Below are 116,057 nucleotides of genomic sequence, written 5' to 3'. Positions count from 1 at the left end.
TTCTAACTGAATCTACATTTTGCGTAATTTACTGCTTTTGGTACAGTTTTTGGTATCTGTGCGTTTCGTCTACATTTGCTTGCGCGTGGCCTACTGTGTTACATGCTCTGCTTCATGTCGTGTACTAGTGTATTCGTCCATGGTCAATGCCCCGAAAGTTTTTTTTTTTTTGTTGCCACGTAGTCGTACCGTCATTATCATAGCAGTGATTTGTGCATAAATAATAATTTTTGGCTTGAAAATTTAAAACGTTTTGCACACGAACACAAACCGAATTAATTAGTTTTATTTCAACGTCCATTTGAATCAAATGCACTAGGTACTAGGCGTCTCCATTAGGAATTGTTTTAATCTATTTGTTTCTGGTAGGATAACGGTTGTGACTTAACTTACTATTTGATACATATTTTTGTGGTTGTATTTTTTACATAGCGTTGTGTGTCATTTAACATCGCAGGAACAGAGTCAGCTGCCATTTGATCCGGTTTCTACGGAAGGTAATTTTTTTGGCCAATGACAATTCTGTTAAAACCGATTCAGAAATAAATACCGACGACGTCAGATAATTTCGTAAACCCTGTGAAAAATGATTTGCACACCACAGTTTTTTAACATTTTTGTTTGAAGTCTATACTACGTATCACTTTTGTAACATTTTAGGACAAAGTTAGATTTCGACTGATTAAAGTTACCAAACCGTGTTGCTAAAATTACACTAAATTCCAATTAGCACACTAATCCAGTTTGATAAAAATTAAATCAATTCATATTTTAAACAAGTAACTAAAATACCTAGAGGCTTGAAACTAGTGAAGAGAAAAACCTAATCCGATTTACAAAAAACCAGCTATACGACCATTTGTAAATCCACATCACGTCGCGGTACTGGGAAAATTGCAATTTCGCTTCATCATTTTTGCGTATGCTTTCCTTACGCTGTTTTTTTTTCTTCAAAGCAATTTGATTTGCTTTCCATGTTCTACTTGGCAAATGCCTAATTTACAAACTGGCGTGACAACGCAATAATCAGCGCAAACGCAATACGATTTACGATTATCAAACGCAGGAGTACTCCTCGAGAAAAGCTTGACCGATCGTAGGTTTCGAGGTTCATAGAAATTTTTCGTTTTATGCTTTCTCTTGAGCCAAATGACTGAGCCTGGTGTGCCCATAGTTGGTTGGTTTCCTTTGAACTTCCAATTACCTTTCCGGCTCTGTTCACTTGCAAATTTTTCTCCAAATACCGTAGTTCTTAACGAAGGGACTGGTTTGCCTTTGCTTATCGCTTCCTCACACCTTCGATGGAGTAAAGCATTCTCTGTAAAATCAATTGCATGAAACGTTCTTACAAGGCTGAAAATAGCCTCTGTTTGGCATGCCATACGTTTAAGAGCTTTTCCAGCGGTCTAGCAGTGTAGCTTCGGCTTCCCAAACAGATTCTGTGTTCACTTGTTTTCCGTGTTTCTTTTTTCTCAGTGTACTCATCCTTGAGACGATTCGTGTCAATCACTTTGAAAGGCAATTTTAGCACTATGGCAGCCAATGTGCCAGGCGTAAAAAATTGGTAAGAATGATTGAAAAAGGAAGTCGATAAAGTAACAAGATTGTACGAAAATGCAAACAAGCAACACAAACCACTTCATAACGTGTGTATACCAAAAATGTGTGCACGATGCGATTTACATATGAATAATGCTCCAGCATCAAGGACCTTTTATCAATCACGTTCGTCGCGGTTGTACTAGCGAGATATGCAAAACATTGGTCTCTACTTGTGTATCTCAAGCAAGTCCTTATATTCATAGACTGCCACCTTGGAGCCTATTTGTAGCAAAATGTGTAATAAAAAAAATCGAAAACTCAAATCTTGAACGGTTATAGCAGCGCTACACCCATAACCTGATGGCCGGCTAGTTGTGTCGTAGAAAAATGAAGGAACAACATCGAGGATGAGGTTTTTCACGTTTTTTCAAGTTTTTCAGTATCTTCGTTAGCTCTAATGGATATCTGGCGGGGTTTTCATCTACGACAGACATCTTGTCTCGATGGGTCTGTATTATCTTTTGAAGGTAGAAAATTGATTTTTGTAAACGCACCCTTATTCTTTTACGTAATAGCATACCATTTTTGCAATTTTATAATATGAAAACGTGAAGAGTTAAAGCTTTAAGAATATTTCATTCTAATTCATAACAAAGAAGCAAAAACTCAAACCATGTGAAATACATATCCGACTTTGTGCAAGAAGTTCATTTAAAAAAAATATATATATATATATTTCATTTAAGATTTTACATGAATCATTAACAACGCATAACAAATCAAAGGTTTCCTAGTATCGAGCACGTCAAAGGTGGAAGTAGCACTGTGATACGATTGTCCTAAACATGTGCACACTTTTGGACCTGTGGATCGATTTTGAGATAAAATGCTCCCATAAACCACCAAATGGTTCACTATTTCTTACCGGACAGTGGCTTCTCCAGGGGGATTTTGATGACTACATTTATGCCCTATTCTATCACTTCCTATGCCCGGTCGTACCTGCATTAAAGCAGCTGACTAAACAGATTCGTTCAATCAAGGCCAACCTTATTCCATTACAGGGGGGAAAACCGAAATAATAAAGAACTCGCACCTAAAAACCCTGATCGTAGAACTTTGTTTTATGACCACATTTCCGTCGACATTCTTACCTGCCAAATTCTATACTCTGGCAAAGGAAAAAAGGCAATTCGAATGACATGTATCTCCTGTTTCCACTCACATACCCACACATACGTACTGGGCACTGTGGATAATGTTGCTACTATTCCTGGTGTACTATTTGTTTGTTTTTAATGGATATGATCAGGATTTTTTGCTTTGGTAATAAAAGCATCTCCAAACCAGGAGAGCTTGCTACATATTTTCCTTCTTTCTACTTTCGACCGTACGTTCCGAGGTTTATCTGAAAAGGGTATAAAATCCTATAGACACGGATGTACCATAATGCACACACTTAATGTTGTATCCTAATGATCTGCATCGTCGTAACTTGATTTATGTGTCGTTTCCTATATTCCCACCCAAATTTGAGTTCAACATATTGTCAGCGATAGCGATACCCTCATGCCTTTTATAACATGCCAATAGACCTTTCTTTGCAGATTCCATCATTGGATATTTATGGTTACTAGAAGAACACAAATTACTCGTGCCATTTTTAAGGAATGGACTGACTGACTTAGGGCTAATTATGCAGCTACTGGTTAATAAATATTCCAAATATTCAAGACTCCCATACATACATTTCGATAGACAAAATAATAATTGTGTTGATTGTAGCTCAAAGTTTAAGCCTGATGCTAACTATATCATTTCTCTAGGACCATGTGTCAACACGCAAAACAGAAGGTGGACCTTCTGATTGATACCCGATGTGGCAACATGGTTGGGCTTAAGTACGGTGACATGAACTTTTTCGTCATACAGTTCCTTTGCATTGGCTTCGCAAGCACGTAAATCAGAATGTGTGACAGATGACGAAACGGTGAAAAACGGCATGCTTTATTTGCAGAGGAGCATTAACAGTTGAACAAAAAATAATGGAAAAAGGAAGTAAAGCAAATTTAAGATGCCGCAATTGATGCTGCAGAGCTGCACCTGATTTTTAGTGTTCAGTGTAACTCTCATGACATAGACATCATTCGCAAACCATTTCAAGCAGAAAACCAAGGATATTTAACCTCGTATGTGTAGAAAGATAATCGCTACAAGGACGATCTCTATGAGATGTATGACTATGTTAGGATATGTTTTATGTTACTATTCGCTTACGCGAGAGTTAGTACAACAGTTGGCACAACGATAAGATACATCAGCTTATTCCTACAGTAGATACATATCCATGATCGCGCAGCGTTAGGTCTGAGAAGATAGAAACGCGACACCAACAAACTCCACCGCAACGCTAAACCGAGAAGAAAGAACTAGTCAGAGGAATGTCAGCTCTAATCTGGATCGCAGTAAGATCACGCGATCTTAACCTGAACTCGTCAAACGTACGTATGAGGTAGAGAAAAAAAACTATAATTGTTTATTTTTTAATATACCATGCCTGTGTTTGATTAACTCGAGTTCAAAATTGCAAGAAGGTCTGCAGAATTAATCAAGTTATTAGCATTTCACTGAGTTACTGTTACTGGCATCTTCTCCAGATTACTTGTGACACGGATTTATTTTCTGGTAGACTTCTTCTATCTTTCTCCTTTCTCTCTTTTTTACATCAACGCTTGCAAATCTCGTCCAGAACAACTTAGAAACTTTAGCAAAATAAACATTCTAATGAAAAACTCAATCTGTACAATCCCAATCCGTACCCATCGGTTCCCAAACTCACTCGAAGACGGTTTGATGCTGCCGGGCGAAAGTCCATAATTTTCGCATTCCTTAATTTCCATTTTAATTGCAGGCACTTCTACACCGGCTACTTACAACTTTTTTGCTACAATTTGCTGCAGCTGGACGACGATGATGTAGCTCGTACCTTAAAGTTTTGGTGCTTTCTTTTTATCCTGAGCATCGCCCCTACGATGTCCAAACTGGGCCAATACATTGATTTTGTGTTGTTTTTCCACCGACCCTTCCCGTAAACCTGGAGGTTTTGTTTGCTTTTCGCACAAAACTAGCTGGGGCGAGTTTTTATTACATTGCAGTGCACTTATCAAATAGAGAGCGCAGCCAAAACTTTTCAAGGATTATTTCATTTTCTTAACTTCCTTTTGCCCGTGTGCAAAACTATGCTATAAAAGCATCAAAAAGATAATTTCAAAGGCGCTTCAGACGCAAAACTAGCAATTTGAAGGGCGGTAACTAACAGATGGGTATCAAACGAAGGTAAAGAGTGTTTAAGACACAGCAAAGTAAAACAAAAGACTCGCTGTAGGAATATTTGAAAAGAAAATTATTTACGGGCACTCTAGTTTTTCAATCCTCTCTACATCTGAATATTTCGAAGCATTTTTGCATCATTAAATTTGGCCCACACGTTCGTTGCACATCAAATGGCGCAAAATCTTCGAAACGGACACTGTTCATATTTTTCAACTCTAAGAGCATTTGTATTGCATCTCGTTGGCAAATGCATCGATTCATGCATGCCGTTAGAAAGAATTTCTTCCCGTCCGTTGGCCTTTCGGCACAGTGAAATGTGAGCGAACCGTAGCTTTTCCTTTCCGATACACATTATGCTCTTGGGCTTCTAGCCCGATGGGAGGAAAAAATCTGCCGAAGGCATATGCACATCTTGCTAAAAATTGGTACATTATTAGATCTGTTCGGTATGCTTGCAATTCGATGTGCTCCCTGAGTAGAGCATGTGTGAGGGAAGGCATCCGACTCTTTGAACATGTCCCGGACTTAGTGCCGTAGGAAGGAATATATTCCAGTCGCTTGCTTCTTGGAGCCAGGTAAAGCCAAAACTGGTTGGGTATGCTTTTGCCATCTCATTTTGCTACATCAAAGCAAGATAGATCAACTAATGAATCTCATCAGCTGCATAAAGTTGGAGAGAAAAGAAAACGATATCGTGCCGGGAACTTCATATTTGTATCATTTTCTATGAGCTTCTTCGCTAGCGATCAGACTGGACTCATGTTTGACCACTACTGGGTGGATGCTAGTGCCGGCAAAGCGTCACGAAATGTCGCAATACGAACATTAAAAAAACTCACCAACATCGAAGCCTTCTTTTGTTGATGGTGAGGGCAAAACTGACGAAAAACCTCCAAACTAACGAAACGAATGGAATGGCACAAAAATGGCGCAGTGTAGCAAATGCAAAAACAACGACAGCAACAAAAAGCATCATCCACCATTCGATCAAAGTGCAACGTCTGAATCTCTTGGAGAGGCCTTTGAGAGCCCTTGAGGTGGAAGCTGTTTTGATCCTCAAATAGATATTCTTTGAAGATCACTCGAAAAAGAAAAGGAACAGCAGATCTATAAATACACAAGTCTATGGAAAGGCTAGCAACCGACCAAGTGGTGATAAAGATGTTTGAGCGATGAGATGCCGACCATAATAGGTTTTGAAGTAAATTGATCTTGTTTAGAAGTACAGAAAAATGATACTTCAAATATTCCAACTCAAATTCAAATTTCCGTCCCTCTTTATCGGCACAAAAACCTCAATAAGTCTAGGCCTGCCATTTCTATCTTTCTTTGACTCAATTTACCCGTAACAGGATAGTCAGTCCTGTATTCGGGAGTTTGGTCTGGGTGAGATTTTGGGCCGGTCCTGTAGTGTGAAGTACCGGTTTGTTTTCCCGGTATAACCAAACTCAGACATCTGGAAAGAAATGATATCGTTCTGTACGTCGACTCCGTATTCATTGGGAGTCGGGAGTGGAAAACCTGTGTTGTCATTCTATACGCTGCAGATTATACCTGTATCAGCGAGATATTATTACAACATTGCCAACGATCCAGAGGTGAATAAGACCCAGGAGGTCCAAAACCTCTTAAAAAATTCCAACAACAACAACAAAATAGCCAACAGAACTATAAAGGCTGCGAAAAGTACATCCAATTCAAACGTGCGGTCTTAAGGTGTGGATTGAGGCAGGGGTGGTGCGCCAACACCTCCCTCAGTGAATTGCTCGTACGATCTGATACTTAACACGAGTAGTCACTGGCAAGTCCTGTATCAAGCCTCCCCGTGGCGCTGCTGGATACGGATTCACTGGGCCTGTCAACTTCGTGCAAGTATACAAATGTACCCAAGCAGGCCTATCGCTGACGTAATGTCTTAACGGACCATCCAGCATAGGTTCTCAGGCCTGAGGAGTTTTTAGTCCGTAGGCGCTCCGGCGAATCGGGCAGTTCCCTGGGTGTGCTACCTCCTGCATACGAGCAGGCGTCCTCTGGACGTGGGTTCTCTATGAAGATTCTCTCCTCTGACAAACTAAAAGAAAGAAGGTGTGGATTGAGGAACAATGCGTCGAAGACGAACTACCTATTTATCTGGCCATGGTAGGGTCAATCTAGGAAAAGCGTCAGTATCAGTTGACAGCAACAAACTCCGGATAGTTGAAGAGTTATGCTGTCTTGGTACGATCGCTATTTCGACGACCTAGCGGAGCTAATGTTGATGCAAATAATTAATGCGGTAGCAAGATCTGCAAGAATACGATGAACCTGGCACGTGATGAGGATTCCGGACTCTTGCACTATCAGGAAGGTGTACGGCTGGCAGGCACTAGGCGTATGGGAGCATAACGTGCTTAAATGTGTAAGGGCCAAGAAGATTCATAAGTTAAGCTTTGCCAACATTAAATAACTTTATTTGTAAATATTCCCTCTGCTTAACTTTACTTTGCAGCAACAATAAAACTTTAAAAATTGAATATAATGTTTGAGTCTTCAACTTCCAGCTACCACAGTACATACATGCTGACATTCACCGGTGCTGAAACGTCAACGAAATGGCCATGAGGCATTCCACCGTGTAATGTTTGTTGTTATTTTCATTGCACGCGCTCAGCACACCTGTCAGTCGTTTCGCAACTTTCGTTCCGTTGGCAATTTTCACTTTCCGTTCCGTTCCAATAGTTTTTCGGAGGAATAATAACAGAAACTTTGGTCGTACCAGCTGAAATGAAGTGTCATTATGAGGTGCTCGGAATTACGCGCACGGCCGAAGGAGACGAAATCAAGAAATCGTATCGTAAGCTTGCACTCCGCTGGCATCCGGACAAGAACCTCGACAACGCAGAGGAGGCCAATCAACAATTTCTTCTTGTACAGGCGGCTTACGATGTGCTTTCCGATCCTCAGGAAAGAGCTTGGTAGGATGGATGGGGGGTTATACCTCGGCTTACTCGGCTAGAATAAGCTCAAATATGTATCTTCTAGGTACGATAACCATCGTGAGCAGATTATACGAGGCGGACACACAGACTATGAAGATAGTTCTTTGGACGTGTTCCAGTACTTCACCACCTCTTGCTACAAGGGCTTCGGAGATGAGGCGGGTGGATTTTATGCGGTGTATGCCGAAGTATTCGACAAGTTAGCCACCGAAGAGGTGGAATTTCTCGACACGGAGGAAGAGTTCGAAACGATACCAAAGTTTGGTAACTCGCAATCTGATTATGAAACAATCGTACGTATTTTCTACGGATATTGGGAAGGATTTTGCACAAAAAAAAGCTACGCTTGGCTAAATCCTCACAACGTCGCCGAGATACGTGATCGCAGAATCCTGAAGGCGATCGAGAAAGACAACAAGAAGGTGCAGCAAAAGGCGCGCAAAGAGCGTAACGAGGAAATTCGCAGCCTGGTGATGTTTGTGAAGAAGCGGGACAAACGTGTGCAGGCCTACAAAAAGCTGCTCGAGGAAAGGGCAACTCAGAATCGGTTGAAGTCGGAACAAAACAGGTTGGAGCAGATACGACGCAATCAGCAAGAAATCGAAGAACAACAACGGAACTCGACTAGCTTCTTTAATGACGCGTACGAGGAACAGTTGAAGTATGAAGAGTGATGTGAAGGAGCAATCTGAGATATGCAACACTGTTTACTTTCTTTTATATTGCAGAAAATTGGAAGCTTCTTATGCCGAAGCGTCGGAAGAAGAGTCGGTCGAGGAGGACGAGCAAACGAACGGGCTGGAGGATGCAATGGCTGGACTAAATGTGAGTCAAAATGAAAACGGCGAAGAAAGCTTCTACGTGGACGACCTGTACTGTGTTGCCTGCGATAAGATGTTTAGCAATCGTAGTTCGTACGAAAATCACGAGTCATCGAAAAAGCACAAGCAAAACGTGGAGCTTTTGAGAAAGGAGATGCGCAAGGAAATGGAAGCCAACGAAGGTGGTGAAGCGGAACTCGAAAACGGATACTTATCGAACGAAGAGCTACAAACATATTGCGAGGAGGAAGAAGAATTAGATGAAAAACCGGAAATCCAACCAACGAAAACGAAGCAAAGGAAAAACAAAGGCAAAAAGAAAGCGCTCAGTACGACAATGACTGTGATAAAATCGTCCGACGACGAAGAAAACGATGCCGCTGCAGATGGTGTTGATATGATCGGTTTGCGATTAGCAGGGCCATCATCAAACGCTCCGGCCAGTGATGATGATGACGACTGGACCGGTGGTAGCAAAAAGTCAACCCGGAAAGGGAAAGCGAAAGGCAAAGGTTCCGAATGGAATCAAAAACCCAAACCTTCTAAAACTGTGAAAAATGAAGTTCCCCAGGTGAACTGGGATGCTGAAGCTTCCACGTCTAAAGCTACACAAGAGTCGAAGCTAGCCATCTCGGACGATGAGAGCGCTGGGCATCCATCGGACCAGGCATGTGTAACCTGCAAAGAAAAGTTTACCTCCAATAATAAGCTATTTGAACATCTCAAAAAAACTGGCCACAGTGTCTACATCGACAAGCTGAAGGCAACCAAAACTGCTGCTAAGGGTGCGGAAGGATCGAAGGGTAAGCGAAAAGGAAAGTAAAGCGAATGCATACTGGAGCATAACAATCGAAAATGAAATAATAGAAAACCCGTTTGTTTATAAAAGAGTTACAAAAGTGTTGTATATTTATTTCGAAAGAAAATATGGCATATAAAAAGTACATACACATATACTTGGCACATGGGAGGCGGTACTCGCGAGTCATGGCGAAAGTTCGATTGAGTGACAAGCTTATCCATATACGTAAATTGTGCTGGTGTACATTTGGAAGGCACCGTGTGTTCGAGGAGTGTTGAATCATATTACACAATAGTGTTGTGTGTTTAAGGAATCATTCGACTGGAGTCTTTCGTATGAATCTGTAGTGCACAATCATTCAAATCATTAATTAAGACTAAATATATTCATGAATCCTGATAGATTTGTAAGTTCTCAGGGATTTATGAGTCATCAAAGAACATATGAATCCTAAAAATTTCATCAATCTCAAGTCCTCAAGTTAAAGATAGATAGATCCATGATTTCACGCATTACTATTTTCTGAATTAAGACTTCATGGTAATTGAGATATTCCACCAGCACTGCAATTCTTATTTCAAAAGATAAAAACATGATTTCACGAAACTGTAAGGATTTTTGTAAGATTCATGAAACTCTTTCAGTTCTAGGAGATTTAGAGTTCATTGATTCAGATTCATGATACATCTAACATTAATAAACGCAAAGAGAAAGAGCGTCATATGCGTCAAGCATTCTAATTTTTTTTCACTGGAGTATATGACCGAATGGACTTTGGTTTAATTTTGTTAGCGTCCGAAATAAATGCTAAATTGTTCCTGAAACCGTCTGCAGAGGGTTTCCTTTTTGTACCGCGTAGTAAAAAAAAATATCTTCGGTAACCACAGTAAGGAAAATCCCCGCGTTCTTTGATGTTGTTTCTAGTTGCTTACCCGCTATGCTGCAGCTGCCTTGGCGAAGGCAAAATAAAAAATCTAGCTGCACTACACACATATAGAGATTCGTTCAGTTTAAGCAAAAGCATGCCATGGTTCGGTTCATACAATGCACACTAGAGCATCCCCATCGATGACGCGAAGCTGTGCTTTGGCGCTGTGATATGCAGCTTCTGCCTTGATGCTCAGCACGGTACAGCAGAAGGTGAGCAACACGCCAATAGCACCGATGTAAATCGACTCCCCAAGCGCACAATCGGCCGGTGAGTAAGGTTCGGCATCCGGGCCGCAAAGTTTCTTCACACGTGGTGCATCCCAGGCGATCGGATAGACGAGATAGCCACACAACACCAACATGGCGGAGATTGATTGAAATATGCACAGGAATTTATGCATGCTGAAGCCAAAAAACGAATGTACCCGACAGCAGATGACCAGCATGCTGAGCAACGTAAGGCTAAGCAGAATCGTGCCCACACACATCAGGAACATAGTGAATTTCCACGGCACCGGAAAGACACTCGAATCCGTCAGTAGCCCGTTCAGATCGAAATTGCCACAGTTGTAATCCGTGTGGCCCATCCGTTTGCATCTGCAAGGCGTAGTTTGGTTAGTGGTAATTGACATTTGGTAGTGGTAAAACTCCAACCATTACCTGTTGTAAATTCCTACCGATGGATGGCGAACTATGGTAAAGTTGGCTTCCTCGTTCGAGATTCGTATCACCTCCGGACCTATGAGCCATTTAGGGTGGACGATTGCACAGAACAGCGTCATGCATGCGACCAGCGTAACTACGAACCAGGCAAAACTGCGGCTCGTTATAAGCAACCCACAGGCACTCATTTTGTTTGTTTTAAGTCGAACACAAAGCTGGATTTATTGGAAATGGAATGCAATGTGCGGATTGGCGTTGTGAGTAGAAGAGCAAATAAAAAATGTTTGTCGGCAAATGAGCAGCCAACAGCAGCGGCTCTGTCAACGTGGACAGTGGTTCAGAGTACAATATTGTTCTGAAATTTTAAATGGCATTTTGTAAACCAATAACAAAATGCTATTGTATAAGAATAAATTTAAAAATAATGGAACAACATCTAGGCTTAAAGTTACTGAGGTAGTAGTAAAGTTATCATGCTTAGCTGAAACAAAATTGATAAAATTGTTTTGCTGTCGTATTCTTGAATGTGATCTAAAATCATAAAAACTTTGCTCTGTAGCACCATTATGATCATTAGCGGCCAATAGCAAAACTATTATGTAGAGCCATAATAATTCATTCGGTTGCGTACGTTATTGTTGAAAATGTGCCATAATTTTTTATTTTATATTTAGACTAAATCAGTATAACTATAGCATGATTATAGCTATATTTAATTATTGTAGTGTTGACATAAACCACTGCTTCCATTTTAATCCGCTTCTGTACAGTTTGGCATTAACGTGCTATTTGAAAATTTTAAAAATTAGCTACAACCTATCAAAAATATCTTTACAATCATCACTTTTTTTAAAAACAAATAGGTTTTTCTTAAAGAGATCAATTTCTGTGCTTTAGATGATAAAAATTCGTCATTTCAAAACATAAATCCGTTGCATTCTTTTGTGCATTTTGCTGAACATTTCAGCTAATGCCACTGACAGCTGAACAGTGCGCTGACATGTCAACAACTGCTGACAGCCGCGGGTGACAGCAACAAATAATACGTGGAAGTGAAAATAATTCACCTTATCGTAGTTTTGTGTTTTGTTTAACACCCCAAACTTCCATGAAAACATTCCTGTCGGCTGGCAAATAAAGAACAGAAGCGTGGTGCAAATATGTCCGCGGCCCGAAAACCTACCGACGGTCTGCTGGCGCGCGTCAATTTCCCGCTGTACGCGATCGAAATGCTAACCAGCCGACACGTACTGGTAGCTGGTGGTGGCGGTGCATCAAAAACGGGTGTTGCGAATGGATTTGTATGTTAAAACTGAGAATGGGAAGTTTAAATAGCAGCCAACAACCAATTGGGGTTTGTTTTGTTTTTCTGCAGGAAATCTACGAGATATACCACGATGGGGAAAAGTACGTCGCGGACGAGGTGATACGGCACGAAACGGGCCCAACGGTTGTGATGAACTGTGCGGTGAAGAACGACGAAAAGCGAACACTTCTGATGGCTGGACAGGAGAGTCACTGTCAGATGTACCTCGTAAATACCATAATTGATTCCGGAGAGTACAACTCCACCTCGCCTATCTCGAACAAAACCGACCCGGAAGGGTTGCGCAAGCGGCGAAGCATTTCCCAGCAACGTTCCAGCCTCGGTACGAGTGCGCCACCACCCACAGTCCACGGTGGCGAGTCGAAGAAGACGGACGACGGTAAACCAACTCCAGCGGCCCGAAAACAGATACGATTCGAGATCAAAACGGCTGACTCGGTGCAGACAGACTTTACCGAGGCGGAACCGTTGCAGCGAGTTGTCCGTATCAGTCCTAACGGACGTCTGATGGCCACTGGCGGCATGGATGGTCATCTGCGGGTGTGGAACTTTCCTAAGATGACTATTGCATCGGACATTGCGGCACACACGAAGGAAATAGACGATTTGGACTTTAGCCCGGACAGCAAGCACGCGGTGTCGATCGCGAAGGACGGACTCGGCGTAATCTGGTCCATCAACCCCGACAAGGAATCGAAGAAGTTGGTCTGGAATCCGCCCGCCAATTGTCGTTATCTGTTTAAACGCTGCCGATACGGGCTTGTGGAGGGACAGAAGGACAAATTTCGGCTATTTACGCTTGCCAACCCATTTGCCAAATCGGGCAAGGCGAAGGGACTGCTGCAGCAGTGGGACCCGGAAGCGGGGCGGATGACCGGTGTGGTCGAGATCGACGAATCGTTGGCTGCGCTAGCGGTACGGGACGATGGCCGGTTCGTGGCCATCGGTACGATGTTCAGTGGTTCCGTGTCTGTGTACATTGCCTTCAGCTTGCAGCGTGTGCTACACGTACCAAATGCACACGCAATGTTTGTCACGGGCCTTGAGTTTCTACCGGTAACCAATTTCGATGGCCCGGCCATCACTGGCGATACTGAGGCTGCAGTGCTGTCCATTTCCGTCGACAATCGTATCTGTGTTCATAGCTTACCGTATAGACGTGAGTAGAAGCAAGCCAGCGTCCACCAAGTGCTTGAATGGCTCTAATGAAACTAGATGAAAGACTCTGAATCTCCCAAAATCTCAAAAGATTAATGAATCCTCAAAGACTCTAATGAAACTAGATGAAAGACTCTGAATCTCCCAAAATCTCAAAAGATTAATGAATCCTTAAAGACTCATGATGATTCAAAAGGTGATTCAAAGGTTCATGGCTGGCTAAAGAATCTTTTTTTTAGCTTTTGAAATAAGCCGTAGTTCTTAGGTTATTGATGAAATAACCCCAGTACGTATCATAAATTCTTTTTGACGAAGGCAAAAACATAAAAAATGCGTAAAATGAAAGTAAAAAACCTTAAAATCTGTAAAGATTCAGTAATCTTCGGGAATTGTTGAATCCTAGAGGGTACATTAAAACTTGAGAGTTTTGAGAGATGGTTTTGATGACTCTTCTCAAAAGTTTCATACGAATGACCCTTCTTAAAAGATTCATAGGAATAACTCTTCTCAAAAGATTCATTAGGCACAGCATTACTTCAAGCCCTTCAGTGTCTTCTGTGTCTGGCCAATTAATCGTATCGATATTTGTTTCTATCATTTCAGATTCACTGCCTGCCTGGGTGGCTATTATCGCAATCATCTGCATACTGTTCTTAACATTCTGCTTCTGCTCATACGTTGGGCTGTAAACTCGTAACTGCCTTCATAATGGCCTTGGTCTGCTAGAGTCAAATTGGTGAATTTGGAACCGATTTCTGCAGCCCGAAACAGCATCGACACTATTGAACATTTTGTACACCCTAGGTGAAAAACAGCGAACTGGGCAAAGCGCAGCGGGGAGTTAGGAATCTTTCAACGGCAAAGCACCACCGTACCGACGGTCGTATTATAATCATAATGTGCGTATTGTTTTTTTTTTTTTTGTTGGGTACGAGATAGTTGCGGGACATTCTAATTTATTTGACTACAAGCATTGTACAGCAAGAGATAGGAAATGAATAAATATAATGTTAATTGTGTGGCTATAGGAACCAAACGATCAATAAGTTAAGAATGTTTGAATCCATTAACACCAGTTGTGATGATGATGATGAAGATGTCCCACCACTAACTTGGGACACTTAATTAAATTTTCGCTTTTGTTGGATAGCATTCTTGCGCAAGTTATCGCTTTAGTTACCTAATGAATTGTGATTTATGTTCCTTCTTTTGCCACTTCTTTTTCAACACTTTTGAAAATAACTACAGCCACCCCCGTCATATCGAGCCTACCCCTACTAACGAGTTCTTCGGAGAGCACCTCGAAGAATCTATCGAATGACAATGAAAAAATAATTACACTACAAGATAAATCAAATCCTCAGTCAAACAAAGACATTCTGAAGGAATGGAAAGCTTGGGTAGTTGTTATCTCATACAGCAAACATGATCCAGGTTGTACATGCGAAATAACATTTACGAGACAAATGCTATTTCTCATTTACGGTCAATAATAATACAAAGATAAATAGTTATTCATTCGCTTAATCCATTACGAAATTATTTCAATAATAAAGACAGTAGGTTTTTATCAATTTATTAGTTGTTATTACTTTGTCCTTGAATTTATGTTCCTGCTTTTTTCCGTGTGGTAATTGTTTGTGGTCATTGTGGGGGACTGTCATATTTATTACATTACTTTTATAAACATCATAACATATCTCATAACGATGAAAAGAGTCTAAAAAGGTAAAAGGGTCTTTTTGCCCCGGTTTTCCCATTTTTTCCTATGCAAAAAAAATGTACGGTCGATCAACGGCGCTGAATTCGATCAGCTGTGAAAAACGTATCTCTCAACGATAGCATTATAAACGCATCGTGAGAAAAGTCCGATCGTGTCTACTTCGCTCTCGCTTGCTCGCATCGCAGCAACCACAAGCGGGCAGCAGTTATATGCAGACAATTGCTGGCAATCTTCATCCAATTTGAAATTGCACCCCGAGCGCTCGTGTGTTCCCGTTGTTCTCGTGTGTCCTGTGAACGTAGTTCCATGGTTTTAACGCCAAAGAACGAAGTGATTATTGTTTTGTGCAAATATTGCAGTCGTTTCTGGGTGCTTGATATTTCGTGAATATTGAACGAATTATAAGGTAAGTTCCACGTTATATTCGCAACTAAATCCCGATCGATGCTATGTGCTGGTTTAATGGAAGTGCGTACGCCGTTGGCGTGTTCTTCGTTTTCCTTCGATTATGGCGTAGTTTGTTTGTGTGAGAGAAAACAAAAATGACGTCGTTGGCTTAGGTCCGTTGCTACAGGATTTTGGTTGTTCTCGATGTTCCCCAGCGAGCGGAGTCAGCGTGTTTTATTTCGCTTACTCTATCGCTATTAGGCAGTCTGGTATTTTTTTTTTTCGGTCACATACAGCAGCCAGATGCGTACTATTTGCGTTCCATTCCTCGCATCCCCGAGGGGACATGGACGCACAAAGAAGTGCATTGTTTCCAGTGAAGTTTAGCCAGCTGTGTTCTGAATGTTGTCTATGTTCACAAAACTGTTGGTTAAGAGGCAGTTACATCTGGATAACGATAGGTGATATGGTGATTTTGGGAAAGAGCTTTCTTTCAATCCTTTCGTAGGGTTTAGTGTGTGTAATTTGATAGAGACATATTAATTTTGAACTGCTAAAATGTTCAATTCAAATCAGTGTGCTTTGTTGTATAATTTACAGACAAATAAAGGCACATTAAATAGAACATTTTGGGTTGTGATCGCATTGATCATTATCCTTATTGATGAGGGAAAGTGAGTAATTAAATCGACCATCCGTTTAGTTCACATATGTTGCAATCAATTATAGCATCTTGACATCTAAACCAGCACTAATATTGCTACCAGTATTATCACTGTCTATTACTCAAGCAAAGCAGCGATTCCATTTATTGGTTATTGCCCTGCTAAACAACTTGCACTTTCTTTTACACCCAGGCTGGAAATTCTGGTTTTGCACATCAAAGGCAATTGACAAGGAAAAAAAAGCCATGTCGCGTCGCCCATGTTTGTTCGGCTTGCTCTTCATTATAATGAACGAGCATCCAATTGGAGTGAAAAAATATGAGTTTTGTTTAAGCGCGTCTGCTGCTTGTCTGGTCGGATGGATGTGTATAGTCAGTGAGTCACGCAATGTCATGGAAAGTATCTCTTGAGCATCCATGAAGGGCCAAGCACCCTTCACCCGCTTGGTGAACTTACTTGATCGATAAAGAAACGTATTAGGTTCCGAACGGGTGCTCCTCTGTTGCTGTTACTTCATCCTCCGTCGTATCGCTCAAGTTACTGTTATTACCTTCATAGATCTAAAGGATGTTGTCGAGAAAAGGGTACTTCGTCGCTACCATGTCGGATGGAAGATCGACATCGGATCGGATCTTGTTGTCTTCCTTCCCTTAATGGTCTTCCGGGGAGTAGGACCGGTTCATGCGCGGGGAGCCCACGCATACTGCCGTTGCAACCTTTCTTCTGTTAGCGATCTTAATATATACCCAGTGTCGATACGAGTTGTGCTCCGTTTTGGGTAGCAATTCATGTTAAGACGTGAAAAAGAAACGCTCCGCGCCCTCAGGAAAGCTCGCATACAACCAGTTCTTATAAAGCGTTCCATATTTGGGCTTAATACTTTCCTCTTCCGGCTGTATTTTTCTATCATGAACGCTTGGTTGAAGGCTGCAATATGTATGGTCAATGGAAGAAGTGGCGTATATTCTTGATCTTCTTGATATAAATATTAAGAAATATAGAAATTAAGGATTTTATTTTGGCGATTTTTTTTGCAAAGCACTTCCTACCACATCTCGTCTGATAGTTACGATCATTTCTTTATTTTAGGTTCAAAACAAGCGTCTTTTACCGACCGTTCGAAAGTCGTTTTTATATAGCGCTAAGGATCGAGAATCTCAGACTGAAGACGGCGATCGGACGCATAAAGCTGTACAGTATTTCGCGCTCTGCAGTCTAGCACCATTTCATTATCTACCCACACACATCTCCATTATGTCGGCAGAACAAGCAACCCAATCCAGTGCTGAAGGTAAGTACGCAAACCAATGCGGTCTCCACGGTTGCTAACATTGTCATAAGTGTAGTATTGATTTTAGCGCTCGAAGAGCAATATTTATTCACATTAAATATCTTATACCCATCGCTTTGTGCAAAGTCGTTGTTAAAAGTTGTTAAACGCATTAATTAGTCGTACTTGGACAGGGCGGTACAGCACAGGAGTTGAGCGCTAAAACAAAGAAGCAGTGTTGCGTTACTGTTTCACTTCTTCCGCATCGCTTAAGATATAAAGAAATATAATATTTCTGGAGGCTGTCGTAGTTTGGAAGGTTAAGCAATTTGTGACGAAAACAAAGAGTCGTCTGGCAGAATGTCGATCCTTTGTATAAATAGTCAAGATATGAAATAAAGTTGAAATTTTCAATTTCTTCCTTTTCCTTCGGCAATATTAGAAAGTAGATTGAGTAGGAGTGTTGCAGGAAAACAAGCAAACATACGACTTACGGTACAATTTCGTGTTTGGTCTCGTAACCGAACGTATCGTTTTGACAGAGTTGACCCTTTTAACCGTTTAATGAATTCATGGCCGCAATTATCGATCAGTACATTTGTTTAGTTTTGCGACTGTTGATCACACCTTATTAAAAAGTGGGTCAGATACTTTTCAATTGAGTGACTTGTATAGTGTAGGTCGAGGATACTCAGACTTTGTCGGTTATGCAAACAATTAAAAATTGTTTAATTTTGACTGGATCTCCACGAGTAAGCTAAAGTGTAAGGCAAAGATCGAGAGTTAAAATCGAGAGAGATTAAATCGTTATTATACTAATGCACATTGATGTAAACGAGCGTCTTTTGTTGTATTTATTAACAGAAGAAAAACTTTTTTGCGCATTATAACGATTCCGAGCTCAAGGCTTCGGAACAGACTTCAAACTAATGGTTTCGGAGTTGGCTCTGATGTGATGGTTCCGGTACCGGTTTCGAATTGTTACCGGATCTATTCTAAAACTACATACTAAAATTAAGAATTGATCAAATTTAAATGCATTTTTGTACTGTTAAAGTTCTATAATAAAATAAAACAGTTTAGTCTGTGGTAGGAAGTTGATTTTTAGTTTTTAACATCACGCCTAAGTCGGCAAATAATAAAAAAAATGTTCGTTAAACAAAACTAGTTCTGAGCCTTTTATCTCTCCGGAGCCATGAGTTCGGATCCGGCTCCGGGCTGAAGTCGGAGCCTTCTCCGGAAAAGTTCCTGTGCTCCGGATTGTACATCATTCCGCCACATGTGTATGTTGACATGATAGTTTTTATCTTGATGAGACTGTTAATCGTATGCAAATCGCTTTCGTGAGTTTTTAAACAACGTAGAACTTATCAATCTGTGTAAGATGTTTTTTAAAGTAAATTGTAAATTTTATTCTGTTTATTTACTAAATAGCAACAATGTTTAAATATTGTTTTGCTTGTAGCTGATATGGTTTAATTCGATTTACGAATTAATTTCTGCACTATAATTTCTGTAATGTAAATCTTTCAAATCAATTCTGGCTTGATACTTTAATATTTAACACAGGTGCAGCGTTTTTCATTTTTTTTGTAGATATTAATGGATACTAATTTAAATAGTATTCAGCAGTTTGATTAGCAAATACCAAAAACTGAAGAAACAGCGATCTTGCAATGAGTCCGATGAGAATTTTCTTATTTCTCGTGCATCGACCATAGAATGTCACTTGGGACTCAAATCACGCATAAACCGCAGCGCGGTCATAGAGGGAAATAAATAATGGTTTGTTGTGAGGCATAAAATGGTACGATCATGACGCGAAATTGGATCACAAGTCTCGCCAGGCAGCGTGATAACGTTGAGTAGCTATGTGTACATAAAAAAAACAGTACAAGCAGTTGTCTGTGGTGATAGGTCCGTCCGCTCGAATTGGATATGTTGGGGTTGGTTTAAGTGGTATTAGATTTATTTAATTGAAAATTAAGTGGAATCACAACTCATGCTAGTTTGGTCATGATTGATGTGCGTCTTGTTTTACATTTTTTGAGTTTTTTTTACATTCATTTGTATCTATAGACAACGATTAGACTTAATTTCTGAAAAAATTCTCAAAATTGCGAAAATAGCTAATCGATATAAAGACTAGATATGTCCTTGGAATGATGAAATCATTAATTATATAAACTGTTTAGCGGTCTCGATCTATTCCGAGAGTCCTTTGAACTGCTCCTGCGAAATCTTAATAAAATAAAATAGTTATCTTATATTTTTGATTATATTTTCTAATCTTGCATCTACTAGACACACAAAAAAAAGAAGTTAAGACGTTAGTGCTGGGATTATCCAATTCCAATTCTTCCACTTCAGACAAAAATATCAGTTCATACTAAGATTTAATCGATTTTCATTAAAACTATTATATACTATGAAATGGCCAGGCAAATAGAATCAGCGACTGAAAAATACACATTATTTAAGCCTTTTTAAAACTTACTTACTCACTTATCCGGTGCTACAACCGCTTGGCGGTCTTGGCCTGCTGCAGCAGTCTTTTAATTACGATACGAATTACGTCGATTACGGTCGAGCGCATTAAGGAACATTAAAGTAACTAAATCTAAAGTAGATTGAAAAAAAATATAAATATAACGTCATTGCATTACATTTGTCTCTTCGCTAAATGAATTTTCAAATCTGAAAAAAACACTGTTTGATTCATCTTATGCATTTGATTTCGTTATTATATCTTAAAACGTGTATGTGATAATATTGACTAAATAGAGATTGTAAATTTTATTCCGTATCATTCTACATACGCTCACTACGTCGTGGGTGCCAAGCTGATGATGTTACCAAACGATAGTGTGTTAATTCCTAAAGGAGTTTGTTGCTTTTACATAAATGCACTTGCCTCAGTGCATAGCTGGACGTTGTCCTTTGTATGAAATGGAGGACGAGGGAACATAAACGACAACGCAATGTAGCCAATTCCATAGTGTGGGGTAACGGTAGCATTGCATGGGTAGGAAAGGAGTGTTCTAATAATATAGTGTGTGCCGTCCGACTTGGCGTCGTCTCATTCAAAGGGAAGTTGTGAGTGGCCGACTGGCACCAATGTTGGGTGTTTTTTAATGAATTGATTGATTCATATCGTAAGTTGAAATATTGTGTAGCTTTACATACAAATCAGCAATATTGACTATTCGCGTTAAATGTTTTCAAGGAAATGGATGCATTTCACTTGATGCAAAACAAAGGTCAAGAAAGGCAATGTTTTTTCTAACTATTAGTACACCTAAGCATTTTTCCGCCTGGGTCGGCTATAAGTTAGTGATATGTTGGAAGCGGAACCGGTCTTCACACGATACAGCGCTTGTCCAATATCCCATCCAAACCAATACCGCGTCCGCCGTACTGACTATCTAACTACGGGTAAATAAAGTCAAAGCCAGAAATGACGAGCCTTAGACCTATTGAAGTTATTGTGTCGATAAAAAGAAGAACAAAACGCACTTTTCAATGCATACAAAATGTTTTGGATCGATGGGGACTTTGCAAGTAAAAATGATTCTCCCATTAGTAAGCTTCATTGATCATATCCTTAACTGAAGCAAATGCCATGTCATCAGTAGATAAAATGAAAGAAGACTTCATCGCAGTCGCCACTGCAACTAAGTATCCGATCGGCTGGAGCAAGATTAAAAAAAGCCAATAAAACCGGCTGCTGGTTTCGAGGATTTCCAGGTTGTTTACGAGCATGTACCCTTAACATAAGGGGTCGCGTGCGTAAATATTTGTATGTGTGCGTTATGGGGACGACAGCATTTCCTGTAAACGCAAACACCGATGAATAAAAGCTCGTCCTGCGCAGAAAATAATCGCTAAAACTGCGAGCTGTGTACGGACTTGTAGTCTGTCGGGTGTATAGTAGTGTTGGAAAAAGATTCACACTGGACGTAGGATATCGATCGATTTTCCTTCGCACAGATGTCCTTCGTGTGTCGTACAACAAAAAAAAACCTCTCGCTTGACATAAAGGTAAATCGTGGTGCACTTGTGGGGGAAAGCATACTGGCTGCTAGACAGTGACAGCAACATTCGAGACAGCCGGTTCGCTCGAATGGAAAGGAAAGGGATGTACGGGAAGGAAAATGCTGTCAGTTTTCCGCTGCGGATCATTCACACTACTTTAAGATTCCTTCGCCGAATGCTGGTCGCATAGCACAGTCCTGGTTTAGACGTCGAACCGTGAGGTGGTTGTATTGAAAGTACAAGAGTGTTTTCTACACTGTGTGGTGTTTTCCCGTACGGTACGGATTGTGGTGGTGTGCGTGTGGGAAAAAGAAAGCTAAAGGCTGGAAAATTTTACAAAAAATATATTTGCGAAAACAGGAGAGCAAGTGACTTCGCTATACGTATTCTCAGCATACGAGGAAAGCTACAATTGTAATTGAGCATCGGTTGTTCTGTTGCATGTAATGGACTACTATTGGATAAGCCATACACTTGAGTATAAATATTGTACAAACAAGAAGACCAACGTATGCTAATGCAAGTGATTCTTTTCATTTGACCTCAACTAATCTATTTGTAATATTTGATAAATTTGGTTTATTTCTCATTTAATTGTTCATATTTGTTTGGCATATTAGTTTTTAAGTCGTATAAAAAGAAATCATGTCATTAGCTAATAGCTTCAATCAGTTTCTAATATCAACTGATACATTCTAGCAGATATGCCGAATTATATTTCACGTTTTTGGCTACAGTATGACAGTTATAGCAAACAAGCTTCTTTGAAAAATGCCCCGCCCTGGACTGCTGAGGCTCGTAGCTTGGATGAGGTGTACGTGGCGCTATGGTGGTGGGGAAGAGTGTTTGTTAGTGCATGCGTATACTGTTCACGGCACTGACAGCTTTCCAAGCTGGCAGTTGATCGGCTCAAAACGAATCTTGATTATCCTTTCGCTTTTCTTTCGGTTTTCGAAGCTGTTCATGTGTATGTGTTATAAATGAGTCAGGCACCGGTATTGGAGGAAAAGCTCATTTTACAACCAGAATACAGACACACAGGTGCCGGTGCCTGCAAACTCATAGAGACATATTGAAGGCAGGATTCACCAGAACTTCCAATTGACGTTTGATTATCGGTTCAGTTCCCTTCGGTGTTTCTTTGGTTTGAGATTTCTTACGGATGGTCTACATATAAGATACTGCATAGCCGCAGTGGAAATTCTACTTACTTACTGCAACTTGTAGTTGCAATCTATGCGAACAAGTGAACTCCTTAAAATTCGAACCCAAAAAAGGGTAGAAAGGTATATCTATTCGAAGTGTAGCTATAATTGAACTTGAATATCTATACCTCTTTGCCAGTCAGTGCCGATAAGAGGATAGCTGTGGGACATGTGTCGATATTATAACCATTAAAGGATATCCAATAGTGACATACTGAACATAATATTCGAATTTACTTTAGGTATTTCAGTAGGATAGAATCCATCTCAACCGAGAAAATCGGATGATTCTTTAAAGTTTATTTTTCTTACCGAAAAGGTGTGGTATTCACAGTGCAATAATTTCATAATACCAACATAGTGTACTCTACAGAATACTGGATAAAAACCAAAAAATTACCACATCAAAAGTGTAAAACTGCCCTAGTGTACGTGTTCAATATTCTTTCTACAGTCGTAAGCTAAATTTTATAGTCTACAAAATGTTGATTGGATTAGTGCGAGATTCCGTGATGCAGTGCTTCTGCCATACGTGCCGAGCTCCTGTGTTGCCGGCAGGTAAGAGATATCTTATCTAACCAATTGAAGGAAAATGGCTGGATGTGAAATGGATTACGCAGTTAAGGAGATGCTTGCAGTCGGTTTTTGCGGCGATGTATGTCCTGTAGGAGTGGCCAATGATGGATGATGAAAATAAGCCCTGCATCATGTCTACTTCATTTCACGTCTCTGCATATCCTTTACCGATTAAAAATACTTGTGAAAAGTTGTTTGGGCGTCGTGAAGTTATTTTATATTATTTTCAGACAATATTATTTTGAAATGAACTTTAAGTTATTAGTTGACAAACGACGAATGACGTAAACTTGAAATTAACGTACATCCCTCCAGTCAATCATTTGTAGATAAAACTTCCGGATAAAACAATATGAGTTAGATTTTGTATTAATTCAGCAAATTCGAAGGATAAACAAGTACTACAGCTGCTATCAAGGGCAGAAACCTCCTAAAACTTTGTTGTCCAAGTGGTCACTAGTGACCATGAATAAGTAATAAAATTCGTTGTCTGCGAAGCAGAGTTTTGCTCCAAAAGCCACGCATTTGTTCGCAATTTCTACCGTCTCTGGAGCAGGGAAGGGAGTGGGAGGTTTAGTGGATAAGAGAAAGAAACAGAGGAACTGTTTTTTTTATATGGCACACGTAGTTTCGATTTTCACGACGCTGAAACACGAAGGAAGGTAATGAAGGTAGCATCGACGGTAGGATTATATAACTTTATGTGCACAAAATAAATAAGAAACACTAGTCGTTTTTGGTTGGTTCAGAGGGCTCTTGCCTTTTTTGGCCCTTGGATGTCTGCTGGACGAGCCTGCGGATGACTCATCCAAGAGCACAGACGACGGTCGGTCGGTCGGGTTGCTTCGAAGCCGTTTTATCGTCTTCGACTGCGTCGTCTCGGTTTCTTTTTTACTGCCATCCGCTTCGATTTTTCCAGCTTTGGTGCCCTGAAGCCGGCATCCGCTTTTTTCCGTCTCGTGGAAATAATAAATTCACTGAACATAATTTTTACGGCAAAGTTGAACTGGGTTGGTATTTTATGGTTTTAAAAAACAATTTATGTATAAGGTTTCCTAAAAGGCGTCTTATTTATCTTGTATAATTTGTTCAATTTTAAATGCCACTGGCAAATCAAGTTTGAACGAAAGCAAAGTAGTAAGCTTAACAAAAAACGTGTATTTTTAATATAGTTGTATTGATGTATGATTAAAAGTACGCCTTAATCATTCCAAACAAAAAAAATCAAATTGAAAGAAAAGTTCAAAGAAATAAAGAATTATGATGAGTTAGATTTTCAAATTCACTAACTCATTCACTCACTGTTTGTGTTTGTCGAAAGTCACCTTCAATGTTGGATCTTCTTTGGTAGGATCAGTACAATCGACTCATCAGTAAAAGAAGGTACTCAGTGATGCCGGCCACGTACATCAGCTGATAGGCAAAGAAGGCACTCTTGTGGTAATGCTGCCACTTTTTCCCTTCTAGATTCCTTTTTCGCACTGCTCTGTTAACGATGTTACAGACTTTTTCTCATAAAACAAGCTGTTCTTCTCAATTGTGATTTAATGGCGTTTGAAAAATGACACTGTTTATTTAGGAGAAAGTAATTGCAATTTTCATGGACTTGCTGATGAATGTTCATAAATGAAATACGTTGCTATATGTTGTGCATAATGATGTGAAATAATTTAACAACCATGTAGTTAACTTAACGGAATTTTGATTATATTTGAAAGTTATTTTGAATTCTAAATAACATAAACCGATCTTGAAATTAAAACAAAGATACTTATTGATCATAGCGATAAGTTATGTGATGTAAAGTTGGAAATACTAATACTACTATACAGGAAATACTAATTTCGTGAGTCATTTCTAACCTCCCAACCCTGTTCGTCATGGACATAGACCAAAGTTCAGCTTTTCGGTTGCTCTTTCTTCTTCGTAAATCTCGCAAAAATCGATCCTTCCAAAATTATCTTGTTTTCAAATTGTTGGGTCCACGAAACGGATGGCATGTTGCCAAATTCGATCAAAAATTTCCTCGACGTATTTACGCTACCGCCAGAGCATACCGAAGCAAGTAGAACTGTTGGTATGTATTTTTTGTGTCAGTTTCGCTTGAGCTGTTTTAGTTTTTTTTTTATTCGCATAATTCAGCTGTCAGTCTAAATGGAAGTCAGGCCTTAGTACCTGCAAATTTCATTTGATGTTGTGTGTTTGTGCGGCTCATGTTTATGCGGTACTAAAAATACGATTAACACACATCGTACTGGTAATGAAAATTGTGATCACCAAGAGTCGCGATAAGAGGGGTTTTGTGTCTACAGCACCGCGAAAAGGACCACTCGGTCTGATGTTTTGAGATGTGCATTACGGAACATGGTGCCCATTTGAATGTGTAGTAGAATTATCCAGTATGGTAGTATTGGTAATAATGTTTACCGGTCTTTTCTCGTGAGTCACGAGGCGGTTATATGTTTTAATAAGAACTTTTGCAATCCTTGATGGCTCCACTACACGATGCGTTTCCATTCCTTTTTTTTTTGTATACACGAGTTTCTAGCTGCAGTGCAACCTACGGTGAGTGCGTTGTAGTATATGTGACTAAAGGAGTAACAAATACATAATACGCAAGTATGCAGTATGAATTTCATGCTGCACGAACGTTATAACCGCTTCCATGTTTTAATTCTACCGTGTCGTCCCCTCTTTCGCTTACTTTCGGTGGCCTCGAACATTTGGTCCTAACTGGAATGCAATTTCTAGGCACCGCAGTTTTTTTTATCCCATCTTTGCCCCCGAGTTAGTGTTGAGGATATAAATGAGCTCATAGGTGAAAAGTTTCAGTTTTTACCTATGCACGCTTGTGACTCCACTGTGGCTGATGCCCTATAGGGTGGAATTAGTAAGCAGTTCCATGGGGGAAAATCAACTTGCTGACGCAGAATTGGAGCCACAGCTGTCGGGTTTGCAGTTGGAGGCAACAACCCTTTCCTGCAGGCATCCGACTATCACACTTGGAAGGCATGATTGGTACTTGCAGGGTTGTTGGGGTAGCAAAGCAAGAAGTGGGAGTTATGGAGAAAATACTTGGGCGCCGATCAAGAGGACATACAGCAATGCATGGTGCCATTTGATAGTGTGTGACTCATCACACGTGATACATGTATAGCACTGACGCTGCGGAGTCGCTTTGTTTCTAATTTATGTTTTAAAGTGTGTTTTCCCGTTATGTAGAATTAAAAACTAACTGATTAACTTAATATAAGTGTCCATATAGTACTATCCAAGAGACCATGCTAGATTTTATTTATGTATTGATTATTCCTTCTTAATCTGAATTATGGTGAAAGGATTACTTTGTGTAAGAAATGCATAGTACGTTAATTAAAAATGCAATTTTTTTTGCTCAATGATGTTCTTATTACATCCCCAATTTCACTACAGACTTACATAATCAGTTTACATTAGACCGTAATTAAAAACGACACTTTGATTGTATGGCGTTAATCTCCCTTGAAAACATATTTTTGCTTTATTACGAAGAAAAGCATGTGCTTCGCATAGAATAAAAGGTACGATTGTAGTGATTTGGCCATCTAATTATGCTGGTATACAACGAAAATCGCCGTTTTCAACAAAAAGTTTGGTACTTGTCCAGCAGATTTAGAAATGGATCAACATTTGAGCACTGCAGATGATTGTGAATCGAGTTCAGTTTCGTCAAGGTTAGTGGTAAAAATGTATACAAATGATAATCTGTCGCGAATACATATATTTGTTCATGAATAATTAAACCCCGGGTGATAGAACCACCAGAATTAAATGTTCGACATTTATTCGGGAAGTGCAGCTCTCCATGCAAGAGACTTAAAATTTCAATTAAATTGAATATTGTCATAATGCAGTATGTTCAGCATGAAAACAGATCTACGTATGAGATACGATTGTTTCACGAGCAATTTATGGAAAGCACTCAGCGATTGCTGCTTTTTGAACCTACTTGAAGTACATAATTTTAAAGAATATAATACAAATATTACAAATATTAAAACGGAGGAGGCCCGTAAGTCTATAGAAGGTGGTAAGGAACGAAATACACGAACTTCTGTTATTAGGAATTTCTTTACTTTCAGAACAATAACAATTGCGCAAAGTGTAAAACATTGTAAATCATCAGATAAATAATCACAATAGGTCATTCAATAGGTTTCAATGAATCCTTAAATCCTGTGTTCTGTTCTCCTCGAATCATTTATCGATCTCGACAGTGGTAAATGATGCAGCGATGGTTCCGAATTTCCGTCATTAGCTTTTTGGGATCGCTCAGGTAGGGTGTTTTCGACACTAAATTTTTCATTGGCTCATTGGGAGCCAGACATTGCTATTTTTCCGAGAGACCGTTCGGTATGCCATGGTCTCTATTAGCCGTGTACCGTGCTGCATCTATAGTCTCACTGGTTGGTGATAGCACTGAAGAGAAAATGGAATTAATGAACGAACTATTCCCTGGAATTGTCACAAAGGGGAAATGATGGTCAAATCGAATTAGCTTGCTGAATGCTTCACAGCAAACGGAATACCCTTAACGTTTCCCTGCAGGACAATTTCATGTTTGTCGTTAGCGGTTAGTTTGTAGGTGTTTACGAGAGTGTGCCGTAGTCACACTGAGATTGAAGATGGTTTTATGTGAATGTGTTGAACGCATGAAAATGTATGTGAAATTGAGGTTGATAAAATAGTTATTCATTTATTTCTCCCGGTGGAGTGAGCAATAATGGTAATTTGTTGATAAATTCAGGATATTCAGTTTAAGGTGGATTCAGACGCTAAAATATGGTCAACGTAACGACGAACTGACTTTAATAATAGACTGATACGTAACAATAATAATAGACAGTTAAAGGTGGATTCAGACGTTAAAATATGGTGTACGTAACGATGAACTGACTTTAATAATAGACTGTTAAAAAATTTGGTAAGAATTAATGTTATTCCATACTTAATAAGCGTAATATTTCGTTTTCTGTTTTCATATTTTAATTTCACAATTCAATCTTTGTTGTCCAAAGTTTTCTAAATAAAATAAACTTCATTTTGGTCTGTACGACAAGCAAGTTTTCACGGTATTAACTGAATTTATAACGCATCATACTCTATACTAACACTTGCTGTGTGAAATATATCGACTGCTGGATTTTGTCAAAATCATCCATTACCTCACTTATGCAGTTAATCGACGATCTGCTCCAACAAAAAAACCCACTAAAACACGGACCAAACAGCCAAAAGCGTCAAAAAAAGTGAAATTTATAAGTAAGTATAAGAAATATGTTATGTACGATAAAGTGCTTCAGAATTGTGCATGTTTTTTTCATTATTTTATATTTTTTATTTTTGTTAGATCGGCCTGGCCGTATCAACTTATTTTACCATCTAGCCGGATAGTCAGTCCTTGCTACGGGGGATTGGTCCGGATGGGATTTTGGTCCGGTTCGTTCGTGTGAAGACCGGTGCCGCTACCATTATGCCACCGGGCCGCCCCAATTATTTTATATTATACCTACTAAATTTTTCACCTAAGAAAATGAAAGAAGAAATATAATAAGATTCGCATAGTATCGCTAGCGATGCAATCATTTTCATTTAGGTATAATTCAGTAATGTGGAAACACGAGTTATGTTTTTCAATAAACATATTCTCCATAAATATTACACATTTGCAAAGGGAAACTGTCAAATAAATTAGTAATTATTAAAATTTTAAAATAGACATTTGTTTATTGCAATAGAATGTTTGTTATGTTTTATGAGAATTTATTTAACACTCTTAGTAATAGTATTGTTTTTCAAAGTTATACCTTAATTGGTACCTTTCGATATGATTGATTTAACATTTTGTATCTCGCTATAGAACTCTACCACCACCTTGTATATTGCTAAACAGTCTATATTGTTTAAAAATATTGTTGTCGCTGAATCTGCACAAATTGAAGCCATATTTCAGTTTTGCTTATAGTATTTGTGGAATTGTCGCCACGTTGACAAACGAGTGCCCGAGAATAGAACATCGAATAGTGTCTAGCCAATACGTCTGGTCACGCAAGCGAATTGTTAGTTTTTACTACAGTCTATGCGTATCGTTGTCGGTCGACTTTATTTGAAGGAAATCGATCGAGGCACTTTCTTCTCACTCTTCATGTTTTGAACCATTGGGTGAAGGGGCTTAATTTTTTTATCGATTGGCTTTTGTATTTTGTAATGTATATCTGTTAGTGGTGTGATGTATATATTTTTAAATTGTTATTTATTTTATTTAATATAATAATAACGGCTGTATTTTATAATTGTATTGTAATTGTAATTGTATATTCAAGAAAATTTGAAGTCAATATGCGTTTTTGTTTTGACGACGGGTCACAAGAGCATCAATATAATGTTGAATGCATGTATGAATGTTGAATGTTGAATGCTGAATTTTGAATGATTCTTCATCATTAGCCGAATCAATTTTAAGAATTTATTCATGAGGGATTTTGATGAATGATTCATTAGTGCTTTATTTTCAATACATATTATTTAACATTACTTGAAAGTAAAATACCCATAAAATCCGCACATGCCGCAAGAGATGGAATGTAACGACTACATTTGAATTTTTGATCTTCGTAAAGTGATTTTAATATCTGTGCTAATCAATCACCCAACTCTTGCGGCAAGGACAGTCGTCGATTAACATCACGAAGAAGCGGTTGAAAATGTACCATTTTGTAATGTGTGTATTGAATTATGTTATTGACTATTCCGTTCACTACAGCTCAACGTTCATTATTTTTTCCTGTATTGACGAGAATTTGTAAATTATATCTATAAGCTTTATAACATTGGGGTAGATCATCCCAAAAGTTAGAAAGCTTAAGCTTTAAGCCTGTATCTGCCAAATAATCTAGATAGCGGGGTGTATCATGCTGTACAGATTCGTAAAGGACATAGCATTTTGACATAAAGAATGACACAAGGGATCATTTTTGTAAACTACAATTTGAGGAAAATCGATTTAAGTTTAGTAATTTAATTTTAATTTCAATGTAATGAAATAATATACAAGTCTGATTATTAAAATAATCGTTTTTTAGTAGTTTTCGTTAAAAAAATTTGTTTACCTTTTTCGCACACGGGAAACATGGCCTAACCTGGCTCAGACCAGCTAGCAAAATTCTTTGTTTTGACATTTGTCGAGTTTGGGTTTTGGGTACTTGGGTACTTTCATTGAGAAACCAATCGAATCCTTCTTTCCTAGGCTTAACTTGGCTTGCCATTTGTATGGCGAGCTGCAGGCGGATAAGCCTGGAAACGTCAAAACGCATACAAAAAACTGGCTTAGAGCGTGATCTACCCCATTGTTAGTACGTCTGTTCTAAGTAGCATAACGATAAAATATGAAGATGTGAATACCCTATAATGAGAGATACAGAAAAATGAAATTGTTTCTTTTTAATGAATTAGTATTCATCTTTATTTGCAGTTAAAATCCTGTTTGTCTAATACATTAAGTAGTTTACTTAGTATTATATAATGGATGCTAATAAAAAATATATCATTGTTCATTCAATTTTCTTAATGCCCACTTCACCAAATGTTCGTATAACATTTATCGGAAGCAAACATCCGCTATAATTAATATTTGCTGCAGGATACCATTACGTTACCACGACAGTTGCTTATTTCGTTATGCGCATTTTGAATACGGTTTGCCAGGTCGGTAGGAATATTTGTCGAAGCATAATGCCACCGAAAGTATTCACCAATAAAAACCGTCGTCACCTTAGAGAGCAACACATTACGGCCGTATTAATTATAGTTAGCTATATCGAATCCAAAAAGTCTTATCGATTTATCAGGTAGCTCAAATAAGCTAAGGTAGCCAAAATTTGGCTTTGGGAATTTTGTTCAAAATCAGTGTGGGAAAACACAATCTCCCAAGTCTAGGCTAGTTGCAATTACATAAAAACAAATAAATATAAATTATATTGTCAATAAAACAATACGTGAGACAAGATAGTGGATGGTCTGTAATATTAAAATATAATGCATATAAGAATGAAGTCGCAAATAGCATCTTGTATAAGTAATGTAAAAGATGCGTTTTGGAACATTAAATACACCAAATTGTAAAACGTCTCTGTTTTGTATACGGATAAATTGTGTTTATAAAATTTTACAATTTTTGCATGTACCTTTCCAAAATAGACCATTTGATATGTACGTAGCGAACCATTTGGCTACTGCGAAAGGCTATTGCGAAGTTGTAAGCTTCCCTTGGTTTTGTTCTAGTCGAATTATTTCTCTATGCTTCACTGCAAAATTGGCAGAGAAAAGTGCCTTAAAATAGATACATCACGAGGAAAGGTATCCTCTGTTCTTTCGAAAAAAATAGGTTATTTTGCGCTTAAAAGGGTTGAAAAGAAAATCATCTTCTTATTTTCCCTTTTTTATTGTGCTTCTCCTTTGGCCAGTAAAACCGCTGGGGGCGTTTGAGGATTTTATTATTTAATGAAGTCTATTGCTGTTTTCCGTCCCATTTTGAAATGGTTGCATTTGTAGCAAAGCGAGCGAGTGGAAGAGAGTGAAACAATATTACAGCAACACGAGTGCTTTTGTGAAGGTGAATCATCATTTCGCACCAGTTTTCTGTTTCCTGCACAGACTAGACGAACGGATGGAAGGACTACTCTAGGGTTTTCCTGTGTTTGGGTACATGAACCTTCTAGTAATAGCAGGTCCAGAGAGAAAATGACTGAAAAAAGCAGATGCTGCTATGGGCCGTTGAATCCTTGGAGAGCTTTATTTCAGTATTTAATTGCTCAACAAGGAACGCGACTTTGATTGTCCACGGCAATGCTGAGTTGAAATCCAAAACATTAAAGATGGTATGAATGGTGAAGTGAGGCTATGAGGCTAGAGGTTGGAGTTTGGGTGTTGACTGCCTGGAAAATAACAGTCGTTAAGCTGAAGTTAATTATTTCAAACGATTTTAAAATTAGGTGTATGTGGCGTGTTGTAAACAATGCTGGTGGTTACTGTTAAACCTGGACTTTAGGGAGGGTTTAAAACACGATCAATCCAAAATTTTATTTTTCATTTCCTACTAAAAATACATGTGTTGTAGCGAGGAAAAACAACAGGTTTCACTAATTTCAGTAACGAAAAATTAATTTGATAAATAAAGAATGATATGACTTTGATTGATGGTTGCAAATTGCTCGCATTGGAATAAATGAAATTAGTTCCCGACAAATGCAATTACATTGTACCGTAACAGGAACATGTTTTTATCAACTATCATTGAAGTGTGCTTCCTGTCATAATTATGTGAAACTCATGTTTTGTTTAGAGAATTACTGATGAAGGAATTCGTTTTCTATAGTTCGATCATTTTTGTGCGGATTTGAATTATTTTTATAGGTATATAATTGTTTAAATAACATTAGTTACGCAGTTATGCATCAATTATCACATATGAGTAACATGAAAAAAAAAATCTTGTATACGAATTGTTATGGCGAAGAGCATTCGTACAGTAAGCGCCCATAATGTAATCTATACATCCGCAAGACGGGCGTGTGCCGCATCTCTCGCACCCTCATTCTTCCATCGAATACCAAAAAGCAATTTCTTTCAAGCAGACACGTTTAGAGGCTGAGACCATCTCAGCCAGCCAAGTAGATGCAATAACTTCATTCATTTCATTGTTCGGTTCGGGATTTTCCTGTTTCCCTGGACGTATGTTATCGTCGTAGAAAAGGCATGAGAGCCAGGCTGACAAGACGAGAAAAAACAGAGATAAATGACATCCTGCGTTGAAAAATCAATATCGTTTCGACCTATCGCCCGTAGCTATAGCTTTGACAGTATGCGTATGTAGGTGTTTTCTGTTGAAAGAAAATGTTCCTTTTATACACCATTTATTCGTCGGGAAAATAGTATATTGTAGTATTACGTAGTTTTTGTAATGTATAAATGTGCGCAATTAGCATATAATATTAGCATATTAGCTAAAAATCACTACTCCCTGAATGATGATTGCACAAAGATGTTTTTGGATGTCCAACAAATTTATGTCTTGTTTAAAAAGCTATATAATTGGTAAGGTTGAATGTACCCGTCTGAATTACAGTGCTGGTGTCAAATGTCAGTAGACAAACATAAGCATTGATTATTTACTCGATTGGGCTTCCTTGCATAAAAAGGATGTAAAATCTTTTGAGGGACTTCATTTGAAACATAAAAATGTTTCAATTGTGTAAATCTGCCTGCTGAAGTTATGTTTGACACGCAAGAATACAAAATAATGCTTTGAGCATTTGCAAACGAGTATATTGTTGGCCGGCTTGACTTGAACATATTGAAAACCCGTATTAGGCACAAATTCAATCCGTTGATGTACCCGTTTTCATTTATTCACGGTATTTGGTTTGATACTTTTACGGTATTTGCTACATAAAATTCTCTCTGAGCCCATAAGTAAAACATTTATTTCTTTTTTGAGGCTATTGGTTTATGGGTTGGGTTTATTGGCTATTGGCCATATATTGCAAATAGGATTTCGGATACATTTGTGTTGGGAACCCGTTAAACAGTAATCCCTGACGAGGCAAATGTGTTTAATATGGTCCCATAGCATGCAAACAAGGAAGAAATTAAAACGTAATTTACAAAACGGTTTTTTCTTGTGCACGGACATATGCCAAAGAAAACGAAAAGGATGCTGCGTTTAGATAAATAATCTGTTGCACGCTTTGACGAAGAATTATCGATCGTGTCCATGTCACGCTCTTCGGTGTACGCATGTTAGTTGATGGTTTGCTGAGAAACATTGCATAGCAGATACTTTCAAGATTTTTTACTTATGTGTGAAGTTCCAATTGTAGAAGTTGCTGTGATTTTTGGTTTGTTTTCTCACAAAGTTCCTTAGTTTCAGTTGCTTCCTGAAGTTGAAAAACTGTTTTAGGATTGATTCGAACCTTTAACAATTTTGTTAGTCGGCTAGCACGCTCAACTATTAGCAACATAAATTTGAAGGACTTCAATTTAATCTTTCTACTCTTTGTTTGATATTTTCTTCCAGCCACTGAGATTCGTTGCCAGGAAAAATCGAAAGGCGGCCTGTGCTATGAAGTAATCCTTGCAGAGCCGGCAGTTAACGTGGCATTGCCGAAGCTACCACCAACTCAGGGCAAGAATGTATCTGCCGAGGAGATCGAAGAAAAGCTAAAGGCTGCGGAAGAACGCAGACTATCTCTAGAGGCAAAGAAGATGGCTGACTGGTCGGCAAAAATGGCTAAAATCGAGGAGGCTTCTCGCAAGAAAGATGAGCTGGACAAAGAATTCAAAACACATGCCAAGGAGGTGCTGCACACCAAGATGGAACAGTATGAGGAAAAGCGAGAACAACAAATATCCGAAATAAAGGAAAAACTAAAGGTACGTAGGCGGTGCTAGATAGTAATTGGCAATAATGATTGTGCATTAAGATTGTTTCTGACGCATTAACATTTGTTGAAACATTGATTCGCTATTGACGTCGCATTTGGTATCATTTCAGACACACGCAGCCGATATTGAGAAGACGAGACAGAGTTTGGAGCAGCAAAAGGTCGAGGAGCTGCAAAAACATCTCGAAGATAAACTGCGAAATGCTGCAACGCTTCGCGACGATAACATCAAGAAAATACTGGATCGACTAAAGGAACACGTATGTATTGTGACCCTATCCGGCATCAATCAAGTTTGTGTTATAAAATGAGTATTAGAGTTAGGTCAAGACACTGGTTGGTTTATCACATTTCCTTGTGCTTCTTTTATTGCATTTTACATGAACTTGGTTGTATGTCGTCCTGCGTTATGTATGGACCTATTTGTTAATTTTTGTTTTCTTACATTCGTCTCTGTTCGTTTTTCTTTTTGTTTTTCTTTTTATTCATGTAACACTTACTCTTCCACCATGCATCACCATGCGTGTACACCAAACTTGCAAAAAAAACGTTGAATGAATGCAATATGCAATACAATTCAATAAATGAGTAATGCATCGGTTGGTTTCAAATACTTTTGTGTGGGTCCTATTATCCGTATCGTCGACTTGTCTTGCATCCAATGAATTCAAACACTAAACAATAACTGTAACAATAACACCTCATTTAACATCTCTGTTCATCATCCAAATTCCTGATTAAATATCAAACGCTCTGCACGATTGATCAATGGTCAACGAAATGTGACATCTTATTTATGTTCTTCCTTCGGATAAATTGGATAAAATATTGAACGTGCTTTTTCGGTGTTTCATATGCTTAATTGTGTGATTGTGTTTTTCAAACTGTTTAATTGATTTTATTTACCTGCTACGACCATCTGTCGTTGACAATGAAAACTCAATTTAATTGTTTTTCTGTTTGCCCTCGCTGTGACCTTTCTGATTGTCTCATTGTGGATATATCATTTTTGTTGACTGACTGGATTATGGATGAAAATGGTTGCCTGTCGTTTGTTCTAATATCTGTTGGTTTATTTGCACAACATGTTGTTTTGACGGACCTCGTCATCACGCATTTCTAACCGCATCGTTTCCGGAACAATGTTCTCCCCTTATATACCGACACGTTCCATGGATCACGTTCTTACCTAACATGCCTGTTAAATTTGTCCTTTTGCAAACATCACATTTCGGCGCGATTTCCTGGCAATAATCAATTTTTGTGTGGTTTCCTTTCACTATAATTAAACGATACATTCAATGGTATTTTGTTTCACCCTATAATGTCTTTCCTCACCCTGAATCTTTCGATACGAACTGATACATGTCCGATTAATACAATCATTTTTCATTTCGTTCATCATTTCTGTTCTATATCACCTCACCTAACCATCATATAAATAAACACATATACAACTGGAACACACATACAGAACACCGATAAGTTGAATGAAGTCCGTGCAGCCTGCTACCAGACCGAAGCACAAAAGACCACCGAAAAGACGCGCGTCATCGAAAACAAGCTGTCCACCGCTGAGCAAAATCGTGAAAAGGAACTACAGAAGAAATTGGAAAACATTCGCAAGCACGTAGGTTTCGTTGAGTTTTACTTTCAAATGCTTGTAACGTAAATATTTTTTTATGATTTTTTAACAACTTCATTTGTTATTAGTTTGTTTGATTTCTATGTTTCTCTGCTTTTGTAAATTGAGTCAATACATTTGAGTTGTTTCTCGGCATTCTGATCATTATTTTATAATAATTGTGTTCTATTCCTGTTCGTGCACAATCATCAATGCACAATGAAAGCAATCTATAAAATGTATATCTGAAAATTAAACATCGTTTTCCAAAGAACTCCAAAGAACTGTGTTTTAAGAATACATTTTTGTGATAAAATTTACCATTATTTGTTCCGTTTGAAATGAATAGTAATGGAGGTTTGCATATTTGAAGTGTAATAAGCAAGCAATGATAATGATTACTTTTTGTATTGCTCGAAAACAAATAATTATTGAACACTTTCTTGCCTATAGTCACTACTGTTATAATGAGCTTTCGCATTGCCCTTGTTGTTGTTACCAGCATTGTTCTTGGAAATTACGCGAGTATTTGCAAAGTTTTTACGTTTTTACAAACGTCTTTTAATATTCTACAATAGCGATGCATTCAAGCTAATTTGTGATTGTTATTTGTATTCAATTTCTTTTCAGGAACGACGTGCCGAATTGGTTCGTCAGAATAAGGCGGCTCTGGCTCAGAAGACAGATGTTACGGCTTCGTCTGGTTAAGTGTAGACATCCGCGGCTTGGATTAATTTGAAATAATAACAAACACTCACACGCACGTGCGAACACAATATACGCCAATACTAACAAGGAAGTAAAGATTGCATAATTTATGTATCGCGCAAGCACACGCAGAACAAAGGTCGCAAAATATCTTATTTTATAACTCCAGTTATGTTTTAATTAATGAACCAATACGAATGTTTTATGAAGTCTGCTGGTAGCATGAACCATGTTTAATTAACAATTATAAATTTATAATCAAATAATAAATCGAAAATCCCCTTGTGAAGAAGGGCTGGCAAACCGTTTGAAAACGCCAATGACCTGTTATGGAACGTGAAAAAAAATTAGTCAATCGAGAACCAACTGATCACGATCAATAACATTATCTAACACAGCATAAACAAGAAGAAAAAATAAAGCTGCTAATGAAAATCTTGCATTGCGCATTGAACCAGATAGATAGTTAGATTACGAACATCAACTTGAAGATCTGCAACGAGTGGAGCTCATGAAGCCGTATTAAGCAGTCAAGACGACCATAATACTGTTTAATTATTAAAAAAGTGTAGCATTTTCGGGTATGAAACTGCGCATAATATCATTGTCATCTGAAGATAGGTTCTAGAGCAAGACATGAGCGTCATAGCAACAAACATCTCAATCAGAAGCGCTAAAGAAAGCAAACGGTTCTAGTAAAAGTAAATGAAAAATGCGATGAATAAAACGGTAAAAATAAAGTATGATGTACGAAGCTCAACAAACCGGCACAAACGATGAGAAGACAAACTAGAGATTTACCTTGTACTGCCCTGCTTTGGCAAATCCTTTCTAAAAGGCTCGAAGTTCAATGTGAAACTGTGTTTGAATCCAGAGAAGAAATAATGAACCGGTATCAACATCTCAGTTTATCTCTGCCCAATGTCATAATAGGAAACGCAAGAAACACTCAGAATAACAGTGAAATAAAGATTAATAACATACTAACAGGAGCTAGAAATAGAGATAAAAACAATGAAGCAAAATAAATACACAACATAAAATGAAACAAAATATTTGCCCTCTCCCAATTTCTTTTCTTACCACATAAAGAAACTGCTATAGGAAAAAAAAGTATGTATGCAAATAACAGATAAACATGTATAGGGCAATGTTAACTGCACTGTGGGCAGCTGCAACGACTTAAAAAGCGCAAAATAAAACACAGTATGGAACATTGAAGAACGAAACCGGTAGATAAGGAATGGAAAAGGATGGTTGAAATGCTCAAATGCAGTATTTAATACGCTCTGAACTTATCAATGCAGAGCCAACAGGAATTGAACGAATGTGGTGTTTGCATCGACAACGCCCCGACATCCAACAGTGAATCTGTGGAACGGCATGAATTGGAAAGTGTAAGGATATTCGCTGTAACAGGCTAAAACGGGCTAAAATAATGATCGTGAATAATGGAAGCATAAAGAAAATAAACAAACACACAATAGTGCGTATCATAAATGGTGCATTGTGACATAGAATAAAGGAAGATATCTAATTGCAAAAAATCGCAACCAAAACACAGGTACAGCAGCAGCGAACTGCTACGCAAAACAAACGTAGAAAATATTATGAAACACGGGATAAAACGCAACAGCAAGCAAAACGCATTATACATATATCGCCTCTGTGCCGCTATTTATACATTTATTCTATCAAAAATAAGTAACACGGATAGGTAATGATGTGGAAACATCGCTATAACGTGCGAGCCCATGCGACACAGGACACGACGACTATCCGTGGTTTGATCATCCTTTGTACTCTCTTTCGAATTCGAGCATGGGTTAGAAAGAAATTAAAGAGGAAAGAGAAGGAAATGCTAGTTTATTATAAAGATATAAGTACCCCATATATAAAAATACATATATTTACAAGTTTCTTTACGCTTTTGTGAGGGCAAATGGTATAAAATAGGAAAGACAGGAATGAATGGTAGGCTTGTCGCTTGCGGGAAAGGTTAAGGATATTATGAAGTAAAAGTAATGGGAGGCGGTGGTGCGTGTGCAAGTGGATGAGAATCGTAACACTGATAAGTGCTTTGCTAAAAGAAATGAAAACATGCGATGAAGTTGCAGGAAAAGAAGAATCAGTTCACACAAGTTCACCCAAAACTAGATTTGTTTTGAACGCTTTGTGTGGCGATCTCTTTTTGCCTAGTCATCGAGAAAAAGGCTGCTGCTTTTTGTAAATGTTCTAACTTTTTATGTTTATGTAACGTTCTCGCTCCTGTTGCTCACCGTTACCGCTGGGTTAGCGCTGATAAACACGACACGGAACGGAACCAACGTTCGATTGAAAATCGCCTTTTGTGTAGTACTATAATCAGCGTATAAAAGTGATGGAGAAAGTGAATGTGTGTGATACAAGACCGTATGATCAAGGCGTTGTTCGATCGAAATTTATCTTTCACGCTTGCATCAATAACGGCTGCTGTTTATCAGAAAAGAAAAGAAAAGAAAAGATGATCGTTTGAGCGAGTATACACTTACATATTGAAATTAACTTATACTCTGCGTGTAGAAGCTTTTCGTGCATTTTTACAAAACGAAAACGATATTTCTTGCGTTCGATGTGAAGAAACCCCTTAATAAATCCCTCATTTTTCGTTGCAATGCGCATGCCAATTTTGCACAAGAATGCATTAGGTTCGTGTTTATTTTTATTTTCTCTGGCTAATCTCGCCATCTCCATTCGCCGTGCTTCATTGCAATAGCTCTCACTACAAAGCTGTATTGCATTGATAATGAAATGCTTGCAATAATCTGGCGTTGCTCTTGAGACATGTTTGTATGTCACGCTGATGGATGGAAACTGAGAGATAAGTGTGCATCAGATTGGAAAATTACACCTACAATTTTCGCGAGCGTGTAATACACCCCGAAATTCAATAAAACAGATATGAGACCAGGTTAACTACTGATAACACAATGCAATGCGATTTTTATGCAAGCGGCGAAGCACAAAGTTAAGAGAAGCATACAACACAACGCTGGCATATATATGAGAGCAAGCATGACAACTTAGTCGCAGAAGTGTTAGCTAGAATCACTATTAAGATATGCAACTACAATAGATGTTCGGGTGTGTGTCACCTTGTGAGCAAACGCAAGTGAATGCAAATAATGCAGTGGTGAAGCGACGATCGTACTCTACAAAAATGGTAACTTTTTCCACCCAAACCAAATACAAAAGGTAAAGTGTTGGATACAAATATCATCACAATATATTGCGACGAAAGAAAGCACAAAAGTTTAGTGCATGAGTAAGATCAAGACGTGAAACACAGTCCATCACATACTTTTGGTGCTCCACTTTATGGAGGAGCTGATAATAATAGAGAGAAAACAAAAACAAACACATAGGCATACAAGCGATGAAAAGAAGTAAATTGAAGCTAGAAGTGCAAAAACACAAACTGAATAAATCAATCCAACCACGATGAAAACCACACACACACACACATTCCAATAACAACACAGTGGAGAACGATGAAAGGAGAAAGAGAAAACGCATATAAAACCTTGATTTCCAAAATAAAGACAACAGACAACAAAATCAAGAAAAAATGAAACAACTGTTGCTAAATAATGGCTTCTTTAAAATGGATAGATTTTCCGAAATGAATGTCTCAAGGATGAAAATAGGTTGAAAATAGTTGAAAATCGATCTTGCTCCGGAAATGTTCATTATCAATAGTAACACTGAATCGGCTTTGAATTAAATTTTAGTATATTTCTATTGAAAAGCATGCTTTCGTTTTACACTGCAGGTTGGTTTCAACAATATCCGGATTTGTATAGATCCAACTGCGGCTGGAGAAGCATTTCACCCATCACTAGTACCCACAGTTGATCGGCACTAGTTCACGGCTGTTGAGGGCCTTGATAGACTGAATGCAATATACGGTGAATTTTTCAAACACCTTGTCGGAAGCTTTCGAATCTCAATGGTGATCTTGTCGAAGATCTTGAAGAGGTCTCGTGGACCCGGGATTAAGTTGAATGGTAAAGGTCTGATTACCGTTGCTCCCTTTCGCTGGTAACATATCACGAGTCCCTGAGAAAGTTGGTGGACAAACTTCTTTCCCTATTTTTTTTTTCAAATGTAATAAGAGTTTTACACTGGTACGACTGATGTGCTTGTTTTATTACACGCACAGAAAAATACAGCATAAAAAAAACCTGCAACTTCAGGTATACATTCTAAGTTTAGGGTAATCTCCATACAACTAACTTTAGTTGTATTACTCGAACTGTCCGATAATTTTACTGATATTGCCACACTGCAAAGTTAGGACCATTTTCCAGCAGTGGTGGTCGGTAACGCTCGATCGTGATACTTTCATCGAACACATGCTCCACGTTGTAGAAGGCACGCAGTTCTTCAATAGCTCGTTCCTCGATTTGAGTCTGAATTAGTGATTTCGATTTGATCTTTTCAAAGTACCGCTTTTGGCGACGTTCGTCTTCCAAGATTTCGTTGAAATCTTTCTCACCACCGCTATACCGAGAGCTAGATTTCCGCTCTCGTGACTTGATGAGGACGGTTGAACCGTTCTGTCCGGCTGTGTTACTAGTCGAAGGCGAACCAAACGCATCAGAATCGGCCCTCGAGTGTTTACTTTGCTCGTTTGTACTACTTTTCCGCTGCCTACGACCAGATGCTGTAGCATTCGATCCTGGCGATGATTCTTCAACTTTGAACAGATCCACGACCGGTACGTTCTCCACATTTTTCCACGGGTTAACCGGAGCAGGTAAAGTAGTGTCCGATGCTTGCCCTTGACCGTTTATCTCTTGATGCGATGATTTAGCCATTTTGGACTTTTCGGAATTAAGACGTTTACGCTCTTTTTGCGATAGCCGTCCATCAGTCAAGGTAAAGTCACTCAAATTAATTGTAGCCGACCGTGCAACATTACTGGACGATTCATACCCTTCATCGGGTGATCGCAGCGGTACCAACTGGGGCGCCGTAGGGCTACGTTCTAACACCGTCCGAAGGTTGGAGAAACTTTCATTTGCTGGTTGTTTTGCTTCCTCCTTCATCACCTCATTCGCACGCAATGCTGCGGAAAGTGCAGTTTTTCTTTTCGAATCCGCAGACACCGTTTGCCACGATTTGTTCCCGACCGGATCGTTTATCACGGAACGATCAAGAATACTATCAACCTTCGCGATTGGTGAACTGAAGCTAGCAGCGTTCGCAGTTTTGCTGGCCGAAATTTTACGTTCCTTCACTGCGGCCGCTTCTTCCAGCACTAATCGTTCCAAATACGCCATTGCTTCCTTTTCATAGTTACGCTTTTCTCGCTGCAGCTTTGAAAGCGCCGGCATATTTGGCTGTTTTGTTTTCGGGATATGTTTCATGTTTGGGCGGTCGGATGCATTCATCTGATCGGTTGCTTTCTGCTCGAGATCAACTCGAAAGTCACTAACAAACTTTTCCAGTTCTTCGTCACCAATCGCATCTGCGAAAGGAGTTATCATGCGGTACTCAGAGAGGCGAAAGAATTCCTTGTAGAAGCTATCGATCTGCGCCAGCATGGTCGGATCTAGCCCATCCAGCAGACGCCACTCGAGCAATCGGGCAAAGTTTACGCTGACGAACTGCATACAAACGCTCTTTAGCACCTCACAGTTGTACTGATAGGCGAATTCGAGCAATTCGCCCACATTCCTTAGGTGCACCCTTTGGCTGAGGATCGTTTCAAATATACTCTTCAGCTCTTCTATCAGAAACTGGTCGCAGATGATAATCATGCTCAATATAAAATTTTCCGAGTAACGCTGCCTTCGGACGCGACTGTAATCGTTATCGTACAGGAAGGGTATAATAACGTCCATGTATTCGCGAGGTACTGTTCTTAGGTCGGCTGTTGTGCGCTTTTCAGTCCAGCAATGGGCAAACATCATGTTGAAATAGTCGAGTCTGGCAACTAACACACACTTGTGCGCCCGCAGCTTCTTGTCATCTTGCAGCTCGATCGTTATGTCGTACAGCTCTGGGTAAGAATCGAGACGCAACTTCGGAAAGGGTTCGATGGAAGGTTCATCCTGCAATCTGCAAATACGTTTGTTAGAGTCACTCTGATATTCCCAGAAACCATGACGATAGTTAACAACTGTTTTACTTACTTTTTAACTGAGTTCGATAAGACAGGCAGATCAAACTTATCGATCTGTTCTTTCAGTTTCTTGCACAAGGTTTTTAATTGCGAAAGATCAACGTTGCTTCCGATCTCACCCGTGCCTGGTTTTCTCAGCATCCGGTCAACATCGGCACGTGCGATGACTTGATTCGTGTAAAAGTAACGCATGATTAATCGGAACGCTCCTATCGTGATACTTTCAAAACCATGGTCGTTCAATACGAATTCTTTCTCTGTTGGAAATTGTTGTAACAATTTCCGTAGAGAGTCCGATCGATGATACAGGATGAATCGATGGCTAGCAAATGGTTCATGTTCCACGTACAACACCACATCGTGCACGCCGTCCATTTCGGTCGCGTCTGCCAGCAGTGTTCCGTAGTCGTAGTTCGATTCGACCAACTCCGGGATGCAAAAGCAGCGACGCGTATTTTCCACCAAAGCGGCGTAATTTTCTCCCTCAGCGTCGCACGTAAAGTCGACCACGTTGCTTAAGTTCCGTACACGCCGTAGTTCTATGCGGCTTTGTAGCGTATCGCACAGTTCCTTACGGATGTATGTTTCCTTAAACTCGCTGTACTGGTGCTTTGCCGATCGTGGTAGCTTGTTGGTTATGATGCCCTGGTACAGATTGCCGAGTAATAGAACCAGAGCGTGCTGTTGCGAACACCACCGTACCTTTTCTACCTCCAGGTTGCGCGATTGGGCAAATACACAGCGCACAAATTGTTGACAATCTTCGTACCAGATGTAGATGTTGCGCGATGCTGTAAATACGATTACTCGCAAATCCCCAGAACGCTTCACCACATCGTCCTGACCGGTTTGCAACTCACCACCGGTTACCGAGAGGCATTCTATTTTTTCTAATCTGTAAAAAACGTTTCAAAAATTGGAAATGAAATACGTACTTGCATCATTCGCTATAAGCCAACACAACAACAATAATTAGTTGTATTAGCAATTTAATTCAAACCAATCAATGTGGTCACTCGAATAAGCGTTTTCCGTCAAATATAAGCACAACCAAATAGATTGATACTTACAATGGTTTTTTGTACGTTTTCACTTTGAAGCCACTAAAAATGTGGAGAAAATGTTTCATCGTGTACACAACAATAGCCGCATTGCTGGACTCGATCAGCTTGATCGTTGTGTCACGCTTTACCGCACTACTATCATCTTTGAGCGTTGATCTCTCCGGTATAAGTGGCATTGGCTTGGGCAGCACGATCATGTCACTGCCGGAATCCCGTTTCAGACCGAACTGACCACCATTCAGACCCCACACGTAGATGTCCGCGTCCAGCACAGCGATCGAATGATAGTCCTTCGCTATGACTCGATTGATTGTTTTCCCTCTGTAAGCACACAAAAATGCAAACATGCTCAATGATCGAATCATCGGAAATCAGGTACGAAAAGAACAGTGAAGCTGGAGTTATCTTACGATAAGCTAGATTGACCCGTAATTTCCTTGAATGTCAGTAGATTCGGTGGCGGTGGTTTAAGTCCTAGTTGGCAGTGTTTATTCTCTCCGCAAGCGTAAATCTGCAATGCGGGAAAGGAATCTTCAACGTGTTGTTTTGTAATCAGCGTTCAATCGCCTACATGATTACTATCGGTGAGGATGAGCGTGTGGTGTTTGGCCGCGGTCACATCTGTTATCCGTTCGTCATCTTTCAGTGGGACGGGCACCTTCATCGGGTACGCGATAGTGTCCTCCATGCCGAGACCGAGCCGGCCACCTACACCGTGACCGGCAACGAACAGTTCACCCATTTTGTGCGTCAAGAACACGCTGTGGTATGAGCTGATGTCCAGCTTCCGGATTGTAGTGCGGGTTTTGCGGAAATACTCCATACTTTCGGGATTACACTTGTCTTGCGCATTCCCGATACCCAAGTTGTAGTTTTTGTTTTGTCCCCAGATCATTAGCTCCGGTCCAAGCGCAACACTGCGCTCGTCGCTTGCACTGGCGCGCTGTTCCGACACATTGCTACATAGCTGCATGGGATTAACAAAATCTTCATCCGGAGCATCGAGCGGCGCTCCATGCTTCACAAGAACAACAGCAGACCCGATACTGCCATAGTACATAGCCCGGTGCAATGCGGTGTGCCCCGATTCGAGATCCTTTTGCGTTAGACAGGCACCCTGAGAAGAAAATATTAAGCTGAACGTAAACAACGAGACATCAGCCGAATATATCAAAAGGTATCGTACCTGATTTATTAACCACTCGACGATGGCAGACCGACCAACCGATGCGGCCATATGCAGTGCCGATCGACCATACTCATCGACGACGTGCGCAAAATTGCGACATGTTTTGGCAATGTACGCGGCCAGCAACTCATCGGAAATGGAGCGTTTCGTAAGTGCGGCTGTGATTGCATTTCCATGGCTCACTAGACGACACTTTTTCGTGCACTCATAATCGTAATCGGAGATGGTAAACATTGATGCTCAATAACACGCGGAATATAAAGTTTTCTCTTCTGCGCACACAAAACCATAACAAAACACCGCAAAAGATGCCAACGCGAAACACCAACCCACAGACCCTTTTTTGTTCAACTGACAGCAAAACATCCAACAGCGTCGGAATATACCATCAGGTTCAATACTGTGCAGTGCAATCGCAATGCTTTCAAGGTTAAGATACATTAACGAACATTTTGAAACGTTCAAAGGGCAAACACGTGGTAGCACCGGCAACAATTGCGGAGCATGCTGAAATTCGGACGTTAAACGCTAGACATTACAAGACAGAAGTATTCTCTTCACGTGATCTAAGACTGTGATCAATTGAATATATTTCTTAACCATGAGTTCGTGTGTTTAGGTCACAAAGTTTTTTTTTGCATTTGCTGCGTTGAAATGATATTTTGAAAATACAAGAATGGGTGTGTTAAGCATCCGGTAGCATACAACAATCGACCGACATCCATTGCACACTTTCGAAGCGCCCGATGCTCATATTGCCTTTATATGTGGCGTGGCGTGCGTATTCTTCTTTTCATGCATAGCTAGGGAAAGGGTTGGTTACTGGCTAGTTAGCACACAACATTGCGTATGATTGCACGATCAATCCAAGTGCAGTGAATTACTCTTTTAAGCATTTTCTTTTTTTCATTTGCTTTTATGTTCACGCATTTACTGCAATCGTTTGTAAATAAACTCTATACACAAGTAAAAAATATAGTATGGTGCTTCCATCATTCTTTGTTTTGATTTCTTATTTTTTCTTCATTATTATCAAAAAATTTTACTCTCTTCTGTTCTGGTTTCGGATTGGCTCGAACCATTTTTATCTTTAATTACACATGCATTGCAAAATCTTTTCTCCGGAACGGTACACCACCTCCTTTTACATGTACTCAACAAAACAGTAGAAAGCATACACTTCTGATCTATTATTTCGCAGCAGTTTAATAAATAGTTTAATCGGATTACAAACTAATCATTACACTCCAAATACCGATGGACCATATTTCTAGCTGCCAAACAGTGTAAAACCTTCGTACAGTGCTGTGTGTATTCTTTAGAAGCCAGCAATCAATTACACAATAAAAAATACAACGCAACAGAAATCTTAACTCATACAATCTTTACACATAATAAAATAAACGATGCAATTCAAACACATGATTCGTTCACCCTTTTTCTACTAATTTGAAATCACTGGTAAAATAGGATTAGACGAAAAGGGGGTGGTAGCAATAAAAATAAAAACACTAATGTTGCAAAACAAATTACATCATCAACGCCATAAGCCTAAAACTGCACGCATAATAAATATAATATTCATTAAAAAGGAAAAAAACGGTATAAAAATTATCTGATGTATATGTGTACGTTTCACAATATACGCTGATTATTAGTCCGAAATTCTATAAATCAAACGTTTGCTCAATTTTTTTTTCTTTTCTCGGAAGCACACTGTCTGGTTATTCACGGATGTGAACAATAAGCCAAAGCGATAAAATGTGACTGTGTTATTATTTGCATCATCCTCATCAATCATTCTGCTAGTATCATCAATTGATAAATAGTTTCGCGAGAAGCTTTTCAATTGTTCCTAACAACTATGGAGGGGATCCTAAAGTCCGACATTAGATCATGCTACGCGAGTAGTAGTGCTTGAATTGGTTCCAATTATCCGAATGTTTGCTTAAATAAATGTCAATCCATGTCCAGATAGGTCTCGTGCTCCACTCCATCTGGCGTATGTCGGCCGGTCTTAACTGTATGCTCGTTTTAAGAGCTATGTTCTCACCGTTCCTATGCGTAAAGCTAATACATCTCGTTTGCATTGTGTGTTGAAACTGCCCGTGCATGTGCCTTAAATCTACGATAAATATTTATATGACTAACCACCTAGGTTTCCGAGGGTTACGGGTTTTGTTCTGAATCTTTGTGTGCACAACTAACTAGGGTTTTGTAGTTTCAAGATGTTTGCAGCTTTCCGATGCAGTACACTAAATATAGTGACATTCTATATAGCGGTTCTCACTTGTATTGCATGACATTTTGTACGATAAGCTTAATTCCATTAATGTGTAATCTGATTTAATCTTCACAGTGTTTTGCTATCCATTCCGTTGCTTTCGTTCCTTTCCGGAAGCAGATATATAATATAATGTGTGTGATTTTTCGCTTTTACTTCTTCTGTGCCGTGTGATATTTTGCCATTAAAACTTGTTTATGCTCTCTCTCTCTCTCTCTCTCTCTCTCTCTCTCTCTCTCGCTCTCGCTCTCTCTCTCTAGTAATGTTTCAAAATGACGCTGCAAATGGAACAATCGTCTGTAGGCATAGGGCGCTAAAAGTATTACGGGACCAGTGTATATATGATTGCGATTTTACAACTCTTATTTCTTGTAGAAAGAGTTGAAAGGAGTCGAGGGTCGAACAATTTGCAATGTTGGTTGGTTTTTCGCATCGATAGCTAAGAAACAGCAATGCAATAACGCAACTAAAATGATTCAACACATTTTCTAGCATGGCTTTCGTTGTCTTTGCGTTTCGTTTCACTCCAGAAAAACATAAACAGGCACTGGAAAAGTCCTTGTCTCTGCTAACCGAAAGAAATCGAAAGGGAAATGTTTGTAAAGACTGTAGGAAATGCACCAAACCACAAGACACATATATCAGCTTGTGCGCAAAGATTTGTAAGCGTTACTCACAATGAAAACCTCATTCAAACCGGCTGTTGTTTGCACAACTCTTAAATGTAACGGTTAAGAGTATGATGACTTCGGTGAACACACACACGCAAACTTTAATCATGTTCATCCCCATCCCGAATGATGTCTGGTTACAATTATAACAGTATCAGCTTAATTTTTTCGCTCCTGGTTCATGAACTCATCCACTTTATTGTTGAGTTCCTTGGCAACACCGTCTAGTGTTCGCCCGTCCACCATTTCCGTTACGGTGACGGTCGTCTCCTTGACCATTTCTGGTACATTTTGTTGAGAGGTGTGCGTCGTTACCGTTGTGATCTTCTGCAGCAACTCATCCTCAGGGAAATCGCCATCCGGTGTGAGTGTGATTGTTTTAGTGGTCGTTGTCGTTCGTGTTGTCGAGGCACCAGTGTCCGGATCCAACGTAATTAGTGGATTACTCAACAGCTGAAAGTTTCAAGGAAAAGTTAATTTTAGAGTAAATGAGTTTTGTAAAAATCAAGATGCTATTGTATGACACAATGTTTCATCTGCGAGATTGTTTTTACGTTATTTATAGAGCAGAACGATTGATAAAAATTAATAATACGATAATTAATAATTGATAATAATAATAAAAATTAATTAATAATTAATATACGGATATTGACAATTTTTCCACACGAGAACATTACTCCCTTCTAGTGTATTCTGGTTACTTTTCATAGTTCGATAGTAAATACTTGGCCAAACTTATATGTTGAACTTTATCCCGTATTACCTGATCTATTTGAACTGACTGTTGCAACTCTCGATGCTGTTGATTCCCCGTTAATTCTTGGTCACGTAACTCTTTTAATATCTGGTCTTTCATGTCTTCGGGAACATCAAATCTCATCGTTGTAGAGAACACTGTTGTACGAACGGTTCTGTAATTTATAAGATATTCAATAGTACTAGAACGAAGGTTATCATTCTACCATCATCAAACATACCCATCATCTGATTCATCTACGATAGTGTTTGTCTGCGTACGGGTGGATCCATTGTTTGTTGGAATAGCCGTTCCGATTGGTGGTTCATTTGGCTCCATACCTGCCAGTTGGTCATTGTTATGAACTAGGTAGTTTTCTGGAATTGAGTAATAAAATCGTAATTTTACAAATACTGCTCCACTGGCATCTTGCTTACACCATTGCCTTAAATGGTAAGTTTTTTTCTGGCATCAGAGATTAATATGCTGCACCATTAAGTACCATTGAGCTGTTGTTCAACAATTTCATGATTTTTTTGTTAATTTAGACGCATGCATTTTCTCGGTTTACTATTTCATGCGACGCTTGTTATGTTTATAACGAAACACTATCAATTAGTACTACTACTTTAGCTCGCAATTATTCTACAACAGCGACAAATTTAGCTCTATATCATGGATAATTTTTTTTTAATATACTCTTTTATTGATCGTTAATAGCGATTCTACTGTCATTATCAATTGTAAGGCTACTACAGGACGCTTTGTTCTAAATATCAATTTTGCAACTGATTGCAATGCATGCAACAAGTTTAGTGGTGTAAAGAGAAATATGTTCATGATATTGATATTGTATTGGTGCTCATATGATTGGCACATTTGTTTGTGAAGGTTTATATTTAACGATAACAATAGATTAAAAAGTAACATTAGTACACAGTTATTAATCGAAACAATTTTGTAAGTAGAACATCACTATTAATTCGAGGCATGATGTTATGACAAAGGAAGGAGAGGTGAATAGATATTGTTTTTAAGAAACAAAAAGTCAGTATAGGGGATAAAGAGAAAAGAAAAACATGAGAAAAAAAACAAACAATAATAAATAAAGGAAAGAAATACAAAAACCAAACTGGAACATCACTAGCAAATAAACACGAACGGACAATCATGGAAAGGGAAGTTAGTAAACTCAGCACTAATACAAAAGGAGAGAAGAACATCCATATTACCAACACGACATCGAAACTGTTTGAAACAAGTCATAGGGTATTTGCATAGAGATAGACAGAAAACAGTTGATATAGAAGAAGTGCTAAAAATGCCAAAATACAAGGAGCGGCAAATAGTGACAGTAGAAAGCATCGGACAAGTGTAGCAAAGAAGGGCTATAAGGGTAGTAAGATCTCTACATACTAATTTCTGTACTGCCTTCTGCTGGGCCCGATCCCATTTGAACCAGTACAGAGCCTCCACCATCACCACCACCAAGAATTTCAGTATTGTCGATGTCAGATTCGTTCGCTTCATCTTCACCACCGTCTTCACTGTGCACAGAAAGATCGACCAACATGTCCTCCGCTATCTGCGGAGGCATTTCGTCATCGATCAGATCGTTGGATACTTGGGTTACGATCACCGACACACGCGAGGACGTAACGATGGGTGAAGGGTGTGAATCCTCAGAGAGAGCAGTGTCCGTTTCCGGGTTAACACCGGCCACGTGCTGGTTGATGTTGACTTTACCTTAGGTGGAAAAATGGAGGATAGAATAATTTGGAAGACACAAATTTTGAGCGTGTTGTTCACGATAAAAGCGGCAAAAGTGTAACATGACAACGGGAATAGTAAGGTACATCGATACGGTTCTGATTCATATTGCTGTTTTTTGGCGCAGAATTCCATTAAATAAAGAGTATAATCAACATTGGCAGCTTATCAGCATTCCTATTGACACCTTCACATTTTTTATTTCGTCGTTACTTCCGGATTTATCATAGGCGCTTTTCCTACAAATTATTACATTTGTACGTAGTTTTGGAACTTGAAAGAGCGAAACCTATCTACCATTACCGTTAACAGCAAGCGGTTAAACAATATGTTACAGTTTGCAAATAATGTTCCTACATTATCGTTTTGAACAAAAAAAAAATCCTGGATCATTGGTATAACAGTTAGCACAGCGTAGTAAGAGACAAAAACATAATGCTGATAAATTTACTTAAACAAACAAGAGACTAAAAAAACAAACTTAAATCACCAAAATTTAACATAAAGATACTTCTACTGAAAGCCTGCAAGCAAACTGATTCCAGATCATTACACCCGTGAGACGCCTCGTTCTGAATATCACTCAGATAATTTACTCATAGGTTACAATTACATCCACCATTTTGCACGGGTTAAACAATAATAAGGCAAAATTGTATTAAACCAAAGTTATGATAAAGTGAAATGAAAGTGTGTGTTGGCGTTTTTCCTGTGTTTCGAAATGAATACAATGCCCTTTGGGATACGATTAAGCATCAATTTCCGAGTCTCCTGACACATTCAAGGAGTTGCCAAAATATCATCCTTTCACAGAGGGCGCATACACATACAATCTTTACAACACTATATAATGCACGTGTGACGTGTGTGAAACGGAAACGAAGATGATTACTAATGATAAAAAAGCAAATGATACATCGACAAACAAAAGGCAAAATTAAACGGTGAAACGGGCAAAATGGAATGAATTAATGATTGAGAATGGGGATGCAATGTTGTTGTTTTGGTGGGGGAAACAAATCTGCGATTTGTAGTGGTTTATAGTGGAGTTATTGGTGTAATATATAGGACAAAAGAAAAACATGAATGAATTAACTGCCAAGGATGGATAAATGAACTTGTGTTCATTGAATAAGAAGGGAAGTGAGAGGTGTGATATAGTTCAAAGCTCGTAAATGAACAACAAGAGAAGAGAGAACAGTGGGTGTGAGCTGGGTGCGCCATTTACCTGTTTCATCGTCATCGCTTAGTTCGCCCGCCGTTTCGTGCAGGGCAACGTCTGATCCGCTCGATGATCCCGGTCCTGTGCGGATAGAGAAGTTGTTGCTGGTACTACTGGAGGGTGGCTGCGCCGGTGGCGGTGTTGGCTGGCAGACAGTTATCGCTGGACTGGTGCTGTTATTGGCCTGGTCGACCGTCAACACGACCGATTCATCCTCGGTAATCGTAAGTCCGGTCGGGATCGCTTTTGTTCGCAACGTACGTCTAACGATCGTGGTCGATCCGGGTTGATCACGGCGCCGCTGTTGTGGATCTTCTTCACTTTCCGAACTACTACTTCCACCGACAATGAAGCGCTTCTGGGCATTCGCTCCAGCGTTCGAGGACGATTGAGCAACTGTGTATCCTTCAAGATCTTTTTCTTCTGGCGGCGATGGGTGTTCCAACACACTGGACGATCGTCGATCATCGTCGCTTGTCAATTCGTAATCGTAATGTTCCTCCGTGATGATGACCAAGTTGCTGTTATCGTCCTCATCTGTGACCACCCCACCGGTAGCCTGCTCTTTCTCCATCTTGGCAAAATTTTCCGGTGATGTTTGCACGAAAATAAACTCGTCGATGTCACCGGAATAGTCTGCTGGCACTTCGGAGATGTTATTATCGGACGAAATGATAACAATTTGTTCCGATTTCTTCTGCTGGGTTTCGCCCGGGGTCGAGAGAGATTTTTCATATGTACGAGCACCGAGCGTTAGTCCTTCGGCAACGGGATCAATGTGATCCAAACTGTACCGCCGATCGTTCGAGACGTCCTCCAGGTTTACGGATGATATCTCTATTTGTGGTTGCCTTGCATCCGGTTCTGGCACTTCCCATTCGATGTCCCCGACCGTAGGACGTTGGGCGACGGTTTTATTGATTTTAATGTTCACCTTCGAGTGTTTCTTTATCGTCTTAACTTTACCACTTTTATCCGTTTCCAGATCCAGTTCAAATCCTTCAGAATCTTCGTCACGATCACTGACTGCCGAATCGCTGCCAACAGTATCCACCGCCACCGGCCCTGCTTCCTCTTCGTCATCGTCATGGGTGTCATGATCTTTGATGGCTTGCTGAATAATTTCTTGCACATCCTCGGCTACTGCTACGACCGGAGTGAAGGAGTTGGAAGGGATGATTGTTTGTTCAGCGTTGTGTTTAGATGTTGAGTGTGTGTTTCATTTCGTGATTATCAAGACAAGTTATATTCGGTTTTAGAGAATCGAGAAGTCGTACAATTTTAATGTGATAAGCGCCAAAGATGAATCGAAAAATTGACAACGAACGTGGGAAACAGGGTTTATGATGTGCCGTTGGATACAATGAATACTCGTGTGATGTTGTTAGGGACATAAGAAACGATACGACCAAGAGACAAGAAGAAAAATAGAGGGAAATAAAACATTCACGTACATAGTGGCAACTAGTGAAAAAGAAATTGTGGAGAACCAAAATTGACAGTATGGAAAGGAGACAATAGGTAATATGTAAATGATACTGGAAACGGTTTGTGCTGTTGGAAATCTTCGATGAGCTGTGAAAGTGCACGCAGAGCTGAGCAATAGAAGAGCACTTTAAGGACAGAAATGTTATGAAGTACCATATGACACTTTTTATGCATTGGTCGTAAGTATAAACACAATTATTGTTATTCCACCTCTAGCACTGTATCATAGGCGGTGAATGAAAAAAGAAACATATAAACTCTAGTCCGAGTACAAACATTTAATGGAAAAGAAGAAAAAAGAAAATGAGAATTGTGAACCAATGTTACATCTCCTCATTTGCAACATTTTAAAACGCTCATAATAACTTCATATATATTTTTGTACAAGTTGAAATGTAAGTTCATGAAACATTAAAATGTTTTGTGAATACTTTTATGAAACGAAACATAAACCAAACAAAAGCAATACTACATACAAAGGAAATGGAAACACGATGTTCACAAATGAGGTATAAAAAACACTAAAACAAAAGTACAAATAACAAACCACAAACGCAAACATACAAATAAGAGATTAAACATCTTTATAATTCCAGGCACTTCGAGACACTCTTTTTACAAGAAGCTCATCATATCTTTCTGTCGGTTCAATTGCCGCACTTCCAAAACCTACTATCCTACGTAACGCAATATTTTACACCTTAAATTTTCCAGGAAGCAAATTAAACTTAGTCTACTTCAACGGAGAACTATATAGTATAAGTAAGAAAACTTCACACTTCATTCAGAGTTGAGATTTTTATCACAAGAAGGGACTTGTTCTATCTAGTGACGTATAAAAAAGAAAATGACAAATCAACAACATAACCCTCGAATTTTTTCCGATTTTTTCTCTACAATTATCAGAGTTTTATATCAACCCATCCTACCAAGAAACAGGTTTTTTGGAATGATTTGTGAATGAAAAATAGGATTCAAAATTTATTACAACGGTTGAGTTGGGTGGTGAAAAAGAAAAGTAAAGATAACTAAGCAGTTTACGCTACAATTTTGTGTTTCAAACTCATAAGCATTCTGCAATGTGTTTCAGAAACACTTTATCCTTATTCAAACACAAAACACGTCAAGCTCATCGCTCATAGTCATTTAAAACAGTACACACAACTAATAGCAAAAAAAAAACACTAAAAACCAGGCATCTCAGAGTTAATGATCAGGTTAGAAAATATGAAATTTTAATTTTTTTAAGTAACAAAAAATATCGTTTTTTTGTAAATCATTCGAGCTTAAAAGACATTGGCGAATGTGAAACCATAATATTCAAAATTTCACAAAACACCCGTTTGAATAATACAAATAAAGTAGGTAGAAGACAAAGATACGGGGAATGAGAACAGTTTCAAATGCAGGAAGAGGTTTCAACTTGAGATGATATTTCAAAGACGAGTCAGTAGTGTATTCAAAACAAAACCACCCGGAATATAACAACGAGTGTATGAAACACGGCACACCTCACTTACCATCGTTTCGTCCCTCATCGGCACTCGCTTGACTGCTGTTCTGGCTGACTTGCGTATTGAAATCGGCCGGACTGGGCGGTGGCGTGGAAAGATCTTCCTTTTTTATCGCTGCTATTCCGAGGATTTCGCTCTCGCGGCGAATCTGCTGGAACGCTTCAGTCGTATCTGGCGATACGGAGTCCGTTGGCGAACTGTTTTCTGCCGGAGTTTGTTTGTGTTTTTCGACTGCTTCGTGTTCTTGCTTTTCTTCGGTTTGCTCGTGCTCAGATTCTGTGTGAGAAGCAATCGCACATTGGAGAGCCGTTACCATACGATGTTTCTATTCGAAATATTCACTTACCGTGCATTGTGTTGCTTGCCGTAGTCATACCATTCACCTTTGCTGGATCGATCTCATCAAGTCCGTTCATTGAACCGATTTGCCGTTGAGCAACACGTCGTTCATACTCGTCTGTCACCGGTTCCAAGTTCGTAATCGATTTGTTTACGATGTCAGGCCGATTGATTTTGATAAGCGCTTGCTCTAGCACATTACCTGTTGCATCTCTTCCGGCCTGACGCAACCAGAGTCGCAACATTACGATTGCTTGTTGTGCTTCGTCGTTCGGATATTCTGCTTGTATCAATTCCACATCTGACGGTGTAATCGCAAGCTCATCCGCTAACAGCGGCCAGTCCGATCCGAGCAGATTGCATATGTCTGTGATCTTAATATCGGCCTTATGAATTTCGTTTGCCCCATCTCCATTTTGGAAGGTGAAGTTGAGTGTTTTTCCACGGTTGGCAGCAGCGACAATGGCTTGCTGTTCGCTGTTCAGAACCTCAGTCGAGCTCTGATCGAATTCCGAGGTTGTCTCGAGCTCATCCCCTCCAAGACCAAACTTTTCCGATGGGAGCGTAAAGTTAAGCGTGCAAAGTGGTGTTTGAATTGGCTCGCCCTTGGCAACCTTGGGATCGTTCATGAACGAGATGCGTCCAAGCAGATCATCCAGGCTGTTTTTTATCTTTACCGTGAACGTTAGACGATTTTCTTTAAATGCATTGAACTGCAGTGAAAGCTGTTCGCCAGATTTCATCACCGGTACGATGTTGCCAGCAAATTCTAGATAAATTGTGCGTCCCTCACATACCTCGATGTCACGGGACTTTGCAATCTCCGTAAAGTGTTCCTGATGTTCCAGCGTTTTGTCCTCCTTGTCATCCGTCATACAGAAAACGCTTAATTTGGCTTCGCTTTGGTCTACACGCTTTGCAAACACGACGAACTTAACCATGAAAGGTACGTGTGCCATCTGCGAGTACAACTCGGTGGCCATTTTCGTTGCTTCACCAATGTTGCGGCAATCCATCAGCCAGAAGCGAGCCGACACTGTCGTCGTAAAGGACACGCAATCATTCACGAATGTGAGAGGCGTCGAACCGGTCACATCTTCCCAAACAGCTTTGTTCTGACCACCTGTGATCGAGCATAGCAAACGCAACGTGGGGGCGTTGCCCGAATACTGGTTGATCATACCCGAATTGTAAGCTTTCGGTGCGGGCATACTTAGCGTAATTGCCTTGTGGAACTTGCGCCGACGCGGTTCCACCGTTACTACCGGCGAAACCGCCACACTGCGACCTAACAAGTTGGCAGTAGTATTCATGTCAATCGGTTGCGCCTGCAGACCGACACGGATTTTCTTCGTGAGGGCGTTCTGCGGGAAAATGGCTTGTACTTGTGGCACAGCCGTAGCTGATACGGTACCGCCTTCTGGTCCGATGGCATGAACTTCCTGACGAATACGCGACACAATCGCAAAGTAATGCGGGAAATCATTGGTCACGATACGTGTAATCCTATTCGTGTGCAGATCCTCGAGCAAGTTTAGCGTATCACCCTTGAATGTCTCGTTCAGGACTTCGTGAATGGCTTCTTCACTATCGTAGAGTGTGTGTTCGCGCCAAGTTTCTCCATTATCGGAACGTAGAATAATAATTTCACGTTCCTTATCGCGCAGTGATGCAAAATGTGGCACCTCGAGAATGACGGGACTGGAATAAAAATTGCAATGTAACTTGTAAGGTTAAAATAATCCATAATATTAAATCTTTATAACTTACCCGAGGAATTTGGCGCCCACCGGGGCCAGTTCAAGAATCCGGCTGATCAAAGCCTCTCCTTCCATCAAGGGCGGCCCGTTGGTGATGCGCTGTGGTTTTACGTATCGACAAGTAATTCTTGTTGGCTGTGCGGCAGAACGAGGTGGTACGATCACACGAACACCGCTGTGGCGGCAACCACGCATGGCACCACCACGTGCATCAACCAGAAATGACACCAGAAATCTACAAAGTTTACATTCCACAGTTTGTAAAATATGGAAATGATAATGCATTAGTACATTGGCAATTTATTTTTAAGAATCGAGATTTCGATGAATTTGAGGCACGTTTTTAATAGGAGAATGTTACATTCTAATCTTCTACAATGAACATTGATGTATATGAGCACTACAAAAACGTGGTAAAAAGGCAGGTGCCTATAATTACGACCTGACCGTTACCAAGAAAGCAATAACCCTTGATAATGTAATATGTATGTTCTATTCTAATGACTTGATAGTCTAGATCGATAAAAGAAAAAATAACAACCTTTTTAAACGATATATGTTTGTGTTAACTACAAATGTTTGCATATTCATATCGTTCAGTAAATTTTACGAATAAAAATTATATAGTAATACTGTTGATAACTGAATTGATCACTTAATCGATCATCCGATCAACTAAATCAGCCATTAGTAGATATTGATCGAATTTGGAATTATTTAATTGGTAATGGTTAACAAGCAATACAGGCAATTCACCACTTATTAATGTTAACTTATTACATGCAATAAAATATTATTGTATAATTTTTTTCTAAATTTCTAAAACTTAAAACGAATGCATAAACGTTAATTGAACACACCGAATTCACACGTAGAAAACTCATACCAGACGAATTATTTTGCGTTAGTTGTAGTCAATCAATAAAAACCAAACGAAATAAAAAATAAGCAAAACAAATTTGGTATACCTTTCCCTACACATCGGGACAAACTTTTTCTGATCACCACAATAAATGTTGGCCAATCGATCGATTGTCAACGACAGTGCATCGTTGCTTAGCGACCTACGGAACAAGTTTTGGAAGTTCGGTTTTAAGCCCCATCGTTGCACATGGATGCAGATGAAGGAAATGTCAGGATGCGGGATATATGTTTCAACAAACCGGTTATACGTATCATATATGTTTTCCACGGATAATGACGCACATATCATGAGTGTAAATGTAAAAGGAGTACACACGACATTACACATTGAAAGAAAACATTTAGTCGAGAATGCAGCATACCGGGGAACGGGAACCAGGAAGGATAGTTTGAAGGCATAGTTGGGTATTGGAACATTTTAATGAAAAAAAAAACAGATACGTATGTGGTTTGATGTCAAAACCAATAAAAACAAACAAATATATGAAACGGGATGCAGTAAAACGGGAATTCAGGAAAAAAAGAAAAGAGAAAATGTTTTCTAAAATTAATGATATGTTTACACTATCCCACGAAGCGTTTGAAGGATAAAGTAGTAAATGTATTAAAATAATTAACACAATTGTGCTTTACAAAATGTAGCCAACTATGAGTTAGTGGTATACAGAAGTCGCTACTTTGCAATCAGATGTAGTGTGGATGAATTTAAAATATTCTAGTTGTGCTCCATTTATCGTTCTATCATTGTATGGGGCTTGAAAGAAAGTTAGTATAAAACTAATTTCCGCTTTTTTGAGCATAATTTTCGTTTTGCACTCCAAACCAAAATAATCTAGTGAAATCTGTTAATGTTAATGTATTTTCAATTCTAGAAAAATAATATAATGGAGACGCCCAGTAGTGCACGTGTTTCATGTTTTTTGGTACATTTTGTCGTTACTTTTATTTAAGTACATTTTAACAAAATGCTTTGTTTTTTCCATAAAACAAGACATCAAAACGACGCACGCAAGACATCAAACTGAGCACCATTTTAAACCACAAAATTTTAGCTATAAATATTAAGAGATACTCGAGTAAACGAAATGCTATAGACGACTTAGGGACGTTAAAAGTAAATTAGTGCATCCATATCTAAGTATATGTTATAGCTGGATTTAATAAAAATAATTTTCAAAAATAATGAATAATATTAAACATTCTCAACACCCAAAATAGGTAACTGAATGTGCACAAGCAACATAAAAAGACAAACCCCCACAATCAATTATAAATCAACAAAAGTCACTAATCTCGCTAAGCATCGTCAATAGTTTAACTCAGGCAGCCAAGCAGCAATGAAGCGATCCAGGCAGCCAGGCAGCAATGACTGAGGTTTATTGTGGTTAAATGGTAGCAGTCTTCTGACTTTCAAAATGTGATCGTAACAATTATGGCAAAGTTTTTGTTTCTGACATGAAATGGTTTGAAGCGACATTTTCTCCACCGACCACGCCTGTTAACTGTGCTCCATCTAAACTTAATTTTTTTCCTCTTTTTTTCAACCACCATCCCATTTGGTGAAGAAATGATTGTTTCTTCAGAATTGAATGAAATAACACAGTCCCAACTTACCCAACGTGGATCGGCTTTCGGGTGATGTTGACATTATCAGTTACGGTGATGTCCAACGGATTAGGTGTATGGGACCGATCTACAGCCGAGACGGTGTAGTTCTCCGCACGGGAAATGATTTTTTCCAGATATTTGTCATCTTTCAATGGATCGATGCTCATGTTGGTGAGATTAGTGTCGTCAAACTGTTTGTTTTCGTCGCTTGTCATGTAGTTATACTGCTGCTGGTCGGACATGATTGGATCTTCACCTGGCGTTTGAGGACGTATAAGGGTATGAAAAAGGAAAAAAAAACATTACACATTAGCTACGGTTGACCACATAAACGATGATGACGTTTGAGATGTTGCATGAACAAAATCCGTTCTATAACTAATGAACGCACACTGCTAAAGTACTCGAGATGGAGATCGATGATCACAAGATGCACTGTCACACGAAAGCACTTGAAGTTAATATGTGAGTAGAGTTGTCACATCTAGCACAATGTTTGCGCTCCACGGCAAGGTGCATCTAAGGTACGCTTATCTCTACCGAGGAATTCACATTCGATCGACACGATTACGTTTACTTAGTGAGTGAAGCATGACAGGCCGCAATTATCGATAAGCGTGATTGTGGAATGAGTTTATGGTGACATTGGTTGAATCGTATAACTGCAATGGAACTTTGGAGCTGCAGTTTCTAACCATCATCATTTATCATCTACTTTTCGATCCTGCAATGATCTAGCAGTTTGCTACCAACAAATCACGAAACATGCGTCGATCGGGAAACCAAATTCACAACGTCGTCGAACCCTGTGCGGCAGTAGCGGCAGTGCCTCACTAGTATTTTCAGCAAAGAACAATATGGTACTGCGATCGTGTTCTGAATGCGTGATCGTCGTGAAAACTCCTACACAAACAATCTTTCAGATGTTCGCACCGTACTCGTGTTACCATCTGCTACAAACACATACACTTTCGGAGAGACGCGGGTAATGTACTCAATATAGAGCACACGCTGACCGACAAAAATGACACATGAGCCAGAGAGTATGACTAAATCGTTCTTCTCTAATTTATCGTTGATGTGTTTCTTAATACATGAGGTGTTTATTAAAATAAAATACGATTGAATTTATCAAGTTTATAAAAAACTCGCAAAGATATTCAATAGGAAAATAACATTTTAATTGAAATGGATAATTGAATAATTTAATATTAAAGTGAAACAACAACCAAATCAAATAATATATGAACTATTTTAAAAGTTTCTTTTGTTCATCATTCTGAATCCGGAAAAAAATTTAAAATTGTGTATACCTAAAGCAATATTTTGTTTGAAAGGTATAAAATCTCAGACCATTAGCTGACCCGTATGTACGGAAATTGTACGAATCCGTAACGATCAACTTCCCGTCTCACGTCATCATCTCGTACAAGATGTCGAGTTCAAAGAGAAAGTTTATTTTTATCCCCCAAAAACAACGACGCTGAAGGGCACGACTACGTACGTACGTAGTCAAGGAATATGTGCTGAGTCTCGCATCGATGCATTGCTGGTACACTACTTCCAAAAGGTATCGAAAAAGAGATGCCCAACTTTTGGCCCCAAACCGAGGAAAAATAGAAAATTATCGAAATTATCTCGTTTGAATGTTTCTGTTGGCCAAAAGACAAACCGTGGTTCTGCATCCCTCATTTCCCCATAATTCCACTCATTTTTTCATCTAAAAACTCACGAGCGCACAAGCTATTTCACCCACAAATCATTCGTTTATCGTGCACCCTCACCGTGAATGGAACTAGCACACGAGAACAGCAAATGTCTCTTCCGGTTCTGGCGCGTAGGGACAGTTGATGACGATTCCTTACGTTCCTTTGGAAATGGTGTATCGGCGTTTCTCTCTTCTTAACGACCGAATTTACATCGAAACTCTTCACTGTGCACAGTGGCACAGTCGGTTTATTTATAGCGGACGAACTCGAACGGTAAACGCGGCCACGCCAACAGCTAAAAATTCCATCCCAACCGGGTCCGTCGGTTCGAAATTCATGGAAAAAGAGTAACAACGAAGGCATGGGCAAACGGTATTCCATAGATTATGAACTCGAGTGCATTCACGAAACGATGGTGGTTGTGAAACATGCATTCGCTAGTGCTAGTCTAACGCATTTCCTCATTTACGCAAAGTTTGTTCTCCTGTCGAAGTGACAAAAATGATTATTCAAATAACCGTCAGTTGAGAATGCAACGGAAAGGAACCGTCTCAGTCAGACTGTGATAAATTACTTGTGTCCCAGATTATAAGTAGAATCTAGATAGCGAACTTAGCAAAAGAAAGCTGGTGCGTATTGCGAATATTGCTTGTAATTTAATTAATTAGCCGTTAACTGGTCGGTACATAGTGTCTTGAACTTAGACTTTAAAATATTTATAACGGAATAGAACAATTTATCATCCAGTTGAAATTACAATGACTTGAAACATTCAATCGTAATATTTTGAACTAGAATTAGAACTGAAAGCTATTTTCACTTATTATAAAAAACCGTCAACGTAAACCGTAACACAAATACTTCAAATTTGTTGATGATTAAATTTTAATTGTTGCTTTTGACGTTTTTTTGTTGTTGTCATTCTAATGAATGAATGGATCATCTTCTTTGTGCGTGTGTGTACTTAACTAAAAAGTAAACTATGGAAACACTTAAAAATCCGATAAGCACTCGTACAGTCAATGCTGGCGAATAACTTACACAATTGTCAAATGGCCACATGCGCTACCATTCCCTAGTCTGGCTGTTTTATACACAAAAACTGTTTGATCAAATGCTTCAAATTGAAACTTGAAACAACAAACACTACATTCTGCTTTATGTAGGCCACAGGCATTGCGGATCTGGAGGAAAATGAATTGATTGGACATCCCCGCTTTGTTTAACTCCCCTTTGTAGAGTCAGACCGAACGTATTCCCACTCACGAGGTGATCTTGCTCACAATGTCACACATAATAGCACGATTCGCTCACCACCTTTACGAGAAACAATCAAACCGGTAAATGAACGATAATTAGTGGCATGTGCTTCTTTATTGCCTGGGCCGCAGCCGGTCTAACCGCGACCACGTGAATAAGCACAAAACACGCACAGTCCCAATGCTAGAATAATGCTTCACGAAACATGTAACGGCAAATCGTGCAACTGTAGGAACTCAGAACGGAATATTCCTCTAACCTGAACGTTAGAAATGGAGGTCGTTTTCACCGGAAACATCCGCTACAATTTGATTCTCGCTAGTAACCTCGGATCGGCGTTTCTTGGGTCGAATTCTCTGAGGATACTACACGTTTCAGCGCAAAACGGACACATACGACGCAACTACTACCGCCGAGAACGACTGACTACGGCATGTTTCGGCGTGCGTTAAGAGCGCTAGTTCGGACCGATCTCCAAAGGCACTGCTGCACTCACACTTTTGCCCAAAGGCAGTGCTCGAAACGCTGTACGCCATTTGTGGAGAGGTCCACCGTTAGTGAGTTTACTCCAAACCCCTCGTCGTTTTGGGTGTTGTGTACGCCGGGTGGCCGGTATACTAAGATGGTGGTAAAACGATTTGCACAATGTGGGTGGTTGTGTGAATGCGCCATAGCACGGGTGCGTTGATTAGTGAGTGAGTGAGTGATTTAGAACACGCGGCGATTTATGATGAATGGAAAGCAGTGTGGGTCAGCAGAGAAAGCATGAGCTGGCGCATCATTTTCAACCACGCGTTTTTGTGTGATTGAATGAATGGGTACGAAACAACGAAAGTACACCAATTCCCTCTCACCCATGGCCCGCCCAGGGGTTCCATTACGCACGACAGGGTAATGGAATTCTAGAGCGTAATGTTCCATTAAAGGAAGAATGGAAGGAATGTTTGCACATTGGTGTAAAACCCAAATACTATAGAAAAACTAAGAGCCTATGCTAACACAAATACGGGATCGACTGTGGAAGACTTTCACTGTATTCTATTGTAGCTATGCTTATGTATGATTATGTATGCAATGTCAGCAAAGAGCGAGAGAGAGAGAGAAGGAAAGAGAGAGAGAGAGAGAGAGAGAGAGCAAGAAAATATGTTGGCGTGTTATGTTAGTGTATGTGTGTGTGCGTGTATTTGAGGCTGATTAGTTTACGGCAAACTTACGTGTGTAACGCATTTGCGATTGATAGTACTTGATAGCACCACTACCGCCATACAATTGCTGCGCTTGCATTAGGGCTTTCATAGCACTAGGTGGGGGTGGTGTGCCTCCTTCGGGCCCTCCGGGGACGAACGGCGAATGCCACGAAGTAAAGGTGTGGACAGCGCACAGTTAGAGGTATTGCAGGGAGATGCGGAGTTATGCGGCAAAATTTGTTTATTTTTTCCGCAGGTGAGGGGTTTGTTACCATACGTTTGTTTTCGTTTTAGAATTCGAGCCCATAACAAAACAACCGGGACAAGTTAGTGGTACGTTTATCGGCCAATCATGGTGAAGTAAACGTTTGTGATAGTAGTTAAGGTTTAATAAAATTTTCGGTTCATAACCGTGATTACAGTAATGTAATTTAAAACCGTACAACCGTGTATTGGAAATTTGTTGTTATAAAGGACAAGGTAGAACAACATTACGATGGATGAAAGAGGGAAAGGAAAAGAAAAAGAGATAGAAATACAGTAGTAGTTTAAGATTAGATAAGGGTAAGATAGATAGTATAGTTTTAGAATATCAACAAGCAATTGCATGTATTGCAACACAATTTGTAATAAGCATTTAGAGCCAAATAAAATATAATTATCAAACATTCCCGATACTGAAATATCTGCAACGTGTATGCATTAATGTATCTTCTTTGGATACGTTTCAAATCAAAGACAAGTCAAATTAGCTGACCAACCAATTTTTCTAATTCTGTTCCATGAAAAACGCTGATTACAATATTTTTCCAATATATAAAATCACCACACAATCAACGCTCAGGAAAAGATATTGTATGATGATAACATACCGATGACAGAGACGATATTTATACATCACAATAAGCATTTCATGAGTTTAAATAGCAACAGAACTGGGTTAAACGACTGTTTACACCACAAGTGTTTGTATACATTACCAGGCATAATTTACAAGCGTTGCTAAAAGTAAATAAAAACCAAATCGCAACTGTTTGCAAAACCATTCATGTACTCACCCTCATCTTCGGAGTCCGACAGGAACGTCTCGTGGATAGTTTCCGGTCCAACGATTTTAAACTTTTCATCAACCGTCTGTGTAACGCTAGTTTCGGTGACTACCTTCAGCGTCTCCACTACGGTAATATAGCCTAGCTTATCTGCGATCGACAGCGCCGTCTGGCCACCGTTAGTTACTGCTTCTGGGTTAGCTTTGTTCTTCAGTAAAATATTGATGATCAGTGTGTGTCCCTGTTGTGCAGCCTGATGCAATGGCGTGTGTCCAATGTTGGTCTTCATCTCGATGTTTGCATCATTTTCGATCAAGTACTTCACCATTCCAGCTTGGCCAAAATGAGCGGCTACGTGAAGCGGAGTAAACCCTGTCTTTGTCACCGGATCAATGCGAGCCTTGTGTTCCAGTAACGTTTCTGCGATGCCTACATTATCTTCTTGTGCGCACAGATGCAACGGTGTCAAACCATTCTTTGCGGCATGGTTAGGATCTGCACCATTATTCAAAAGGGTACGGGCCATATCACCATGACCTTCCTGGGCCGATAGATGAAGGGGTGTGAAACCGGTTTTGCTTTCCGCGTTAGCATCCGCCTTGTATTCTAGCAGCGTCGTTGCAATATTTAGTTGATTTTTCTTTGACGCAATGTGCAACGGTGTATGACCGTTCTTTGCTGGTGAGTACGGCGAGGCACCCTTCTCAAGGAGCAGAAGCGCTACTTTTTGGTGATCGTAGTGACTAGCAACGTGTAGTGGTGTCACACCATTCTTACCCTGCACATCCACTTGGGCACCCCGTTCAAGCAGTAATTCAGCACACTTTAGATTGCCGTACTTGGCGGCCAAATGCAAAGGTGTGAAACCTTTCTTTGTGACCGCTTCGACATTAGCTTCGTTGTCCAGTAACAGTGCTGCCACCTCATCTTGGCCCTCCTTCGCCGCTATGTGCAACGGAGTGTAGTTATCCTTCGTAACGGCATCGATCTTTGCACCGTGTTGCAAAAGTAACATCACAATTTCCATATTACCGATGCTATTAAATTGAGAACAAACCAAAACCGTCATTTTACTAAATTGTCTTACAACTAATATGCTAAAATGAACCTTACCGAGATGCGACGTGTAGCGGTGTCTGATCTTCACGTGCCTGCGCGTTTACATATGCACCGTTTCGTAGAAGAATACGTATTATATCTGTCTGTTTGGCACGTGCTGCTAAATGAAGTGGAGTTTCGCCCCGCACAGTCGGAATATCCGGACTGGCATCGTGCTGCAGAAGATATATGACAATGTTCATGCATCCCATAAAACTAGCCACGTGCAATGGCGTCAGACCGCTCTCCGTAGTAGCTCCGATTGTGGCACCATGGTTTAGCAGAAGCTCCACTACCTTAATTCGATTTTTCTTGCAGGCAATGTGCAACGGTGTAAAGCCGTTCAACGCCCGTGCATTCGGATCTGCATTTCGATCAAGCAGTAGCTTTGCCACCTTTACGTGTCCACAGTGGGCGGCAACGTGCAGCGCAGTCAGATAGTCGATCGTAATGTCATCAACTGGCGATTTGTTCATTAGTAAAATGCGAGCTGCACTAACGTGTTCACCCTGAGCCGCCATATGCAGCGGGGCAAGTCCGTTTTTGGTTTTGGAAATGATCTCCGCACCATGTTCTAACAATACTTCTATTACTTGGTCGTGACCTGAGCGGGCGGCACAGTGTAATGGGGTGAGCCCATCACGAGTGATGCTGTCAATACGGCCATGATTTGCGATCAGGAGTTTCACCATGTTCAGCTTTCCCCATTTGCATGCAACGTGCAGCGGTGTGATGTTGTGCTTTGCTGTAAAGTTTACGTCGGCACCTTTCTCGATCAGCAACTGAGCGACGTTTACATTGCCATAGTGAGCAGCAATGTGAAGCGGAGTGAAGCCACTCTTTGACGATACATCCGGATTGTGTTCATTCTGGAAAAAAATAAGTAAAACATGTTTAAAAGCTATGACAATGACATATTCGATCCCGACTGTTTTTACTCTCGATCTTGTCATTTAACTACAACTATAATTTGATTTAGTAACGTCTATTGTACATGGATGTGGAACCTGTGTTTTGCGCTTTTTCATTTCTTCTCATGATAACTATGCCGTTTTGATGAACTTAGTTGTAATATCACAAATTATAAAATTCACAAATTTCAAGTCATACAAAGGTCTTAGGTGTTAGAAGCTTACTATTTGCCATTGTGATAAACATCATTTTCCAAACTCAACAAAGGAACCAAACAAGCTATAAAACACGTTACTAATCTGGGTTCTGCATAAATTCTACAAACTACAACTGCTACATCTCCTAGATCTTATTGCTCCCCTAGTTTATTTTTGTCTAATAGTATTGTCCATCCAATACGTACTTCTAGCAACAGTTTTGCCGCTTTTACGTCATCCTTCTTGGCTGCTATATGTAGTGCAGGTAATCGAACCTTTCCGCGCGTATCGCTTTCAAGCAGTACAGCTACTACTTTGTCGTGACCTTGCTGCATCGCCACAGCTAGAGGCGTGAAACCGTCCTGAAAATTAAAATAAAGGATGATGTTAAAAAAGGTACACGTATTGTACGACAGTCGAGTGCCCTACCTCAGTAGCCAACGCTGGATTAGCACCCTTGGCAAGCAGATAATTTACACACTCGTCATGGTTTTCTTGTGCGGCCATGTAGAGCGGCGTGAATCCATTCTGAGACTGCACGTTAACCGATGCGTTATACTGCAGGAGCAGCTGAATGATCTCCTTTTGGCCCGCCAACGAGGCGATGTGCAGCGCTGTGTTACCTTTCTTAGTGGCATTATCGACGAGGGCACCTCGTTTCAGCAGCTCATTTACGATGTCGTAGTGGCCATCTTTTGCCGCAAGATGTAGTGCGTTGAGTCCGTTCTAGAATGAGAAAACAAAACACACGCGCACATGAGATTTGTTGCAGTTGAGCTTTGCACCACTTTACTGGCTTACCGTATTGCACGTGTTGATGTCGGTCACCTGACCGGTTTCGAGGTACTCTATCAGCTTTTGAAGATCTCCTGCCCTGGCTGCCCGCAGGAACGCTGTGTTTGTGTCGCTCTTAAGGAATAAAAGAAAAACAAATAAATTCATGTTAGTGACCAGTCACAGTTAGACTATGAAATATGGTAGCGATAAATTCTACTACTTATTGCACTGTACAACGTGTGTTTTGCTTCTGACACAATTATCAATTACATCAGTAATCTTGTGAAAAATTATTATTGGTCATACTCTAGCCTCTCCCCACAGTAAAAAGTGATAATAGCATTGTCAGCAAACGCGTGAGAAGAGTAAATAATGGGATGAAATTCTAAAACTACTACATCCTAAAGGGATCAGAGTGTCAAATTCAACTGTACTGTACTGTACTGTACTGTACGCGCTCACCTTAAATTTAAATATAGTAACCCATCGACTTATTTTGCAAAAAAAGACAATCTATTCATTTTCATTTAACGGAACAAACTTTGCACAACAATATGTCGTCACGAAATTTGTATAATAATGTATAATCTATCATTTGTGATACACTAAACATAAGCGGTGTTGATAATACGGCAAAATCCGTCATACTGGAAATAAAAAATATATCATCACGGAATACCTACAGCAGCAGACAACAACAAATTAGACGATGCAAACTTGTGTGCTCAGTATATCAGGGCCAGTTTGACTCTATGCATTGCCGTCGGAATCATATCAACACCAAATGGATGCCGGAATCCATTGATTGGGTGCAAAGGTTACTTAATCTCGATACATGGAGCAGAATCAATATGGGCTCAATTTGGTTTTGTTTTGCGTGTCTGGTTTATATCAACGCTTGCTTCGGTTATCTCAAATATGTTTATACTAACTCGAGGAATCCATTATTTTACACTTTCCGGGCATTACCGTGAAAAGGTGAGCTTTGCATTATGAAAATAACATTTTCTAACGTTGTCATAACCGAAGCTGACATTGGTGGCAATGTTGAAAGTTACCAGATTTTCAGATACTGTTGAAAATGCATATTATGGAGTAATATAAACAAAACTGTATCAAGCGAGTTAAAGTCGCAATATCAAAACTTTTACCATTTTAGTGCAAAGTATTTTTTGTAATGCCTTTTCCCATGACTATCAGTTGTCCACGTTCGATCATACGTATGAAGAATGACTTTCGCAATGGAACTCTTCAACATAGTCAAGCCTGACATCAAGAAGACATCTTTTCATACCATCAAAGCATACGGTACATAGCATGTAAGACCGCAGCCATTAATTACACTTTCGTGTCTCGTATGCAGTGTTCCAGAAAATAATTGGACAACCAGAGTAACGCTATTGTACACCGCCATATTTATGGAAAGTCTACCCATTTCATGATACTCCCCGGAATGCCTCGGCTTTTCAAACAGTGACAATAAAACATTCAAAATTATATCAGATGCAGAAATGAAAAGAAAACACATTAAAAATCGTTCCTTAAGACACGCAATGAATGATCTCAAGATGGACCAAAATCCTACCCCGTGCTGGCTGATTCGTGTTGTTTAACGAGTGCTTTCACTTGCAAGCGGTTTTATTTCGTTGCATCAAACTTCTTCTCATCGACAAGCGAATATAGTGGGAAATCCGGGAGATGATTCAAGATTACAAAGAAAACGCTCAAGCGTTCTTCAGATGCAAGCAGACGGAGTTATGACCTCATTAATTCTTCGTTTAGAGCAGCACCCTACGATAAAGTGAATGTGGTTTTCAAAAGTCTATTTTCAATCTACTGAATGGTTAGCAGTGTTTTTATTCGATGAGAAAGCATTGTGAGTTTGGCTAAACGCTGAAACCGTTTAAAAATCACTCGAATGACGCCCAAGAATGTTAGGAATGAAATGCGTAATAACGGTCTCATTAAATCTGAACTATTTACTTTATCACAAAAAAAGCATCACTGCCGTCTATTTCCTTCAACGGTGATGCGGTTTCGCAATTGGAACGAAAATAATTGGTTTCATAAACAAAACCAGTAGTTATCAACAGTATTAGAGCCATGGTTGACCTGTTTCATGCGAAAGTGTCGTCCGTGGAGGTACAGTTCATCCCGTCGCGTTCGCATCAAACTCTAGGTGTTGACAAAGCCACGTTCGTGTTACGTCTCTTTTTCGACCACTCATGACCACTCAGGTACGTGGTTTTCGTAACACACGTATCCAAGTTATGCAGCTGACTCTTGATGCTGGAAACAATCCATCAGGTTCTCCCAGTTTAGACCAGACATTAATTGGAATTGTGTGCGAGTAAAGAGAACGTCTAGTAGAGTCACGTCGAAGTGATCTAAAAGTTAACGCACCGAACCTAAGGTAAGAGATACTTATCGCTATAATTCAGAGGGATATGGAAAGTTCGCCTCACTTGAACAGTTGTGAAGTTTAGTAGAACTTGAGTTTCTACAACACATTTTAGCTTATTGAACCAGATCTTCTCCAACAGAAAACACTTTAAAATTTAACTGCCATCAACTACAGCTAAAAAAGAGCGAATATCATCCATAAGCGGCATTATCCATGTTTCTCTTCGCCAATTCACGTACTACCCCTCCTCCAATCACCTTTAACGTGTAGCTAGTTTGTGGCCGTTGAATAGAACAGAATTAGAACACTGTACATCAGCAATCATCGTCAGAAAGTAACCGTAGCGGATGTCGCTCGCTATACACTAGGGAGGAATGGTTATGCAATTGTTCTATGGCGCAAAGAACGGGCGGGAGGGTGATTAAGTATTTCCGATAGCAGAAACGGGAACATTTGCCGTTCCGTCAGCATGTTGCTTTTTCGTCCAAACGTGAACAAAAAGTAATTAACCTGTCAATTGTGCCCGTGACGAGCAATAAGGGAGGAACTTGATAACGAGGCATCGGCTTAGTTTGGCAAAAACAGGTGAATCAAATTGTATTTTCATTTATTACACCTCCCATTTGTACGAAAAAAAATTATAAGTTCAGTTGTTGACATCCGGAAAAAGATGTCATGTTTGTTACTACTCACAGTACACGGTGAATTGATACGCTACACGACAAGTAGCGTATCATTCGACATACTAAACAACTAATTTACCATGAAAGAGGAAACACCCAAATCACCACCGTTTTATTTTCATTGCGCAAGGTGTTGATATAATGTCATTAAAGCTCTATCTTACGTTGATTCGCTCGTTTCCTATTTTTTTAAAAAAGGGTAAAAAATATTTTCATAAAACATCAAGTAAGAAGCAAAGACTTGAAGAGCAAATTTGACAAACTAATTTGTTACACAAATTAAGAGCAACATTTAAATTGATAATATGTCTAAACGGCAATAAATGGATATAGTCAAGGAATTTGTTAAACCAAGATGAGCTGTTTAACACCAAACGTCACGGAAGCTTGTTGACAACCGGATATGATTTGAAGCTTTTTTTCGTTCAAATACATCTTTTCCGCTGCAATGCGACACGCTGAACCATGTGTTGTTGTGCCGATGCGGCAAATCAAGCTGCGGAAAAGTTTTACATGGCGTTCTTGGAAAGCTTCGATTGCTAGCGTCGCCGCTATTTCATTAGTTTTCATAAGCCCGCAAGATGATATACCAATTAAGGTTGGCTCTCTTTGAAGTTGAAGTTGTCTAATGATTGTCGATAAATGATTTTCTGTTTGCAAGAAAAAAATCCAATTGATTTGAAAAACGAATCTTAACGGCTCCTCTGAAACATTCCTTGCCAGTAAAGTAGCCCGTTAGTAATGGCCTACACGTTCTTTTAAATAGAACTTGAATGAAATTTCTCAAAAAGGACGCTCAACGACATTACTACGAAACCCTCATTTCAGGAAACACTAATATATGATCAATTGACACGCGAATATGTCCTATTTGCCATGAAAAATGATATGAACAGGCAAAACACACCCATCACATCACATGATTTTTTTCACACCATGCCCGTGGTCACATCGAATTTCATTAGCGACATCCAAACAGAGAACATGTTGACGAACGTCACGAAGGATAAACAGCAACGAGGCTTGTCACAGAAATCCCTTAAACGAATTTATGTATTCCCTTTCCAAATGTGTTCGTAGGACATTCAAATTCGTGGTGTGCAGTGTGGTTGATCAGAAGGAAACTACTGATTTCTTATATCCATTTCATTCAATCCGATAGAAGTTTTGGGCAACCCTCAATTATGCTTGGTTTCTTTAACTATTTATTTGTCTGTGGGACAAGAAAACAACCAAGCGTAGAGCGGATAGCTTGTTAGATAATCATCCCTCCTGCATAAACACGGTCTAACCCATATTCTAAAGGTTAACACAAGCTGCCCAACCCAAAGAATCCGTATATGTCGAATTTTCTTTGTTCAAGCATGGTCAGTTAAACTAGTTCCCCACTTCTGGTTGGAGATCAATCAGTCGCACACTAAAGGTTTCCTTACGATTGAAAGCAATCTCAAACATCGCTGAACTCCAACGAGGCGTTCGAATCATATTACACTTTACCTTAAACCTGGGAATACTTGAACCAACAAAACATGGTGGTTTTAATGCACGTTTAGTTAAGCGTACATTTATGTTGGAGCGAAAGACGCTCAGGTTGGCTCAGGTCAATTATCTGAAACGAACTCAGTTATTGGTGAAAACATGTCCCATTGGCTATTTACAGCAAAATGAACTTGTTTGAACAAGTTATTTTCTAAACAAAGTAAATTAATCTTTGCAAAACGATTGCATTCAATCAACGAAAACGGAATGTCCATCTTTATGAGAAACGTGCTCCAATGGTGTTGAAACGAATTGACTGTAAATTCTCTTACAACTACATTGTGCACGTTTGTATTGATACTTCTAGTGGAGTAGGTACATGCGATGCAACACAGTTTTATCTACTGTTGTGCAATATACATTGTCAACCTTTGGTCCTTCAGTTCACGACCGTCCTTCCATTTCACGAGAAGAATTCCACAACGATTGCGTGAAATATATTTTTTTTGTTTATAACTTCGTTCCGATTACTTCGCGTTTGTAGTCCCCGATAAGGCAATTCAAACATGAATTCATGAATTCAAACATGAGCCATTTACATGATTATTTCTACGCTCAGCTGCGGAGATTTTGTCGTGCGTATTATGTAATGTTTGCAATGAGATAACGGTTAATTGCGAAAGCAAACATGGTTAAAGGCATCTTAAGCTATCTTACACATTCATTTCCAGTCAAGGAAATATTTTGAAAAATCAGCAATGATCGGGACATACATGAAAATTCTACTTCATATAATTTTACCATGATTTGCATACTAATATAATAAATGTCATTTGTATTTTAATTCCAATTGGTTTAATGTAATTCAACATTAAATTTATAGTTTTCTTTATAGATAATGTAGTTTTTATCATGTGAAAACCGCATTACATTATTGAGGTGGAGAATACGATTGAGTACGTTAACATTACATTATCCGAACCAGTCATTTTGAGTGACACGCTTCATATTCATCATATTAATTTTTGGTGTTAAACACATGGTAGCAGTGTAGATGCATGACTTTTACATATCTATTTTAAAGTACGAACTCTAAACAATATTAACACATATTCCAGGTTTTTGACGGTTTTTTTTTCCAAATTCACTATCGATGTGATCGCACAACGTAAGCTAACAGAGTTTCGTAAAGTAAAATTTTGTATCGGTCTGGATTTATACAACATCTTTCTACGTTTGAAATCTAATTTGCAAGCAATTTTTAGCTATAACTGATTCCATTTTCTCTAGTCAGTTTACCATGGCATTCGCATCACTCTGTAAAAAATATATAGAACTTAATTTCCGCTACATATTTCGAAAACGAGATGGAGCCACTTGTTGCGACAAATTGTGTTTATACGAACCGAGATGGTTGTATTTTTTTTTTTTCAGATAATCGCAAAGATAGAAGATCCGCTATAAACTGTTTTACTAGCACTGATTTACTCCGGAAGCAGGTTAAACATCGCTGATAGACCGATCTAGCGAAGTCTCTTCCAAATAGTGTGAAGTAGACAGATTGATTATTGCAACTGTATTTAAACTCAATAGCGTATTTTTCACGTGTAATAACATAAAGGTAAGATTTTTTCATTACGACATCAGCCCTTAACTGTAAGCACATTACTACTTCTACGGTATGCTCATAAAAGTATAATTATAAGAATATGTTTTGCTCAAAAATTAATTTTCATTCAAATTCGGGAATGACAAGTGGTTTGCATTAACGAGCGCATATTCGACATTATGCGCAAAGAATATCTTACTTCTAACGATACAACAAAGGCGCATAAATTAAACTCTCGGGTATTTTAGACATTAGGCCTGCCGTGGTACGATACCACACATCGAAACGATCGATAATTTAGATCGCTTCGGGTTTGCAACACACCGCGACCAGTGATGCGCCACCCTTTTTTAACCACCCACACTCTAGAGTGCTCGATGTTTGACGTCAGTCGTACGCTCGGGGCGTACTGGAGTGTGGACAGAATCGTGGCCGACCGTATGACGCCAACGCAAAGCAGTAGAGAGCACTTGAACGCTTCCGATCGCATTTTTGTTTTCCACAGTTTCGTTTCCTTTTTTTTTCAATTCTTCAACACAGTTTTTTCAAACTGGCGGCAGTCACAATCGCACAATTTGAATATGAATAATTCAGAATGTAGGCTCGGGAACGGGCAGCGTGTCTGATGGACGTGCCGGGACGTTCCATTTGCTCGGTCAACTAATCGCCCTCTTTCCTGAAGGTATCTAATGGCCCAGTTTCCAAACAGACGGTAGCTCTCGCGCATTTATGCTTACTGGTGGTATATCAAAATGGAATCCGAACTGTCTGCGATCGCAATTCGTCTCGTACTAACAAAGAAGTGACCACCCGAAGCCATCCGACTGAGCCACAAAACAATCAACCATAGATGCTCAACTCACACGAATGGTTGAGAATATTGGATGCAAGATCGGCACAATGTTTTATAAATGGCACGTACATAACAAATAACAAATAGGAATGGGATGAGATAAAGACTGGTATTATCCGTTTATAATAGTGTTTAATGTTTAATGTTTTGTTTCACAAGACAGTATAATGTTTTTGTTCTTTACGTTTGAAGAATTGTTTTTTTTTAATTTTAGTTTTATTATTAAAGAAAACTTTTATTACGAAACAATAAAATCTAATGAATCTGATGAACAAGATTACTAAAACACCTATCGTCATCCAAAACGAAATTGAATAAACATTCAACTTCATAAACTGTAAAAAAAACTCGGCGAACTGTAACATATAAGGCATAACATATATAGGCAGTATAACATACTGCCGAACATGTTGGCAGATTGAGTAACATTGCTACGTTAGTGTTTGTGGACATTGAAGTGTTGTGTACAAAACCAATTAGCACCCACACTTTAATTTATTGCAGTCATGCATCAAACACAGCCCATAGTGAATCTTTGGTGCTAATCGAAGCTTCTCAAAAAGTATCATCACAGTTTATACAGCTATAAGTTGCTTGTAAGTCTTTTTGTACAAACGTAACAGCAATTCTTTTTTAGAAGTAGATGTCAATTTATTCACTCATCATCATATCTTATACAACTTAAAATGTGTTTAACTTATAGAAATCGAGCAGTATGTTTAATAAAAAGATCTCTGGAGAATTAGCATCACGCACTTTCTTTGTCTACTTCATCAAATAGATGGAACAGCTTCTAATGTCAGCTAATCGTACTACACATTAACATCAATTAAAGTATTGCACCTGAGCGCACGCAATGCTATTCCGTCGATCAGCAGTAGAGAAACCAGTTTTTGCATACATGACTACAATCCCAACACGGGCAACAACAGTGCGAGTTAGTTAGTCAAGGGCATAGGACTTAAGACAACTCTCGACGCTAGATATAGGCACTCGTATAAGGTAGGCCACTGCAGGTGCCGTTAATGATCGACAGGTAACTACAACAAACGCATACAGCAAGACCGTGAGAAAAAGGAACCGATGAAGTTATAACACGACTAAAATGTGTCCCGACCCAAACGACACACTATTCGTTTTACGCATTGCACACAATGTTAGAATGTTGAACGTAATGTTGAGAGAGAAGAACATAATACGCAATGTTAATGGAAATGAGAAGCGCTGTTAGTAGATGCAAGTTTGTTTAGAAACCCCATTAACAACCTGCAATGTAAATAGTGTCAATGAAAGTTCGATTTTCAATATGGTTACAAATAAATGATGGCGTCGAACGTCTCAATTGATATTCGAAACAAACCTTTATTCAAGGACTTGCGTGAGCCTTCAATTGCAGAGTACAGCTAATGGAGTGTACACGTGTGGTGTTTACCAGAGATAGTATCACTACAAGTTGACCATTCCCAATGCAGTAGAGACCACTGTCTAATTCAATTGAAACAAGCAACTGGACTGGTTCATGGAAAGATTCAATCAAAACAAAACAATATACAATCTTTTTCGAGCAAACACAGAAGGTAACCGGCAAACGCTAACGATTCTCCGCTAACACTACATCTGAAGCATGTGACTCACTTCCGTATCTTCCGTACGTTGTCGTACTCGCGCGTGTATGAGGTGGCGTCATCACGGGGTAAAATTCTAAGGCAATAAAAATATACTTCGTTCGACCGAACCACAAGCTTTGGCGCTCGATGTTTACTGACCTAGCGTTTATGTGTTTTTCTAACACACGGTGCGGGTGGCACACAGGACGTCCCGGAGGTGGTTGTTGCCCATCTGGTTGTCAAGCACCAGCGACCGTACAAGTTTTTTCGATCTCTGACCCAAGGTGTCCCTCTTTTCGAAGGTATGACATCATTGACTAGCGCTGGAAGTTGTCTTTGATGTGTCTTTTTCGTGATATCTTTTCGCTGCAGCTCACAATATAAACCAACAAGTTCAGTTGACGGGTGTGACCTTTGACAAACATCAAGATCACATCATCAATGGCTCTCCTGTCACGCTCTCCTTATCGGACGGGAGTATGCCTATTGGTAATAGATTTTAAATCGACTACAGCCCACCCTAACGATTGTTACTGCGAATGTCCACACCTTAACTAAAACCAGAAAACAGGGTTATACGTCCACACTGGTCGCTGCTTTGGCACCTCGTGCGAAGTAGATGGCCGAAGTCCCGCAATTCGAAGCAGCTGAGTAATGACATCACCGTGAATAGAGGGAGGATACGTTTGTTTTGTTACCTAGGTGTAAACTTTACGTTCTTCTTGCATTCTCGTCCGTCACCTTTCCGTGATGGCGCAACACCACGTGCCGAGGGAAAGCGAACAATATTGGTGTCAGTTGGTCGAGAAGCCATTGGCCGATTAATATGGCTTCCATAGTTTGCACAACGTATCAAAATCCTCTTTTGGATGAATACGGTTTACGGCTAATCAAGACGCTTTTGGAAGTAAATTTAATCTACTAATGTAATGATGATTAGTACGTAAGCGATAAACAGTGTATCGCAACTAGGTGAATGTTTTACATGCAGGATAAATCCTGGTTAACAAAAGAAAAGGAACATCGGCTGTTCTTTTTATTCGGAAGAATCTCTTTCACATCTTACATAACTTTGCATAAAATTTTATCTATTCTCACCTAATTGAAGCATAAATCATCAGCGCCACCGTTTCGGTGCACAGTTTCCCCAATCAAAGGGTAGAAAGCGAAAGGCACAAATTTATGTCGCATTAATAGGGTCCTCATTTGGTGTGCGTTTCACGTTAGCGCTGTCCAATTTATGGTGATAAACATATTTCGACACCCTAACAGAAACGTCCTCGATTGTGTGATCCATGATGTTTCTCACGCATCCTTTTGCTACATGACGTAAGTTGTTGAAGCTATCTGAAGGAACTCCGGCCAAATTGCAAACGAAACATTGCACTCAAAATGAAGAAGCTAAAGAAAACCTTGAAACAGTCTCACATTGAGTTGACTGATTGAGCCAATGATAAACGAACTTCCCTCTTTGTGGGACCGGTTTCGGAAAGAAGAGAATTCCATCCCCTTAAAGATGTTACTGCTACCAGGGCCAATGGTGCAGTTTCAACGCTTCCAAAATTGCACATATTTCGTCACTTAACTTGATAATCATGTGTTTAATTCCTTGTAGGTATCAGAAGATGGACTGCGATGACCAATTTCGCATACACTATTCTTCTTGCTTTGTCGGACACCTTAATTCAACACTACCATTAGATTTTATCGTCGTTTTTACAACGTTTTGCAGTAAGCCACAAGTGGAATGATACGAGAGAATGCGTTTCAGGGACGGAGCGTTGAAATACTACCCATAATGGTAGCGCAAAATTTGACTGTCCCGATTTTGTCACATAAAACAATTTAAAATACATTAACAGAGAATGCGTCTGCCCGACAAAGGACGTCATTGTGCTACTTCATTCAGTTTAAATGAAAAAATAAGGCTTGTATGTATAGATTCAAAACGGGAAGATGACATCACTGCGACAATTGCCTTTCAGCATAAAGTTTTATTGATTGTGTTAATCTTTTCTTACCCATGCAGCTAAGTTCAATGATGAGATTTTACCTGTAAGCATAAGAAATAACCATTATTATTATTGAGTAATGTTGTGATTCTAGTCAGTTTCCCTAAATATAATTAAATATGCTAAATCCTGTCCATCGTTCGTTTATCATCTATCTGTCGTTCCATTTCACTTTCTCTTGCTCTGCCAGTCTGTTAGGTACAGATTTTGCTGGCCTTTTCCGTGCACGCACAACATGCAACCGTCTCGACGCAATGGCCTCATTCCAGTCGGAAAATCCATTAAAATGATAGACACTATGGCTGCCGCTGTGAAAGACAAATCCGAAAAAAACCCTCAGTATCCATCACTTCGTATTTCCGCTTTCCATTTACTCCAGGCGCTTCAGTTGACCGCAACGAAGCGACACGCATGGTCTAGTTATTAATATTATTTATCTTCACATAGTGCGAACAGCACGGAAAGACCGTTCGATATGCCAAACGATGAGGCGTCCGCAAGTCGTCCGATTCTCATGAACGGAGCGTTCTCTAGGGGACATCGCTGTTAGCTTGCAGCATATTGGTGTATCGTTAAAACAACATAACCATACAACAGCGCAGAGCATTACATTGTTAAAAGGGACAAAAAAATGGTGGATAGTGTTGGGGTTGGAGTGAATTAAATTTCCTAAATTAATTAATAGGAATGTCGGGAATGTCTGAGACTGGACAAGAGATAATTAAACAGGCTCACATAATTGGTGTTAAGCTATACGATGATGATCCCGAACAGCCCTTCAAATCAAACGCTTATGATATAGCATACTTATTTCTGGTATTCCAATTCAAGATATAATATCCATTACAGACAGAATTCAGTGCACAGCAAAGACTCTTGTGATTCTCGTTTGCTTAATGATACAATACAAATCATACTAGCACTATGTTTTAGCTCTTTTTTTTGTTCAACGCTTTGCTTAATGGGAAAATATAATGCAAAAATGAACGTACGACGATTGTATTTATTCTTCGCCCTTGCGGTTTACAGAGGCAAATGTTCAAAACAATATAATAGCACGTTCGTTTATCTCAATCCGACCCTCCTCAGAGTTTTTTTTTGTTGAGAACTGAAATGTTGCACAGAAAATCTGAACACAAGCAAGGCACAGCGGACACATAGAATTGAAGAAGCTACAATTTGTTTAGTCTCCCATAGATATTAGAACACAACAGTAGCCAAGAGTTAAACCACTCCCGGTATCCGAGGCGTACGAGTATGTAGTGTGTTAACTCGCTGAAGTATGACGACATCTCTAGTGTACGGCGGCGCATGTGGCTGACAGTAAACAAGTGCATGTCTAGAGAAGAACGTTACACAAAGCACACGTCTACCAGCACCCACCATCGACACCCTGGTCGTTCCGGACTCTCCTATTTTCCGCGCCGTAAAACATGTGCCGAACAGGTGGCGGAACTCTAGGAAAGCGGGAAAAGTTTGCATTTGGTACATTTCCCCCAGGCGTCTTTTTTGTTGCGTCCCTTGGTTTTAATTTCGCTTTGTCTATTGATTTGTCTCAGAGGTTCCAGAACCACTCAGCTGTAACGGTTGAGACGAGGTACGCGCATTAGCCTGTCACACCGTCCTTCGCATTGAGTCACGTTTTATTAGGCACTATATTTCTGGAAGCTTAGTTCTAGAAGCGTGACATTGTCATTTACGTTCAAAGCGGAGCGAGACTCAATGTTAATGACCTTATCAGAAAGATGCAAACGAACAAGTAGAAAAAAAATTAAGCGCCCTATGGAAAACAAAGATTCTTCAAAATGCGGCATTAAAGATAGACGAAGAATTATTCTTTCCCCTTTTGGCACTTCAGAAGGATTTTGGTAGTTAAGATTGCATAGTTAAGTCTTGTTTAAGGAACAACAATCCAGACAGGATTTGGCAGCAGTCCTGACGTGCAAACACTTGAGACCCTCGGTCTAGGGCAAATCAATCTTGAGTCTAATATGAAGACATTTGATGCGAATGCTCCTCTATTTACAAGCGAGCTGGTTACTTTCGTTACGCATGCTAAATGCTTTAATACATGTCATTATTTCATGTGCTATTTATATTGCCGCACGCGGGATGAAACCTCAGTGATGGCAAATGGGAAGAAAATGTTATACACCGTGCGATAGATTCAACGCGCTGATTCACAGTTGAATTCCTGTTTACCAACTGCGCTACGAAAATAGCACATAATAAAACACATGGTAAATAAAGAGAACATTTCCAATAGGTGATGTAAAGCAGAACCTCTGAAACACTTGTAAAAAAGAAGGCTTAGTATTGAAGATTTGACCTATCGTTCGTATATCAAGGCGAAACTGGCGAGCAATAGATAATTGCCAGCGATAATCCGATAGAGCATACGCCTTTTACCCAAGTGATACAGCTAATGATAATTGGTTCGATGGTGACGTCAACCTGCCACCGTATCTGAAAGAATTTACCAACAAACGTAACATTACTCTATATTCTTCTTGAGAACTTCTATGTTTAGCTCTGTGAACAAAAACTACCGTATCTGCATTCCCCTTATCATATCCACTGCTATCGAGTGCAAGTAAGTCTGCTATTTCACGAAGAACTCTCAACGATACATACACTCGCTCAATAGCGTTCAATTACCGCTCCCGAACAGTACATGACATACTCCGAAATAGTACGGGCAACGAAAGGCCCGTATTGCGATACATTCAGGGGCTAGGGGAGGTTTATGTTTTAATTGAAAAGGGTATTCCACTTAATTAAACCACACACTGGTAGCGCGTCAGTGATGACGCATCACAGCCAAGCGTTTATTCTGTCTCGCTTTAAGGCACAGTGTGTGATTGTGTCGTACATTTCTTTAAGTATTTTCACTCTATTTAAATTTAGAATTTTTCATCGTTCGCAGTTAGAAGCATCGCGAGTATAATATTTCTACAAGTAACAAGTATACAAGTAATTCCGAGGCCCGATGTTATATTCGATAGCGGCAACGGTCCCATACGAAATGATCCAGAAAAAAATCCAATTCGGACCGTTCCTCCATATCTTGGACTGACCATCTGGCTACGAGCAAAAAGATGTTGATACGATCTGGTCATTCCAACGAAAAAAAAATCAAATAACAACACTACAAAACAAACATTTACTAGGTAAAATGTATCAACTAGCAAGCAGGCGTTCATGCTTTCCATACATTGAATCACACCAATTGCCACTATGGAATCACTAGCTACGCAAGCACCAGACCACAAGTCAGCAAGGCACCATACATATTTACTCGCACAAATTTATGTATGCAACTCGTGAAGTAATCGTGCGAAAACGCGTTTTAATCTTTGCAACCACACTTTTGCAACATTCCCGCAGCCGTTGTTGCCTTGTGTGAACCATTTCGATGAAAGGCCCGTGATGGAAGTGACCACCCTCATCAATCCTCTTTGGAAACCAGCCGGTAACCAGCTTTGTTTATACTCGAACCTTCGGTTGGAAACGATTTCTGTTTCCCACTGCATTTCCCCAGCCGTTACGTTAAGCCACCAAGTAAGGGCTCCGCCATAGCTGGGGATGGGAAAATATGTCCGCGCGTAGAGATTGAATCCAAATGCAAAGCACATTGGTAACCTCCGCGCGCTCAACCTGCCTGGACCACCCGTTTCGGTGGTCGGCATTTCCTTCCGACATCCGCTGACGGACGATATCCAGGCACGGGGAACGGGGCGTACGGGAGATGTTGAGTCGTGGAATAAATAAACAACGTTTTAAAATTTAAAATTAGTACCAGCTGTTGGGTGTTCGGTTGAGTGAGTGACACGACGATGCCAGACATCGTGCTATCGGGGAAGAAAACGAAACCCGTATCACACATCCAACAACTTCGTTTACGCAATGCCAAACGCATCCAAACGAACCGTTTAGAAAATAAAAAAAATCAGCATCAACTTCTCGGTATCGAAAGCGCTGTTTTGACAAGCGCAGGTCGCCATCTTGATTGAACTTCTCCGCTTCTGAAGATCTTTTACGTATGTTAATTTGTGATGGACGTCATACCCTATCGTGTGTTTAGCTGAAATCGCCGAAAGCTCGTATAGTGCTACAACACTTATGGAGATGGATGACATGGTGATGAAGACCAACCACCCCAATACCTTCAAAGGCTTTTCGTTTCATTGGACGCAAAATGTATGCATACAGGAAATGGCAAATGTTACCCCTAGCTGAGGATGACAACAACAGTTAAATGGACATCGACCGTACACCTCAAACGAGCAGACCGGATGAACGAAGGTACCGTTAGCGAACACTTAGGCGTTTTCGTTGTTCCAATGTGTAGTTTATACGTGTAGGTTTTCACTAGGGAATGTCCAAAATTTCCAACTTCCAAATCCAGTTATGTGCAGAGAGTTGTAAAATTCCCTGGAAGACAAAACCTCCATCAATCAATGCAAAAGAACTATTCTTTTATCGTTTTCTAATAACAGTCTCGAAATATATTCAATGTGCTTCATCATTTCGATGCTTCTCACGTGTTGTATGTGAGTTAGGTAATTTACAGTGCTGTTTGGTAGACGTAGTTGTTTGTTGTTAAACAATCTCAGACGGTGCCTAGCGTATTCGTAAATAAACTACCATCTTACACATAATCATCATCATTATCATCAACTTCATGAACGCTGTCGTAAGTCTGCCCGCGTTGACAGAATGCCACCGAACGCACGTGATCGTGTCGGTTCCGTTTCGTTGGTCACAACGTGAAGCACATTAAAAGCATGCAGGGTTTACCTTTTTTAGATAGTAAAGTACAAATAGTGGAGTTCTATCTTTTCGCTCCCGCTAGATCCAACAAGTGATGAAGCTATTGTTTTCTGCTCGATTTGATCACGGTCGTGATGCTATTACTACTAACTGCAGATGAAGCCATTGAGAGACATTGAAATTAAGAGATGAGTTTTTGTTTCACAATCACAAACCATGCATAACATCATCATTATTCTTTTGTGTTTACTTTTGTTAAATTCGTCATCATTGCAACCTGGTGTAGCTGCAAAGTCTATAAGCCCCGATGAACACACACAAATCTGCAATGTGATCGACTTAATGATAACGGAGTGTCTGTACACAGGATCGAACCTTCGTACTACGTAGCAGTATCGATCACTTTAGACTCGAGTACAGAATACTAGGGTACATGCAATCTAAGACGCCATCACCTGACTGGCGCCTGTAATTCTTCGGATAAAGGAGAGAAACCGGTGTTAGGTTATTGTTGTGTCTGCCATAAATAGCACGAAGGGAGAGGAAAGTTCACTTTCTTTCCCGGATGCTTCTTAACACCAAATCTGAAAGTAGCCAAAGGCTTTCGAAACAATTATAGATCTCTGGTAATACCGATGAGTCCGTACAGTATGCACGGTGTAACCCTTTTTTGGCAGATAAATAGCATCTGATCATCGATCGCCCAACAGAGCTATGTAGGCAACTGTCTAGGGAATCGTTTACTGCTACAAAAACGAAAAGAAACGAACAGAGTCGGTAGCATCGTACATTCCTGCGCTTATTTTTAGGTTCGCTTACCTATTTAGTACTAAGAGCTGATTAAAGGGAAATCCAACCAGAAGCTCGCTTACGCCATTAGATTTGTAAAGTCGTCATTATTGCACTAACATCAGCCACTATACTTAATGATCGTCAAGCTTTGCTCAAATGGCGCACATTAAGCGAGCGACATCGCCTTTAAATATACTCACAATCAGCGGAATAAAGAATTGATTGAAATATTCTTAATTCGCGTCTAATAATAATGTCCATTTACTTATGATCTCATGATCTCGATCGTCATTCAACTAATGGCAACTAAAACTACCACCAACTACTTATCGATCAGTATATATAATAGTAAACAGGGTTACACAAATGTCTAATAATTTCATTTCCATCATTTAATGAATTTCCCCATTTTTGCGCAATTTTTCCAACTTCCATTGCACACATCACTTACGTACTTAACTAATCAAATGAAGGTTAAGTCACTTTCTTAATATAGAATTTACGCTCAATAAATCTTACCATTTCCACACAGTCTACCCTAACCTTACGACCGACGACTTTATACGCATTACTGCCGTTTCACCTCCGTGCAATTTTTCAGTTTATGTTTCTCGCGTAAGAAAACTGACAAAAAAAGTAAACGATAAAAAAAATATCCAGCGTCACCGGCGGGAAACAAGCCAAATCCAATAGGTGCGAAGATTTGCCATTCCGTCAGAGTCCAAATTTAAACAGGTTTTTAACGCGGATTTTTGGTCATTTTTTGCTTTGCTTATATTCCTGTGAAACAACAGCACACTTCTTCCATTTCGGGAGCTACCATTGGGTGTATGTGTGTGTTTTTCCTCACAAACAATTCGGTTCCGATCTATTTAAATCTGTTTAAACTCTTACGACAGACTGAGATGTTTAGCAAAAAAAAAGATCATCTTCCAGTCTCGAAGAAAGGAGGAGAAATGCGATTGCTTCTCACCTCGCCAACCGAACTCCAATGGACACAGTAACACAAAAATCGACCAGTTTGACAGATTGATGGGTGCTGTGGGTGGTTGCTTGGTTTGTTGTAAGCAGCGAGTTGGTTCGGGTGGGAGACTACAAAATTGCTGACGTTCGTACCACCATACTCAGACAGCCCGCAACGGCACCTTATTGTACGTTCCGGTGGCTCGGAAACAATCACCCCATCGCGGTTCGGGGGACAGTGCATGGCTCTGACCGAAGGGAAAGCACCGTTCGAATGGCAAATAAAATTGAGCCCACAGTTTTTGTCGGGGGTTTCATTACCTGCAACTCGCTACTTCCTTCCATGTTCGACCACCATACACCATGTTGGACCACCATTCGCGGGATTTACCTTTCACCGCGAAGGAACTCTTCAACACAAATCGCTGCCATAGGGCGACACGGTGAAAACCACCATGTCACTGGTTTGTGTGTGGGCGTTTCGTGAAGTTACAACCTCGGAAATAGGGAAGCACACAAAAAGGGCACTCTTGCGTTGATGAGATTTATCGCCGCTGCTGATCACGATGTTGGGTGCGCTGCTGGCCAGTTTCAACCACTTTCGTTACCATCGTTGCACTTTTTTGCGTTGCATCTCAGGGTTGAAACCTTGTCGAGTGTGTCGAAGTTTGTTTCTCGAATGCATCACAACCACTGTGAAACGTTAATCCCTTTGCAGAATCGCTTGTTTCTTCGCAGTCTTCCATTTGCGGTGTGTTCGTGCTCATTCACTTTCGCTCTACGATTCTTTTGACCCGAATCTTACCGTAACCGTGTGCGTTGATTTTGATCGTAATCATTTATTAAAAGAGATCTATTATTTCGTCCCACAGTTCAGGGCTACCTGGGCCAAAAACTTTCACTACGCTCCTGCGGACCGTAAAGACATGAACACGGTTTACTTTTTGAGCTGATGTATTTAATCATTTTTCACTATTCGAAGCCACATGATTTCACAAATATTTTTGTTTTGTTTTTTTTTCTAAGTTGAACACTGATTAAATTAGATGCTTAGTTGTTTTGCGAACCAAAAACATCAAGATGAAGATGAGCACAGCAAAGTTTTGGTACGGTTTTTCTCACCTTTCCCAGTAAAAATCCTGTCAGCGACGAAAACCTATTACTCGTTTCGTAGACTTATCTACCTTCGTTCGGTCGTAAGCCATCGTTCGATCTACGCTGTGTTAGGTTAATGCTTCTTTAATGCTCTCCCTTCACCGATAATCTCGTACCATCTTCTTGCCTCGATGACTCTGCGTCTCGATAACATTGCGGCTGAGTTACGGCTTTTCAGTAGTCGACACAAAAGCCACACCAGAATTCGTTTCCTTCTCCCCAGCAAACCTAGGCTCGCGCTCATGCTTAGATGCTAGCGCTACCGAAATTCGTTTCACACGACCAAAACCAGAACACGGTGGGGCGTGCGATCATGTGAAGAGCAATAGGAAAAAAAGCAAGAGTTATTTTCCGGCGGCCTTTATTTCGTGCCGTTAATTCTGATGCGGCTGGTGATTATTTTTGGATGCAGCAGAGAGAAAGAAAACTCAAAGTGAACGATGACCTAAAAGTAACACTACACTGCACAGTGCTGAGATCCCGATTCCGGAGTGTTTGGAGTACGATGTATGATGTTCCAGATTGATTCTATCCCTACATCGCACTCGCCATTTGCTGCGGTGCTTGGAATAGCCCTCGGCGGAGATGATTTATCTGTCCCATGGAGACGGTTTAATTTTTCCTCTACTTTTGGCAAAGACAAATTTTTTGCTGTCAGCGCAACAAGCAAAAGATCCGGCCGACGGTAATGAAAAGAATATTTTTAGAACTGAACAAGATACGAAAAAACAAATTGTACCATAGTCAGTTGTTTAATATGGCACTGATATTTAAAAGAATTTATTATGCTTACATATGATAACTAAAACTGTCTAAACTAAATACTAAAATAATAACTAAAATTAAAACGAAGGCTTTGACAAAGAATGCAATCAATAATGTTTACATATTGTTTTCCAATAAATTCTCTACACGTTTATATAACATTCAATTTGATAATTTGAAGCGATTAGAAGCAACGTACGATTTACCATGTTATGATACAATTCCCATTCTAGTAGTGCACAGCGAGCAAACTTACTCGTCACGATCACGGCAACTGCCCGATTGCATCAGTATATCGCTCCAATAAATAAGAAAAAAAAGCTTATTTACGAAATTGCAGTCTCACGTTCTCATACTTTCTTTCATTTCCACTTTCCCTACCTTTCCTTTGCACACCCGTGTACGATAAAACCCACTGAGGAGGAATAAATGTTTATGAAATTTATCCTGCCCTCCGCAATCGATCTCCATTAACCCGCTTCTATACGTACAGATCTGATACACCGTACGGATACATCTGCTCAACTCGAAGCAGGAGAAAATGCTGCTGCATGATCGCAACAGCCCAAACGAGCAATCCGTCCATTAGCATCTTCTTCCAGCCCTCTAATTGGCACGAATCTGAATGCTTGTTGTTTTCCGCATTGTGTACAGTTGGTAGTGAGTGAGATGAAGATCGCTCATAATTGAGAATAAGGTTGTTTTTTTTTTGTTTTCCTCCACTCACTTTTGCCACACTGAACTAAAAACTCTAAAATCTTCCCATTTTGCTTTGCGGAAGGTATTTTCCTCAGGTTATTGGAAAATAGCTCCACTTTGGATCGATTTTCTCCATCTACAAATTTTGATGCTAGCCTATTAGCTGGAAAATATAGCTCGCTTCAGTAAACGGTGATGTGGCCAACGTTTGATTTTACGAATTTATCCACTTTTACTGTCAACGAATATTATGTATCATAAGCAAACAGGAAAAAAGGAATACCGGAAAATTATATCTCCTTAGTGTAGACGTAGCTGGTACACGATTGAAAATGGAAAACATGTCCGCAAACAGACATTCAACCTCCTGTGCACATATGCAGGTCAAAGCATAGCTAGCCGATGATGCTGGCCATCTTTCTCATGCCGCATGCCCAAGCTGCAAGCGCAAATTTCTCCAAATGATTAGCATGCAGAAAACGGTGCCGCATCAACACTTGAGCATATCCGCGGAAATGACAGGTCAAGTTCACAGCGAGAAACAAAATTTCTTTTCGATTTCACTTGCCGCTCTTGCCGGCAACTCGGCACTCTCTAAAACAGTTAGCGTTTCCCTCGGCATTATGCGTGATTTGTGCTGCTTAGAGCAGTGCCATTCGTTTATTGATTCGCGGTTCAGTTGCACACACAAAAAATCGTTAAATTCAATGAGCTCCGTAAATAATAATGGAAACCAAAAGCGAATTTCGTCTTCATTGATCCGCACGTTAACCACAAACAGATGGAACGTAGAAACGTAGGGCAGGTGAACGATGCAGGAAAGATGAATCTTTATTCCAGAACCGAAAGCGGACGTTTATACATTGATTGTGGAGCTTTGTAAACGTTTACGCTTCACGCATCGGTGCGGCAAAGTAGAGTTATGAAAAATACATTGAAGCATAAATGTATGACGGACAAACCAAACGAAGTATTACTTGTGGGCCCGAACACGAAACATCACATAAACGCATCAATCGCACACTTCAACGTAAAAGCGTCTAAATTTAATAAAAGACACAAAATAGTGTAATGAGAAAACCCAATTCAAGTATGAATGACTGTACTTCAATATCATCATAATTTTGCCAAAAGAAGAAAAAAGTTAATTAAAAAAAACCCAGAATGAAGTCACGAAAGGAAACAGGTTTGATTTATTTAATTTAAGTACGAGACATGTGGTGCTTTTGAGATTTATTTTTTTAATATGCAGTTTACTGCATAAGTTGCAGTTTAGAAGAAAAATGTAAACTCTTCCTTTTTAAAAAAGCTTAAAATTTTGTTTAAAACTCAACTATGCTGGCCAAAATATTTCAAAGCATTAATCAAAAGATTCTGTTGCAATGAAGTTATAGATCCTAAAATATCATAACATATCATATGTACGAACATCTTTGCATGCTTTGCCCATCAGTTGCTACATAGATCGTAGCATACGCCTAGTCGGATTTGATATGGAACATTTGTTCCATCGCTTACTAGTTCCTTCATTAGCACTCGGGTGTTATAAACCGAAAGACACAACACAATCATATTAACGCCTCCCGTTTCATTACTTTCGACTGATATTCTTGCATTCGGTTAAAAAAAACCAAAAAACAAACCATAACCTATTTTAAAGAATGTCATCCTGTAGGAATTGATGTTCAACAAGTAACTTTCCCTTGGCGGGTTGAAATTTTTCTTTGTAGATATCGCTCAATAACAAACAAACATGGAGATGACAAATTATCCGACATGTTGAGCACGGTTACAGTTCGGCCACTTAGTTTTGCATTTCAAGTTACAAAAATAGCATACACTATGCTTAAAATCCAGCAACTCTCGGAGATATTTCTCCTTCCACGTTACATGCCGCGCGCCTAGCCTCTTGTGGACTTTTGTTACAACTCTTGACTTATGCTCATGTTCCTGAACATCTGACCATGGTAGGTCATAAATCAATAAAAGATACGACCGCCGTACGTGTCACGCGAGCATCCACTACCAACGGCTAAATCCGTGACAGGCGCGAATGACGAACCCAACAGTAACTTCGTCCACAAAATAAACGATGGAAATTGTATCAAGACTCAACAGTGAACTTTTCACTCGAACCGGGTAATAAAATAGCCACACTCTACAATTACCTTAATTGGATACGAACAAAAACAGTAACAGCAATCGGAAAGCAACGCACATGCAACCGCACTGAGTGTACTGTACTGCGGGTTACATTTAGGGATATACCGTACCGCGTGATTGGTGGAATTGATCTTTAAAAGGCGACTAGAAGTCCCACGCACGCCTAAGGAATTCATCGGGCACTTGAAGAATCAATTGAAAATGGTACTTTTGAATTGACACTTTTTCCTACAATTTATGCTATTGCTATTTGCATAAGAACTTCAATCGACTATCCAATACTTCCAGAAGGTTTGGCACACGTTCAAAAGAGACCTATATACAACCTCGCGTAGAAGTGTTGGTTTAAAACTGCAATTACAGTTGTTAATTGCAATGTTCAATTGCAGTTGTTTTCAATGTGCTAAAGCATACGGTTATCGTTGGCGAAAACAAAATACAGCTCGCAATAAAAGAATTATTATTGAGTGAAACGTGACCAATTTACCTTTTCTGTGCGTGAAAAGGCTAAAGGCACAGTGAAAAGAGCTGACTTTGAAGGGACAACATTCACAGACACAGCGACCAATAAAATAAACGAATCTCATCTCGGACCAGCAAACCGGTACGCCTTGTCACCATCATAAACCATTGGATGAATGTATGCCCTTGTGCATCACAAGCTATTTATGGTCAACATTCAAATCAACCCTTGCTCGAAATCGGAGTGCGGACTTGTGAACGCTTTTGCGAACAACCATGATAAGATAGCAACGTTTTCTTAAGCCCTTTCGCGACTGATAATGTTTTAGAAGCGGTATTGGTCGTGGGCTAGATTGACGGCTAAATGAGGGTTATATCATATCTCCTAGACGAAATTGGCTTAACTTGCGAGATTGTATCATAGTTGTTTGTTTTATTATTAAAATAATACGTTAATAAGGTAGCTTGCAAGCAATTCGTTACACTAAAAATAACTAAACTTAGATAAAAATGCGCATTTAACGTCCCATGAGTTCCATTCACAACATATGACGTATGTTTGAAGGTGCATCAACTTCAATATAAAAATGGCTAAAATAAAATAGTCATCAACAAGAGTACGGAATAAAAAAAAAGAAACATTATGTCACTTTTTAAATTCCGATTTCTTCGTTTTAGTCAACATAAATCGATACATGCACGACCAGCGACGACCTGCCCGGTACAGGTTTTGCGGCAAATTGACCAGCCATTATCGATTGACACAGCAGGGTCATATCGTGTTTGGTGAAAAGTGCGCCACAGAACCGTCCTTCCCGGGCGGATTGCGGATTGCGTAATCAGCTCACCATCGCTGCTACCAGAGGTCCCCAATAAGCACAAAAATGGCACACGCAACAGCAAACGGAGATATCGATTGATGTGAAGGTTGCTGGCTTCCCGCTGCACACTTTTTTCAATTCTTCACCGCCAATCCCATTGCGGTGGCCGAATGATAAGGAAAGCATCATCTCTGGGGTACGTGTGCACGGTGGTAAAGGAACCGGTTCCAACTCAACCAGTGCCTTTTTGGGAATGAGCGTATAAAACGAGACAAACGTAAGCGGTGAAATAAAATGGCCAGAAAATGGTCGTACGATGGCCGTTGCAAGGGAGGAAAGTAACGAAAATGAAATAAAATAACGTATCATACGAAACAACCACAGTAAACAATCCAAGGCGAACGGGAAAGAAAACACATCATGACGTGGTCACGCGGTCGCAGTGATTTAATATCTTACCTTTCCTTGAAGTCACCACTCGAACTATGGGCAGGAACGGGTAGTTCCAAAGTTCTCGTGTACGATGAGCCAACTGAACGGGTTTGGATCGTCTTCAAACAAGTTTTGCCTCTGTTGATTCTATATCTGAGCGGTTATCGGACGCGAACGCGTTTGCTTTCATTCGATAGTGACGTGTGTTCTGTGTCCCAAAGACACAACGAATAGTTTTGATAGAATAGTTGTGATTAAAAACATGATGAATAAAAACTATTGGTAACGTATTTTTCAGAAAAAGAAATGCGGGAAATGCGCTGTATAGCGTTTCAATTTGTTTCTAATATTATCAAGAAACTAACCATGAGCTGCATAATTTGCATTAAGAAAAGATGCATTTTCTTCATAATGTAAAGTCCTCTCAAAAATATTGTGTATTTACATATTACTTTAACAAAAACTTGTGACTTCAAAATGCTTGAATCAGCATCTTGAAATGCATACTTTATAATTCATCGAAATTCACTTCCCGGTGTAACCATCTACGGTTACGAGATGACCACTTTTTCACAGCTCGTGTGGTTGAATTGAATTCACCAAGCATAGCAAAAAAACCTAAATAAACCGGTTCTGATCAATATCTCGGTTGGTTCATCGTAGCGGATGAAAATCGAATCGGTTCGCTTTAGCAAAGTATAAGATTATTATACTTTCAAAGACAGATTGTCGATGTGCAGTACAATGCTGATACTTTCTTTATAAATTTATTCCTACAGGTGGGATTTGTATTTATTTTCATTTTCGTTTAAAACATATATAACTGGAATGAATCTACAATCAGACATCCCAACTCTGAAACTGAATCGATCGCAAACACCAGGCTGTTTGGGGTTTTGCATAAAAAAATAAAAGCTAAACCGTATTACGTAACACGGCAAGCAAGAAAATAAAATATCACTTCCATTTCCACAGGGGTTTAACGTTGCACGCATTGCAGCGAATTCAAACAGTGAGTTTATCTAACAACAAAAAAAACCAATGAACAGATCCTCTCTAAAGCTAAACATTTCTAATGGAAGTTTTATCAACGTGGACCGGTACATAATTTATGTCATGTTAACGTAAGAAAAAACACTAGTCCATTGCCTTTTATCTCACTTTCATCCTTCCTTGGCACGGTCACGCAGAGGAACGTAACATTTCCAAACTTTCTGCCAGAAAAAAAATGTTCCTAGAGATCTTCGCTGCGCTAACAGCATAAACATTCGGTCTTCATATGGCGCGATTACTCTCGTCCGTTCGCCCGGAAGGCGAAAGTGGTTTGTAATTATAGTTTTATATCCCTACTCTTGCTTCTGTCCGGCATTTAGCACATCAACAAGCGGATGAAACAATATTTAATTTAAAATCAACCAAGCAAATGCCACGTAACAGTAATGAATCCCTCATTTCGGTTCCATTTGATGGTCGTTAGATGACATTTATTTATTTTTTCGCATATTTAGCAGCTATGCCTGTTATAGGGAACATGGTTCTTACTACATTGGTAAAGTGTAGTGGGAAGTGATGTTAAAACGTATAAACTCACTTAAAGCAGTTTTATTGTCGTTTAATCTACATCAGAAAACGTAGAGTTAACCTTTGTGATAACTAATAATTTTTCAACAGTCATTACGCACAAATAAATAGCTTTGACATGGAAATGAAAAAAACATCCTAGATATTCCTAAATTCGTTATATCATCACCTAACGACATCAAACATTTTCGTAACCATTCTCATCAGAAGTTCATTACGACAGGCGTCGTTGAGGTGGTTACTAACGAATCACCATCAAGCTACGATAAGAAAAAGAATGGTAATGCTGAAGGAAACGGGGTACGTTGTAGATGATCATGATAAAGAGCACACAGTAAAGGAGGTATTATTAGACTCCGCCGTGCTAAACTGTGTCGATTTTCTATGCGAGTGGCGTCAAGGGCAAACTTCCTCCGAGTTTTTTTGCGCACAAGACCAAAAAACTATCCTGATGGAGGAACTGTTTCCAAATGGCGAACAAAGTGATGTTCCACAGCTCTACAGTGTTCTTCCACTGACCATGCTTCGCGATATTTCCGTCTTTGACTGTAACTAACTCAGGAAGGAAATAGCAGCAATAGCAGTCTCTTAAAACAGGCCAGCATAATAGAAACGAAACGAAAACTTTCAAGCGCAATCTGATTCATCGTGTAATGAGCCTGGCTTTACTAAACCTTAAACCAACAAAATCATCACGCACTAAATGTGCTTAAGAATTATGATCTTCATCTTCAATGGTTTCGGTTGACGCTACGAGCTTAGTTTATGCAATCATCAGCCACTAGTCATTCGCCATGCCGAATACGCCCTATAAACTATTCTTTCTATAGTCAGATCGCTTCATTTGACTATCCCACATCAATGGTTGGCCAAAAAGTCAAACCAAGGGTCAAACTGGTAGCTAGGAGGGAAGATGTGTTTCAATTTAGCATGTTTCCGCTCAGCGATGACATAAGCACATCGTCTTCAATGTCGAAACTAACGACGAAAAATAAACATATTAATTCCGCTTGTTTCGCCGAAGAGCAGGAAGAATGCACTCCTCATATCGCTCGACCGTGAAAGAGCTCCAGCAGCGGATGGTTACCTCGTTGATTCAGCTAGCGAGTATCGGATGCCGGCGTCGATTTGATACTTGCAATGATAAACCAACCCGCGCGACTGAAGATGAACTGAGTAAGGTGGTGCTTCAAGTGTAGGAATATCTGTGAAGAAATCGGAAACTGAATAGTCGGCAAAGACCATAGTGGGTCCGTAATTGGATGGATCTTGTGCTGTGGTTATAGACGGTAACCTCGAGTGTACGTCAGCATAATATCTATTTCATTGTACCATACAAATGAGCTCGCATAAAGAATGATAGATTACAAGATCATTTATACCAAATGAAGACATATCTGTTCACCTTTGAGCTGGCGTCATTAAAGACATAGAGATGCTTTTTTAACTTGCTTTCTCTAACATTGTTCACTCGCCATTGTTCCATCGACCTTGTAGATAATGCTACCTTCACGCAAATGTAGAATATTCCGGAATATTCGGGCACCTTCAAACACACTACCATCTTTTACTAACATTAAAAACATCAATTTATCCGAATCCACAGAAAATCCTTAAAATCTCCTCACAACATCGCGACACCAATAAACCTTCATGTTCATTTGAAGATATTACTAAAAATTCACACTTGATGCCATGGCTTAGCCTTCCCCCCCATTCCCCTTTTTAACAGCTGAGACCAAATTCAACGATGACATCAGACATAAGCACGGTATGGTGGTATAGCCGTGTTTGTGCAAACCTCTGGTGTTTCGTTTGCGTCGTTTGCTAGCTGCGTCTTTTGCCCAAACGGTCGCTTCTCATTTGATAATCTAACCCAGGTGGGGCATCTGTTTCTTTACAAAGCAATACAACAATCAAGAATGCCGAAAGACCACTATGTATGGTTCCTCTAAGCCGGCTACCTACTGCTCGCGATTCAATCCGAACGAAAGTGGCGAGCGCGGCAATAGCAAGCATCTTGTTGGTTGACCTTGAAATATTCTCACCCTGCCGGTCTAATCGTGGCGCAGTGTGCTCGGCTGTACAGATATTTGGCACTGTGCATTTGACCGCCGGGGTTTGCTTGGTTGGACGAAACTCTGGTGAAAAGTATAGCTTACATTTATTATAACTGCCTTTTCTGCCATCGAGCGTTTTAGTTTCATTGTAGAACATTTTCATTCATTCAGTTACCACTTAAACGATACTTTAATAATATCAAATAACTATTACAGCATCGCCAGGCTAGTTCTTCAAGAAACAAACAAATATCACAATATTAAAATCTTATCGCGGTAGATTCCGCTTTTTATGACAGCAATAAAAAGCGACGACCAAGCTCGCAAAACCAACGCCAAGGTTAAATCAACATTTTATGGATGAATGAAATAAGCCAAATGTTAGACAAATTTCATTGATAATGGTACGAGTAACACCTAGAGCTGCATCTACAAATTGATAAGATGACAGATTTAGTGGCATTTTGACAAACATTTGTATAAAACAAACTGAAACGTATGTAGTGCGTCACATAATCGAACGAATATGAATGAAAAATGAATCTAAAATGTCGCTTACTAACTAGTTAAAAATTGAACTTCAAGGTTCTTTTGAGTTTGTTTTCCTTTGAAGTGTTGAGGAAAAATGATTTTTTTTATAAAATATATATTTATGTTTTATAGTAAAAACACTCATGAGTTTTTATAGTTTCGTTACGCATTACAAGAAAAATGCAAAGGTTTTAGAATTAGGATTGGATTATAGGTTGTCAATTTTCCCATTAATTCGTACGTTTATGTCTTCTAAAATTAATTGTCTACCAAACATCATCATCTTCTCAAGTTATACATCCCCAAATTCCTCATACAACCAGATATTCCAATCAACAAAATATTTCTCCCGTTGGCAATGCAATCGATGCCCTTTTGCAAAAGGATGCAAACAATGCTTAAGATTTTCACGAGAGCGAGAGAAAGAGAACGTTGATGAGAAAAGACAGAGACCCACGAAGAACGGGACACTACAAAAGGCAACAACAGCACAATAGATTGTGCAAAATGTCAAATGGACAGGAAAATTAGAATCATTTCTCCGAAGCACTGGACCTTCGGATCTGCGCATAAATCCACAAGCTAAACTCCATCACGGTTCTGCCATTCATCCCCCTTACCTGTTTGTTGTTGGATCGTGACTTTTCCATCGTGGCTCCACCACCGTTGACGATATTGTTCAGCTTTTCATTCGATGTCGACGGTTGTACCTGCGCTTGACCTTGCGGTGGCTGTTGCTTGAGTGGTGGTAGGACATTTTCCTTCGGTGCTACCGCCACGGCGGACCCATTGTTTTGGGTCTCCTCTAATGCCATGTTTTGATTTCCGCAAAACCGTGCACTTGATGTACGATTCCGTATTCGGGTGATTTGACCGTGTTACTTTGACGATTCTTCCGATCGTTAGCTCTATTTTACACTGACCAAAACTGGCACCAATTACACACTCACTCGCAGTAGATTATAGATGAACTATAAAAAACCGGCACAATAAAGCGAAACCAATAAATGGAGGGTTTCCAATGACTTTGAGAACACTTATTTCTGTGAACACTTTGAGATTGCTCGTGCAAAAAGGAATATGCATCGATCGTGCACTTGGAATTTCCCAGGCTTATGATACCGCAGCCCCCTCCCTTAAGTCTGATGTATTATTGATCTTTTCAACACTACACAGGGCACACTCAAAATGCTCATTAATGCACGACTCCTACCGTAAGCTGGAGGAAAAACATCGATGACGACAATCGACCTACAAAATCATACAAAAAATAACAAAGCAGTCACCGACCGTATCGATTTTTCCAACCGCGCCACACAGTAAAAAGGCTCGCTCAATCTCTCGTTTTCTCTTTCTCTCATTAGCCGCCTCTCTCCTTTCCTATCGTTGATCGACCTCACATTTCACTAAACACCCACACCGACAGCACACAAACACACAGCTCGTACAAACAAACCATCGCTGTACCATCATCGGTAGCGCTGTAGTTCAAGCGGGGAAAAGGCGAATGTGGCAACCGGGAAAATGCTATGTGACCAGGAGAATCAGAATGTCTAACGAACGATTTCCGTCCAACGCCCGGTTCCTGTGCGTGAGTTTTGTTTGCGGCTATCACTCAGTTTGTCAGAACGTCACACTTCAGCAATCGAAATTCTAATTTAACACACTGTTTAACGTTTTTCGTTAGTAAAGTTGTGGTTTTACATTCATAACACGAATATCTGGCACAAACGCACAATTCTGCCCATGGGAGATGACCTCATCTCACTCTCAGCTATAGTGTAATGTGTACACACAGTTGTATTGAGCAACATTTTCGCAATTGAAAATAATTTTCTGTACTTTTTTCACCTTGGCACAAATGGTCACACACTGGTTAGAAGTATCAGCAATTATTCTTTAACCACATTAGTTTATCCAATTTATCTAAATCACTCTTCATAATAGTACAAACTCGTTAACTTCACTCTTCCGATACACTCAGCAGTTCTGTAATTCTTGCAACTGTACCCACTGCACGGAACAAAACTCTACTGAGCTTTTCCTCGCGGCGCATGAAATATTCACTTGCTGCTGTAGCCTTTTCCATCCCATCTCACTGTCATCCATGCGTGAGTTTTGGGCGGAAATTCTCACTTCCACGCTATGCTTACTGAATGAGAACGGTCTTTTCCGCTATTTTTGTAGCGGCCTAACGTTTTGAAGCGTGAAAAACTTCCAGGCACTGTTTTCACTCACCACCCTTTTCCTGACCGTAACCAAACATAAAAACGCAACATAAAGATCCAGACGCCCCTTTTTCGCTTACCTACGTTACACACATACCAGCAAGCGTTGCATGAAAACACGCTCCCGATGCCTTTAATGCTTTTTTGGGATCAGAGTCGCACTTGCTTTATTCTATCCAGCACAACTATTGAAACCAATTGATAGACTTTTTCGTGAACACGTTTTGCTTCTATTAAACACGATTTAAAAACACAATTATTTGCACTGCCTGCTCGAGGAAAATTCACAGATTACCCGAATGAGTTCCGGTGTTGTAAAACTTGTAATTGTATTGTTTCGAAAAAATACTAAAACGTCGTAAGCGTTCTGTTTGCTAATTTTACACAATATTCCCGCTCAATTAATAGATTAAAAAAAAGTTATGCACGATTCAAATATAAACAACAAATACTTGATCTTGAACTCCGACTACGAACCAAGCTGTACGCGTCCGTCCGCACTCACGAATATCGGAAGAATACCCAGGCAACAAATACCTGACATTCGACATGCTCAGGCGCGGCGTACACCGCCAATCAAGGGCGATGTCTACTGTGTTCCACATTGTTAACATTGTTAATAATTGAAACTTTATATTTTTAATTTCAAGGCATGGTGAGCTATCAGAAACAATCCAAGGATGTAATTTTAACGTTTTTGCGGAAACAAATTATTTTGCTACAAGTGTATTATTGCAATAAAAATATTGTACGACAGAGAGCGCTATACAACAAAACATCGCAAGCTTATTTTGACAGATCGGATTGCAATCGGATCGGATTTACAGGGATTGCACACCAACTCGATTATTTTCAATCTGCGGAATTATTTTCACACATTAAAAAACGGGAGTAAAGTAATGTAAATGGCTTGGAAATGAATCAGTTCGTAATGATTATTTGCCACAACTTGTTTGAAACAAAATGAAAATACCATACAATTGAATCCACTATATCACATACCGTATAATTGCTGCAATTTATTAAAGTTTTGGAGGAACATGATAATTTTTAAATAATAAATAATAAGAAAAATGGAAACATCATAAAAATTACAATTGACCACGATTTTGCGATGTTTACAACTAACAGTATACATCGTAAACTTATCGTTTTTAATTCCAATGACAGAGTTGTCAGGGTAAAAGGAAATTTGAATGACCGTTATGTAAACGAAACAAGTTTATTCAATAACAATATGAAAAATTAAAAACAAGGGAAGTTTCACAGTAGCCAAAGTATATCCGCATGAAACTTTTGTGGAATAATTTCTGTAATAATAGGTGAAGCTTATATTGTTTGAGGAAGTATTGACAATCAGTAAAAGTGAAAATTATTTGAAACAAAAAAAGAATCTGAATTTAAAAGAAGGCCTTGTATTTGAAATGGTAGTTGTTCGACAGCTACTGTAAATTTTCAATGAAATAAAAACCGAATACACGAAATGTTCGTTCGAGCGGTTCTTCAGCTGTATGCCAAGTAAGAGTATGTATTTTATTACTTATGTATCATAATTAATACCGTTGTTGGAAACCTCCTTGCTGCGCATTGTTGAACATCATTTGATTCTGTTGTTGATTTTGTTGCTGTTGCTGCTGGTATAGCTCTTGCTGTGTCATCCCACCTTGCGAATTATTCGGATGTCCGTTTGGACCAGAAAGTCTTACACGTTTGGCATTGTTGTGATCAATCCCACCACCTCCACTTTGACCACCGCCGCTTCCGCCTCCCGCACCGCCGGGTCCACCTCCGCCACCACCACCTTGTTGCATTTGCTAAAACGAATCCAATCATACAATACGTTAACATTTGGGCGAAACTTCTGATAAATTCATTTACGTTTCCGGATTGTTGTTGTTGAGAATTCTGTTGGTTCTGCTGTTGCTGCTGCTGTTGTTGCTGCTGTTGCTAAATACAATCACATTATTATTAGCCAGATATAAATACACTATCTACTATACGCACTGTTCGTACATTTCCCTGTTGATTTTGTTGCTGATTGTTCTGTTGCTGATTGTTCTGCTGCTGCTGCTGCTGCTGCTGTTGTTGTTGCTGTTGCTGCTGCTGCTGCTGTTGTTGCTGCTGTTGCTGTTGTTGTCGTTTTTCTCCTTTATCATCTTGGTCCTCGTCGGTGAGGAACTCACGTTTGGGATATGGAATCGGGCAGCCGGCAAATACGTCGGCCGTTGGCATTGGATCTTCCGAAAAGTATGGATCTTGCATAGCCTGTTCCGACGTGATACGTTTATTCGGATCCATCAAGAGCAACTTTTGTAGCAGATGGAACGCTTTGCTATCTGGCTTGATCTTGTGTCTCTCCATGTATTTCACTAGCGAGCAACTTGCATAGCTGGAAAGGGAAAAATATAACAATGCTTTTTAGAATAAGTTGCATTGATGGTTTGGGAATGCTCATATTACTTAGAACGCTTAAAGTCTTTCGTGAGTGTGTGATGTTCCGGCATTTTACGAATATCCTCCCAGTCCTTGTCCTGTGGGAAGCCCATCACGTTAAATATGCGGTCCAGCTGATCGTGATGGTACGGATTGCTAGTCTTGATGTCCTCCTGCCGGCAGTGGAAAATAGGTTCCGACGTAAGCAGTTCGGCAAAAATGCAACCAATTGCCCATATATCGATTGCTTTCGTATAATGCCGAGCACCCAGCAGAAGTTCTGGCGCACGATACCAAAAGGTGACGACTACCGGATCGAGATCGGCCAGTGGCTTGAGCGGTGCATTGAATAGACGGGCAAATCCCATGTCGGCAATCTTCACTCGACCACGTTCATTTCCCTCTCCCATCACCAAAATGTTTGCCGGTTTCTGATAAACAGAATACATTATTCTTCATTTGATTAAAGGTATGACCAAAAAGGCAACTTACCAAATCCCTGTGCAAGACCCAGTTGCTATGCAAATAATGAATTCCATCCAATATTTGATAAAGTAAGCTTTTCACCATTCCCTTCGGCACCATGACTGGTTTCTTCGTGGCTTTGGCTGCTCTATGGAATTTGATTATGTGCCACAGATCATGCTCGGCATAATCGAACAGCAGCCACACTTTACGATCCGTGTGTGATAAGAACACCCGGATGAGATTTATCACATTTGGATGTTTCAATTCGCGAAGCAACTGTAATAAACAATGGTTTGCATGTTAAAACAGCTTATAATTTACAAAGACTCTTTATCCGGGATCCATTATACTCACTGCAATCTCACGGCAAGCCGACATCGACAGCCCAGTGCCCTCGATTTGTTTCAGTGCATAATCCTTCGTATCGTTCCCCTCCTTGCGCCGTGCTTTGTAAACGTGTCCATACGTACCACGGCCTACCTTGCAACCCTCGTATTCAAACAGGTCTTCCACTTTCGCTCGTTCCTGCTGCGTTTTCATCTTGAAGTCGTAATCCATCATTACAGCGGTAGTCATGGTACGGAATCAAGCGACAATAGGCTACACGGTAATCAAAAAAACAATAGCATGAACAAATGCTGACTGATGTTTACGTATTGTCGGCACCAGCTACAAAAGCATAATATTCCAGTTAATATTGAAAAGATCTTTTAACGAATTCTTTTACGATGATATAAAGAAAATCGGATTTGTTGTGCGTTGCTGCTTGCTGCTGATTGTTTGTTTACGATTCCGTTTTGGAACAGGGTGACAGCAGCGTGGCACAGTGAGCGTGACATGGGCCAAATCAGATGACTTTTTTACCATAAATCGTTCATAAAAATGAGCCCCACAAGAAGCTTCATTGTAGTTTTGTGTTTGAACTGTAATTTGAATTTAATTCAAGATTACATACGTTTTATGAATAGTCAAATAGTCCTAGGCGACAATTAAAAAACGAAGCATAATCGAAATGATTTTCGAAAAAACACCATTCAAACGGAACCCTACAAATGACTGTTGTAGAGATGGAATTCGAACTCTCTTTGAAATGTTTCGAAACTCAATTTCAAATTCACCATAGCAATGAAACTTTGCAGTAGAACCACCGTTTTTCCAACAACTGAGATATTTGAATTTCTTAGACCCTAGGCTATTAAAAATGTGCCAAATTGGTGTGTGGTAAATTTTTCATTATTGAATAATCATTCTACACCCTTAGTTGTAAAGAAACACAAAAATATACTTTCGATTAAATGTTTAACTGTTTTATTATATTCCTCACATCACTCCCATTCACAATTCAATTAACAGGTGTGAAATATGTATGAAATCCAGCACTTCTTAGATCCGAGTTAGTCCAAAACATTGTCGGTCGCTTCTAGGTATTGTATCGCAGAAAGCAGTTGCTTCCAAATCTTCTTTTATAACACGCAATATACAACAAACTGGTCAACATCTATTCCAGGTTCACGATCAGCAATGCTTCAAGCGTAGTCTAATATCACCGGAAAACGCGTCTAACTAACGATTGTATTTCATCCAGTACCCTATTTCAGTTGCGATGATGAATGGAACCATGTTTCATTCGTCAGCATTGTTAGGAGTCGGGTTCGTTAATATGGCATAGCGAGCAGAAGCATGTAACGGCAGGTATCTGGCCGATAAGTCGGTTTATTGTCGTTCAATGTTTCTTTGACTTAACTCGCTTCATTTCGTCATCCATGTCCATAAACCTGCTCAAGCGCTGTCCATTAAACGGAGCGTCACTGCCGGGAGGGTTTAGACGCATCTGGAAACAGAGGCAAAACAAATTCGGCATTAGCACACACGTCAGCTTTTGTTGCATCGAAGTATAGAATTTGCAAACGAAATAACCAAAGCGCATAGATCCATGCTTTGAGTATATCTGTGTAGTAAAGTTTTGGTTTTATACGCACCTTTCGTGTATAGACCTCCAATGCCCGTGTAATGCTTTTAGCTGGCGTTTAAGCAGCAGTAATTGTGATTTGTGAATCCCGTTTAATGTGTACATTTCTTGTGCAAAGCGATATGTTCTATTCAAATCCGTCTTAGTACCGTGTTTCTGTGTGCAGTGTGGCGTTTGGTTTCTTTATTATGCAAATATGTCCCAGAAAGAAAGTGTTGCCTAACGATGTCCACAGTCACGTACGGTAGTTAACGTTTTGCAAGCAATCAGCAGTCGTGTTACGCGTTATCGTACATTGCATGTTACAATTGGGATTAATTGAGAAAACACCAGCAAAATATGTTGTCCAAGACATAGGAGCGTTCGAGGAAAATGGTTAGTAACATTAGACAATTCAATACATTTGCCGCATATCATGTACCTTTATCGTCTTCACCCGGAATGGTTTGTGTGCTCTTAGTGTGTTAAATGAATATGAGTAAATGAAATTGTTAGCAGCCACACTCTTTTAACGAACGAAGGTGCACTTATTTGTCGTTTGGTAACCGTTAAAAATGAAAAAAAAAAAATTCTTCAATAGTCATTTACGTTTTTGGGTGTCTTACTTAGTGATTTGGTATTAGGTATAATTGAATAAAAATTGGCTAAGGCAGTATTCGGGCACAATAACGAAAAGGATTGGAAAAGATTGGAAGAAAATTATCGAAGCCAAATGTTAATCGCAGTTCATTCGCATTGCACGAGCGCACAATACGTTCTACAGCAGAAAATGACAAGACACGATGAGCAGAGATTAAGGAAGGAAATGAAAGTCGTTCAAAGTTTAACAGCGTCTTCAGAACTCTGTACAGTTTTGGGCTTACTTTGAGTCTTTAAAAGGGATATAGTGTTCAGCGCATAGTAAGGTCAAAACATTATCGCTCGCACGAGAAAGTCGTTGCGTGTGGATCACCAACAACTTGAAGAGATCCTGCCTTATATCTCAACATTATCTTTGGCGAACCGTTTCTATACCCGTGTTTTTTGGACGAGTAGGGTTTTGGGGAGAGATAAATCGAAAACATTGGTTTTAATAATCGGCACTATTCCTTTTTTTCAATTAGTGAGGTTTTGCTTGCAGCCGAGCATGAAATGCAAAGCCGATGCTTCAGAAAGTGTAATTGATTAATGTTAGTTCGTAATTTCTTTCGCTTGAATAAGCCCATATGCTGCAGGGTGTAGAGATCATTCAAACTTCTCACTGCGGAATATACTTTACCATTATTCTGTACTTCTCCTTGCAGGCATAGTTGGACTCGTCGACGTCATTGTAGCAGTCCGATTTGTAGTGCGAAGGAAGTGGTTTACCCTCGTGTTCGCAGAGTTTGTGGAGTGGACGTGACCTTTAGAGGAGTAACATCACGGAAGGAAATCAGATTGAGGGACAGTTTCAATGTTTTTTTTTTACACCTTCGTACATTACCTCACAATCATCTTATCCATTCCGGTCGGTTTGTTGACGGGGCAGTAGAATACATCCGGCGTATTTTTGTCGTACACGATCGACTTTCGCAGCAGATCTTTCTCGGTGTACTTGATGTGTTTCTCCTTTGCCATCGCCTGCTGGGTGGCTAGACAGATAACGATGCTGAGAACTAGTACCACGACCTTGCCCATGATAGCAACAGGTGTTTAGCGATATATCACACGCCTGGTGTATTGTATGTGGATATTAATAGCTTGGGAACGAACCTGGTATGAAAATGAGAAAAAGGGAAAAAGGGAATGTAAATTGGTACTGAAAGTGTTTTGCTTATGTGGAACGTGAGAATATCCGCGACAAAACAATTTGTTCACGACCGCTGGAAAGAAAGTATGTAAAACACTGTTTGTAATTTAATTTGCTTTCTGTCGTTGAATTCTATGTTGACGATAGATGTTTATTTTACCTGAAAGAAATAGATTATTCCGAAAGTTTTCACAGTGTTTGTCCGTAAACAAGAAGGTGTATCTTTTGAATGTGTCTCCTTGTGTCGTTCATTCAGAGCCTCAAGTTCTACAGCACATCCACACAGCTAGGTTATTTCAGACACTTTATTGAAGGACATAGGACATTACTCATACCAACTTGTTCATGTTACGGAGTTCCTATACCTGAGCGGATGGTGGGAGGAGTGATAAATCAACAGAATAAGCATTGCATCATCTACTCTACGTCAACGACTTGGGCAAACTATTCTACAAGTCGCCCTGCGTATGCAATCTTTATTCGTCTTCGAATGCATCACCTGTAGATCTCTACATACATCTCTACATCTATTGATCTATAGATTGAATGTTTTGCGATACATATTTGTGTAATTTTTCGAGTAAGATATGCACATCCCACAAACGAATCCAGATATGGATCAATTATAGTATAGTATTACTTTTATCCCACTCAATTGTTTCCTTTCCTTTGGCACAATCAATCTCAATCGAGCCCATTTCACGCATATCATTTTTGTTAATGTGCCAAAACCGAAACCGATGTACTTCTTGCTGGCTTCTTTTCGCCAGCATCTTCTCACAGACAAGCTAACATAATAAAAAACCCCCCACGTGTAAAGTGTGGACCATTTCACAGTTTACGCCTCGTCTGGTACGGTAGACGGTTCCCGAGATTAGAGGTCACTTCCCGTTTGCTGATGTAATAATGCTCTTAGGCACAGGAGAAGATCTACGCGGAAAAAAAGTTGACCAGTCATGGTTGGTGCGAACAGAACTGTGTGGAGTTACGGTGGAGCAGAACATTCCGAAAGAGCTCATCACTCCACAATGCCACTGCTTCGGACATCCAGAGGGGCACAAATCTAACGGGATCATGAGCAACCCCAGAAGTGTTATTGTTGTTATTATTTTTTTTCTTTTATTCATCCTACGGCAGTTTGTTCTTCCGTCTGTATGATGATGTGGTTCCGATTTGGAGTGAGGTGGCGGCGGTGGTCAGCGAATTTGTGGTGGAGGTGTTATAAAGAAAAGTAGGACGTCGATGGGAAATTTTCTTGGCCGCCGTAATGGCCTGCAGTAATAGGCTACGGTCAGTTGGTAATTTTGTGCAAGAAATTATTACTATTTACCTAGTTTGTTTAGACTCGTTTTGAGTTCTCCATATTCTAGAGGAACGATGGCATTCAGTGGGACATTTTTAAATTTCTAATTAAAGCCAAGTATTATATCGTTTCTTAGCTCATAAATCTGTCGCTATGGAAAAGAATTCGGGATATTGAAGATAATTAACTGTCAGGCACGTTTCTAAATGCCCTGCCAAATGCCAGCAAACTAAACTTCATGTCCTCCATCTTAATTTCACGCTACCTCAGTGATACTTTCAGTGTTAACCACCTTAAAGTGGGATTAAAAAACCGGTTCATACCGTCCTCCAGTTCACTTTGTGTCCATCGCGTACCTTAAATAGACAGTATCCATTGTGCGTGGGTCTACGTACACACAAAACTAACGATGACGCATTCCTCCCTTCCTGAGTTGTTCATATTTTGTGCACTGATCACCAAGAAGCAACAAATTTAAGCTGGCAAACAAAATTAAAACTTGTCGTCCCATTCCTCCACTATGGCAAAGTCCGTTCAAGCAGGTTTTATAATGATCAAAAGCCAACGCAAAGATGAGTTGACATTTTACACGTCGCTCGGGCGCTGATGCCATTTTTGTTTCGCTTGGATTAATGGTAAAGTAAATATTCAGGCCAACGCGCCAACCGGTAATGGAAATGTTGTATGGCAACACTGATTCCAGCCGGAATTGGACCACCTTCCGTGCGATTTAGATTAGGGACGGAGCATCGGACTTAGAAGCAAAAAAGCAGAATAATATTCTTAAACTAGTTCCTGGCACATGCTTGCCAGAAAAGAGTAGCGAAACGATGCGAAGAATGTCTGATGATTCCAACGTTTCCAGTGTGGCGGTGAGCGCTTCTGTGTGCGATCGTGTAAAAGATCGTTGGTAATTGAATTATTTAATCGATTTGTTCTGCTAAAAGGAGAGCTGGGCGGAATGTAACCGGTGGCTGTACGTAGATCAATGAGATCATTAACGGAATCTGCTCTTAATGGGAGGTCCCATGATTCGCTTAGGAATGGCTTTTATACTCGATATAAAAGATCCTGGGAAAATGTAAATCAGAATGAGGATAGCGATTTCTTCACAAATGGAGTGTTTTCTGATTTATCCAGTGTAATTTTCCGCATTATGCGAATGTCCAGAGAGAACCGATCTCATGGAAGCGTAAACGTACATTACGACATAACCTTTAAACGATAAAACATGTTCTTCGGTCGCGCAAGAATTACAATTAAAATGAATTCATCGCTAATTAGTCGACGATTGTCGATCAACGCCAAGCTGATAAATGCCCGACCGGATGGGTAGTGGACCATGTGCAGTTTGTTTTTTCCTACTGCATCCTTGTATTTCAGTGTTTCGTTTATGCGGATGAGCGGCGCCTTAAGTTAAGCAGCATTCAGCCGTGCAAGGTTACTCAAAACATGCTTTCCAAAAGTTTTGCCATTTTTTTCCTTCTCGTCCCTTAGATCGGAGCTCACGTGCACACTTAAACGATCACACACATTTACATACGCGCTGCAACATGCTTCGGCACCTATTACTGTTCAAGGACTGTGTGCGGCGGTTCAGCGGCGAGCTTTCAGTTTGCGCAACATTTAAACCATTGTCGGGCCGTTTTGTGTGAACAGTTTTCTTGCGGCTTATTTACCATCTCATAGCCAATTATGCCATGTCAGTGTTGAATCGAAACTGTTTTCTCTTCTTACTCGCCAAAGCAGGCAAGGTGCATAGTAGTTGCGCATACGTTATCCATCATCTCACGGTACGATCGTAACTCGTACCCTGGCCGAATGGCAAACTACCATTCCGCCCATTTGGCCGGCTGACGCAATGAGTGAAAGTCCACGTATGAGTTTCGGTTTTCAAGAAATCATTTATCTGCAGAGACTGTGATTCATCAGAGAGAGAGAGTCATCACGCATCTGTTATGTTTGCGTCCTATCGCCCTAGCGGAAATAAAGGAGCTAATTTGCAGCCGAAAAGGCCAGAATAAAATACTTGCTTTGGGCAAATGTATTTATAAATATAGTTTGGTGACATTGATTATATTTTGTAATATATTATTAAACATACTTTGTGGCATTGCTTAGTATTAAACAATTGGAACTGCTTTGATCGTGTGTACTAACAAAATCACATTCACATGTGTTGACTCGCAGCTACTTTTATTGTAAAACGTTTGAAAGTTAACAGTCAATCATTGTTTCCTGTTCGACCTCCGTCTCATGTGCGATTTTATCGTAAATTAATCTTCAATGAATCGGAACGAAAACGGTTTCTGGAGGTTGGCTTTGTTTTGCCATTTGCAGCGAACGTCATTCACATTTCACATCTTAACATCATCATGCCGCCAGGAGCTAGCCGAAGAAGGCCAAAACCAGGTTCGGTGGATCTGCTCCAGAAGTTTTGCGCGGAGAGATGGTGTTAAGAGCGGGAGAAGTTTGAAAACCGGTTTCCGCGTTTTAACGTAGCGTGCTCGATGCACGTGTATTATCAACGTAGCTTGTGCTTGTGGCAACCACGAATAAGCGTCTGTGGTTGCGATGTATAGCGATCGACGGTTCCCCGCGTGCACGACGATCGTTACAACAACACAAAAACCTTGGATCGACCTATTTTCATGCTCCGGAATGGAGGGTTGGTGCTTTCGTTTTCCGATCACGATTGACCCAGCATCGATAGAATGCCACGGCGTTTGTTAGGGAATTACGAAGAAAGAAGACAAAAGCATGCAGCGCGAAGTTCTAGCAAATTTTAGAAGCTAATAGCTAACATTATTTTCTTTTTAATCGATACCTTTCCATCGATCGATGGACAAGAGGCAAAAATGAAAGACTTCAACTCCCGCAGATCTATAAAGATTGCGGCCGGATCTCTCTTTCACTGTGCTAGCCGAACAATGATATAATTTATATGAAATGTTTTGAATATTGTTTGTTTGTTTGACTCCCTTATATTTGCTCGATGCTACGGACAGATGGCTTGCATCACACAGTAAGGTGGTTCCTTTTCCCTATGAACGGCAGCCGGCGAACTTGAAAATTAACACGCAATCGATCGCCACTGTAGGCACACAACCCACGTAAAACCACTTCACTCGAACGTCGACACCGGACACGGAACGTTGACTCATGCTGGTTATGAATACAGAAAAGGCTGCCGTTTCACATCATGATCTTATCCCACCTTTAACTGATTTCACCACCAATTTTTACACTCTCTCGGTAAACAAACAGAAAAGTGTGAGGTAATTTTGTACATTTAAATAAAGTGTACGAAACACTGCGATTTCCCTAGAGCTTGTGGCACAGAATTAACAATAAACAAATAGACACTTACACGCATACACACACACACACACACACACGCACCTTTCGCTCCAACTGATGACAGTCGCTCGTAGCCGTGTGACGGTAAAAAACGAAAGACTTGCGCGCTAAGAAACGACGAACGCGTGCAGCTTCGTCGACGACCGGATGGAAACTGTGCTGTGTGGGTTCGTATGATCGCCGCTTTGTCCAAGAGAGCGTTGAAGAAAACAGGTAATGTAAAAGAGCATCCGTGAGATTTTGAGAGAGTGTTCGAAGAGATGAAAAGTATATCCACATGGTGCAGATTAAACCTTTTGTAAGGAAATGCATGTGATTGTTTTGTTGAAACTCATAATCAAATACTATTGTGAGGTTTTGGGTAAACATGGTATTTTTTTCTCCATTGAGAGTATTTAGTAATTGTTGTGAAAACAACGCGTCAATGTAGTGGTGCGCACGCGGTGACAGCGAAGGTTACTGCAGTAATAAGTTCACCGTTTGATGAAATGTCAAGCGAGATAGGATCATGACGAAACAGTGTGCGAGTCGACATTGGAGAAAGATGATGGCCGTTAGGAGAGCGGAAAATTGTATAAATAGGGGGTGAAAGGGACGATTTCGTTCTTTTCCAAACTAAGCGGCAATAAAGACCAATTTGTGGTTGCTAACGATTAGCACAACCGACAAAACCTTTTTTCGCCGTTACTTTTACAACATTCCACAAATTGTTAATCGTGTAACGCGATTCACCCGAGTTCGTTTTTTTGTTCACAATTTCACGTAGTTAAGTCACTCGCGGGTAAAGTGCAAATCGTTCGATCACCAAGTAGTGTTACGGTACGCGCGCGAAAACTACGAAAGTGAAACCGTCAATCGACAGTGGATTTTAGTGCACTCATACGAGGTGAAGCGTTTGTTGTAAGGGACATGGAAGAAGCAAAAAGTTCAGGAAGTGCGAGTGTGGACCGGGAGCTTCAGCCGGAGCCACTTCAATATACTTCAGGGAGGCGTACTGATACACATGCGCCATCCGCTGATGAAGAGTCCATCTGCTCAAGAAGGACGAATAGATCCGACCTGGAAGCCAGAGAGCTCAATCTGGCGCGAAAGCAGCTGGAGTTGGAACGTCGAGAGCTGGAACTAGAGCGTCGCGAATTCGCACGAGAACGCGAAAGAGCCGTTTCGGACGGAATACCGAGCGGAAAAGTGGAAGGATTAGAGGGCTGGGTGCGAGACACAGAGAGGCTGGGAGCGACGCCGACAGATCGGGTCGCAGCCACAATAGCGCAGCTTGACCGGCGAGTTCATCACCCCTTGACCCCAGTATCGTCCCCGGATGGATACGGAGCACGAATGGCGCAACCAAACAGCAGCAGGATGGCGGTCAACCAACGTCGCTGGCGTCCATTCGAGGGCGCGATGGCCGCATCACCGCCATGCTACGACCAAACGTTGGTCATCGATGAAGCCGCAGCAGCAGATCAGGAATACGCGGAATGGCGTCGCGCGGTCGATGAATCCCTTGCAACGCACCGTGAGACGCAGGACGGACAACAAGAGAAACCCGGAAACACGACAGCAGGTGAGCGTGGTGTGTCTTTCCAGGTAGCAAAGCCGTTGGATGTTACCCCAGAGGATGACACGTTAACAGCTCGTCAAAAGGCGGCACGAAAGATTGTAAGCAGAGAGCTGCCTACCTTTTCCGGGGTACCAGAACAATGGCCGATGTTTTACTCCAGCTACGAGCGATCGTCTGCAGCTTGTGGTTTTAACGAGGAAGAAAACCTACTACGGCTACAACGAGCCTTGCGGGGTCAAGCCTTGGATTCGGTCGACCACATTCTGCTAATGCCGTCGGGACTGAAAAAGGCACTGGACATCCTCAAATCCGAATACGGTAGGCCGGGGCTCATTGTGGAGAGTCTAATACAGAAGGTGAGGAAAATGCCCGCACCTAGGGCGGAAAGTTTGGAGACCATAGCAGCCTTCGGGAAGAGCGTACAGAAGATGTGCGCAACGATCCAGATATCGGGGATGCGGCAATACAACTGCGACGTCGCACTACTCGAAGAGCTGGAGGCAAAGCTACCCCCGGAGCGTCTACTAGAGTGGGCCCGATACAAGCTACAATTGTCGGAGGCTACAGTCAGTGAGTTTGGCACTTGGATAGGAGAGATCGCAACTGCGGCCAGATTAATGGCGAAACCATCGAAACGGGGGCCGATTATTGACCGTCGTGAATCGAACTGGCCGCCGAAAACTCGAAACGCTCACGTATCCGTACACACATCTGAACCATCCACCAGCCGCGAGTGCAAGTTGTGTCATGACTCGTGGCACAAACTGGTGGACTGCGAACTATTTCGAGAACTACCGTTATCGGAACGACGTGCACACGTACAAAACGAAGGCTTATGCGTACGATGTTTGGCAGCGCATCGAGGTGTGTGCTTCATAAAAACGGTGTGTAACATCGACGGGTGCAAACTAAGACACCACACACTGTTGCACGAGAGAAATGACACTACGCGTAAAACCGGCACTGAACACAACACTAAACAAGGCGCCACACGTAACGGTAAACAATGTAACACACACTCAAGCACAGATGCAAACATCCTACTACGCTATGTACCGGTGATCCTCTACGGCAACGACAAGGAGGTGAGGACATACGCCCTCCTCGACGAAGGGTCAACGGCGACCTTCATTGAACATAGTTTGATTGGCGAGTTAGGTGTTGAAAGCAGGCCGGATCCATTGAGCTTGAGGTGGACGGGAGGCACAACTCGGCAGGAAGTTGGCTCAGTCCGTGCGGCACTTCGCATCGCAGGCGTGCGCGATGGGTCAAGATCATTTCACCTAAAAATAGTGCATTCTATTAATGACTTGTCTCTTCCAGAACAATCGCTAAACATGGAAGAGCTAGGTGAGAGGTATACTCATCTGAAGGGACTGCCCATTGCCTCGTATAGTAAGGCGAGACCACGCATACTGATTGGAGTGGACAACTGGAGTCTAGGAAGGCCCCTCAAGTATGCAGAAGGACGAAGTAGTGAACCGATCGCCACAAAGACGAAGCTTGGCTGGACAGTGTTCGGGGCACGCGGCGGGTCGATGCATGAAGATGAAGTCCGCAGCTGCTACCATGTCTGCATATGTGACGACGCCTCGAACGAGCTTCTACACAATACGTTGAAGACACACTACGCTATTGAATCGCTGGGAATTAGCAACGTAAACCATCTCGTTCCGAGGGAGAGTGAAAGGGCCAATGCAATACTGGCCTCAGAAACCCGGCTGCTGGATAATCGCTACCAAACCGCCTTGCTATGGAAATACGACGATGTGCGGTTACCGTGTAACAGGAGCATGGCGTTGAGGAGATACTTGGGCCTACGGAAGAAAATGGAGAAGGATCCTACGTTAGCGAATGCCATTATCCAAAAGATGAAGGACTACGAGGAGAAGGGCTACATCCGCCGAGTGACGGAGAGCGAGATTGCCGAACGGGGACCCAGAGACTGGTTTTTGCCGATCTTCCCAGTCTTTAATCCAAATAAGCCTGGAAAGCTTCGAATGGTGTTCGATGCTGCCGCGCAGGTCCAGGGAGTTAGTTTAAACAGTTTTCTCCTCACAGGACCAGACCAATTGGTAGGATTGGTTGCAGTACTCTACAAATTTCGCGAGTTCCGGGTTGCGGTAACGGGAGACATTCGCGAGATGTTTTTCCAAGTCCGTATGAAGCCAGCCGACCAGCGGAGCCAAATGTTCTTCTGGAACAGCGATACAACCCCAAATGGATCGCCAAAGATTTACGCAGTCTCCGTCATGACCTTTGGTGCGGCATGTTCCCCAGGTAGTGCCCACTATGTGAAGAACATCAACGCGGATAGATTCGCAGACAGATTTCCTCGAGCTTCGGAGTGTATAAAGCTTGAGCACTACGTAGACGACATGCTGTCCAGCGTTGAGACGGTCCAGGAAGCGGTGACGCTAGCAGAAGACGTTCGACACGTACATGCACAAGGTGGGTTCGAAATCCGTAACTGGCTATCCAATTCCAGGGAGGTCGTTGAGCGCTTGCGGGGGGGAGCATGCAACCAAGCAAGCATCGAGATGTGCCCCGAGCAAGGTACTGAGAAGGTGTTGGGAATGTGGTGGAACACGGAAGACGACACGTTCACATTCCGACTCAGCCCGAAGAATGACCAGGAACTATTAGCTGGAATCCGGATGCCCACGAAACGCGAGGTACTTCGAACATTGATGGTCATATATGACCCATTAGGCCTGATTGGCCATTTCCTGATGTTTTTAAAGGTCTTACTGCAAGAACTGTGGCGATCCCGACTGGGATGGGACGATACACTGGAGGGTGACGTCGCGAAGAAATGGTTGAAATGGGTCGCCGTGCTGCCCGACCTGCAAAAAACAACCATCAGAAGATGTTATCGAAAACTATCATCGTACCACACCAAGAACATACAGCTGCACATATTCTGCGACGCCAGTCAAAATGGTATGGCAGCGGTGGCTTACCTGCGTTTCGAAGAAAATGGTGTAATAGAGTGTGTGCTAGTCGGCTCGAAGACGCGAGTGGCGCCGATCAAGTACCTATCCATCCCGAGACTCGAGCTGCAAGCGGCGCTAATAGGAACCCGTTTTGCCAAGCACATAGAAGAAGAACATCGATTGAGTATTGCTAGAAGGGTATTCTGGACCGACTCGAAGAACGTCATTAGCTGGATCAGGTCCGATCACAGGCGATACTCACCATTTGTGGCTGTGCGGGTAAGCGAACTGGTCGAATCTACTAAGGCGGAAGAATGGCAATGGCTTTCAACTAAGCTAAACGTCGCGGACGACGCGACTAAGTGGCAGACAATACCAGAGATGGGGCCGTCAGGACGATGGTTCCGTGGACCGGAGTTTATCTGGCAACCAGAAGGAGAATGGCCGATTAACAACACCGACGCCGGAGAAACGACCGAGGAAGCCCGGCAAGTGATCCTGCACCACACAATGGAAGATCACTTCGTTAACTTCACACGGTTTTCTCGATGGAAAACGCTCCTGAGATCAGTCGGATACGTTATTCGGTATGTAAAAACTTTACGGCACAAGGTTCGACAGTTGGAAACACCGAGGGGACCACTCACTCAAGAGGAGCTATCAACGGCGGAACGAATCATATTCATCACGATTCAAAGGGAAGAGTTTGGTTGCGAGATCAAACGCATGACGAACACCGCTGACAGAAAGTATCTTTGGACGAAACCCCTAAAAAAGGATAGTAAACTATATAAACTCTGTCCCATTTTAGATGAACATGGCGTGCTTAGGACACACGGGCGTATTAATAATTACCTTTTCGATGAGTCGCTTCAGAGATCGGTCATCCTCCCGAGACGACACCATGTCACAACACTGATAATTCAGGATTTCCATGAAAGATACTGTCACCGCAACCATAGGACAGTAGTAAACCAACTGAGGGCCAAGTTTCACATACCGAAGGTGCTAATGGAGTTCAACCGTGTGCGACGACTGTGTCAATGGTGCAAGGTTCGTGATGCTGTGCCAAACCCCCCGTTAATGGGGAATATTCCCGATCAGAGGCTTGCGGTTTCACAGAGACCCTTCACTTACACCGGAGTGGACTATTTCGGTCCGATACATGTAGCCGTTGGACGTCGCCACGAGAAACGATGGGGGGTGATCTTCACCTGTTTGACCACGCGAGCAATTCATTTGGAGGTGGCCCACTCACTAACGACGGCCTCGTGCATTTTGGCGATTCGACGATTTATGGCGAGGCGCGGATCACCGCGCGAAATCATCAGTGACCAGGGCACCAACTTCGTCGGCGCAGCGCGAGAGCTACGAGCAGCTATGAAGGACGTCGACGCTAAATCGTTGATGGAAAGGTTTTCGAGCCCGACAACGAAATGGAGCTTCAACCCGCCAGCTGCACCTCATTTTGGTGGTTGTTGGGAGCGTCTGGTGCAGTCCGTTAAGAGGGCACTAAGTAGCCTGGATCTACCAAAGACTCCGAGCGACGAGCAGCTGCTGTCAACACTAACGGAAATAGAACTTATTATTAATTGCAGGCCGTTAACGTACCTACCGTTAGAAGACGAAATGGACTCCCCAATAACGCCAAACCACCTTCTGTTGGGTAGCTCGGACGGAGTTAAACCACAAGCCTTCCTTGACGATTCACCGGCAGCAGTGAGAGCGATATGGAGCGCGGCTCAACGCAATGCGCAGCTATTTTGGAAGAGGTGGATCCAAGACTACTTGCCCACGCTAACCCGTCGAACTAAGTGGTTCGAGCCTGTAAAGCCGATCGCGGTCGGCGATATCGTGTTGATCGTGGATGGGAACCTGCCTCGCAACAGTTGGCCGAAGGGACGTGTGATTGCAGCGGTTAGGGCTAGTGACGGTCAGGTTAGGCGTGCGACAATACAAACCAATACCGGTACGATCGAGCGACCCGCAACTAAAATAGCAGTATTAGATGTAAAACCGCGGAAGGAATA

The 116,057-nt window shown here is 40.4% G+C and overlaps 8 protein-coding genes across 10 annotated transcripts; 3 read left to right on the top strand and 5 right to left on the bottom strand.

The window, feature by feature from the left end:
- The first annotated feature begins 7,638 nt into the window (after positions 1-7,638).
- On the top strand, positions 7,639-9,497 carry LOC128713726 (dnaJ homolog subfamily C member 21). The gene is made up of 3 exons (XM_053808593.1): positions 7,639-7,829; positions 7,897-8,514; positions 8,582-9,497. The coding sequence occupies exons 1-3, from the start codon at positions 7,639-7,641 to the stop codon at positions 9,495-9,497; spliced, it is 1,725 nt and encodes a 574-aa protein (XP_053664568.1).
- Positions 9,498-10,513: 1,016 nt separating this feature from the next.
- On the bottom strand, positions 10,514-11,257 carry LOC128714593 (LHFPL tetraspan subfamily member 2a protein). Its single transcript, XM_053809466.1, has 2 exons — positions 11,067-11,257; positions 10,514-11,003 (listed from the first exon to the last, which is right to left on the bottom strand). Exons 1-2 carry the CDS (start codon positions 11,255-11,257, stop codon positions 10,514-10,516), a joined length of 681 nt encoding a protein of 226 aa, XP_053665441.1.
- Positions 11,258-12,229: 972 nt separating this feature from the next.
- On the top strand, positions 12,230-14,243 carry LOC128712183 (prolactin regulatory element-binding protein). Its single transcript, XM_053807078.1, has 3 exons — positions 12,230-12,370; positions 12,445-13,555; positions 14,158-14,243. Exons 1-3 carry the CDS (start codon positions 12,230-12,232, stop codon positions 14,241-14,243), a joined length of 1,338 nt encoding a protein of 445 aa, XP_053663053.1.
- Positions 14,244-23,321: 9,078 nt separating this feature from the next.
- On the top strand, positions 23,322-37,227 carry LOC128715931 (stathmin-1-A). Of its 2 annotated transcripts, XM_053810853.1 has the most exons (6): positions 23,322-23,397; positions 28,633-28,716; positions 34,529-34,884; positions 35,006-35,155; positions 36,370-36,525; positions 37,150-37,227. In XM_053810853.1, the coding sequence occupies exons 1-6, from the start codon at positions 23,322-23,324 to the stop codon at positions 37,225-37,227; spliced, it is 900 nt and encodes a 299-aa protein (XP_053666828.1). The 2 variants fall into 2 exon arrangements, with proteins under 2 accessions (XP_053666828.1, XP_053666829.1); XM_053810854.1 differs by lacking the exons at positions 23,322-23,397; positions 28,633-28,716 and adding an exon at positions 29,837-29,864.
- Positions 37,228-41,534: 4,307 nt separating this feature from the next.
- On the bottom strand, positions 41,535-46,016 carry LOC128713864 (inhibitor of Bruton tyrosine kinase). Its single transcript, XM_053808735.1, has 6 exons — positions 45,647-46,016; positions 45,032-45,577; positions 44,871-44,971; positions 44,467-44,781; positions 43,407-44,291; positions 41,535-43,332 (listed from the first exon to the last, which is right to left on the bottom strand). Exons 1-6 carry the CDS (start codon positions 45,881-45,883, stop codon positions 41,535-41,537), a joined length of 3,882 nt encoding a protein of 1,293 aa, XP_053664710.1. The 5' UTR covers positions 45,884-46,016.
- Positions 46,017-48,763: 2,747 nt separating this feature from the next.
- Positions 48,764-96,816, bottom strand: LOC128713837 (ankyrin-3-like). Of its 2 annotated transcripts, none has more exons than XM_053808707.1 (17): positions 96,622-96,816; positions 68,182-68,289; positions 67,810-68,106; positions 67,587-67,742; positions 66,287-67,140; positions 65,183-66,210; positions 64,152-64,268; positions 59,975-60,224; positions 58,405-58,500; positions 57,447-57,671; positions 55,684-57,377; positions 55,344-55,613; positions 52,342-53,481; positions 50,760-51,089; positions 49,585-49,720; positions 49,371-49,518; positions 48,764-49,057 (listed from the first exon to the last, which is right to left on the bottom strand). In XM_053808707.1, exons 1-17 carry the CDS (start codon positions 96,814-96,816, stop codon positions 48,764-48,766), a joined length of 7,338 nt encoding a protein of 2,445 aa, XP_053664682.1. The 2 variants fall into 2 exon arrangements, with proteins under 2 accessions (XP_053664682.1, XP_053664683.1); XM_053808708.1 differs by having other exon boundaries at positions 49,386-49,518.
- Positions 96,817-99,782: 2,966 nt separating this feature from the next.
- LOC128711170 (cyclin-dependent kinase 8) lies at positions 99,783-101,706 on the bottom strand. The gene is made up of 6 exons (XM_053806035.1): positions 101,485-101,706; positions 101,155-101,406; positions 100,690-101,093; positions 100,216-100,618; positions 100,108-100,176; positions 99,783-100,043 (listed from the first exon to the last, which is right to left on the bottom strand). The coding sequence occupies exons 1-6, from the start codon at positions 101,704-101,706 to the stop codon at positions 99,783-99,785; spliced, it is 1,611 nt and encodes a 536-aa protein (XP_053662010.1).
- Positions 101,707-102,853: 1,147 nt separating this feature from the next.
- LOC128713865 (uncharacterized) lies at positions 102,854-104,755 on the bottom strand. The gene is made up of 3 exons (XM_053808736.1): positions 104,562-104,755; positions 104,358-104,481; positions 102,854-102,961 (listed from the first exon to the last, which is right to left on the bottom strand). Exons 1-3 carry the CDS (start codon positions 104,753-104,755, stop codon positions 102,854-102,856), a joined length of 426 nt encoding a protein of 141 aa, XP_053664711.1.
- Positions 104,756-116,057: the final 11,302 nt, after the last annotated feature.

This window comes from Anopheles marshallii, chromosome 3 (assembly GCF_943734725.1).
Source record: "Anopheles marshallii chromosome 3, idAnoMarsDA_429_01, whole genome shotgun sequence".
NCBI classification, from domain to species: Eukaryota; Metazoa; Arthropoda; class Insecta; order Diptera; family Culicidae; genus Anopheles; species Anopheles marshallii.
The sequence above is the reverse complement of the archived record's forward strand: the minus strand, read 5'-3'. Positions and strand labels throughout refer to the sequence as shown.

Bases quoted from the DNA above. Each gene is read 5' to 3' on its own strand.
- LOC128713726 (XM_053808593.1), top strand. From the start codon at position 7,639: ATGAAGTGTCATTATGAGGTGCTCGGAATTACGCGCACGGCCGAAGGA. The intron at 7,830-7,896 runs GTAGGATGGATG...TGTATCTTCTAG, and splicing joins GATCCTCAGGAAAGAGCTTG to GTACGATAACCATCGTGAGC. The intron at 8,515-8,581 runs GTATGAAGAGTG...TTTATATTGCAG, and splicing joins GCGTACGAGGAACAGTTGAA to AAAATTGGAAGCTTCTTATG.
- LOC128714593 (XM_053809466.1), bottom strand. From the start codon at position 11,257: ATGAGTGCCTGTGGGTTGCTTATAACGAGCCGCAGTTTTGCCTGGTTC. The intron at 11,004-11,066 runs GTAATGGTTGGA...TACGCCTTGCAG, and splicing joins TCGGTAGGAATTTACAACAG to ATGCAAACGGATGGGCCACA.
- LOC128712183 (XM_053807078.1), top strand. From the start codon at position 12,230: ATGTCCGCGGCCCGAAAACCTACCGACGGTCTGCTGGCGCGCGTCAAT. The intron at 12,371-12,444 runs GTATGTTAAAAC...GTTTTTCTGCAG, and splicing joins CGGGTGTTGCGAATGGATTT to GAAATCTACGAGATATACCA. The intron at 13,556-14,157 runs GTGAGTAGAAGC...CTATCATTTCAG, and splicing joins TCATAGCTTACCGTATAGAC to ATTCACTGCCTGCCTGGGTG.
- LOC128715931 (XM_053810853.1), top strand. From the start codon at position 23,322: ATGTTGATTGGATTAGTGCGAGATTCCGTGATGCAGTGCTTCTGCCAT. The intron at 23,398-28,632 runs GTAAGAGATATC...TCACTTATGCAG, and splicing joins AGCTCCTGTGTTGCCGGCAG to TTAATCGACGATCTGCTCCA. The intron at 28,717-34,528 runs GTAAGTATAAGA...ATTTTCTTCCAG, and splicing joins AAAAAAAGTGAAATTTATAA to CCACTGAGATTCGTTGCCAG.
- LOC128713864 (XM_053808735.1), bottom strand. From the start codon at position 45,883: ATGTTTACCATCTCCGATTACGATTATGAGTGCACGAAAAAGTGTCGT. The intron at 45,578-45,646 runs GTACGATACCTT...TTTTCTTCTCAG, and splicing joins TCGAGTGGTTAATAAATCAG to GGTGCCTGTCTAACGCAAAA. The intron at 44,782-44,870 runs GTAAGATAACTC...GTGTGCTTACAG, and splicing joins ACGGGTCAATCTAGCTTATC to AGGGAAAACAATCAATCGAG.
- LOC128713837 (XM_053808707.1), bottom strand. From the start codon at position 96,816: ATGGCATTAGAGGAGACCCAAAACAATGGGTCCGCCGTGGCGGTAGCA. The intron at 66,211-66,286 runs GTAAGGTTCATT...TCAATTTAATAG, and splicing joins CCGCTACACGTCGCATCTCG to CATCGGTAATATGGAAATTG. The intron at 58,501-59,974 runs GTAAGTTGGGAC...CTTGTTCCGTAG, and splicing joins CGAAAGCCGATCCACGTTGG to GTCGCTAAGCAACGATGCAC.
- LOC128711170 (XM_053806035.1), bottom strand. From the start codon at position 101,706: ATGACTACCGCTGTAATGATGGATTACGACTTCAAGATGAAAACGCAG. The intron at 101,407-101,484 runs GTGAGTATAATG...TGTTTATTACAG, and splicing joins CGGCTTGCCGTGAGATTGCA to TTGCTTCGCGAATTGAAACA. The intron at 100,619-100,689 runs GTAATATGAGCA...TTCCCTTTCCAG, and splicing joins AAAGACTTTAAGCGTTCTAA to CTATGCAAGTTGCTCGCTAG.
- LOC128713865 (XM_053808736.1), bottom strand. From the start codon at position 104,755: ATGGGCAAGGTCGTGGTACTAGTTCTCAGCATCGTTATCTGTCTAGCC. The intron at 104,482-104,561 runs GTAATGTACGAA...ACTCCTCTAAAG, and splicing joins ATGGATAAGATGATTGTGAG to GTCACGTCCACTCCACAAAC. The intron at 102,962-104,357 runs GTAAAGTATATT...CTCTGTTTCCAG, and splicing joins AGGAGAAGTACAGAATAATG to ATGCGTCTAAACCCTCCCGG.